Source organism: Bactrocera dorsalis, chromosome 5 (assembly GCF_023373825.1).
Source record: "Bactrocera dorsalis isolate Fly_Bdor chromosome 5, ASM2337382v1, whole genome shotgun sequence".
Taxonomy (NCBI): Eukaryota; Metazoa; Arthropoda; class Insecta; order Diptera; family Tephritidae; genus Bactrocera; species Bactrocera dorsalis.
In genome coordinates this window covers 56,911,156-57,055,334 of record NC_064307.1, presented here as the reverse complement: position 1 = coordinate 57,055,334, position 144,179 = coordinate 56,911,156, and the positions used below count along the sequence as shown (strand labels likewise).

Here is a 144,179-nt window from a genome sequence, read left to right as displayed (position 1 = left end):
AGTTTTAGTTTGATCTATCGTGATACCACCGGCGTCGTCTTAATTTAAACAAGGCTGTATCACATAGAGCTAATTGTCATAACGCCTTATTACTTAACGTCCCAGCTCATAAAGTATCATATTGAGCGCTTCATCAACATCATCACCGACTATCAACATTTGTCTAATTAATTTGCCGCCTCGACACATCGACTCAATCAGACAACTACATAGAGACAGAGATATATGCTTGTGGATAGGTGTATCTCGTTGTCAGCTCACAAACTAGCTTGCAAAACCAACAAATTGTGTATAAAATTGTTTGCTATTTAATCAATTTGTGTTGGAATGTGTTCGAATTATGTAAACATTCGTTGAAACTACGAACAAGCCCAAAGAAAATTGAAAACGACTATATGTCACAGCTAATTAAACGGAGTGCAAGTAATATAACCACGGGCATATATGTGTCTATATATAATGCATGCATATGTATGTTAAGGAATTGCACACAGTGTATTGTTGGCTAAGAAACAAAATACTGTGAGAGGAAATGAGCGTTGTGCAGGAAAAATGAGTATTTGGAAATGTTTTAATTGCGCCTTAACATGTCAGGACGCTTAGTGTATCCATGAAAGACAGCACCGAAGCCGAGCACAGAGTGTTGGAATATTTGTTCTCTAGCGTTGAAATATTTGTGCTTGTGTGCTGGTATTTGTTTGTATTAAATTTCTTGCCTACTTATGTGTATTGTTATCCTAGAACACGATAAGAGCCAGCCAGCAACAGGAAATTACAAAATGTTTGCACTAGCAATTAGCAGCCGCAATGTAGGTGCGAAGCTGAGCGCGGAGAGAAGGGAGTGCAGCGCAGAACGTGGAACGTATGAAGTGCCATATAAGTAGGGACCCTTTATAAATGCTTATATTAATTAGGTTGGTTCTTAAAAGGTCAATAGAAGCATGTTCCAAGGCTATCGGTGACACAAATGTCGGGGATATTCAATAAAATATAGTGGCAGGATTTGGAGGAGTTAAGAATCTTTCCAAAGTGGCAAGTTTCAATAACTAAAAAGAGTAATAACAAAATATTTTTTTTAGCAATACTGTAACTCCTAAGTGACATGGCTAAATTTTTTCAATGAAAAATGCAACAAATATACGACATTTGGACTTGAGTTTCGAAAAATATAATATCTTTTCTGCCCCAATATTTTATATAAAAGGAACACACTAAGGTTATACCTAACGCATGCCGCAAATGTTTGTGGTGAAAAGAAAGCACTCAATGCCGATTAGTTCCATCCTTCCCGTATTAAGAGTTAAAGCTAATGTGAGACGCTCACATTCGAAGTAACGAGACTGCGCTGTCAAAAGATTTATTATCATCGGGGAAAAATTGATCTCATCTTCCATCTAAGTTTAGATTTCTCTTTAAGGAACAGTTATTAAAAATATTTAATTCTACTCGGAGTATTCGGTCATATTCTTTATTCATTGACTATGCCCAAAAAATAAGGTGGCATTTGAATTTAAACTGCGCGCGTCTAAGGATTTGGAGAACTATTTTTTTTTAGGTTGGTAGTACTGTCAGTCACATTTATGTCAAACGTCATGTCAAAATATTCATTAGTGTGTGAGATACGAGTCGTTTTGTGAGCTGCTAGAAGTGAGTTTTTCGTTTTTTGCGATGTCGAAATTTGTTGAGCAAAGAATTTGCATTAAATTTTGTTTACGGACTCAATTTTCTGCTGTGGATACGTTGAGGATGGTGCAAAAAGCCTTTGGTGATGAGGTCATGTCTAAAAAAAAGAGTTTACAAGTGGTATAGTGAGTACCAAGCCGGCCGTGAACGTGTCGAAGACGAAGAGCGTTCAGGGCGACCATCAACCTCAACCGACGAAGCTCACGTTCAACAAATCAAAGATTTGGTGTTGAAAAACCACCGATTAACATTTAGAGACCTTGCTGATGAAGTTGGCATACCATTTTGAAGGATGTTTTGGGCCTCAAGCGCGTAAAATCTCGACTGGTACCGAAAACATTGAATTTTTTGGAAAAAGGCGTCGCGTTGAAGTGTGTGAAACGATGCTTTCCGACTACTAGGGTGAACGCATTATATCTGGCGATGAGAGTTGGATCTATGCTTATGACCCCAAAACAACCGATCAATCGAGCGAATATCGTGCCAAAACAGAGCCGAGACCAAAAAAATCGGGCCAAAGTCGCTCAAAAATGCACCATCCCTTACAGCCCTCGTAATTCGTGATCATTTCGCCAAAAACTTAACCCATATCGTTCGAAACCACCGTATTTACCTGATCTGGCGCCGTGCGACTTCTGGCTGTTCACCAAGCTCAAAAAACCGCTCCGGGGACACCGTTTTTATACGATAGAGGAGATTCAAGCCGCAGCGAAGACGGAACTGAAGGCCATCCCGGAAAGTAACTACAACCAGTGTTTCGAAGATTGGAAAATCCGTTGGCATAAGTGCATTGCGTCGGAAGGGGATTACTTTGAAGGGGATGAAATTGATTTGGAAGAATAAATAAAGAATTTTCAAAAAAATAGTCATAACTTCATCTCATGTACTAGCCTAAGGTATAATAATAGGTTGTGAGTATTCTTCAACCAACCCTAAAAGGACAAAGATGATGCTCGTTTCGTGTTTAGCCTATAAGTTAGCCAGAATCATACAAAGTGGTGGCGCATTCAGGTCTTTTGGTCAGGGACAAGCTTCATTTCCAAACCATTAACCATGGTTGAGTCGGTCTATACGAGATGTTAGGATCCTCCGCTATCTGATTACAACACGACGATTTTTGAGTAGTGTTTGTTTTAACTTTTTCGATGTTTCCGTCATTAACAGAGGTGGATGGTCGTCTTGCATGAAATTATTTACCCTTGACTTCTCGACCTTCAGTCAATGCTTTCTGCTAGTCAATTACGTACATATGTTACTGATAAAGTAGACTTCCCAAAACGTTTCTAGGACAGTTTCAACAATTCTGTGATCGTGGTTTTATTGGAGTCAAAAAATTTTAACCAAAACCGTTATTCAACTTTATTTTTCATGTTAAAAATCACCCAACATTAATGGGCATATGAGCCAGCTAACATTTTTGCGGTCAGCAAGGCGATCTCAGCAGCCTAACAACGCCGGAAATGATATAAAAATAGGAATATACGTCGACAGACAATTGGCAATTAAAGATATAATGAGACCGTGCATTGTGTCAGAAAATATCCCCTAGAAGCAGGCAGGTAGTGGATATAGTGGGCGCATATAACTGGGTTCCAGGCCACAAGTGCTTTCCGGGAATCGAAGTAACTGATGAAATTGCTAAACGTACCATCTATTTGACTACTGAAGCAGCACTGGAAATAAGCAAGTTGTTAAAAACGATACATAATTAAATCTGAAAGGGTTAATAGACGGTTCAGGGTTAGATTGATTGCCTTATGCGGTTGCAGGTACCCTTAAATCAAGAGAGCGAAAAACCCGTAAGGGCGTTATTAATGATGTCGTAAGTGAAGAGAAGGAGTTTCGCAGTTCAAGGGACTGGTTGAAGTATCAGAATTAGATATCAAGTTTCTATTAAATTCCGCGTTGACGTCCTGCACTGCGTAAACTTCAGCGGGTATTAATAATGAACCTCCATCTGGCATTACAAAACACCCGTAGGTCTAAGTATGGCGTGAGAACCAGCCAGTGTAACCAAAACTCAACAGAATTTAGTTATAAACATATCACAGACGTGCGTTATTACTGCTTTAAGACTTGAAAGATGATGTTATATTTAAAAACAGGTCCCCAAAGATTTTGTTATATTTCTTCTAGTTATGTGGAGTGGAGCAAACGGAAAGAGGAAGAAAATTTATTGTATCAGACAGGGGAACAGGTAGTGAGTGAGTAGCATTTGGGGGTGTTGCTTTCCACACAACAATAATGTAACCATTAGACAGCTAGTAGTGACTGGGGTCATTTGGCTTGTGGCAGCTGGCTGATGACTGGTGTACACGTGCGATTACAACAAACCCAGCAGCGCTGAGTCTTTTGTTCGCATGTTTGGCAAAGTAATCATCGTTCTTTTATTATTTTTGGCTATCACTATATACACAGGGATTTGTACTTATAATATAGCTAAGCACATTAAAAGTCTTTTATCTGGTGAGAATGATTTTTAACCTCTGTGTCGTTTATTGTCAGCCAGCAATCTGCTCCAAATGGCCAGCATTACTAAGCACGTGCGAATTAAAGCTCGTGCGTCTGCTAGAATTCAACATCTGTCAGGAAAGATGGTGTAGCAGCTGATAAAACGAGTGGGGGTATGCTGTATAGTTCATTATTGTCTACTTCATTATGAAAATGGGGAGTGTGACTAGCTGGCGCTGTCGATATAAGAATTATAAGAAAAAGTACAGGTCAAAAGAAAATGGAATGAGTTGATAGCTGCCTCACTGGGAATCTGATTCTTAATGGCTCGGTCATAGTTTTAATAACTGAAAGTACTTGTTTTTTTGGACCTTCTCCATATTTCCCTTTGCAGGTAACTTCTGCGCAGATCTACGTTTAAGCGCAAAACCTATATCTTAACAAGAGAAACGTGATTTCGAACGTGAAATTATTGTCATATACCTATGTCAGTCTGTGAAAATGAGCGTAATCGGACAATAACCACGTCTTTTTCCCATAGAGCACAACTTTAAATTCCACTTGATTCTTTTACTTTCCAGTAAAGAAATCAAGAAGCAATTAATATAATGGGATTAAACTTTGCACGAATGACAAAAAATTTTTCAAATCCAACCAAATCCAAAAAAACTGTGTTCAAAATTGAGATAGAATCCTTTCCACGCAGTAGTAATTCTGTGTACCCAGAATGGGTGAATTCGAGTCAATACTTCCCTGAGTCCCCCTTTCAACTCCTTCTGGCCATCTGGAATCTTTGTGCTCGAATTCGAGCATTAACGTGATAAACACCCTGTAGTTGTCACCAAAATGTAAAGACAACCCGTTGATACAAAAGACTGATAAACAATAATTGCCTGAATATTTATTATCAAAATGTTAGATGTCTTAATAGAAAACTCACTGATCTGTATTTAAATATCAGTAATTGTAATTTTAAAATCATTGTTTTCACAGAAACTTAGCTAAAGCCACACATTTTTGATAATGAGATATTCAAAAGCGAATTTGAAATCTTTAGATATGACCGGCTGAGCAGAAGAGGAGGTGATGTCCTGTTTGCTGTTCAATTGTGCTAAGTGGCCCTATTTACTTAACTTTATCTTATATACCGCCTCAATTGGACTTATATGTATGTATATATGCTGCATGCTTCCTTAATGAATAATATTTTCTTCATGGCTAATAATACTGGTTCCATGTTAGATTTGGGAGATTTCTATTAACCGTATGTATTATGGAAATCTATTGATGATTATGTACATCATTCCTGTTGGCACTTGCTTATGTTTTAACGAGTTCTTAGATGAAATGTCGGAGTTGGGTCTTAACCAAATTAATTTCATTTCAAACAAGTTTGATAAGTTCTTAGTTCTGGTTTACGTTGATAACATTTCAATATTCTCTGTTGTTCGATGTGATCCTTTGGTACTGCCACGGGACTCGTAACATCCTGCTTTGGAAATTAATATCGAAATCATAGCCAACTTAGTTCAAACTTAATATGTATAAACATTTTCGAACTTCCTAGTTACTTTGTACCGCATATATACGCCAATATGTGAGTTAGCTGTGAGTTGAAAATTTCAGAGCGTAATAGACTCATAATATATACGTGGTCATTGTATAAGTTATATATGGTGTATGCATCTATATACAAAATTGCTTAGATACTGATCCTTTGGTTGACGTTTTACTTTGTAGTGTACTGGTCTGCGAAGTCACACCTATCATTAACGTAAACTTTCATTTTAATTTCAGTTAATGTTGTTATATTTATAATGTACTCTCGTAATGATGGCTTTCTAACGTTAAAAAGAGAAGAACTTTCTTTATCTTGCCTACTCCTATTAATTTACATATTTTCCTTTGTAATTCGTCATAATTACCTCAATATTTAGGCCACAAAAATTCCGTAATTGCTCACCAAACAAAAAAGATAAATACAAAAAAAAACAAAAATTAGATTTTGTGACTTTCAAACACATCACTCTAAATAAATTATGTTTATAAATATGTAAATGAATAATTAAGTGTAACCAAATTTTCAAGAGAGATAAAGATGGAGGAAATTTAGTTGATGGCATAACGGTATTAAGTAAATGAGAGTTGGAGCGTTGTAATTGGTGTAAAATTTGAGTGAGTAAAATCAAGCAAGAGCAGGCACATGATAATCACTTAAAAGTTACTTCTATTTGGCCCCAGTAGGAAAATTTAGATAGCAAGTGTCATGTGAAAATGTGTTCGTAATTTGAGAGGCTAATATTACGTAAAAAATAATAAAGATTTCTCAAATGAAGTTTGGGCTGTAATTAGAGGATATGTGGTTAGTTACCTAATAATAAAGATAATTAGGGATTATAATAGAAGAGCGTCTAAGTGCTTGAATCAGTTATTCTTATACAAACCTTCACTTACGCAAAAGTTTCTTCTGAGGCTAAAAAAGTATCATTCATTATATTACCCATAAAGCCACATATAACATGATACCAGTATAATTATATCTCGATAAACGTTTAAGTTTTAGTGAAATAAGTGTTCGAATTGATTCTCAATAGCTCAACAGCATCTTAACTAGCGGTTATGATAGCATTGTTAACAAAAGAGTACAATAATGTACAAATAAATTTAATAAATTTATAAATTTAATACACATTTCTCAACTTGAGAAATTTATAATTCTCAACCTAAAACGATAAAATGTGAGGACCATTCTGTTTTCTAAAGTTGAAGTAATACCTTTTCCAAATTTGTTGAGTTAAATTTGAGCTAATGTTGAGATCATTATACTTCTTAAATCTTCATTCAAACAGCATTTTACAATAGGCATAGTTTTCTCAACGAGTATTTTGCTGCCTGTTGGGTTGGTAACTATATAGCCACAAATGTATTTTGATGCGTACATATGTATGTGTTTTCTGTGTATGTGAAAGCTTATCAACTTAATGTGTTTACTTACACCTGAAAGTTAATTGGATTGTGGTAGGACTGCACTCTTATTTGAACATGAAGCCAAGGTGTGAATAAGCATATTTTTACAAATAAAACTTTCGTGAATGTTCTGCAGGGCCAATGCGAGTTTTCTTATCATAATTTGATATGAAATACAATTGTTTGTGTTTTGTTGAGTACACAGTAGAGCTCCCACTCCCGGGCTCCCGGGCTCCCGAAATCCCGGGATCCCGGACTTAAAACTCCTCCCGGGATTTAAAATTAATTTCCCGGGATATTCGGGATTTTTGTCCTTTTTTTAAACACTGTTCATTATTATTTTTTTTATAGACAAAGTTGTATTTACAATAGATGAAGATTGCCAAAAAACAATTAGTAAGAATTTAGTACTTCACTGTCTGATCAAAGTTGCAGCACTGGTTTGATCAGCTGTTAATTGGCAAGCCGTAGCATGTGCATTTTACAAATATACACTTGTGGTAATTGTATAAATTGTAAAAATGGAATGTAAGTACTAAATATTTTAATTATAAATGTTAAAATAACAAATTTTCATTCACTTAGCTTCATTTATACAGCACACAAAAAAAGGAGACGACAAATCGTCAACATGGTTTTATTTTGTAATATCAACAAGTTCAGAGGAAGCCAAGTGCAAAAAATGTAATGCAGTCCTCAAAACAAAGGGTGGTTCAACAAAAGGATTACACGAACATTTAAAGGTAAAAATTATAAATCCGCAATGAAAATAAGATTGTAGAGAAATTGATAATTTTAGGTTCATGGCATAAAGTTGTGCCGCGAAGCAACTCCTACAATTGCTGTTCCCAAGAAAGTTGCAAAAATTACTTCACATTTTTCACCAAAAAATGAAGAAAATATTCGTGCTATTATGGCCAGTTTGGTAGCTGTGGATGGATTAGCATTTTCAACCATTGCGCAATCAAAACAAATCAGAAAAGGTATTGAAGCCAGAAAACTTAAAGTTCCCAAATCTGACACCACAATCAGAAAATATGTAATGGAATATTTTGAAGAATGTCGCGAAAGAGTGAAGAAAGAAATAATCGATTTGAAAGTGAAAAATAATAGATTTAGCATTTCATTCGACGAATGGACTTCTGTGGCCAATAAACGCTACTTGAATTTAATACTGCATGGTCAAAAAAACATATGGAACTTGGGATTCGTCCGAATAAAAGGTGCCACAACTTCTGAAAACTGCACTGATATGAATCATTGATTTTGAATCAATTAAAAAACGCGTTTCTGAAAGGCGCACAATATACACGAATATATTGAAACTATTAATAACGGGAAATTTTGTAAGTACCACAAATGAACCGAATTTAGAAGAAATGACAAACACTATTGTAGAAATTGTCAAAAAGTACAATACTAATGATGTTGAGAATCGCGATATCGATTTAAAAATAATCGAAAATGAAAAGGAAAAAACGTTGAAGGAAAGGTTGCAAGAAACTGTCAAAGAATCTCGCGTTTTAAAAAGAGATGTCTCATTATCAGTAGAGGAAGCGGTACCAAAGGAAATAAATTTACTTCTTGGGGGTGGCGGGCTTGGCAGCAATCTGGAGGTTGCTCGTAATTTTTTAAAGACAATACCACCAACTAGTGTCGAATGCGAGCGTTGTTTTTCAATGTCTGGCCGCATTTGCACTAAAATCAGATGTAGTTAAAACGATGAAACAATGGATGCGCTTGTATTTTTAAAATACTATTTAAAATTAGTTTCTATAGAAATCGATCTGTGATTTTTATTATTTGTTTTTTGACAAAATAATATACATATATATAATACCAAATCCATAGGTATCTTGTTAATATAATTCATTTAACTGATTCGAAAACAAAGTGAAGTATCTATTTTTTTTCAATTTATAAGAAAGAATAATAATTATTAAATAAAATTTTTTGAATTTCAAAGAACCCACGAACATGGGCAGACTTAATTGAATCTATGTAACTGATTGGAACTAAAAAATTAATATATTTTTTTCAATTTATAAGCTATAATTAACAATTTTTATTTTCTCCCGTTTTTTCCCGGGAATCCCGGGAAATTAAATTGGGTATCCTGAAATCCCGGGAATTAGAAAACATTCCGGGAGTGGGAGCTCTAGTACACAGGCGCATCAGTTGCTTCTTTTTATAATCAGAACAGGGTATATTTTGTTTTCCACCATGATTGCAACACCGTTGTTCCTTGCTGAGAACCAAAGTCTGGAAGCTTAGTAAAGTTTGCACAAAGGAAAATATCGGCGATCTTTTAAAGTATATATAAAAGACAATCCAATTCGAGGTTACCTACTTAAAAAACACAGAAACTTCAAATTTAATTGGGAACACTTGCTATCATTGGAAAGAACATTCTTTGGCATTTATTTTTTGAAGTTTGTCTAGTAATTGAGTTCAATTTCGACTGGTAACAGCGGACTGACACGCGTGATGTTTTGCTCTAAGGCCTGAATCAAAGCAGGGTCATATACATAGACTTCAAGCTTTACATATCTCCACAGGAAAAAGTCTAACGATGTGATATCATATGATTTTGGTGGCCAATCGACCAACCCAAAACGTGAAATTGTCTGCTTACCGAAGTGTAAATCTAGTGATTGATACGATGTGTGGGAAGTGACGCCGTCTTGTTGAAACCAAGTGTCGCCGAGATCACGATCTTCAATTTCAGGCATCAAACAGACGGCTATCAATGCACGATAACGGTCGCCATCGACGGTTACGTTCTCACCGATATCATTTTTGAAGAAATACGGACCGATGATTCCACTGGCCCACAAACTACATCAAACCGTTGTTTTTTCAAGATGCAATGCCACCTTTTTCTTAACTCTTCAGTTCCTACTCTAGCTTTATTTTGTTTGCTTTTAATTTAAGTCGTTCCAAACGTTAGTCTGAGTTGCTGCCAACGTCGCCGAATCGACTTTCCAAGATCCTCATGTACACTCTCAGCTACGCCTGCTATATTTTCTTCACTGGGTGCTGGACGTGGTCTGTTCGGTTGCATATTATCCAATAATGCATTCTGGGTCTCAAGATGGGTGATGGTGTTGCGAATAGTACATTCGGTAGGTCGATTCTGTTGATCATAAGTTGAGCGAAGTGCGCGAAACATATTCTATACAGAACGTGAATTTCCGTAATAAAGTCGGACGATTTGTAAACAATGTTGAGTGGTAGGTCCCTCCACGATGAAATGCCAAACAATACTGAACAAAAATAACATGACAGCTTGACAGGTTAACACGACTCACGTTATAAATGATCAGATCGACGAGCTGAGCCGATAAAGCTATGTGCGTTTGCCCGTCTGCGAACTTTTCCCTCATGTCCTCTACTCACCAAGATGCTGCTCTTTTTTCGGAACCGCCGATATCGGACAACTATTGAATATAGTTGCCATACGAAATGACCAATCCAAATCATACATATCCTTGAACAGAAAACTGTTTTATTTGAGAAGGTATCTTCAAGAAATTCGGCTGAGGTTATTACCTAAGACAACAGTACAATCTACTATAGGATATAGGTACCATACAAACTGACCGATCATAATTAAGATAAAGATATTTTTATACTTTTCGTGCTATAAAAAATCACCTGTTAATAGCTTCGGTGCAGCAGAAGTTACCGTTGTTTCTAGTCGGGAAATAAAGTGTGGAGATTGTGTGGAGTGTAATCCCTCCTTCCTATGCCACATTAGAGAATGCTTCAAGGTTTTCTATCCTCTTCCGTAGCAATAGCAAGGCAGATTTTATATATATTTTGTTTTTGACTAATCAGACGAGTTATCATTTGAATTAGTTGCCGATTTGTAGATATCAGTGGTCCTTTTCAGTCTTTGTTAGTGTAGAATATTTGGGTTCCCCAGCAGTTCATGTTCAATTTGTATTTTCGAATTAACTACGACGATTTTATTTTTTGTTGGGTCTCTTCAGATCGACGTCAGAGAGCCGGAAGCGATCTATACATTGCCAGAAGTATAATATATGCTTTCGCTTAAGTTCATCGGAAACCACGAAGTTAAGCGGGTTTTAAGTCTATCGAGTAGGATGTATGGATAAATTGATAATATCAGCTAAGCGGATAAAAATTCGTTGATTGCGCCAAGTTCTTCGTCAAACTAGATGTATATGTTTGGTAAGATAATTAATGCCTAAGAAGGATAAATATTTTTTTTTTAACTGATAGAAAAAGCGGAATTCCAGTTCATATCCAATATATATAACTTAACATGATGTTCCGTGGGTTATATAGAAAATTGCTCTCTCATATCGTTTGCTGAAGAAATTGAAACTTATTTTTTCTGGAGCCAACAAAGTAGCCCAACTCACCAATAAAGAGGTAGTTAACGAAATTTATACTTAGGATAACATGTGAAAGCAACAAAAAAAATATATGAATTTTGTTGCTTCGTTGCTTCGTAGAAATGACAACAAGCGAACTTTAGTGTTGGCAGTAGTTCGCGAAATAGTGAAGGTGGGATTTAAAGCAATGTTTACATGGGAAATAAAAATCGCACCTTTAACGGTCACAAGCGGTAGTAAACATAACGGTGCAAGCGGTTCACATATACAAGGCGACCAGTGGCAGATTGTACAGTCAAAAAAGGTCGCTAAAATAACAACTGTTATGCTGGGGGTTTCACGAAAATATATGCAGTAAGCGGCCAGCTAGAGCGCATTTTGAAAAAATTTAAACTGTGGGTTGTCAAGTTACAAGGAAAAAATTTTTACGCACAAACGTTCGCGACTTACGAGGAAGATATAGTTTAATATGGATATACATTTTTGAAGTAAGTCAAAAATATTATCACTTTTATAGTAGTAATATTGAATTCAACAAATTTTTAAGAGTGCTGAAAGAAACAAAGCCTGGTATAAATACAGATATATTAATTTCAAGAATAACGTGTGACAAATTTCTACCAAATTGGTCTTGAAACAATTAGTCACATATTTTTTCTATTTTTATTCTAAAATTAATATAAATATTAATATTATCCAAAATAATCTATTGCATGAATGAAACCAAATAATGCTGTTTTTTTCTTTAAGCTTTAAGAGGTGAATAATAAGCGCACTTAAAAAGATGCATTTCTACTTTGATGCCGAGCACCTCTCGAAAAAACTCACTATAGAACGCCGAGAACATTTGAAGCCCTCAGTAGAAAATGGGATAAAAAACCGGCATGTTTCGAAGAAGTATTTCAACGGAAATCAACAATTTCTCGATTCTATCGCTGCCTCACAATGTACTGAGGATTATTTCCATAGAGTGTATAACTTCATCTGAGAGAAAAAGTATAACGAAAACGTTGAATAAAGAGAAGTTGAAAATTTTTTGATGTGGATCCAGCATTTTATACAGTCAAGTCAGAGCGTGGTCGACTTTACCGACAGTTAATGAAAGATTTCGCTCTAATTCCTTCGCAATCAGCGGCTGCTAAATATATGAGATAGTCGAAGGCATTTGTACAGAAGTGGATACAGCAATATGAAGCGGCTAAAAATGTCGATGATTTACAGGACGTGGTTCAATAGGAAAAGTGAACAAAAAAGATGAAAAAAGGATAGTTAATCTGTTTTCGCGGAATCCAGCTTTAACACTGCGGCAAGGACAAGCAAAATTAGTGGCAAAAGGTTTAGATATATTCTACGAAACTATCCGAGCCCTTACTCATACTCATGATCTGATCATGATCTGAAATGGCGAAACACAATGAAGAAGCTTCTGTTGACTGAAAAACTTGTGACAAAGCGACTCGCTTGGGTGCATGAGAATATTGGTAGAGATGCATTGGATTGGCCGTCGCAGTCGCCCGATGCAAACCCCATTGAAACTATGTGGGCATATATTAAACAGAAGCTTCGTGGAAGGCGCACATACACTTTGAAGCAGTTGTCTTACGTAATTCGTCAGATCTGGAGATCCTTGCCACTAGAATACGCCGTCAAGTTAGTAGAAAGCATGCCTCGGAGATGTCAGGCAATTATCGACGCCGGTGGTGACTGGACACATTATTGACCAAATTGCACCAATGTTTGTAATGTGTAAAATGTGTCTATAAATATGAAAGTTTCATAAAATAATTTTTTTTAATTATCCCGGCCACGCTCTTACTTGACAGATTGTAAAATGGGGCATGATGGACAAATACAAATTCAATATGACTTTGCCAAAGAACTTCGATCAGTTGTTCATAACTTACTTTACTACTTAAAAAGTTGTTTGCAGTTAGAGTGTGAATTTGTCTGAGAATAGTATTCAACTACGGCTGGATTCCCTCAAAGTTTGTATGTTTAAAAGTACTAACCCCAACATTCGCAGCGACTATTTATGTATTAGAAGCAAGTGTTCATTAAAAAACACAAACACAGGAGAAAATCATTTAAAACTCACATTCGCTTTAAAGGCAAAAAATGTCCATCATTGAAATTAAACAACGGAATGATCCTTGCTTAAGTAAAGCTAAATATATTGGCGCTCAGCTAGTTAGACGCTTTTCAGAGAAAATATAGCACCTCAAACATAAAACCGCCAGCCTAAATTGGTTATTTGGTAAAAATTAAAACCTATGCTTGGATCAGAAAACCCTTATATAGAATTGAGTCATGAAACTAATATGGATGTATGGAATACAATTATGGGGCTCTGCCTTCGCAACTAGTATCCATAAAATACAACGATTCCAATCAATAGTTTTTCCCAAACTCTAACCGGACACTGCTAAAGATGTAAAAATGTTGTTCTATGGTTTCAAGGTGGTGATAGTTTAGTGGGGGTTCTCTACAAAGACATCTCTTCACCTTTGTAAAAAAAAATAGTTGAAACTGGGTAAAAGTGTGCCAACAGGTTGTTTTTGACTGGTTGGTAAAGCAGTTAGGCAATACTCTCTTTTTGTTGTCAGAGTTGACGAAATGTTCTATCGAATACTCTCTAGAAATTTGGAGAATATCAAAAAATCTTTGGTAGAAACTCTGCACGATGCTACTGAACAATGGCCAAATCGTTTAAGGGCTTATGTGATAGTAAAAGATGAGTATTTCGAAAAAAAAATGTCATTACTCTTATAGTATGTATATGGATCTTTTTAAAAATTTAATTTATTAATAAATGTAATATAGTTTAATTTTCATAATGCCCTCAACTTGTAATAGAATTTATGGCAGAACTAAAAAATAATTTATTCTTGATTGACCTATTAAAATGCTGTGTTGTTGGTTTTCAGTTATGCGGTAATATTTGAGATAACAAGTAAGGAAGGGCTAAGTTCGGGTGTCACCGAACATTTTATACTCTCGCATGATAAAGTGATAATCGAGATTTCATTATCCGTCATTTACATATTTTTTTATTTTGCTGTAAAATTAATTAGATTTAAATTCTGAGAGATTTACCGATATTTTCGGTGAAAAATTAGGTTAGGTTAGGTTAGGCACTGAGTTCTTCGTGTTCGATATCAGGGACCTTGAAAAGTTACAGTCCGATCACGAAAATTTTTCCACGAAGGATACCTCAGCTCAAATAGCGTCTTTGTGTAAAGTTTTATTCCGCTATCATCTTTGGTTCCTAATATATATATTATACAGAGAAGGCATCTTGAATTCAAAATAGGGTTATATTGGAAGAAGGCGTGGTTGTGAACCGATTTCACCCATATTTCGTACATGTCATCAGGGTGTTAAGATTTCAATTTTTCAAATTTAAAAAAAGCCTGGTTGCAGCTTCCTTTTGCCATTTCTTCCGTAAAATTTAGTGTTTCTGACGTTTTTTTGTTAGTCGGTTAACGCACTTTTAGTGATTCTCAACATAACCTTTCTATGAGAGGTGGGCGTGGTTATTATCCGATTTCTTTCCATTTTTAAACTGTATATGGAAATAACTGAAGGAAACGACTCTATAAAGTTTGGTTGACATAGCTATAGTAGTTTCCGAGATATGTACAAAAAACTTGGTAGGGGGCGGGGCCACTCCCACTTTTCCAAAAATTTACGTCCAAATATGCCCCTCCTTAATGCCATCCTTTGTGCCAAATTTCATTTTAATATCTTTATTTACGGCTTAGTTATGACACTTTGAAGGTTTTCGGTTTCCACCATTTTGTGGGCGTGGCAGTGAGCCGATTTTGCCCATCTTCGAACTTAACCTTCTTATGGAGCCAAGAAATACTTGTACCAAGTTTCATCATGATACCTCAATTTTTATTCAATTTACAGCTTGCACGGACGGACAGACAGACATCCGGATTTCAACTCTACTCGTCGCCCTGATCACTTTGGTATATATAACCCTATATCTGACTCTTTTAGTTTTAGGACTTACCAACAACCGTTATGTGAACAAAACTATAATAAGTTGCTAAGGAGAGTATTATAGTTTTGTTCACCAAACGGTTGTACGTATCACCTAAAACTAAACAAGATAGATATAGGGATAAAGCTTTGCACGAATAATGTCTTTAGTGTGTGCCACCTTATGACCAAAAATTGTTTAAATCCAATAAAAACTGCTCAAGCCACTAGGTCTCGAATATTTAGACCCCGGTACCTATAGTTGACTTTTGATCAAAAATGCCGATCAATGTGTGACATATATAACTGAAATAAAAGCATATTCTCTTATAATGGTATGTCTGTATATAAAAAATGGGTTAAATCGGACCAATACTTCCCACAGCCCCCCTATACCTAATATAAAAACTGTCGAGCTTCGGGATGACTTTGTAACGCATATATCGGCCAATATGTGAGTTATCCCAATGAAAATAAGAGAGGCATAAAATAGACAAACGTGAGAGAAAACTTGGCCTAGCCCCTAGATAACTATTATCAATATTTTCGAACAACCGGCTGACTTTACTCTATATGATTGGTTTTACACCTTAAAGTAGTTCTCTGGCTTTGATGCTTGCAAGTTGCAAGAGTGTAAAAGGTTCGGTTGCACCCGAACTTAGTCCTTCTTTACTTGTTTTAAGGACAAGTTCGTGTTGTCAACGCTATTTGCATACGATTGCTCAATTTATATTCTATTTTTTGCTAAAGTTCTGTCTATAATTTATTTCAGTTACATTATTAATTATTTTGTTATTTTATGCTGTGCCAAGCCGGCTAAAAATTAAGTTTAAATTAAGTTACAGTTTAGTATGTATTCTAATTTTTCTTGTTTTGCCACAAAATTATTATTTTTTTTTATATTTTAAAAATAAATAGCAAACCTTTAATGAACTCCCAGTTCTCCTGAAATTTTTATATTTATCAGTAAACCACACCAAGACTTTATTCTACCTACTATATAACGTTACTTTTCGCTTAATTCACAACTTTCTTGTGCTCCCTTAAGTTTACTGCATACTTTACGGCGCTTAAGCGCAAATATCACACACCAAATCGCTGGTGCACTTTAGTTGACTTGTACCATTTAAATTTACACAGCAACTAAGAAAACTGCAAACTTTTTCTATTTAAGTATTTACTAATAAAATTCCCTACACTCTTTCATAACAGCTTACCTTCCCCGCAAGCGTCTCTCACCACGCGCAATGTTAGCTAAGAAAGTGTTTACGACAATCGTGTTCAAAGTAGCGAAATTCCAATTCTTGATTATTATTGTTTGTTGCTTTTTGTAAAAGTTAGCAAAGTTTGCTCGCCAGCAGCTACTAGCGAGTAGCAAACCGAGTAGAAGTTGCGCTAAGAAAATAGTGTCGATAGTTGGGCGTGTGCGGGGTAAAGAGCACAAGTTTCGTTGTCGGAAATATAAATATTGATTTTATTGCAAAAATATTGAAATCGTACAGCTTTGGCGGGGGTTTATGTATGTGAGTGTATAAGCATTATTATACTTTACTGCGGGAGTATGTATATATGTGTGCGTGTACAGCTATTGGTAGTTAAAAAATTTGCTTGCAAATACTGAGAAGCTTTGACTAATATTTTGATGACTTCGAAAAATATATTTGGAAATAACGGTAATTATTTACACGCCGTTACATAACTGTACGTATACACCTATCATATAGTATATGAATGAATATAATAAATATTTGCTCCTTTGAAAAACTTTTCCTGCTTGGCACGAGTTATTTAGAATATATATATGCTACCACGATTACAGGCAAGTAGAATTAATAAAAAATGGTTAAACTAAGAAAAAGCCTTAACTTCGACTTCTTACGATGATTCAGTCTTATCAAAAACACAAGTCAACGAGTGATACACAGCCTTCAAAGACGATAGAGAGTTCGTTAAAGACATGCCTTGTTCTGGACGACTTTCAATCTTTTCAACTGATCATATTAAAAAAGTGAAGGATATGGTGTTTGAAAATCTACAGACAAGTGTTAGAGAGATGACAACAGAGCTCGACATCTCTCCCGAGGCCATTTGATTGATTTTGATGGATATTTTGGGTATGAAACGCATTCTTACTCCAATCATCCTGTCAAAGCTGATTTTTTTTTATCAAAAAGAGTGTAGTAAACAGGTCTCTTGACCTGTGAGAACTCTCATATTCATGAAGTGCGTTATTACTGCCAATGAGACTAGGGTTTATGAGTGTGACATGCAAACAAGGCAACTATCATCGTAAGAGAACCCGTTTTCAGTCGATCGAAGTGATCACAAAAAATTCGCTAAAGTCGCTGAAGGATATCCCAAATAGTGCTTACGTGTTTTGAAGACTGGAAAAATCATTGACATAAGTGTGTTACATCTGGTGGGGATTAATTTGAAGGTGACAAAGTAAATCTTGATTAATAATTAAATGTTTTGTGTTTTATTTACTCTTTCCAGGTACTTTTTTAACACAACGTATATAGAGTATGCAACGTTTCCTTTTGGGAGTTGTTGTTTGTAGTTTGTAGGAACTTAATATATCCTCATCAGGGTATAATTATTATTTTCGGTCTGAGGGTATCATAGGTTGATACTGATTTGGTTATACTATATATCAGGTATGACAATTAAATAAAGAGACTAATTCCATAAAAACCGTATATTTGAAAATTATTCTACAACTTTGCCATCCCCTTCAAAGTAGTCCCCTTGGGTAGATTTCAGGGCGTTTTCCATGCTCCGTAACATTTCTGCAACGCTTCGACTGGGATGTCAGCGTGTACCCTCGTCATGGCCGTCTGGATGTCCGTAATCGACTCAAAATGGGTTCCTTTGACCACCGATTTTCTTTTAGGAAACGAAAAAAAGTCACAGGGTGACATGTCAGGCGAATAAGGCGGCTGTTGCAAAACGAGGATTCCTTTAGAGGCCTAATACTTGGACACGCTGAGGGCGGTGTGGCACGGCGCGTTGTCGTGATGAAGGATCCAGTTATGAGTACTTGGCAATAGTAGACTTGATTCACAGTTTTCCCCGGTGGAACGAATTCTTTGTGGACGATTCCACGGCTTGTCTTCACTTATCATCGTTTTCACCTTCGACTTGCTTATGCGAGCTTTTTTCGGACGGGGGGCGTGCGGAGACAACCATTGTGAGCTTTGGCGTTTGGTTTCCGGGTCGTATTGAAAAAAACGAGCTCTCATCCCCTGTAATAACTCGATCAAGCAGCGTGGGATCGTCTTCCACTTGTTGCAAACAGTCTTCATTCGATTTCGTTTTTCCATTTTCGTGACGAGCACTAGAAACACACGACTATTCAACTTGACGCAGCAGGCTAAAAAAACTAGAGCGATGGTACATATATCAATGGAGAGAGGAGGGATGCCGGAAAAAGAAAAATTTCAAGGTCACGGGGGAAAAGAAAATAAATCGGCAAGTGATTGTATAGCATATAAAGCATTGTTCACTTAAAATCTGTAGGCAAAAATATTATTATAACTAAAAAGATAAACAATGGAAACTAAAAATTTTAATACGTTAAAGAAGAGAATTTATTAAGCTTTTAATTTTAATACAAGATATAATTATTCAACTTTGTTATGTAGGAAGTTGCGAGCATGTTTTTTAATAGAGGACATTAACTTTCGAACAGTTTTTCTTGTTACTTTAGCTGCATGTTTATTCCATAAAGGCAACATTGAGTCATATTTTTTTATTACCCGACCACTTCTCCTCAAATTGTTTTTTACGGATTAAAGATTTTTGGTATTACTTCCACCTTGTTATTTTGATACCACTTCATGGCAGTGGAAGAATAATGTATGCTCACCAAATCTGGCCAAAATTTTACAGAAGCTCGGTGATGTCGAATAAACGGCATTAATCTTTTCTCAAGACACTCTTTTATATAAATATCCGATGTCATTGTGGTCGACGTTACGAAAGTACGACTTTTAAGGCCACAGGAGCATATTGCTTGCCAAATCATAACTTTTTGACCGTATTTATCAACTTTTTTATATTTATATTTTGCTTCCACATTCCCACGCTTGTTTGCAACATAAAACTTTTGTCCAGGAAGTTGATTGCAATCGAGTTTCACATAAGTTTCGTCATCCATTACAAGACAGCCTTTGAACTTCGTCAAAATCTGATTGTACAGAAGTCGTACGCGTTTTTTTTGCCAAAATATTCTGTTTGTCAGATCTGTTTGGGTACTTAATTGCACGGTATGTATTTAGCCCAGCATTTAAACGTATTCGCCTGGCGGTACTTATACTTGTCCCGAATTTTTTGGCGCGATCACTGTCAGATAGCCCGGGATTTTTTTTAATTGAGGTTAGTATCTTCCTTACTAATTCTAAATCCCGCGCTCCTCTTTTTACACACATTTTTTTAGCTCTTTCTATGCTCAAAGTATTTTTGTACCGTTTAATTACACTACAAACTGTTGTTTTGGACAATTTTAATTTTTTTCCAATTTTTGAACCTGACCATGTCGGATTTGCTATAAATTCGTTCACTATTAATTTTCGATTAGCGTACTCCATTTCACATTTAAAAGCCAACTGATAAGCAAGGGCATTGAAAATTCCTATACATAACTGTATTTTAACAATGTACTCAGATCAACTGATTTTACTCAGAGAATTTGTAAAATAACGGAGCAGCGGTCCCTAGAGTGCGTACAGATTTTAAGTGAACAATGCTTTAATTATCTTTGCCATCGTTTGAAACGTAATTTATCAACCAACATGAATCTGAGCTTAATTTTTGTGTAAAATTCACAATTTGTAGCATAAACCTGAAACTTATAAAATATTTTTTCTTGGGCAGAATCGTAGAATTTTTAAACTGTAAGTAAGAAATATTGCCTAAAATATTACGAATAAGTAGGAAGGGGCTAAGTTCGGGTGTAACAGAACATTTTATATTCTGGTAGAAATCAAAGCCGGCGAAATTCCTTTACTTGCTGACAATACTTTATATTAGAATAAAAACAAGTTGACTTTAAACATCCATTATTCGATGAAATCGTGAAAAAGTTAGAATAAAATTGTTAGAATCTTCTTTCTTTATATTGAACATACACTTAGACTTATTTTTATTGTTATATTTTAGTGCGCGTCAGATAAAATTATATTAAAAACATCGTTAATTGAGATATATGTATTTGAGATAAACTTAACCGAATTGGGTTAATTTAAAAAATATGAAATTGATGTGGAAAACGTCAACCAGGGTATCGAAATTCACTATATTAGGGAGATGATGTGTACCCGAAGATATAAACCAATTCCATTCTAATTCAGCGCTAAACCACATAATTAATATTTCGAGCTGGAGGGTATTATTGACTCCATTTTAGTCTATTTTAACCAAGGCTGCATAAAATTAACATATAACAGACTAATAAAATGCTCCAAAGGTTCATGAAGGTTCCTCACATGCAATCATCCATCATTTGGAGTAAAGACATCCGTTGGTTCGAAAACGTTTATGTTAGTAATGTGGGCTACGTGAAGTTTTTGCCTAATTTAATCCATTTTCACACAAAGATATACCGTTATGTGTATTGGATGATATATCTAGCACAAAGTCACCCGGAAGTTCGAAAATCTTTATACTAGGTAGATGTAGGCTCAGATTGATCGATATTTTCGGTCCAAGGTCAACAATAGATACTGGAGTTTCCATTTCCGGTTATATTATTAAACAGTTGGATTTGAGATTTGGATTTTTGGTAATAAGGTGGCATACTTTAGAATCAAATGGTCTTTAAAACTGTGTTATATGAGAAGTAGCCGAAATTTGTCGGTCGGGTCACGAGATACATATGTGATTTCACCAAAAGGTGGGCGGTAACGCTCAAATGCCAATAAAGCAAAGAACCGCCACTGGACCACTGTAAATGTTGTGAATTTGCTGATTTTGCCTTGGAACAACTTGAAAACGAAAAAATTGTGTAACAAAATTATCTTCTCACACAGTTTGGTGTGGTTTTTGGCCTGGTGGAATCATCGGTCCACACTTCTTGTTTATAACTCAATAAAGATTTATCATTCCTTACCTCTGGTGGGGAGAAATGAAAAGACCTTCATCGAGTGAGAATTTATTCATTCTGATTTTTATTTAGTATTTTCCTTACTTATATACAAAATTTAAAACTATCTTAAATAACTAAATATATGTGTATGTGTGTATGTTTGTACGTGTTGCAGCATATTGTTTATTGCTGCTTGACATGGGGTTATTTCGAAATGTACAATTTAATACATGTGTGTGTGTGATCTTATCTCTTCTCAAAATTTATGATTTCTGTCCCATGCATTTTTATTATTATTAGATGCACATTGCATTTAAATGCATGTAGTTGTTTATGTATGTATGTATGTATGTATATTAAATAGATATTTCTATTTAGTAGAATTTCGGCTTTGCTGATAAGTAAGCATGCTCAATGATATTTGAACACTTCTTTTGAAATGAAGGCGGTGGCACGGTTACTGTCTATAGAGAGCGGTATAAATTGATGATAACCAACTATAAAAGCCGCAAATCGATGGAGTTGTTCTTGACAACATCTGGTTCCAACAAGATGGGGCTACGTGCCACATAGCATGCGCTACAACCGAAATATTGGTATTTCGTCGAAGCTGTTTGTACGATATTATATTCCGAATTACCTTAGTGTGTTTTTTAAATAGAAATCATATTATTGGAAAATACTAGTAGTTTTGAACAGTATGGGAAGTGTGCGGTATTTTTATCAAATTTGATAAGTTCTTACAGTATTTGGTGTATTTGGTTTTTGTAGATTTAGTGGTTTAGGAGATATGTACATTAAACTTATTAGAGAGCGGGGCTACGAGGTTTGATAATTAAGTAATGAGACTGATTTTATTGCCGCGCTTGTGGTAAACCTGTGACCCACTCTCCCCACTCTCTTTTTCCGGCATCTCTCCCCTCTCCATTAATATATGTACCTTCGCTCTAGCTTGTTTAGTTCGCCTGCTGCGTCAAGTTGAGTATACGTGTGTTTGTAGTGCATCGAATGACCGTCGCAGAAAACTGTTTGGAACAAGTAGAAAACAATCCCACGCTGCTTGATCGAGTTATTACAGGCCATGAGAGTTGGTTTTTCCAATACGACCCGGAAACAAACGCCAAAGCTCACAATGTTTGTCTCCGCGCGTCCCCCGCCCGAAAAAAGCTCGCACGAGCAAGTCGAAAGTGAAAACGATGATTAGTGTCTTTTCTGATAGCCGTAGAATCGTCCGCAAAGAATTCGTTCCAGCGGGAAAACTGTGAATGAAGTCTACTATTGCCAAGTACTCGAAAGACTGCGAAAACGAGTAAACAGGGTGCGCCCAGACATCGCTCGTAACTGGATCCTTCATCACAACAACGCGCCGTGCCACACAGCCCTCAGTGTGTCCCAATATTTGGCCTCTAAAGGGATCGCCGTGTTGTAACAGCCGCCTTATTCGCCCGACATGTCACCCTGTGACTTTTTCCTACAACAAAATCGGTGGCCAAAGGAGCGCATTTTGAGTCGATTACGGACATCCAGGCGGCCGTGACGAGGGTACAAGCGGACATCACAGTCGAAGCGGTTCAGAAATGTTACGAAGCATGGAAAATGCACTGGAATCGCTGTATAGCTGCCCAAGGGGATGGCAGAAAAAATTGTTGTATGGCTGAAAAATAGTAAAAGTGTAATGAAGCATGCTTGAAAGCCGAGTAGTAAATCTTTAGATAGATAAATAAACAAAATTATGAGTTATATTGAAGCACTCATTTTGTTACGTATACGCCCTGTCGCACTTTGCAATGTGATACAAGTGCATGTTTGCTATTGTTTTGAAGGCATTTTAACCAATATCAAGAATCTGCATTCCATTCAAATAACGAAATGTCAAATATAAGCAGAAATGCGGAAACTTTTCTAATTATTTATGTTAAGCAGTACCATATTAATTAGTTAGCATAAAAAAACTATTTATATTGTTAAATTTACTGGTAAAATAAATTTGCGACTGCAGGAATTTTATAATTTTATTCGTTGTTTGGATGTCTATCAATGGTGAAATAAGTTATTATAAGAATCCAATTCATTCAAGCAATCTGTTGGATCTTATAATGCTGCAAAGTCAGTTTCTGGTTGCTGTAAAAGAGACCTGCTTAAATTTTATATGAAAAAATTTGTTGCTATTTTTGTTTTCATTACTAAAGTTAGGCTATACCAAATACTGCTAAATACTTTTGCCGTCATTATATGTAGGTTTTGTATAAATACAAATATGTACATATGTGCTGCAGCACCACTGGTCAATTATTGTCACTCAATCACTGTGCACTCATACCATATCTTTCTAGTTAGAATATACTCACTTTTCATTGCTCTCTTCTCTCTCTGCGATGTTTTTTCCAACTCAGCGTACGAACGAAAAAGTCATTAACATAACCATCAAATGTTTACTATCATACATCCTTATCACTGAGGTTCGTATAAATTGCCTAATGGTCTCACTACGCCTCAAATGACTGTTGGTACTTGATAACAGCTAGTGCTGGTGATAACGCCCCACTCATACATATTTGCCTACATTTGCATTTGTTTCATTTAACAGTGAGAATTCACAGTGCTCTTAGCCGGCAGAAAAACTCAGTGGTTTGTGGTATAACCTGTTGGTTTTTGTTTGTTGTTTATTGTTGTAATTGGGCAAGGCAGGCCCCTTAAAGAGCAAGTGTTATAATACATATACAAGAATTTCGGTTTCTACAATATTAGTTAACAGTATAGGTAGCAGAGGAATTTGCTGATAAACGAGAGTGTTATTGAGTGTAAAATGTTAACAGAACTTGGTTTACAGTGTGCTAAAGGTAAAATTATAATTTCATTTAATTGAAGAGGCTGATGATTGCAGAAATTAATAAAATAATAAACATACTTTGTCAGAGAGATCTTGGTATCAGAAGTGTTTGGGACATTCAAAATCAACGATTAGTCTCAAATTTTAACCCGAGATTCTCTAATATATTCTTTTGTAATTAATATAAAAAAAAGTTTTGATCAATAAATAATTTTTTTTTGTATAAATAATTTAAGTTCGAAATTTTGGTCAAAATCGTATTTTTAGAAACCGTATTCTGTCAAAAAAATTTATTTCACTTATTCATTCAATTAATTTCTATATTTAACATTACTTTAACTAAATCTGTTTGGTTTTTTAATTCATAGCATAAGAGAGGATTTAGTTCAGAAATGTAGTGGTCACTATCAGGCTTATCGTCTTACTTCTTCCTTCACTAACCTTTTAAACCATGTAGGCCTCAGGAAGACAAGTTTGAAGTATGTCTATAAAATAGAAAAAATAGCGAAATTAGAGGGCTAAGTCACTTACTAAAGGTGGGAAGTAAGGGAGATGGATAATATACTCATCTACTCATCTACCATTTACTTTTCTTTGAAAGAGATATTTATTTTAAAGAGTTGGCTTCCTTTGATTCCAGAGTCTTTGGTTTATATACACTGTAAACTGATAAGAAAACAGTTAATTTTTAATGTCCTTTATTTAAGCTAACTATTCGTTTTGAGTAAACATAACTAGGAATCACTACTCATAAATTTTTAGGAGAGTACCAATGAACAAAACACCGTTGGTAATATGACTTTCTTGGAAGAAGAAACCAAAGTGATATACTATGTCAATCTTCGTTTTTACTTTCAAATCCCATCACTAGGGATTGCGTATTCATTCGCAAGAGAATTACAATATGGCAGAATTCTTCAAAATATTTGCACATATTTTCCTGTCCCATAACAAGAGCAACATATAATCTTCATTATACTTAAAGCTAATTTCTTAACTCACACATCTTTTATCTCTTTCTATTATCTCTTTTTAACAAGTTTCCTTCTATATGTACATACATATGTACATAAAATGTAGTTGGCTAGTTTTATAAACATTTCATTGAAGAAATGTGCACTTTCATTCATATTTTAACATCATCTACCACCTCAAGCTATGCACATTACCTCCTCTAAATTAACCAATAATATTGGACTTGTTAATTGGTCTTCAATAAGCAGAAACCAAGGACAAAATTTTTGCTGTTAAGAGCAACATACCATTTCTCTATATCGCATCAAGTGCTGCTTTTGAAGAGTGGTACTGCAAAGTGTCGGTCTGCGTCCGTGTTATTTGTTGTTAAAATGCTGCTCTGATACTATCCTGTTAAAGGTGAATAATGTAGACTTGTTAAATGATGTTACTGTAAACTGTACAACTTTAGAATTTCTCAACTAAAATGGTAATCATCATTCTCTGTTTTCGCTGTTCTGTTCTGCTAACAGCATACTCTGCTTATTTTGCCAAAGTCTGCTCATTGCACCGCTGTTACGCCACCCACAAACAGCAGTCGCTGCCTCTGCTACTGTCGCTTTTGGGGCAAAACACAGTTGTCTTTGCCAAGCATGTTAGAACTTGCGCTGTGCGCCGACTTGAATTCAGTTGCCTTCGACACACTGACGGTGACGGTTGCTGTTAACGGGATTTTCGTCATTCAAAATGCAATTGGGTGTAGAACAAAAGTGTTTTCTCTGCTAATCATACATTATACCTATAAGTGTTGAATATGAAGTGTGCTGAAAATAATTAAAATTAATAATTACACCGAATTTACTTGTCCGTTAAAATATATGTATGTATTCAAATACTAGAATTTATTAAGTTTAAAAAACTTATATATTAGTGCAAACCTTCGTCTTATATATACATGTGTGTGTGTGTGTGCATTTAACTTCTTTTATGGCATAAGGAGGATTAGAAAAATGCAAGTGTATGCGTGCGTACTTTAATACCAAATAAACCCGGTGGCATCAGTTGCCCAACAACTCCGAAAGTGTTTGGATTTTTTCGTTGTTGTTGGCATGCGGTTTTATTTAATTTTCTGCTTATTGTTATGCTGTCATCTTTGAATTTTTGTGCAGCTGTTTTGTTGTGATTTTAATGTGGCTCCCACTTTCTGCGCAGCAAATGTGCCAGTTTTAAGTGCCGCTACGTGCTCAAGTGTTCAAATCAGCTACGGCGCTGTTACTAGTTCTACTGCTTTGCATTTCGCTAAGCTAAAAAAAAGGAAAAAAAAAACATCGCCAGCGCATTATTGTTACAACACTGGTAGCGTCGCGTTTTTATGTGCGTATGCGTCCGCCTCCTGTCTTTTGTTAAGTAGGAACAGTGCCGGAGTCTTAGGCGTGCGCGTGCAAGCATAAATTTCCTTGACTCTAAAGTAGTCGTGGGACGGCAAGTCCAGGCGCGTTAATTTTATTGCTTGCATTCGGCTATAAAATGTAAAATTGGCATATGCAAATATCTAACATCATAATAAAAGCGCCTAAATGTTGCCGCCTCGCTGTCGTAAAGTGAAAATATTGATGTGCATGTGAAAAATTGTGCCGGTGACAAACCAAAAAATTTTAATAAACACTTTCGGTTTGATACCCTCAGGGTCCCAAAGCTGTCACAGTGCCATTAAGCAGCAAATCTTTAAAGATTTGTGAGGATAGCTCCTTGCGAAAAATCGGTTATAAGCGGAGTCCCATAAAAAGGGTAGGTTAAAATAATTGTATTTGATAACTAATTTGTAGAAAACTTATTTGTTTATGTATATCAGCTTTTGTTTTTTGGTAAGCAATATAATTGTGGACGGTCTAGTTTGTACACTTATAGTAAATTTGGTGTGTGTCTTTGATGTAATTTTAAAAGTCAAACATAATAAAAATCTGATTAACCCCATGGTAAATTACCTAGTAAATGCTTTAGGCCTGTCAGACCCATGTTGCATAATAACCAACCCTTTCATATAAAATTTTATAATTTTTTTCTTTAATAAATATATTACAATAAAAACAACACTATGAATTTATTTATCTACAGAAAGACCTTATCACTATTTTATATAATTATTTTAAAATATAAAAACAAAAAACCTTTTTGGGATATAAGTATAACTTTACAATTTTCTTTGTAAAGTTGTTGTGGGACCCAAAGCATTTAAGGTAGTGTAAATATGACATATATAGTAACGGCATATAACACAGCCAGCTTCACAAGTAATTGTATTTTTCCTTGCTGTGCTTCTACCTTTGAAAATATAGATGATGTGTGTATTGGATACGGTTTAGTCTATTGCAAAATGGGTATTAAATCTTTTTTAATAATAAAATACCCCAAATTTTAAGGGTTTTATAATACATGCTTATTATACACTGTGTCATAATATCTATATTAGTTTTAATATTATATAGTACACTAGACAGGTTCTGAGTTTGCAATAATGAAGAATCAAGCGAGCAATCGCTATATCTCTTAATGTGCAGATGACCATTAGGGTGCTTCAAAAAATTTGTTTTTAATTTTTTTTCAACTCTTACCCACTCAAATGTTAGTGATTAACAAACAAAAAATCCTTCCTCAAACCAGGTGCTGTAGCTTAACTTTAAGGGGTCGCTATTTGTTTTTTAGGTTCCCATACATTTTACATAGGAATTTTCGTTTTTTTCATTCAAACTAAAATTTCACCAACTAATTTTCGTTTCTCAAAAATAACCATCACATATTTAGAAAGTTCTGTTCAAAGCAAACTTTGAATTGTTCCATATGCTTAATCATTGGACATCGTGATTATACAACTGATTGTTTTCTAGATTTGTTGTATGTAGATAGTTGAATTTTTCAAATATGAAAAAGTTTTAAATGCTTTTGGAGTCTGGTGCGGTTTTGATATTTCATATTGTTTTTTTTTGCTTATTAATTCCAAGAATTTAAAGATTTCTGTCTATTCTCATTTCATCATTATTGCCCTTATGAAATAAAATAAATGTTTTTGACAGCTGTCATATTGCAACCTTGCGGTTTTTAAGCGAGCGTATGTTTGATACTGTTATACGCTATTTTGAATAAATAAATATATGCATATTACTTGTGTATAAACTTATATAGAAGCCACTTACAAATGCTCCGTTACTTGGCTGCTACTTTTGCGGGCGAAACAAACAAAGAAGAAATTTTCAACCAAACCCGTAACAATGTTGTGACTGTCATGAATAAACTTTTGCCAAATTTCGCTTCATAACTCATCGTTAGTATATGTGTATATATGTGTATATGTATATGAATATGTACAGATATATATATGTATATATATACAGTGTAAACACAACTTATAAATTATTTAGCAAAAGTTGTACAACAAGTCGCAAAGTGTCAATCCTTCTGCCTTGTCAGTTGTCTTGCCTTTGGCACTTGCTGTCTGTCAGCCAATGAAAGTTGTGTGACCCAATTGACTGCTAATAAAGTGCTCACTTTCATAGTAAACTATTTATTTGTCACTAAACTATTGATTGAATAGTTCGTTGATGAAGTTTGGATACCCAAAAGTTTGAGTTCAACAAGTTTACATTAACTCTACGCACGTACTATATGTATACTTAGGGTGTCCGTTATTTCCCAGATTGATTTTACCTTGTAAGCTGTATGTATAACTTTAACTGGATTTTAAAGCAATGTTTTATGAAAAAAAAATTTATGAAGACCTTTTTTGTAGAACAGAAATTTTAATTAGATTATAATTTTTTCAAAGTCTTGGATTTAATCATTTTGGAGATGGAAAATGTATTTCAAAAATTAAAAAATTCTACGAAAAATATAAAAGAAATGTAAAATGATTGAGATACGATTTAAATTTAAAATAAATAGCTTCTCTATGTTGAATCTTGTGTTTATAGCAACAACGAGAGCTTCAGCCGGCATTTGTAAAAAATCAAAACTTTGGAAATATTGGATACACCCTTATATAAGTATAAAAAATATAAAGTTTCGTAATATTTTAAGCATTCGGGACACATAATTCTGTGGGCACAAATCTGAGTAACTTAAATTAATTTTGGCGAAAATCTGTAGAGACAAAATTAGGCAACGATTTTGTGCGTTTAGAGTCTTTTAGAAAAGTAGTGAGGAATGATTTGCGCAGATTTTTTGATATACAAGTAAATTGGCTACAAAAGTAACTCTACTTTCTTAGAAATAGTTTTCGCTATAAGTTTCTTTATACCACTTTCTAAGCTCCTAATAATTATATAAAAAATGTGCTCATAAGGGATGATCCATTATTTCGAGGTTCCATACTTTTTTAAAGAAAGAACATTTTTTTTCATTTATTTTTTCTTAAAGATTATCTCTTTTAAATGTTATCGGCAGAAAACGTGGAAATTTTACTTGTTTGCATACTCATAGAGCCACAAAAAATACCTTATCACTGAACAAAATTTGTCTCGAAAACGTTGGATCTTGGAACGTTGGTCCTTGGAACTTTTCAAACTAATGCTGTATCTCAAAATGGTTGATAGCATTGCGAATAGTACGCTTAGTAGGCCGATTACACAATATTTTAAGAATGTGAATTTCCGTAATAAAGTTGAACGATTTGTAAACGCTGTGTAGGTCTAATTCTTTCCATGATGAAATGCCAAACATTACTTAACAAAAATATAATGGCAGCTTGACACGACTCACGTGTGATCTGTCAAAAAAGGCTATTGAAAAAAGTACCTATACATGGATCACCCTTCAACATAATGTAATCGAGATATAATATCAAGATGTTAAGCCTACTTCAACTAGATTCCTGCATGCCCTCTTGTACTGAATTGCACTGCCTAACTAAATAGCAGGTTTTAACTGTGGTGAGCAGTAAAGTAGAATTCGAACAAAAACTGGTGTAAATCGCGTAGACTGACATAAGCAAACAGAATAAAATTATCAAGTAGTTAGACCCACTTTAGTGCTTTTTACACATATTTTTTTGTATTGAATTGCACAGAATAACTTTCTTATTGCCGTCAAAGCTGAATTTATCGTCAAGAGAGCAGAGCTTAAAAAAGTGAGTGTCAAAAGATCGCATAAAATTAGTATTATATCCCACAAAACGACAACCGCGCAGCGCTTGCACAGAGCGAGGCTTGTATGTATATTATTGCCTTTCACCGTAATTGTTCTCTGTTTAGTGCTCAGCCTATACTTGTATTATATGAGTGAAGTGCCATGCATTAAAAGTTTATTTTGCAAATATTACGGAGAAAGTTACTTAACTTTAAACGCAACCATACAGCTGCGGCGCAAAAGTTTACGTCGAAATCTGCTTAGTGTAATGAGTTTCGTATAATTACGATGTGCCTTAGTTGCCGTTGCTGCTGGAAGACGCAGCCGCCTGCGAGTTTGCTTTGGTACTTAAGTAATTTCAATTAAACTTAAAAGATTTGCAATTATCGGTGAAATTTGGCTTAACTGCCATTGACAGTAATAGCAGCAGAGTTGATTTTTGGGTAGTCACTTAATGTAACTACCCGTACAGATAGTCGACCTGCAAAGAAATCCGCACAAAAGGGGGAGATTTGGTTATGCTCCTCATAATACTAAAATTTTATGTGAAAAAAATTTACAGTTGTGTTGAAGTTGTTTTAAATTATATACAAAACTCATAAAAATATCCTAAATAAGTGAGCACCAAAGCGGAAACAGGTTTATAGTATGGCATTATCTGATATTATAGTTCTTACTGAAAAATAATTCGCTTTCAACCAGCTCGAAATTCATAAATTCTATCACCACCCTTTTGTAAATAGATTCTTTTTCTTCTTTATTGGTGTATACAATGCTTAGCAGAGTTTACAACTGTGCGCCATTCGTTCTTCCTTTACGCTGTTTAGCGCCAATTTGGAGATTCCAAGTCAGATCCATCTCTCCCTGGTCTTTCCAACGGAATAGAGGTCTTCCTCTACCTCCGCTGTGACGAATACTTTCAAAGCTGCAGTGTTTTCGTTCATTGGGACGAGATGATCTCGCCAGCGTAGCCGCTGTGTCTTAGTCCACTCAACTATATCCTCGTATAACTCATCGTACCATCGACTGCGGTATTCACCAATGTCAAAGCGTAAAGGACCATAAATGTTCCACAAAACATTTCTTTCGAAAACTCGAACGTTGACCCATCAGATGTTGTCTTCGTCAATACCTTTGCACCGTACAGCAGGACGGGGATGAGGAGTGACTTATAGAGTTTGGTCTTTCTTTGTTGAGAGATGACTTTACTTTAAAGTTGCATACTCATTCCGAAGTAATAATGAAGTGGCAAGAGTTATTCTGCGTTCTATTTCGAGGCTGTCTGGTTCCAAGATAGACGAAATTATCTACGACTTCGAAGTTATGACTGTCAGCAGGGACGTGGGAGTCAAATCGCCAATGCGACATCTGTTTATCCTTATCCAGTCTGGGGTTGGCAGAATCGCATTGCTTGAAACCTCCTCGAAAAAGGTCTTTCCGATTCTGATGGATCTTCACATATTGGAGTGAGCACTCCAGATATTCTTGCCTGATGAAATCTGACTTCTCAAATTGCGTTAGTCGAGAGGTTTACCAGTTTATCAGTATCCAATTGCCTTCATCTCAATTGGTTTCATTACATTATTGATGTAAAAGGAAATGAAATGTCGCGTGCCTAATTAGAAAAGTACAGGCCGCTTTTTGTGTCGGAAAAGCTTCTTACTTCTGTAGAGCCTATGAAAAAGGAAAATGTGAAAAGTATATTAGCAACCTTCAAATACTCAGCCAACGCCAATCAGATCGCTACTATGAGTTAACAATTTGAAAAGATTAAAATAGAAAATTGATCCTTCTAGTAAAGAAATTGGACCCAATATATTTTTCTATAGCCGATTAGGGGACCATCTGCATTGATCAGACTTGTGATCGGCAGATAACTGCTGTTTCTATGACTTGAACGCATGTTGCAAAAGGGAATCTTTGGAACGCTAAAAGCCAAATAGACAATATATCAAAGGTCTATGATATATATATATGTAGGTACCTATGAGAATATATGGTACAAAAGGATTATCTAAATTCTATTTCATCTAGTCAACATGCTATAAAAAAGCCGTTTTAATGTTAGCGAATTAATTACAGTTCTCAGAAAAACTTTGTTGAGCCGATCTTCGGTATGATGATGAAAGCATGTTTTAATAAGAGCCTGAAAATATCAATAAAGTTCTAGCTAATTAAAGTAAAATATGATAAATTGTTATGCCACTTGCTGAAGAATTTCTAAAAGTATTTTCAAAGCTGTCGGTGAATGTAATATTTTGCAATTATGTCCACTTAACGGTTGTTGGCTTAGCTTAATTATTCTGCAACAATAAGTAGTTGGTAATTTTGTTTCTAAAGGGCAGCTATAGAGACGGGTTTTATGCAATATATTTTTCTTTCGTATTTGTTGACATTTTATGAAATCTCTTTCCGTTTCCCAACCACACGCTGTCTCGATAAACTAGATACCTTGTATGCTATAAGTGCATATGTATCGCCATATAAATGTTTTGACTATTATTTGAAGTAGCTTTTGTATTCTGCAGACTATTTAGTTTCCCAATCCCCGCTATATTTACCGAACATTTGCAAAAACAACTCGGCACATAACTGTAATTTCAGTTAATTGCGCGATTACGGACTCAAAATGCGGTCTGTGGGAAAATATTCATACATATTGCAGATATGCTTTGTAATACATACCTATGTATAAGCCCATATCTGTAACTATGTATTAAGCTTTATCGATATCGATCGATTTTCCATTATCAAAGGCACAATTTCTCTAATCGATTGATGGACGGTCGAGCCAAATTGAAATGTGTATGTATGTTTGAGTATGCTACATGATAATTCGTATGTTAATATGTGTACGTGTTTTTGTATGCGCTCATTGAAATCATCGCTTGCTAGCAGCTTGATATTTAGTCACCTAGCCTGCAGTGGAATTATGCAGCCGTGCCCGTTTTTGCAAAACGCTGCACAATTCTCATGAATTTTATGTAAGTATGTAAACATTTTTACGCGCATACATACCATACATATGTACATATAGCGTTATATGTATGCGAAGTTATGCATATGCTGCCGATTGGAAACCTTTCGCGTGGGTGTTGATTCAGCATTTTGCATTTGATTGCTGTCTGTGGAAACATGTGTTTGCTCATAATTAATTATTCATACGGCAAATAACCTCAAACATATATACGCACATGTATACATATATAGGTATATATATGCATACATGTATATACATATGTAGTCTGTAAGTACAAGCACTTTGCGTGGCACGAATTCATGTTGAAAGTAACGAAAAATGGCGAGACAGACATCTTACTACTGACGGATTACATATATACATAAAGGTACAACTACACATTAGTGTCCGTTTTTTACACGTTGATTTTTTTTGGCAGACTCCCTTCTTGAAGTTTCAGTTTTTGTTACAAGAAACATAATCCAAGCTCTTTATTTTCAATTTAAACGGTTACTAAATCAGTTTCATGTTATGAGCATGTGATTGTTTGATATTTTCAATTAAGCAAATAAATCTACAGCTTTGAAAATATGATATTAAAATACAAAATTTTCCACTGTACAAAAAATATTAAATTAATTAAAGTGATTTATACTTTCTGTGTTGCTCATACGACATGGTGTACTATATGAATACACTTAGCTGCGTATATTTTGTAAAAGAATGTTTTAATGAAAAAAGTTATTCACATATTTTTTGTAGAGCGGAAATTTTTGTATCAATATAGCTACTTTTGTGTGGCAGGATAAATTTATTTTTAGCAAAAGAGCAATATATTCCTTAACATCTACATGGAAAAAGGCTTAATTGCAAATATACAGCTTGTTTACGTTAGAAATTTTTTTCTAGCATAAAAATCAAACTTCAACGGGTCTGTGCAAAAATAAAATCAACTTAAATAACACACACCCTAATACACATATAGTACATTGATTTCATATGTATCGTCTAAAAGCAACTAGCTCGCGTAATTGCTAAATGCTTGCGTAAGCAATAAATGCTTGTCTTGATCGATGGCCAAACATTTGCGTTTGAGTGGTTCAATGAATCATGGCAAGCATGCTTTTTGATCTGTTGCCGCTACGCTTTCAGCTAAGTATTTATTAGAGCATATCTTTATTAAAAGTGCACATAAATCTATTTTGTTACATAATAAATCAGTAATTGATTTGATATACATAAGTTAGACAATATCAAAGAGCGTACAAGTAGAAATTTATTACAGCCCACGCCGTTGCTATTCTTATCCGCGCTTGAATGAAATAAACTCATAACTAATAATACTATAAAGCAACTTGTCATTCATAATAGAACGGATTTATAAACTAGCTCAGGTAGTAAATATTTTTGTTGTTGTCGTTGTGTAAATATTGTTATTGTAAATTTCGTAATTTTTATTGATTTTATTGTAATTTTGAGAGATATTCACGTAAGAAAGTTACTGTATATGAAACTGAGTCTTAATCCATTATTTTTACTTTATATTGACGGTTTGTTCTACAACTTGTTGGCATTTTGAAGATTACTATTTAATGATACTCTCACAGAAACTCCATTATATTGACAAAAAAAATTGGTAAGGTCGATTGTCACAAGCTTTTTTTAATACAAATTGACCAACAAAATCATTCGACATAGACAAGTACAGATAATGGTCCATTTATGTGAGGTACGTACTAACTGATTTTTTGGAGCTTCTGGCGATTCATTAACGATGTGTGCCGTCTAGAGTTACTTTGATGGACAATAATTTCTCTCCTACTGGCCAAAACTGTTCGCTCTTGTCCGATTAATACTTTCAGATGGTGCAATCGATGATAGTACAGCCTCGAATTAAGAGTCACGTTATGGGAAAGCAGCCTATAAAATATGATTTTCCACCAATATCACAAAATACATAGCTAAACATTTCTGACCGAATATACCATATTGTTTGGGTAACGTGTTAAATATTTTCGCTTTTCTGACATAAGTGACACAGTCGAAGAAACCAAACACTTCAGAAATTGTTCGACTTTTTTGTATTATCCAACCTTATTCATATAGTTCCGAAATTGCTCTTGATTGGCTGCTATAGTATCAAAATCATATACGCTATTCACTTGTTCACTCGTTTCCCATTTTCGCCTTTATAGAAGAAAAACGGAGTAATATGGCGTATATTCACTTTGCTGGATTCCATACTTGATTAATTAATACGGAGTCAAGCAATCGAAAAGTCTCAGAAGTAATGAAAAAGACAATTACAAACTAGTAAGGAAGGGCGAAGTTCGGGTGTCACCGAACATTTTATACTCTCGCATGATAAAGTGATAATCGAGATTTCATTATTCGTCATATTTTTTTATATCATTTTTTTTATTTTGCTGTAAAATTAATTACAAATAAATTCTGAGAGATTTACCGATATTTTCGGTGAAAAATTAGGTTAGGTTAGGTCAGGCACTGAGTTCTTCGTGTTCGATATCAGGGACCTTGAAAAGTTATAGTCCGATCACGACAATTTTTCCACAAGGGATACCTCAGCTCAAATACCGTATTTGTGTAAAGTTTTATTCCGCTATCATCATTGGTTCCTAATGTATATATTATACAGAGAAGGCATCAGATGGAATTCAAAATAGCATTATATTGGAAGAAGGCGTGGTTGTGAACCGATTTCACCCATATTTCGTACATGTCATCAGGGTGTTAAGAAAATATTATATACCGAATTTCATTGAAATCGGTGGAGTAGTTCCTGAGATATGGTTTTTGGTCCATAAGTGGGCGACGCCACGCCCATTTTCAATTTTTAAAAAAAGCCTGTTTGCAGCTTCTTTCTGCCATTTCTTCCGTAAAATTTAGTGTTTCTGACGTTTTTTGTTAATCGGTTAACGCACTTTTAGTGATTTTCAACATAACCTTTGTATGGGAGGTGGGCGTGGTTATTATCCGATGTCTTCCATTTTTGAACTGTATATGAAACTCTCTCTATAGAGTTTGGTTGACATAGCTATAGTAGTTTCCGAGATATGTACAAGAAACTTAGTGGGGGGCGGGGCAACGTCCGATTTTCCAAAAAAATTACGTCCAAATATGACCCTCCCTAATGCGATCCTTTGTGCCAAATTTCACTTTAATATCTTAATTTATGGCTTAGTTATGACACTTTATAGGTTTTCAGTTTCCGCCATTTTGTGGGCGTGGCAGTGCGCCGATTTTGTCCATCTTCGAACTTAACCTTCTTATGGAGCCAAGTTTCATCATGATATCTCAATTTTTACTCAAGTTACAGCTTGCACGGACGGACGGACGGACGGACAGACAGACATCCGGATTTCAACTCTACTCGTCACCCTGATCACTTTGGTATATATAACCCTATATCTGACTCTTTTAGTTTTAGGACTTACAAACAACCGTTATGTGAACAAAACTATAATACTCTCCTTAGCAACTTTGTTGCGAGAGTATAAAAATATCAATAGCATTACAATCTAACTGTCATCTTTCATGAAAAAAAGCTGTTGTGAGCTTAAGCTTTCAACCCAAAGTGGAGTCTTCAATTATTAGTGTATTCCTACTGATGCTAAAGTAGACTATTTATCTAAGCAGTGTTATAGCTACTTATACTTTTTCCTCTCTGTCTGAACGTTCGTCCATTTAACAGATATTCATCTTGAGATTCGAAGGAACATTTACCAGTTCTTCATCTTGAGGTTTGGAGGAACATTCAGGGAATATTAAGTATATACTCACCGGTGCAACCAGAGGTTCCAAAAATGAGGCGCCTGTAATGGAGTAATGTCAGATAGAACATTTCAGAAGTACTGGGTTGCAATAAAATTTAAAACTATGGAGAGAATCGTTTATTAATTGAGATAATCATACATCAGTAAATTACTTGTTCGAAGAAGACTTCAAACATCGGAGTCCTCCATTTTTTCCACAATTGAAACTTGTTCGCTTAGCCTTAAAAACAACAAATACATTTACTAGCATATATATACGTATATTTATTAAAAGGTATATGTTTAGATGTTGTTTTTGGCTGAGCTGATTACTTACAGCTGTTGCCAAGTCGCGTTGAAATATTACCATTTGCCCCTTTGTATTTGCCCTCATTTTATGCTGCGTGTAAAACTGTCAACAGCTCAGTGTTCTTTTCGCCGCTTAACGATTGCTTTGTGTCAGTTCGCTTTTGGCTTTCTTTGCCACTTTGGCACGCATTCAATATTTATAGCTAACGCAGTGTCGATTTGACATTTCGCCAGCTATTGGCTTTTACTATACTTTACATAAATTATGCAAACGTGGTGAAGCGATTGCATTGAAAATAATATATTATATTTAAAGTAATGTGAAATATAAATGCAATCAAGCACATCTTCTTTTCCACTAAGTTTCCTAGAGGAAGAAATATAAGTCATTATCAGGGCTTTCAATAGGAATGAATCAATGTAAAAGTAGTTAAAAAATTTTGCTGGCTATGTTTTTGGCTCATTCAGCTGGTTTTCAGGATTCGATACAGATGAAGGAACTCTCGTCAAAAAAAAAAAAAATGGCAGAGAGTAGAAAAATATATTTTGAGCATACATATCTTCTTTATTAAAGACTTAGTTAAACCTTTCAAAGGCATATACTCGTCAGATCTTTTCACCCATCGTAATTGCAATTAAAATTTAAAACTTCATAAAATATTTTTACAAAGCACAAAGTGTCCAAAATCATTTCTAAGTTGTTGAAATCTCTAGAAGAATGATATATTCCGAATATTTCCTAATTCAGTCAGCATACCTCAGAAATAATTGCAAGTCGCTCAAGACTAGACTGGAGTTTGAGTAGCATAGGGCTATAACGAAAATGGCGTCGAAGAAATCATTAAGTTGAAGCCTATAAAGAGTGCAGGAGCTCTTTTTGGAAACTAGTAAAACCTTCCAATAACTTCATAGTAGTCCCCAACAATGACGATTGTATTTGAGATTAAGAGCAAGGCCGAAATTCATCCGAAGCACGCCTAATTTATAAGTTGCTAATTTTTTAAGAAAATATTATGTTTCAAAAGTGTTCGAATCTATATAACATATTCATAAAATATATAATAAATATATATTTTTTTTAATTTTTTATATTTTTTTTTTAACCAAACTTTAGTTCTAAACCTGAAACACATTTCATAGCAACTCAAACCTAATACTGCATTTTTATTGCTCTTTACTGTACATATGTTGATATTGTGCCAACTCTCACTTGTGTACGTAAACACATGTCTATATGCCTCTTTCTGTGTAATGCCGTAGCGACGGTTTTATGTTACCTTTGTAATACCGCTGTTCCTTACAGAGCTCTTACGCCACAAAGTAGGCTATATATTTTCTAAATATTGTGCGTTATTTGCGCTTTTGTTAGAGCAAATAGCAATCGTTTTACCGGTTCTAAATAAAATTTTATAGCATTTCTTGTTGTTGTGATTGTAAAAATGCATGTAATTACACTTAATATCACGTGATACGTATTTGCCTGCAGTAGCGCGCTTAAAAATCGAAGTACGCTGCTATAAAATTTACCACAGCGCACCGCGTTCACTCGCATCCCCAATACGCACCTGCTTGTGTACCGTTATTTATAGATACTTTCTTATACATATATATAAAGGTATTGAGCCGCCTTCCCCTATGTGATTTTGCTCCGGAATTTAGTAATTTACTTAGCGCTCTCTGTGTAAAATTTACGAGTCTTACGTGTCCCATTGGCATTTCATTACTTTTCCTTGGATTTGTGCGAAATTAGTTTCCTATACGCGTTTGCAGTTGTCCGCTTATCCCCTTATCGCTGGCTCTCCTACTTCGCACGTACAGATATGCTCTCTGTCAGGTTTTGTAATCGTGTGTTGTAGCATAAAAATTGACATTTACATTCGGGAATTTCGAAGGTTATGTTAGGTTAGTAATAAGAGTGCCAATATCTGTGAGTAATTTTGAAATATCACCGCGCAGTCCATGAATCCGCTGAAAGTTATTGCTTTAAGATTTTAAATTTTATTATTTTCTTATTTCTCTTTTATGCGCTCCCTCCTAAAAAGTCCAAAATTCGAAGGCTTTGGATTTGTCTACCGATTAGTGCTATTTTCGACTACTGTGTGGCAAATACAAGTAGATATTGAACATGAGATTTTCTAGCTAAGCAATAACGCTAAGAGTAAGCTTGTTTCGATTTAAAAGCGTCAGAGCCGCGTTTTCGGAATATACTTTAGTTATGTTATTATGCTTTGCGCAACTTGTCTTTTTTTACCTATATTCTTTAGACATTCCTTCATGAATAAATCAACAATAAGCGTGGTACCACCTACGTACAAATTCTATATCTAACAAATTTCTAGGGAAATTGAAACAAAATTATGTTCTTTATAATTACTTTTAACCTCTTTTAAAATATTCGGAGTCGGCCTACAATCACGCCTACTTTATCTATAGCGACTTTATAAGAATGACTGTAGTATTTTGTAGTAGTATTGTTACTTAAGTATAAATCGAAATAAAATTTGCGTTAAGCGTTCATCTAACTAAGACTACGCTCATTTAATAATGCTCCAAATTGATTCTTTCTTTTGCGAACTCCCACATACTGGAGCCTTCAAGCTTTCGACTGACTTCTTATCGTATATACTGATCAACATGTGAGATACCTGGAGGTGGTCAAAATGTGAATTTATTTTTTTCGCTTAGTACTCTGAAAAATGGATTGACAGACACATTATGAGAGCCTCTACAAGTATAGGCTTCTAAAGGTACCAGGAAGGCCCTCTACTTTACAGATATCTATTTCCAAAACTGTTCAAGCCCCTAGGTACCGAATTTGTGAACCCCAAAATTTATAGTTGACTTTTGACCGAAATTATAGGTCCATGTATGAGATATACAATTGAAATTTAGAGAGAATCCTTTTGTGATTCTAATGCTGGTCAATTCTTTTCTAAGCAACCCATATACCTAATATAAGGATTTTCGAACTTCGGGGTGACTTCATACCCCGTTATTTAGCGTGTTTTGCTCATAACAGTGTATCTTTGTGCCTAAAATATATAGGTTAGGTTAGATGGCTGATCAGAGATCGCACGTGGACTAATAGATGTAGTCCCTTGTAAAGCCATTGCAAATAGAGCTCCCGTGTTCGGACTTAAAGATGGGCAAAACTCTTAGTAGCCAATACAAACTTGCAAATCCGCTTAATTTCTACGCCCGCCAGTTCGGTGGGATGTCTGAAGGTATGTGCTCCCAAGTGTTTAAGTTTTGATCTCGCAAAAGCGGGACAGTCAAGAAGGAAGTGCTGATTAGTTTTTACCGCGTCTTCTCCCAAGAAACTTCTGCATGCGGCGTCCGGTAAGATTCCCAGTCTTACAGCATATATGCCAATAGGGCAGGCAGTGGCCTGTCAAGTGCCTCATCACTAATGAGAGGCTAGCCTTACTGAGGGCAAAGAGATCTCTAGATCTTGTGCGATTTATCTTGCGCCAAAAGGCTTTTGTGACCAATGGTCAAGCGTTGACCAAGCAGCAGCGAGGCCCAGCTATCCAGTAGTGGAACCCAAGAGGATGCGGGAGCACCGACTCGTTCCCATTCTATCGATAACGATTCTAGGGTGTCTTTCCTTGCTAGCTCATCAGCTTTGCAGTTACCTGCGATCCCGATGTGGCCCGGCACCCCTAAAAGTCTTATAGTAAAAGTTATCGCCGGCAGAGACAGTGGCGGCAGATTCTCTTTGACCAACCCTGAAAACACTGTGAATGAGTTCAGGGCTAGTATCGCCGCTCTGCTATCTGAGTGAATGGTCACTTCTCTGAAGGTAGACACTCTCCGGAGCAGCAAATTCTAATAAAATATATAAAATTGTGCGGAAACTTGACCTAGCCCTGTATATCTAATACCAGGATTGCAAAGAAAAACGGTTTGGGATGTCAATGAAATTCTTTATTCCTGCGAAATACATTCATTGTCTTTTGTTTTGTATGGCCACCACGGCACGCTTGCAAGAGTCTAGACGTTGAACCGCATTTTCAACGGTTTTCTTGCATAAATTGGCAATTTCATGTTCGATATTCGTACGAAGTTCATCAATCGTCACTGCATTGTTGACATTGTCCATCGACTTATTCCCATTCACAGTAACGTACCGGTCTTGATCATCATGGAAAATGTACGACCCAATGACTCCGCCGGGTTATAAACCGCATTAAATCGTAATTTTTTCGGAATGCAATGGTGCCTAATGGAGTGCGGACGAATTTACTTCCACAGAATATTAATGAAATGATATCCCAAACCGATTTTGTATATTGTAGTTGTTATAAGAATTGTACCTACGAAGAGTTTTATATCTGTTTTGTAGTGGAAATCACAGATATTTCTTGTTTTGTATTTTGCTATGAATAAATTGAATGTAAAAATTTAATTAAACCAATTTTGAACTTAATTTTTTAATTTACTATAAACTCTATTTCCAAGTAATACATCAAAGAGTTTCAAAATTCTTCGAAATGCATACAGATTTGAATAATTTCACAATTATTCAATTAAAACTTTTTTCATTATATTCCATTGGCTTTTCAAATATTTTGTAAGATTTACATAAACATAAAAAATTCTTCTATGTTTTCGAATGTCAATAATTTTAATTAAGTGTCAGTAAAAATATGGTTGCTGGCAATTTTACACAAACAAAAATTATTAGAAATTTTTTCAGATGAATTTCCTATGCAAACGTTTTGATTAGCCTATCTCTAAGGCAAATTGCCAGCATGAAGGCTTCTCATAGCAAATAATTTCAAGCAATTTAAATTTCTTTTGTTGCCCACTAAAATTGAAAAATTTAATTAAATTATTGTTGCGTTGTAAGCCTCACATACACGAAATGCCTACTTACAGCAACACACACACACGCATACTTGCATGTGTGAATGTTGCAAATTTAATCAAAATTGTTTACAAAATTGTTGTGCGGCCATTTTTGCGGCTTGTCACAGAATGTCAAGTGCGCAAAAATACAAAAATATCAATATTAATATTTGCATGTGTGTATGTGGTTTTGCATGTGAATATAGTCATATTCATAAACGCAATTTTGCGTCACTTTTTCACATTCTGTGTAAAATCGCAAAACAAAAATTAGAAAATAAAAACAAAAAATAAAAAAATGAGATGAAAAATATTAAATAGAATATTGACACTTGAAATGGTAAATTGTGTAAAAGAGCAGAGACTGCGTTTGCATAAAAAAATCAATGGAGCGGCGACAAAATTGAATAGCAATGACAGTAGCGAGCTGGCGTGATGGGGTCAATGGGGCGTGGACGAGCATAAAAGGGAATGACACGCAACATATGCACCTAATATGCATAAACAAGTATAATTTTTTCATTTTTGTTTTGAATATATAATATTTGGTTATGTTAGGATGAGCCGAAAACTAACCTATAAAATCAATGAGTGAAAAAAGTTTTAGCTTAATTTTAAAAGGTGTAAAAATATCACAACATTGGAAGTTGTTTGGTATAAAATTTTTTATGTTACTAATACTTGTAGAGTATAATATATCCTAAATAACCAATTTCGGCACTTTTTTTCAAATTCGTATGTGGTATTTAAAAACTTTGAAAGCATTTGTTTTATTTTATTCATTCTTTTAGTCCGTCAAAAAGTAAGAGTGAGGGTAAATAAAGGTACGACAAGCTGAAAGTTAGTTAATATGTTCAACATATGATTAACAAGTAAGGATGGGCTACGTTCGGATATAACCCAACATTTGATAATATTACAACATAAGGCTTGTTAGTTACAGACCGACAGACATTCGGATTTTGATTCAACTGTTTTACTTGATCACTTACTCATTTGTATATATTTAGCCTTATATCTATCTTGATTAGTTTTAGGTAATGCAACCAACCGTTACGTAAGCAAAACTATTATACCCTGCATTATAAAATATATATCATACATAGATTTATATTCTTCTTCTTTTTTATTGGCGTAGACATCGCTTACGCGATTATAGCCGAAGCCAGTCGTTCTTCCGTTTCACTATTTAGTGCCAATTTGACATTCCAAGCGTTTAAAAATAGCATCTAAAAGTCCTCATCGTTCCAAGAAAGGAAGATTCAACTCTTCATGCTGATGTGTGTTACAAACATCTTGCAAATTGAATATAAAGCTCGGGGATGTAGTAAAAATAGTTGAGATCAGAGGTAAAATAAAAATTGTTTTACTATTTTCAACGAAACAGTAAGTTGAGTAAAATTTACTCGAGACAATAATTTTAGATCGTAAAATTATTTATTAAAACAACTTTTTTGTAAGACCTTCAGCGATAGTGATCGTTATTATATATATATACGTACGCTCTACCACGTCACCTATATTATTGTAACAGGTCTATTGTAACAGGTCAATTAAAAACTCGCCACCCTATCTATGTTTCAGGCTGACTACTAGAATTGAGTCCATATAATTCTTAGTTAGCTCAAACCTTCAAAAGGCGTGTATATTAATTTTACAGCTGTCGGGTCATTAGTTTGTAAAATATTATATATCATTTTAAGTGAAGCAGTTTTGTTATAGTGAAAATGAATAAATAGGATTTTCGCGGAATTTGAAAGAAGAAAATACGGTTGAAACAAAAACGTGTCTCGTTGACGAGGTTCCCAACACAGCCCGAGAAAAATGAACCATCAAGGATTTGTATGCTAAGTTTAGACGTAGTGAAATTAGCACCGAAGACAATGAACGCATGGGACTCGCAAAAGAGGTTGTTACCGAGGATAACAAGCACTCTAAGGAGGGTTGGGTACGAAATGCTGTACTATACAATATTCTGTTTACAAAATCCTGTTTGCGAAATTCTGTATTTAAAAATTCTGTATTATAAAATTCTGTATCTAAAATTATGTATTTCAAAATTCTGTAAAAATATTCTGTACTGACGAAATTCTGTATTTACATTTATTTTTGTTTGCATTTCTCTTTATCTCAGTTTTGCTTTTTACTTCTTTTTAATTGATTTCGTTTAAGTTGTTGTTGTCAACTGTTGTTCTAAACAAAATTTCAATGCAGTGAAGTCCCTAAACTAGTCAGTACACCGATCACTACGCTGCAATGGTAATAGCTGTTAGTGTAGACTGCATTTTCGTTGCTGTATTTTTCTTTGTCTAATGTCTATCATTGTCGTAAGAATTGTGAAAGCAACTAAAGCACGTGTCGTTTTTGCTCAATGTTTTTTCATTAAAATATTTATTCGTTATGTCACAAATACAAATTATAATTTCCAATAAAGGAGGAAAGAAATTGTTCTTAGACGGTTATTTTTATTATTTTGAAAGTGTTAAGTAAAGATATTGCAGCTCTGCGTCACTTATTCCTTACCTCGGGTGGGGGGTAATAAGTGATAGGCACTGCTCTTTATTTTATTTCTTTCCTTTTATTTTCTTTTACCCCTTACCACTGGTGGGGGGAAGTAAAAAATATAAATAAAAGAAGTCTTTGAAGCTGAGATTGTCTTTCAAATCTGATTTTACTTTTATTGAACAGCTCCTTTTATACAAAAAATTCTTAGCCTATGTTCTTAAATTAATTATCAGACCAACGCATAACACATAATAAGTGCGTTGGTCTTATCTAAAAATAGATGTATAGTTTATCAGCAAATGCATTTGTATGCATTTGCTAGTGTGCATCTATTGCATTTCTATTTGTTCGTTTATGTAAGTATGTATATGGGTGGGTGTGGTTGTGACTCAGGCACGTGAGCTGTATACTGAAGAATACAATAAGCACCATAAGGGTTGTTTTTCTGTATTGTATTCTTATTACATATTTTTCTTATATTTGCTGCATTTTTATATGCATTCAATTGATACATAGTGGACTGTATACTATTGTTCAAGTAATTTGAACAGAAAGAAAGACCCAAATGTAAACTTGTAATTGGGCGTGTTCTAAAAGATTAAAATATAAGTGCAAGTCCAGAATGTAACAAAAGTGTTGGCGAACAATTACGTTATTGTTAAACAACCCGCGGACCATTGCCACGATCCAGCTCCCAATGAGTTACCAATTGCAGCAATTAATAATAAAGTAAAGCGCATGGCTCGGAGAAGTCACTTAGCGCCAAGTCAGATAATACAAAGAGCTACAGTGGAAGCAGAGCAGAGCTGTCGGGACTATTTACCATCACGAAATGCCCAAAAAGCTAGAATTCGAAGATCAAGGCATGAAGCACCTCGTTTTCGAGAACCACAAACTTTGGAGGACATAGATATTCCTTTAAATTTATCTACTCTGGAAGGGGAATTATTTGTATTGGTGGAAAAGTTCGCAGAGAGGAATGAATGTGTAATTATTTGTGGTACGAAGTCGTGTTTAAAGTTTCTGAGTCAGAGTTCTTGCTGGATTGTGGACGGAATATTTTACGTTGCCCCGAAAATAATGAGACAGCTCTTTACAATTCATGGCATAGTGGAAGGTGAAACATTCCCCCTCGTGTTTTGCCTTATGAGCCGCAAGTCCAAAAAACCATACGAGGTTTTATTTGAAGAATTGTTCCGAATCGCATCCGAGTACGGCGAAAATCTTCAACCAGAAAGAATTATCAGCGTTTTTGAAGTTGGACTGATATCGGCGCTAAGAAATTCTTTCCCGGGCACTGATTTACGTGGCTGCTTTTCCACTTCAGTCAAATAATCTGGAGAAAAGTTCAAAAAGAAAGGTTTATGATTGTCTGCATTTAATATAAAGGGTGATTTTTTAAGAGCTTGATAACTTTTTTTAAAAAAGAACGCATAAAATTTGCAAAATCTCATCGGTTCTTTATTTGAAACGTTAGATTGGTTCATGACATTTACTTTTTGAAGATAATTTCATTTAAATGTTGACCGCGGCTGCGTCTTAGGTGGTCCATTCGGAAAGTCCAATTTTTGGGCAACTTTTTCGAGCATTTCGGCCGGAATAGCCCGAATTTCTTCGGAAATGTTGTCTTCCAAAGCTGGAATAGTTGCTGGCTTATTTCTGTAGACTTTAGACTTGACGTAGCCCCACAAAAAATAGTCTAAAGGCGTTAAATCGCATGATCTTGGTGGCCAACTTACGGGTCCATTTCTTGAGATGAATTGTTGTCCGAAGTTTTCCCTCAAAATGGCCATAGAATCGCGAGCTGTGTGGCATGTAGCGCCATCTTGTTGAAACCACATGTCAACCAAGTTCAGTTCTTCCATTTTTGGCAACAAAAAGTTTGTTAGCATCGAACGATAGCGATCGCCATTCACCGTAACGTTGCGTCCAACAGCATCTTTGAAAAAATACGGTCCAATGATTCCACCAGCGTACAAACCACACCAAACAGTGCATTTTTCGGGATGCATGGGCAGTTCTTGAACGGCTTCTGGTTGCTCTTCACCCCAAATGCGGCAATTTTGCTTATTTACGTAGCCATTCAACCAGAAATGAGCCTCATCGCTGAACAAAACACGCGCGCGAAACACATTTCGAACCGAACACTGATTTTGGTAATAAAATTCAATGATTTGCAAGCGTTGCTCGTTAGTAAGTCTATTCATGATGAAATGTCAAAGCATACTGAGCATCTTTCTCTTTGACACCATGTCTGAAATCCCACGTGATCTGTCAAATACTAATGCATGAAAATCCTAACCTCAAAAAAAATCACCCGTTATGTATCTGCATAATCTTCATTTACTTTCATTGCTTTTAGACGGGTTAAAAAATATGGAAATTATGAGAACTTTTCGTTGCAAGTTCGAATGCTGAAAGGCCTAGCTTTTGTTCCTCCCGATGAAATCTCGGAATACTACAACAGTCTTTGTAGTATTTTAAATGATTATGACATGCTGAGACTCGCAAATTGGTTTGAAAGGAACTACATTGGTAAATTTAATGCACCATCAAAACATCAGCCGACATTTTGGTCAGTGCATAGGAATGTAGAAACGAGTCAGTTTCCTAGAACTCAAAATAGTGTAGAGGCTTGGCATCGACGACTTAATGTCATTGTAGGGGAAAAAAATTGCGGTATTTATCAACTTATAGCTAACTTGAATGCAGAGATGATTTATCTGAAATCGCAAATACCAAGAGTAGAAAATGGAGAAGTTTTTCCAAAAAAGTTAAGATCAATTAGATCTAACAAACAAATTAAAAGAATAATAAAAAAAGAGTAATTATTGGAAAAGTATCTTTTTTGAAAAGAATATAAGAAAGAATATTTGTTTTTAATCTAATTATATAAGTACTACTTTTTCGTACTTGAAGTACTCATTTCTTATTTTTTGCATACATATGTACTTATCGTTTGAATTAATATTGAAGTCTTTTGTTTGTTGTATTGTTATTTTGGACTTAAAATTCTCATTTATTTTTCTTTGTATAAATATCGCTTAAGTTAATATTGGAATTTATAAATCTTTTGCTTTTCTTAAATACTAATTGTTTTTATTGATAAGATTTACGACTATTTAATAGCAACTCACTTGGCACATGAAATTATCAAATAAAAAACAGACTTTAGTCAATACACCATTTTTTCAATACAGAATTTTGTCAGTGCGAAATTTCGCTTTTACAGAACTTTGTAAATACTTAATTTTGTAAATGCAGAATTTCGCGACGTTAGTTTTCAGAATTTTGTACGAAAAAAATTTCGATATACAGCTTTTTGTAGGGATCCCCTCTAAGGATACTAACTGAACGTGAACGTCATATCATTTTCGAATGTTTGGATATGAGAACGCTCTATGCACAGTGTGTGCCGCGCGAGATCACTTTTGACCAAAAACAACGATGAGTTGATGATTCGAAGCAGTGTTTGGAGATGTTCAAGCGTAATAAACCCGAGCTTTTGCATCAATATGAGACAATAGATAAAACATAGCTTCATGACATAGAATAATTTGTATGGAGTATCTTGAAAAAGGAAGTACCATCAATGGCAGCCATTATAAAGCGTTATTAGATCGTTTGAAAAACGAAATCGCCGAATATTGGCCGCATTTCAAGAAAAAGAAAGTGTTATTTCACCAAGCCCATGCACCGTGTCACTAGTAAATGAAAACAACGGCGAAAGTCCATGAATTCACGAGATCTAGATCCTACCGACTATTTTCTGTTACCAGATCTCAAAAGAATGCGTTGATACCTGAATTTGCGGCCTATTTTAAAATAAATGACAAATCGTACTACAAAAATGGTATCGACAAGTTGCAGGTCGCTATAGGCAGAATATGTTTTAATAAAAAAAAATCGATTTTTTCTAAAAAAAAATGTGTTTGACTATGGTTGTTCGGGGACTTTTCTATTGAGCTGATATAGCACGTTTTTTACAACTTCATGAATCAGGCGAGTATTGGCGAATAGAAATGTGTGTGCTGTTCGAGTGAGATTTTTTGGTATTTTCTACTCTACATTTTCAACAAAAATGTATGAAACGATCGTATTTGGCTGATAACTTGATTCGGGCGGACCATCTACGATTTCCGTGAAGAACTTCTAACTTGCGGAGTGTGAATTCATAATATTTTTACTTTTACTTTAGAAATTCAAGTCGCATCGATGGTTCTTATAACGAGATCTCAAGGGGTAAAACCATGTGATAACATTTAGAGATAATCTCTTATACTTTTAGAGATAAATATTTTGAGTATATACGCTAGTTAGTATTCGTAGTTCAACTGCTCATCAAGCATCAAAGTATTTTAGTTATTAACTGGAAATATTATGTGTTTGTTTATTGTAAAACCCAGTATATATGTACCTTACACATATTTGTATATCTTACACGAATTTAATTGAATACATCACCTTACTTTTATATGATTTTTATGAAAATTTTCTCTGCTTACAGTTCAGTCACGTAAATATAATTTATTTGTAAGTGAATTCAGTTATACTTTCGGTGGAGAATAAAATTTACATTTTTATTGGCTTGTTTAAGAAATTGTCATAAATATGCACGCACACACAAGGAAAGTGTAGTCAAGCGGAGAAACATGCATATAACTGGATATATGAGTACAAATACAATGTTCTTATATAACCATAATATTTACAGTGAAATTATTTTCGTGTTAATTTGAATATTTGAATGCAAGGTTACCAGAAATTTCCAGAAAACCAGAATATTAATAAGTTGTCTTTTTTAATATTTTGTTTTATGAAGGGTCGGACAACGTAGAAGCTTCAAAATTTTTGACAACCTTTTTACAGTACAATACTTTCGAATTCATTTTTCGTAACGGTAGTTTGGTAAAAACAAGGTGTTCTAATTCAAGTTCATTGACATCCATTGTCATGAAATGAAAAGGATACAAGAAAAGGGTTGCCTAAAAGAAATACATATAAATAAATTAAAAATAAGTATTTAAAGCTTTAATTGAATTCTAGACGCTTTAGGCTCCAAGGAAGAATGGTCAGTATTCGTTATGTGTTTGTTTGGGAGCTACCGTTGATAATGGCTGGTAACAAAAAGAAATTGGGGAACCGTAGCAGTAAAAAACATTTATGATAGTAGTCCAACATTTTTAAGCTTTTCTAACCAATCCAAAGCTCTCTATTGTTAAGGAAGAAAACATAAAACAACAAACAAAGGCTTAACTCATAACTTTCCGTTCTGCAAGGAGTTGTTTTAACGCTAGTTTTTTTCTAAACCCACACTTTTTGATATAAAATTAAATATTGCCATCGATTCCCAGGAACCAGTTTTGCTTATGCTTGTCGAGGTACTATTCAAGATTCGGCGTTACCGTACTATTCAGAATTGAAAAAATTGCGAAACGTCTTAAAGCAGAGTTTCTAAAACATGCACCTGATAAACTATTCAAATTTAAGTGCTTAGCTGAAACTAGAAGAGCTCGCCCTCACTCACTCCCACTACGCTACTCACCCCCACTATCCTTCCTTCAAAGTTTATTAACCCTAACTCATGTCACCGTCACTGGAAGCTTGCTCGACTAGTTTTAATTTTCCGCTTCAAATTTATTGTTTTACGACCGCTTCACACATACACACTGAAACAATCAGTTGCGACTTGTCAAAGCTGACAAGAAAGGAAACTTACATTTCCGTCAGCAGCAGTTAAATGCCAGTAAATTGAGGTAGCTTGTCAGTGTGCAACTGACAATAGTCATTTGCATGACAAGACGAGGGTTGGACAATATGGGTTTTGCTCAAGGGAATTTAAGTGTGTGAAGCTGGTTTTTGAATATATGTGTGTGTGTAAAATAAACTTGAATATCTGAAAATACTGAATTCTTGTAACATATGGGGGATGAAATTATATAACTTTTTAAAAACGAACTTAAGCCTTAAAGCGAGTGCAAACAAATTCAAATTACAAATAGAAACAAGACGTCTTTGAAAAATTCTGCAATACCTATAAGAGTGCTGGAAAAAAACGATTGAGGAGCAGCACACGAGTTGGTCTTATTTATTGGTTATATTCTAGTTATCAGCGTCTGGCTCGGAAATTATACAGTAAACCAAATATTATCTACGAAGTCATAAGATTTTACAGATCATGTTAAAATTGTTTTCGACCACTCTTATCCCGCTGCTGGGATCTCTTAGGTATTTTCTAACCTCTATCCAGAGCAAATTCAATAACTATCTAAGTTTAGGTCGGGATATTTCCCAAGCTGATTAAAGCTAGGTAAATCACAAATCTTTAACTTAATAGAGAAACAGAGGGAGAGAGAAAATGATATATATATATATATATATATATATATAGAGAGAGAATGATAGAGAAAAAAGGGAGATATTCATCTTACTGGAAGCAAAAAGTTTCTCAGTATTTATAGAAGCCACCAAAGAGTACATCAATAGGGAATAAAGGAAATTTCACCCATGTCCGATCTGGTAATAAAAAACAAGGGTTTTGAGAAAATGCTCTAAATAGGTTTGAGCGACCGGAAAGTGAGCACCGTCACACTTTTGACGTCATAAGCAAACAGCCGATAACACTCTCCAAGTGACATATACTAGACATCAAACTTCACACGAACATAAAATTATTGTATCAATCTAGGAAAAAAAACAAAAAACGTTGACTTTGGTTGCATTGAGTCTATTATACCCTTCAAAGACAAAATAATCTTTTCCAGAATTTGATTTCGGTCGTTCAATTTGTACGTATAGTGACTCCGCAAATAAAAAAGTTTTACATAAGAGCACTTGATACCGATTATGGGCTAGTATTAGTGTGTACTTACGCGATATGTTATAGCAGTGAGATTATGACGGTTTCGAATCATCTCAGAAAATGAGGGACTAATGCCTTTATACTACAAGTTTTGATATAGCATAACTAATATGAAACTAATAACACAGTCCGTGGTAATAAAGCAAAGTCAAATGTTTTGATGTACTGTGAGTCATAAGTTTATTGGATCTTGCATTTTTAAATAACATAAAAATACTCGTTTATTAAGCTTAAAACTGTCCAACTGCAACACACACACTCTGTAATATTGCGTTGTCAAAAAAGTCTGGGGGTATTTTCGCTAGTTGACGCTGAAAGCGCGTAGTTCTAGTTTTATTCGTCGCATCGGGTCATGCTATACCTTTTTGGAAATCTCATTTCACGCGCTAATACGTGTTTGATTGATTGTCGTTTCTCGTGAGTTATAGCGTCGCAAACATGGAGCAAAATAAAGAGAAAATACGGCATATTTTACAGTACTACTACGATAAAGGCAAAAATGCATCTCAAGCCGCCAATAAAATGTGTGAAGTTTATAGACCCGATACAGTTTCCATTTTCACCGCACAACGATGGTTTCAACGTTTTCGTTCTGGTGTAGAGTGGTCGAATATGATAAAATCGCTGAATTGGTCGAAAGAGACCGGTATAGTAGCAGCCGTAGCATCGGTCAAGAGCTGGGCATGAGTCATCAAAAATTCATTTCAATTTCAATAAAAAAAAAAATCAATAAAAATACCGCAAGACTTTTTTGACAACCCAATATTAGCGCCTGTCCCACGACATTACTCATAAAAACAGTGTCATTAATTGTCAGACTGTGAACAAGGTATAACTTCTTATTTTATATCGTTTGTAAATGAAACAGAAATAATCACCGGGTTTCCACAAATCTTAAAACAGTAGTTTCGAAAACTCACTCACTGCAATATGGTGTCATACTTGAGATAAATGTCATTAAATTTAACATTCTGCAAACCAGACAGAAGCTAAATCGAATTGCGATCCTAAACTTCACAGAAGCTCTCTTCAGTTTTCCATAACACTGACTACACTGAAAGTACACACACACTCTAACTATCGCATCGTGGTGACTCATAACTTTTTAGTGTCAAACCAAATGGCACATTTTGAGCGAGGAAATTTTTCATTTTCCGTTTCGAATTTTCATAAGAACATTTTTGGGTTTCGATAATACTGTTAAAAAGACTAGAGTGCGACCATTTAATTATTCAGACACGGCAAGCCGATCACTTGATTTTTGTGTCATTAAAATTGACAACCGCGAACCATACATACATTCAAGCGTTGCTTAGTTAAATTTGAATAGAGATTAAGTTATTTTAAACTTAATAGCCAATCGTATTTTACACTATTTAATTTGAAACCTATTTGAAACAATTGTTAGCTGTGTCTAAATATTTGCTAGTGAAATGTACGAGTAAATGCCACATTTAAGTTCATTAGTTTAGTTTTTCCCTCTTCTTAGAATTAAATGCGAAAAATTCCTTTCATAAATATTTTTAACACACAGACAATGCATTAATCATGAGCGCGTTTTGTATAAATGTATCGTTTTCATCGATAAGCGCTAACAAGATTTTGCAATCTCAAGCATGACTGCGCAAGCGAAACTCACACACACACATACTTTTGTATCTACTTTATAAGGTCTGAGTGATGGAGTGCCAATAGCAGCAGCCGGAATTCACACACATATAAATAATTGATAAGGCTGTCAAAAAAAATATGGCAGCACTACGGGGAAAAAACAAATCGGTAAAATCGAAGAATTGCTAAACAAATGCTGCAACAACAATAAAAAATGGTAAAAATGCTGAAATATACCAGCGCGGAAATGTACGCTTGATAACGCAGAGGATTAGCATGAATGACGCTAAAAAGCGGACACAGTATCGAAAAAATATATAACATATGCATATATGTACATATACATATGTATAGAGTACTTATATGTATATATAGTATATGTACATTTGTATCAATTATTTATTGGTTGCTCTCACTTAAACTGAATTCATTCATAACGCTAAACGGAGGCAGGTATTTCATTTTTCTGTTGAAGCCGGTGAAAATTTATCAAATCACTATAATTACCGTTAGTTTATGAGCATACAAATGTATGTAAGTATTGATAAATGTTTATGAACACATTGTAAAATTTTTGTTTATCAGTTCGGCAGTGTCATTCAATAATCCACACTAAAATGACGCCATAAATCGGCAGCTGCTCATTCATTCAGTTATTTGCACACGCATATATTGAACATGTGTTTACACATTAGGGTGACTCAAAACAAAATAAAAATTTTAAATTTGTTTCCATTAGATATCGCAAACATATCGGCTGCAATCACGAAAAAATGCATTATGATTATTCCATATAAATAACATAAAACATGTTTACTTAAACTCTTGCAACATGTTGCAAAAGAGTATTCACCTACATAGAACTGTATCACCTAAAACTAAACATGTGAGATATGGAGTTACAGTTATATGTTTATGTAAATGATCACGATGATGAGATGAGTTGAAATCCAGTTGCCAGTACGTCTGTCCGCGCAAATGACAACTTGAATAAAAATTTGGATATTTTGATGAAACTTGTTAAGTATGTTCGTTGGCACCCAAGGGGGGTTGGTGGTGCTAATAACCGTATAACCCACACAAAATGCAATGAAATGAAAACTTAAGTTCTATAACTAAGTGCTAATACTATGTTTCCACCAAAAATTTGAAGTGATTAGGTTACATTTAAGCTCTTCACTAATCTAGCCTGTTCTTACTGCCGTTGGACAGTAATTGGATTTATATGAGAAAAAAAATTGATTTGAGTTGATAAAATCTGTTTTTACCCGAGGAAACCCATGTAACCGCTTAATCTAAATTATAATTAATTAATAATAATATATGTATATGCAGTTTGAATTTTATACAGATGTATGTATTTATAGTTGATATGGAGACTTACATTACTAAATGCAGTGGAGACAGCAAAATTGTCCAATCAGCCGTATTAAACTAGTTTTTAAGCAGAATGCCGCATCTCCAACCATAAAATAAGAAAACTGCATTACAGCGTCGGAAAAAAAGTTATTTTCAGTCCTGTTTACTTCGGAACGCACCTTGTAGCATATCCTGTTGCCTAAAATGGATGAAATCAGAGCAAAGTTTCCCTGATTCTCGTATATCTAATATACATATATATATACTAGAGGACCCGCCTACGTTTTACTGTGGCTGATACTTAGGTAGTACTACTAATACCATCTATATGATTTCTATTAGTTAGATTATAAGCCATCAGTCTTTTGGGATGCCCGTGGTATACTATTCATCGAATGATAAATGAACCAGTTTTAATTCATTGCATTGTGTATTTGATTGCAGTTCTATTCTATCATTCCCAATATTTAGCAATTTTATTATTTTTCAGGAAGGATCAGTTTGAAATTGTACGCATATATGTATTCATCGCTCCTTTTAAATATTGTATTGCTCTGTGCAATACTTCGAAAAGATTTCAGTATATCTCAAATTTTTTATCAACACATCAGTTATGCCGCTATTTTTTATGACAGACCTTTTGCAATTGTAAATTGACTGTCAAGATTCCCCCTCCAATAGTTAGCAGGTATGAAAAAAATATTATAGCTACCCATAGATATATTGAATCACCCAATTTATTACTTAAGAAAGAACTCTGCCCACAATATAAAAACTTGATCCACAGATGTCGCCTTTACTTTGGCATCGTTTTGTTTGATACATGTTTATGCCAATTTAAGGTTTGAATATTCGATACTGCGATGGTAGCGCCATCTATCGGTCAAACATTCCAAATTAAAAATTGATTAAAAATGAAATAATAATTAAAAAAATATTTTCCAGTGGACCAAATTGTAAATCTAAACCATTCTCGTATCTCCTTGAACATACACACAAAATTTCATCAAAATCGGCCCATCCGTTTAGGAGCAGTTCAAATGCAAACACACGGTCAGAAGATTTATATGTATAAAGATTTTCAAACAACCGCTTGACTTTATACCTTGTATATTCATCAATCTCTAAGGTTTATCCAACTTGGGAAGTAACTAATACCCTTATATACATATATTATATACACACCCACACATACATAGTTATGCTCTCCTCATGGCTTATAGGATTCTGTTATATATATTTTGATTATATCAAAAAGGCATTAACTAGCATTTTTATCTTATCTCACACACTATAACTGTGGCACTCGTGCAACAATGCGTCACACCAACAACACACCCACACATCCTCACAGCTTTATCATTGCAATAACACTCGAATTGTCGCCAACCGCGTAAATATGCAATCAAATTGCGGTTAGCGTACACAATAAATTACTTAGCGGCTTTCGATTTTTATGCAAATTCTATATTTTATAGTGGCACATTACAACTTGTACATATATACCCCGAATATTATATAAATATATGTTCATATATGCATATTTTATTTTTTTTGATTAATGGTTTTTCATGTTCACATTATTCGGCACAAAGTGAGTTTGATTGTTGGCTGCATATTTTTAATGTTTTGAGTGTGGCTTATGACGCGATTTAGCTGGATCAATGCGTATTATTTTCTCAATGAATTTGCCGAATTTTTTGGCAAGTCATGACAAGAGTGATATTCATATAATGTATGTATATATAACTTAAATCTATCTCTCTATAACTACTCAATCATTGTACATACAAAAGTACTCGTAACCTTCCGAGAGGAGAATTTTCTTGATTCTATAGTACATATTTCACCTAGTATATGTAAAAATGTTTGCGAAATGTGTAAATTCTATTTCAGAACACATTTAAATATGGTACTAAAACTGAAAACTTTCTGGAACGATATTCTTCTGAGAATTTTGGTGGAATATTGCAAGAAAAATAAAAATGTTTTGAAACTATTTTAATTCACTTAAATTAGAAACTGTAGTCACACTGATTTTTAATACTTTTGATCCTAAACGATTATGTCTTATTGAAATATCCACCCTCCGCCATCTACTAAATTATTTTTACCTGGAGTCTGGAGGAATTGTACCATGGATCATCTTTTAAAGATATAATGACAACAATTAATACTGAAACCAAAAGTAAGTTTTACTTAAACTATGAAAACTTGGGCAAACTTCAACCTCAATATATTGAAATCTTTAAAAAATCATTTTTGATTTCATAAGAGTTTTTAAAGACTTGCTTTAGAAAAAGATTGCCCTTTCTCAAATTTATTTATAACAAGCAAGGAAGGACTAAGTTCGGGAGCAATCGAAAATTTTATACTCTTGCAACTTAGAGGGACCAATGAAATATCGCATGGTGTATACTGTCAACCAGAGGGAACTTAATTCGCTGAACCATATCAATGTCGTCGTATATCTCATACAGATCGTTCCATCGAATTCGATATTCACCGTGGCCAACGAGCAAAGAATCATACATCTTTTCGAAAACGTGTAACGTCGAATCATCAGTTTTTGTCATCGTCCAAGCCTCTGCACCATATAGCAGGACGGGAATTATGAGCGACTTATAGAGTTTAGTTTTAGTTCGTCGAGAGAGGGCTTTACTTCTCAATTGCCTACTCAGTCCAAAGTAGCACCTGTTGGCAAGAGCTTTCTAGCGTTGGATTTCCTGGCTGACATTGTAGGTGGTGTTTACACTGGTTCCAAGATGGACAAAATTATCTACGACTTCGAAGTTATGACTGTCAACAGTGACGTGAGTGCCAAGTCGCGAGTGCGACTCCTGTTTGTTTGATGACAGGAGATATTTCGTCTTGCCCTCGTTCACTGCCAGACCCATTTCCTTATCCAGTCTGGAAAAAGCAGAACTAACAGCGCGAAAGTTAAGGCCAATGATATCAATATTATCGGCGTACCTCAGCAGCTCAACACTCTTATAGAAAATTGTACCTGTTCGATTAAGTTCTGCAGCTCGAATTAATTTCTTCAGCAGTAAATTAAGGAAGACGCACGATGCTGTATCGCCGTGTCTGAAATCTCGATCGCTTGGTATCGAACGGCTCGGAGAGTCCTGTCGGAGCTTTTGGTATTGCTCAACGTCAATCTTGCGGAGATACCAAATTCAGACATCGCGGCATAAAGGCAGCTCCTTTTCGTGCTGTCAAAAGCAGTCTTTAAACTTGACGAAAAGGTGGTGTGTGTTGATTCTCTTCTCACGGGTCTTTTCCAAAATTTGGCGCAAGGTGAATACCTGGTCGGTTGTTGATTTGCCTGGTCTAAAGCCACACTGGTAAGGTCCAATCAGTTTGTTGGCGGTGGACTTGTCCCATGTTAGAAGGCGCAGGTTGTGGGGTCCCCTTTTGTGAATTGGGCAGAGCATACTTAAATTCCAATCATTGAGCATGATTTCATCCGACCATATTTTACAAAGATGGTGATGTTTGAATAGCTCATCCCCCATACTATTGTATTAATATGGTATATGCCACAAACATGTTCCCTGGGTTTCAATAAGGTACATACCTCACATACAACCACCAATCATAAGGAACAAAATCTTTATATTAGGTATATGGGGCTCAGGAAACTATTGACCCGATTCAATACATTTTTGATAGAGAAGTTGTTATTGTCACGAAAGGAATTTCTATTGAATATCTCACACATTGAATGATATCGGTCAAAATTCAACTATAGATACTGGGGTTCACTTATTCGGTACCTCGGGGTTTGAGCAGTTTTGGTTGGATTTTTAGAATGTTTGGTCGTAAGCTAAAATACTTTGTAGGAACTATTAGTGCAACACTATATTTATTAACGTTCTATTAACTACTATTGATTTGTGTACTGGAAAGTGAAAGAATCAAGTGGAATTTAAGTTTTTGTTATATGGGAAGTAGTCGTGGTTGTAGTTCGATTGCACACTATGATCTAGGAATATGAAAATAATGCTTCGTTTTAAATATAGTCGGAATCGGTCAATCGGTTCCCGAGATATGGGATTTCACCAAAAAGTCGTCCAATTTTCACACCGGCTTCCATAAAAACTGATACCACCTCGGAGGTAAAATTTAACATTATATATTTGGCGTAATTAGTTATCCTGATCATTTATATATATATATATATATATATATGTATATAACTCTATGTATATCTCGCTTAGTTTTAGGTGATACATATAATCGTTAGGTGGACAAAAACTACATGTAATAGCCTGTAGCAACAGGTTGCAAGAGTATAAAAAAATATTACCACATATGTGCCCAACATGGGAAATTTAATTTGTAATATGTTGCCAAATATCGAGTGGAAAGTACAACTGAAAATCAGATTCAGGTTGTATATGTTTTTAATAAAGTAGCCATCTGCATTTCAGTTAAGTGGGAAAGTTAAACTTCGATATTTTAAATGGTACTTAAATTTCAAAACTTTTATTTTAAAATGCAAAATATGTTAATATTTTTTTTTTTTTTATCAAATTAATAATTTTGAACACACTGTAAATTTTTTTATGTATAAACGCTTAATTCTTATGTGATGTACCATATGGAAGCTAGATTTAGTATCGATTTGATGCTTTCAGTTTTTGACAACATGGCATAATAATATCAGTAAAAGATGTTCGGAAACTTTCAATCTGATGTCTTACATCTTTACCTAAATAAAAGGCTTAAAAACAGCAAAGTTTTTGAAAATTCCTACATTATACGTATGTAAGTGGATTAGCATATGTGTTCATCTTATTTTATTCCTTTTAAGCACACTGCGTTAAAACAGACCACTGAATTTCTAACATAATCCATGATTCATCTGAATTCCAAAAATATACTTATCATATATCGAAATATCAACTATACGCATTGAGGTGCACATGTTCAGTTTTTAGTTTTATAAATTATCATGTTGTATAATTTTTTTAGATATGCCATGTAATTACCTTTAATCCAAGGTACAAAGTCCTTGCATAATAGATGGGACCAAGTCATCCACTTTTTTCTACAAAATATAATTTTAGTTGGCATAAATCTTATATAAAAGCGTATTTATATAAATTTTATTCACCTATTTTTGTCACACCATTCATACACTTTCCAGCCTCCCGCTGACACACACACGCACGGCACCAGTAATATTTCGGTAAACCAACAGTGCTCAGAGCCTTAAATAAGCTCACATTCATTGCCTAAGCATAAAAAAGTGTGTGCTTAACTTGAATGCAAGTGGAGAATCCAAAAAAGAGCTGTGACCTGAGGCTTTAAGCGTGAAAAATTAATGACTTTCATAATGTCTTTGTATTAGTTAGGCTGCGCATCATCAACTGCGTGCTTGTTAATATCCTCTGGAAGCTGCAAGCGTTTTCAGAAATGTGTTATTCAGCTGAATCGCAGCGAGGGCGTCTGCTACCTGCACAACACACCTCCATTGAAATAAAGGCGCAAAAAAGAAAAATTTAATGGGATCGCATTTAAAGCGGCTGCGAGGCGAAAGAAGCCCATCATTGTGAGTGGGTCACCAGCAGCACTGACAGCTGACATTTTCAAAAGTACAACAAAAACACACTGTGGTTGTTAAGAGTTCCCAACAAAAAAAAAGAAAGTAAATTTCAGCGTCATCACAACCGCGTTTATTATAATGACTTGGTGGCGCTGCAGTCAAAAGTCGTTTTTGGTGCGAAATTCGTTTTGTGTGAAAATCATGTGAAAAGGTGTGAAATTGCTTTTAAACAAAAAATTGAGCAGCCAACTGCAGGTAGCAGGTGTCATACTACCACTCATACGCACACACAAAAATAAACGTATTTGAATAAAAGGCACATAACTGTAGGTGCGTCTGTGATTATGCAGCAAATTACTTTGAGCACTTGCGTTGGTCATCAAGTACACTTGTGCGCGCTTTTATGCTCGTGTAAGCCAAAAGCAGGTGTGCGTCGAGCACCACATCGTCGTGGCATTAAAGTCTAAGGTTGTGTTTGTTTTTTTCTTTACGAAAACATTACTCTAGCGGCTGTTTTAAGTATACTTACATTAGGGGCGCAGAAAACATAAAAAGAGAGGAGGAAGAACATGAAGAAGGTGCCATTAAAGTTTTCAAAACTGAAAAGCCTGGACGGATTTCTTAGGAAAATATTTAAGTTTTTAATAAAACTGTTGTTCTAGTGTCAAAACACTTCATGAAAATTATTTATTCCATAATTTTATATTTATTTATTTAAGAACTTCTCGAAAACTTTTTCGAAGGCTTTTCCGGCCGGGCTATTCGAACACGGCGCCGAAGAACTGATAAGGAACATGCATCAGCTTCTTTGTAAAATATAGTCGGACGAAAGCATACCCAACGATTGGAATTTAAGTGTGCTCTGCCCAATCCACAAAAGGGAGACCCCATAATCTGCGCCAACTACCGTGGTATAGCTCTCCTCAACATCGCGTATAAAGTTCTATAGAGCGTATTGTGTGAAAGCCAATGTTATCGATATGGGTCTAGTGATGAACGAGAGCAAGACGAAATATCTCCTGTCTTCAAACAAACAGTCGTCGCACTCGCGACTAAACTCTCACGTTAGGAAACTGTTCACAGTCGTAACTTTGAAGTCGTAGAACTTCAAATAGTTGAGAATTAAAGTCATCTCTCGAAGAACAAAAACCAAACTCTGTAAGTCACTCATTATTCCCGTCCTATATATGGTGCAGAGGCATGGACGATGACATCATTTGATGAGTCGACGTTACGAGTTTTCGACAGAAAGGCTTTGCGAAAGATTTTTGGTCCTTTGCGTGTTGGCGAATATCAGATTCTATGGAACGATGAGTTGAATGAGATATATGACGATATTGACATAGTTCAGCGATTTAAAAGAAAGCGGCTACGCTGGCTAGGTCACGTGGTCCGAATGGATGAAAACATTCCAGCTCTGAAAGTATTCGACGAGGATTGTTGTCAATTTCACACGATTTCTGACCCTAAAACAGCTATTTTGGATGCATGGGTATTATTAACTCAAGAAATGCTGTAATGAGACCAACTCAATGCCAAATCGAATATTCGCACTTATAAATAATAATTCCTTGTTTTCGTAGAATAAGGGCTGTTTTTATGGCAGTGAGTTTTCAGTGCATTCCGCTTACTACTTACAATAGTAGGAAAAGTACAGATAGAAAAAAAAATGTTTTTTTTAGAATTGTTAGAGTTACGATAGAGCTTTAAAATTTTTTAGAATGGGAACACGTTTTTTCAGAATTTCACAGCAATTAATGTCTTTATAGCAATGAAACACAGTGTGTATATAAAATATTGAAATTTTATTGCGCAATATTATTGAAGATATGCATGTAATTTGTTAGAATGCGCCACTGTGTAACATAAAATCAATTTATTTTACATATACGAAATATCAAAAGAAAATATTGCACAATATTATTGAAGACATGTGTCTTATTTTTTGGAGTGTTCCTTTGTAACATATAAAATATAGTATACACACATAAAATACAAAAAAGAAAATGTTGGTCAATATTATTGAAGATATGTACAAGTATATGTAACACATAAAATCAATTAACTTTACATAAGTAAAATATTAACATTCTTTATGTAATATTGAATGAGAGTCTTCAATTTTACTCACAGAATACACATAAATTAGATTTACATACCTAAAATGTGCAATTAGCACATTTCTGAAACTAATAATACCAAATGTACGATACTGCGTGTACGGAACCTTGACAGTGTGCACACAGAGCACAAATAATCAACCCACAAACGTACTTACGTTTAGCCAATGGCTAACCTACAAATGCAAATGGCATAAAGAAGCAAGAAAACTGAAATTTCTTGGCAAAAATATATTAAAATTGAAGAAAATAAGTTCAAAAGTAAAAAAAAAAAATTAGTGGATATGAAAACAGTTTTTTCCTCAAATTTGTGCTTGGTTCCGCGCACGACTGCACACCAAAAATCTGTTTGTGTGTCGATATCTGAAATATATTTGCCGGTCACTTCAATTTTATGTTCACTTTGTGTGAAAAAAATATGTGCGAATGCTATTTGAGAAGATTCTGTTTTCCAATTTGTGGGTCACTCGTGTCTCACGCTTCATAATTTTTTTAATGGACCAGTGGAATAATTGGCAAGCAGCAAGCGTTTTTATTCATCTAAATGCAGCAAAGCTGTTGTCAATAAACGAAATGAAACACTACAATTTGTGCACTAATTGCATTGTGCGAGGAATTGGCCGACTAAACCATGCGAAAATGAATACAAAGTCTATTTTTCTTGCATCGCTTCAATTATTGACATATTGTATAGTAGAAAATAGTTGCTTGAAATTATTGAAACGAACTTGAAGGAAATTAGTTGGTATGCGTTTGAAATTTGGATTCAACGTAGAATGTATTTGAATTTAATGAAGAATCGATTCAAATAGTTTTTTCAAAAAATGAGGTCGTTAATAAAATTATTAATATTCATTTTTACAATATATTAAATATACAGATATTAATCTTTTTATACACATTTATACTATAAGAAATGCACATGTAAAGAGTTTTATATGATAGTATACGGCATTAACTGTTTTTCTTGTTTTAAAAAAGTCAGGTGGCAAGTCTATAAGATGTAATACCATTAAGAATTTTGTTTGAACTCTTTGATCGACTGAAAATGGCTCCACGGAGCGGCAATTTCAGCTTAAGGAAAAAGAATAATTCACACGGTTCTAAATCTGGTGAGCACGGTGGTTGATCGATGGTATTCTTTGCGTTTCTGGTTTTAAATCAGATCACAATCGTGACTCGATATGCCGGTATCTTCGAATAAAGTCTATAAATTTTTCTTCCATAATCCCAGTCATTTTCGATAGATGTTCTTCCCCAAACGCTTCAATACGCCAAATAGAACTTGACCATCTGTCCTTTTGGAACAAATTCGTTATGCACCAAACCATGAATATTGAAAAAATGAGCATAACCTTAATTTTTGGCTTGGTTAGAATAACAAAATTTGAGAAAAATGTTTGCTCGATATTTTTATCCAATTTAAACATCACAACGCACTGCTGAGGAGTACCGACATAAGCAGCTGCTGTAAACAAATTGGTTGACAGATCGCGCTTATATTAAGGATGATCCTACCAACTTAGCAAAATACATTTTTGGAAATATCATAAATTTTCGGGCGATTTTTTCTCAAAAATTTATGAAATAATTTTATGAAACAACAACATCTCATCCATTGTTAGATGAAGTGGGAATACGAGGCATGATAAAAAATAAAACGTCGAGGCAAGAACGCTGCCTGGCGGAACCATATCAGATGTTTACACTTACTGGAAATAGATTTATTAAACAACCGTTTTCCAGGAATCCAAATTGATAGGTAGGAAAGGCTTGACTTTTTCATAGCGAGATGCTCGTCGATATAGCGACTTGTGATTTTCGGGTTGCTTTTAGTTGAGCGTTATATGAACATTGCATAAATTAAATTTCATCATTAAATCATTTTACCAGCGCTTTCACTTTCTACACTCGATCCACGTGGTCTCTATCGTGTATCCGATCTTGTTGATGTTATATAATGGGTAAATAACCAAAGCCAACCTTACATCCTTGAATAAAGTTCCATGTCTGCTTTTACTCGTATCCCTGAACTAAACTCGTTTCAGTAGGTCAAGTGAAAAAAGTTCATTACAAGGTGCTTTCCAAAGTAAACAGGGCTTTTTGAATCTAGCGTCCCCTGGTGGCGCTATCTATGTATATGTCGACTGGTGCATTAGTTCTCCTATCTTTATCGATTGTTCAGTGAGAATTTCATGACATTTCAGCGATTGGAAGTTATTGCGTTTTAAGTGTCAGTATGTTTGTGTTATCGGGGCGAAAATGAGCTTCAACCAAAGAACCAACATTAAATATTGTTTAAAATTGGTAAAACTTTTATCGACACGTTTCAATTGATGAAACAAGTTTATGGTGATGATTACCTATTTCGTAGCAAAGTGCACGAGTGGTTTCAACGTTTTCAAAGTGGTAGTGAGGACATAAATGACGATCAACATGTTGGCCAATCAAAATCCGTGATCACCGGAAATTCCATCGAAAATGAGCGTAAATTCATCAAAAATCAGCATAAATCATCATTGAAATTCATGGAAATGGAATTGAATATTTCCAAAATATCGATTTATCGCATTTTGACCGAACATTTGCTCTTATGAAAGGTCTGAGTACGGTTTGTTCCGCAAAAAATTGACTCACGACCAAAAATTGCTCAGAATCTAACATTCGAAGGACTTATTTGACCGAAAATCACATTTAACCATTAACATTCCCCGTATTCATCTGATATGGCACCGTACGTTCTAGCCCATGAAAGGAAAGCGTTATGCAGACGTAGACCGTAGCTTGCACCGGCATACTGGCGAGCCATACCGGTAACCGATCTAATATACTCGCTTTACATGCTTTTGGACCGTTCAAAAAGCTGTTTTGAAGTAGAAGGAGACTATTTTGAATAAAATAAATTGACTTTGCCGAAAAAACCATTTGATATGTTTTTTTTTAAGTCCTCTTTACTTTGGAACGCTCCTTGTATTTTTCCAGAAGACAGGCTTAGCAATTTATATCTCGCGTTGTAACGGGTGATTTTTTTGAGGTTAGGATTTTCATGCATTAGTATTTGACAGATCACGTGGGATTTCAGACATGGTGTCAAAGAGAAAGATGCTCAGTATGCTTTGACATTTCATCATGAATAGACTTACTTACGAGCAACGCTTGCAAATCATTGAATTTTATTACCAAAATCAGTGTTCGGTTCGAAATGTGTTTTATCGACAAATTTTGTTCAGCGATGAGGCTCATTTCTGGTTGAATGGCTACGTAAATAAGCAAAATTGCCGCATTTGGGGTGAAGAGCAACCAGAAGCCGTTCAAGAACTGCCCATGCATCCCGAAAAATGCACTGTTTGGTGTGGTTTGTACGCTGGTGGAATCATTGGACCGTATTTTTTCAAAGATGCTGTTGGACGCAACGTTACGGTGAATGGCGATCGCTATCGTTCGATGCTAACAAACTTTTTGTTGCCAAAAATGGAAGAACTGAACTTGGTTGACATGTGGTTTCAACAAGATGGCGCTACATGCCACACAGCTCGCGATTCTATGGCCATTTTGAGGGAAAACTTCGGACAACAATTCATCTCAAGAAATGGACCCGTAAGTTGGCCACCAAGATCATGCGATTTAACGCCTTTAGACTATTTTTTGTGGGGCTACGTCAAGTCTAAAGTCTACAGAAATAAGCCAGCAACTATTCCAGCTTTGGAAGACAACATTTCCGAAGAAATTCGGGCTATTCCGGCCGAAATGCTCGAAAAAGTTGCCCAAAATTGGACTTTCCGAATGGACCACCTAAGACGCAGCCGCGGTCAACATTTAAATGAAATTATCTTCAAAAAGTAAATGTCATGAACCAATCTAACGTTTCAAATAAAGAACCGATGAGATTTTGCAAATTTTATGCGTTTTTTTTTAAAAAAAAGTTATCAAGCTCTTAAAAAATCACCCTTTATAAAAGCGGACGATTTAAGCTTTTAAAATGCGATAAAATCGGTGATGAATAAATTTATTTCTGATTTCCTCAAGCCAAAATTGACTGTTTCAGCTGTTCGTTAATAGGGACGAGAGTTTGTATGAGAAAAATAAGACTTTGAGTTTAATGCAAAAATAATATATTTCTTAATGCTAGACCTATTATTTAGCACCAAATGTTTTATAGATTTATTAAAGTAATATCAACTAAGAGTTTCCTTTGCTTTCATTTTCTTACAGACCACTAACTAGAGCTACGGTGGACGCTTGTGTACAAATAATAAAGCAGAGAGGACAAGACCGCCAAAATGCAAAATTTAATTGTCCACAGTGGCGGCTTTGAAGACTTTCGCTCCTTTTATGACTGCACTACTCGCACTGGCACAAATACGCACACATAATGTGCGGCGACAATGAGAACATCATAATCCTTGCAATTCTACCGAGTAGCAACGACAACGCCACAAACAATTTGAGCTGATTTATTGCGGCGCACGTGACAGAGTCGTAGTCAGAACCTGAACCACAGAGACAAAACCACACACGCCGCAATCATAATGGATGCAGTAGGAAGAGCGACAATGTGGCGGCGACGCAAGCCAATAACAACAGCAACTACCGCTAAGCCATTTTACAACCCAGCAACGTTGACTTTAGTCATACTGTTGTTCAACATCACCTCGGCGGCGCTAACTTTAGCTGCAGCATTGGGCACGACAAGCGAAGCGGCAATTCAGCACAGCAACATAACCCAAAACACTACAACAAGTGCAACAAAAGCACACATGAATGCCACAACCGAAGTTAGTTCGACTCCACCAACTACAGAGGCGCAGCTAAAAACTGTACTAACCACAACGCCGGCATCGAGCGCGGCGACTACGATGAGCGCAAGCACGATGAGCACGACGATGAGTATGCACCGAGGCGGCGGCGTGGATGTGCGCTATGAGGTCGAACATAAAGATGACTTAATCAATGATCCATATGTGCAGATCGTCTTCTGCATCATCTACACGACCGTCTTCGTGTTGGGCATATTTGGCAATGCGCTCGTTTGCTATGTCGTCATACGCAATCGTGCCATGCACTCAGTTACGAATTACTTCATAACGAATCTAGCGATCTCCGACATATTGCTCTGTGTGCTGGCCGTGCCCTTTACGCCGCTCTACACCTTCATGGGCCGTTGGATATTCGGCGCCACCATGTGTCATCTTGTATCGTATGCGCAGGGTTGCAGTATATATCTGTCAACCTTTACGCTGACAGCGATCGCCGTGGATCGTGTATTTGTAATCGTGTTCCCCTTCAAGCCGCGCATGCAAATACGCACCTGTTGTTATACGCTCGCTTTTATATGGTGCTTCTCCTTGGTGGCCACTAGTCCCTATGCCTTATATATGCGGGTTGTTGTGGCGCATGTTAAGAAAAAGTATGTGAATACCGGTGAGACGTTCATTGCGAATAGTACAAATAGTCTGCGTGATCATCTGAATGCCACAACCACACCGTACGGTATTTATCTGCTGACCGATGCGATTACAACGGTGGCTTCGGTAACTGGTGTCAAACTTAACTTAGACGTTTCACCGGACGCGGAGGATGATGATGACGATGTCACGATATACTGCGAAGAGAATTGGCCATCGGAGAGTTTCCGCCGTGGTTTTGGCATTTTGACAACGCTCGGTCAGTTTGTCGCACCGTTAGGCGCGATTACGGTATGTTATATTTGGGTGTCGGTGCGACTGAATATGCGCGAACGTTGTCGGCCCGGCGCTAAATCGGCGGCACGCGATGCAGCCGATCGTGAACGTAAGAAGCGCACAAACTTCATGCTAATCGCGATGGTTGGCGTGTTCGCCTGCTCGTGGTTACCGATGAATATTGTCAATATGGTTGATGATTTCTATGACAAATCGAATGATTGGTCTTTCTACACATTCATCTTCTTCATAACGCATGCGCTGGCCATGTCGTCGACTTGCTACAATCCCTTTTTGTACGCTTGGTTGAATGAGAACTTTCGCAAAGAGTTCAAACATGTCTTGCCCTGCTTTAATCCATCCAAACATCGTCAAGTGAATCGTCACTGTTATAATCGTTCGGATCGCAATACCTGCGAGGGCGGTCGGCGTCGCAATGATATGGGCAATGGCGTCGGTGTGAGCATAGATATCGATGAGGGCGATGATGATGAGCATGAGAATGGCGTTACGCAGGAGACATCATTGGCCAGAGTGAAAGACAAGTGCACGAGCGAGACACTCGAACTGACTTGTAGCAATAGTGGTGATATCTTAACGTCGAATAAGTGTTGTAATACGGTAATGGTGCATGGCACGCATGTGGTGGATATCACTGTGAATGGCAAGGGTCAACATGATAATTGTAATAATGCGCTGGATGAGGATTGTGTGTCGGGTGATGAGCATACTGTGGAGATGCATTTTACGGAGACGGCGTTCGTGAGTTTGGACAATGGCAAGGATATTTGCCTGTTGGAAGCTGGCTGCAACAAAGAGGTGGGCGAGCAAATTTTTAACTAATGACGGGTGAGTTTAGTGCGTAAGATGGGGTGGGACGGATAGAGAAAAAGAAAATTTGAGAGAGTAAGAGACGTAGAGTCGGAGAGTGAGACATAGCTGGAGTCATAGAGAAAAAAAAGTTAAAAAAGAGAGTTATGTAGAAAGCAAAAGTGTATGGGACGGTGTCTTCCCTTCCAGAGATGAAAAGATTACAAATTTTGTGTGCAGATAAAAGTATTACACGTGAAAAGACCGTGATTTTACATACAATTGACGGATAAAAGATCGTGTGTGTAAGAGAATTGAGCAAAAGAGTGTATTATATTAGAAAGAGACAGCAGTTTCATTGAGAGTACGTATAAAAGGAGCCGCCACATGCCACAAACATCGATTCGGTTGACTAGCGAATAGTCATTTTGTAGCGGCAGTCTAGTCTAGTTTACGGTCTACTTCAGCAAAGAATGGGAGTCTTGAGTCATTCGGGCACAAGAACTGTCAAGTCGCACAGCCAAGCCGCTTCGGAGACTGTGAAAGCAGCATTTCAATAAAAAAGCATGTGAAGTTTTTGGAAGCGATTACACTAAGTAAAATACTTTTTACGGATACGCTCATATCTCCGAAACTATTTGTCGAATTAACTTAAAATTTGCGTAGATTATTCTCAAATATAAGTTCTGGCGAGTAACACACGTAATGATTTGTTCTTGAATCGCAGCGGGGTTGCCTTTGCATAGACTTTAGAATTTATATATTCTCACATGAAAAAGTTTATATTGATGACCAGTCGACCGGTCCAAAACGTGAAACTATATGCTCACTGAATCGTTCTTTCAATAAATCCATTGATTGATGGGATGTTAGGGATGTGGCCGTCTTGTTTCAACCAAATGTCGTCCAGATCACTAGCTTCCATTATAGGTATCAAGTAGTCGGTTATAATGGCGAAGTAACTGTCGCTATTAACGGTTGCGTTCTCATCGGCATCATTTTTGAAGAAATATGTACCGATGAATCCGCCGGCCCACAAACCATACCAAACCGTGGTGAAATGGCAGCTCTTGAATCTTTTCAGGTTGCAATTCGTCCCATATGTGGACATTTTGCTTTTTTACATACCCACTGAACAAAATTTAGCTCAGAAACGTCGTATCTTCTTGGAACTTTTTTAAGAATCAATAGAGCGAAGTGATGTCGTTTGGAAAGATCGAGCGGCCTCAGTTCTTGCACAACCTGATTTTGTACGCTTTCCATTTAAGATCTCGATGTTGAAGGCGCCAAGTCGTTCCGTCCGCCAGTCGTAGCTGCTGGGAAGGACGTCGAGTCAACTCTCGCTGGCTCTTAAGATGGTGATAGTGTTGCAAATAGTACGCTGAGCGGGCGCGAAGCACATTCTTTACAGACCGTGTATTTTTGTTAAAAAGTTGAACGATTTGTAAACGTTGTTCAGGCGTTATTATTTCCAAGATGAAATGAATAAAAATAACACGACTAACGAGTGATCTGTAAAAACAGGCTATTGAAAAAATTACATTTACTTGGATCAGATGTTAATACTTTAATGTTTGCGTAGTTTAAAGTACTCAATTATCGTGTAAAGTTTGCTCTTTTGCGCATATGTTATTCATCTTCAGTGTAAGTGAATATATGACATAATGAATATGTACAAAAAGTCATTTATACTGACTTTTATGTGCTACAATTGCGGAAGTAAGCGGATTACCATATTGCCTACAGGAAAAATCTCAACAAAAGAGTATGCGGAAATATTAAGAGATGCATAAAACGGCATAAAGTACGCAAATATGAACGCACACGTGTACGCAAATATGAAACGCACTTCATATTTTTTGTTGCATATATACCGACATACACCGACATATAGGTAGAAACCGGATTTCCTCCTGCTATCGCTTAGTCAATGCGCTATGATTACACAAGACAGCTTGACGGCACACACTCGTACTCAAATGGCCCAGACAGAGATAAACCGGAAGAAAAACTCGACAGACTAATACATACATACACATCTAGTATATAATCCTGACAAGAGATCTCATGTTGCTATCATATTTCTTTGTTTGCTTTTGCCAATGCATGGCTTTCGTGCTCATGCCGTTTCATGTCGAGCGTTCCAGTTAAGGTGCCTTTTTTCGACCTGCCAACAGGTCAAACGGCAACAATGGCTCATCATACATGGAAAAAAGAATGAACAAATGCCGACAGAATAAAGTTTATCGAGCACTTCAAATTTTAATAGGCCAACATAGTTACACAATGTTTGATTTGCTAATTTTTTCAGTCTTTTTTTTAAGTTCACTGAGCGTTGTGAGTTTTTGTGTCGATTATTTCAACTCACTCGTCATTTGTAGGCTGTCCTTTAAATTCCTTAAAAGTCTGCCTTTTTTGCTGCCTTTACATGGCATTTAGTTGTTGAATAAAACATTAACCGTTATTTGTTATATATGAGTATGTCGCTTTCGGCTTTCGTTCACATAAATTAAAGTGCCCGAACCTTTTTCGCCATCACTCCAAGCAAAGGCCTCGTCATTTATATTACATAAAATGTTGTAATTTGTATTTTGTTTACTAAGCGCCGAAATGGAAAAGGTCCGACTAATCATATACTCTCTTTGAAGTTGGCTTAGACAGCGCTCTTAAAAAGTGATAAAGTTATAACTTATTAAGACTTAATTTATAGCGGGAAAACTGTGTTGGATTGGCGGTGTGGGTAAAATTTTAAAAACTTGAAATTTAATTTGCAGAATATTTCTCAATTTTAATCTACGTGATTAATCGAATTTATGCTCGCCTATTAACATGTTTGTATAATTTGTATGCGCATTTTGAAGATGATTAAATTTATGCGAAAAACAAAGTTGTTTAAATGAAGTCCTTTACATTTTCATTAAATACTGCATCTACTATCAAACTGACTTCCAGCATCTTAGATATATTACTAGTAAGAGCCAAGTAGAGGCATAAATAGAATGTTTCTTAATAAATTCACACCAGTGCCATATAGCGTTTTTAAAATTCACGAAAAGACCAGTCGTCCATACCTATATCAGTAGACAGATGTGAACGTCTGTTCTTTGTGACGCCAAAACACAATTTTTTCAAGATTTTATCTTTCAAATATTGGCCGCGGCTACGTCTCAGATGGTCCATTCGTTGAGTCGAATTTTCGAAGATTGGTTCGAGCATTTCGACTGTTAACTGGCGAAAGTATTGTTTCAAGGCCTGAATTGAAGCGGGATTTGTACGCATAGACTTTAAACTTTATATATCCCCACCGGAAAAGTCTAACGGTGTGATATCACATGATCTTGGTGGCCAGTCGGTTCGAAAACTTTGGATCTTCTTGGAACTTTTCAAGAGCCCGTAGAGGGAAGCGATGTTCCTGCCCTTCCCAAGCTTCAGTCGTTCCATATGTCAGTCCTGCATACGGCGCCGAATCGCCTTCGTGTACACTTTCAGCTACAACAGCTATATTTTTTTTTTGCCGCTGGTTAAAAGTCGTTTGTTCGGTAGAATATTGTCCAAAAAGGAATGCTATTTTTCAAGATGGGTGATGGTTATGTGAATAATAGACGCAGTATGCCGATTATGTTGGTCATGAATTGAGCGAAGCGCGCGAAACATATTATTTATATATATATATTTTCCCGTAGTTCCTAGGTGGAACATAGGGCCTCAATAAACAAATTATAATTCATTTTATTTACAGCTATAAATTTAATTTCTCTTCAAGAATAACCACTTCTCCGTGCTTCTGCTTCGACTTCCCGTCTCCAGGTGTTGGCTGGTCTCCCGCGCCTTCGGCTTCCTTGCGGGTTCCAATCTAGCGCTGTTCTGTCAATGTCGTCGTGAGGTTTACGCAGAGTGTGGCCGATCCATTTCCATTTACGACGTCGAATTTCGATGTGGACCGGTAGCTGTTTGGTTACGGTCCAGAGGTTAGCATTGCTAATAACGTTAGGCCAGAATATCCGCAAAATTTTTCGAAGACATCGATTAAAAAAGGATTGCAGCAGTTGTAAACCATTCGCTGCAATATTCCACGTCTCGCAGCCATATAATGTAACGGATTTCACGCTTGAGTCGAATATTTTTAGCTTCGTACGTATGGATATATGTGTGGATCTCCAGACTTTATCCAACATTCCGAAAGCAGCGCGACCTTTGGATATACGGTTTCGTATATCGACTGCTGATCCTCCGTTTTTAGATATGATACTACCTAAATAGCAAAACTCGTCGACTTCTTCGAGGCATGTTCCAGCGATCTGTAGGTTTGGCGTTTCGGTTGTATTGATGCGCATGAATTTTGTCTTCGCTATATCAACTTTAAGTCCAGTTTGTGCGGCGAGATCACTAACAGCTTGAAGTTTCACAGAAATGTGCGAATATTTATGGGACAACAGACAGATATCATCCGCATAGTCAAAATCTTCAAGGCTGCCGCTTAAATCCCAAGATATTCCTCTATTAGTCGCACACGCTTGTCGCATCACCAAATCCAATACCAAATTGAATAAAAGGGGTGATAGCACGCACTCCTGCCTGACACCAGTCCTAACTTAGATGCCGCTACTTAAAATATGTCCATACCTTACTCGACAACTAGCTCCTAAGTACAGCTGTTTTATTAGGTTAATTAATTTTTCCGGAACTCTTTTGCATACTAGGGCTCTCCAAATCGTATCATGTCTGAGAGTGTCGAACGCTTTCTCAAAATCGATAAAGCAAAGGTAGAGAGGAGTTCGCCACTATACCGACTGCTCTACAATCACTCGTAAGGTGTTGATGTGATCGACACATGAGCGATGGGGTCTGAAACCAGCCTGCTCCTTACGCACAGTGAGACAACGCCGGCATTAAATAGAAGGAGTCATTGTAGAGCTCTGAAATTTTGCACAGGTTATTTTTGAGACAATTCCAGTTTAAAAAAAAAAAAACCTTCAAATTCTATATTACTGTAATTTATATCATTTAAAATGTTTCATGCAAAAATTACAATAACACGCCCACTAATACGCCCACTTCTCATTGAAATGCAATAAAAAAAAACAATATTTTTTTTCATTCAATCAATAATTTTTTAACATCATCATGGTATTCTAATTTTTTCAATTTGTTTCTCATTCTAAATGAGTTTTTCTTTTAGCGCATTTTTGGTGCTGCTGGACGTATGTAACCACTTAATAAGTAAGTGCTATAATATGGCTTGCTGAGATTAACAGCTAAAAGTTATTATTAATACAAAGAGAATATTCTTATTTACGTGAGCTTCTTTTTTTTCTCTAAATTTTTTTACTTCACTAAAATTGATAAGAACACGATCATTTATGTGTGTACAGATATACATATGTTTGAGCAAAAAAAAACTGGTTTGGCTCAGCGGATGTAAAAAATGCCCAAAAACCAACAACAACCAAAACCAAAATTATGCTCACTATATTAGACTGCTTATGAGCTTTGGACAACAAAAATAATTATAATGCAAGAGACTATTTTCTATTTTCCTGCCAGGCGACAAGCGGCACGACAATACATATAACAATTAAACTAACCACATTAGAAAGTGATCATAACACAACTTAGATAGGAACAATATCTTGCACTATCAATTTAAATTAAAAATTATGCAACTATCTAACCCAAAGTCAATGACCTTCAACAAAATTATCTATCAAATTAATAACGTAAATAAAATTTAAGTAAACAAGAATATTTTTATTAAAACATAAATGATCTTTAAAGCATAATTCTGAATAACTAACAAAAAACAAATGAAATTTATTACTATTCTCTTGCACAATAAGTGAATAGTAAACAATTAAAAAAAATAAAAGTAAAAAGTTATTGCATGCTAACATACGTATAGCGACAGAATGTGCGCGTTACGTACTTTTTGTAGTTTTTTGTATGTTTAATGTGCTTTTGCAAACTTTTGCTATATGTCCTCTACTTTAAATTAAAGCTGAGATTTCAAACTTTTATTTGGTATAAGTCTGCACCTAGGGCGAGGGGCTGCTCTATATTTCCTAGGCCATTGAAAATGCAAAATGTTCAATTTTTGCACCACAATTCTGTTGTTAAGAAAAAAAAATTTTTTTTTAAATTTATTTTTTCATTTACTCATTTTACAATAACTAAATTAATTAAAAAAATACTTTAAAGTTACATTTATTATGTATTTTTATTTTAATAAGCTTTTGATTATTACATATTGAACTAACATATTTCAAGCGCGTTGGCATACCTCAACTTTGACTTGCTCTAGACCAAAAAGTAATGAAGTTATGAGGCTGAAATTTCAGGGAATTGTTACTCATATATCTGTTAATATACTGTGAAAATTTCATCCAAATTGGACGACACGTCAAAAACCATTTTTTGCCGCGGTTACTATTGGGCTGTCTCACTGTGTTACGCAGTCCATGCATCAGCGAATCAGATAACCTTTTGTGAATTATGTGCGTTATTATTTTATTCACCATACTTAATAGTGTTATTCCTCTCCAATTCTTACATTCCGATAAATTTCCCTTCTTCGGAAGAAGAGTAATAACACCTTCTTTCAACTCGTCTGGTATCTTTTCTGAGGCCCAAATATCTTTAAGTAAAGGAAACAGTATCCGCGCAGTCGTCTGAGGATCAGCTTTTAGGAGTTCTGGGTTAATGTTATCCGGCCCAGGAATTTTGTTGTTCTTTAATGCTCTGATAGCAGTCATTATCTCCCTCTCATTCGGGTATGAGGTGTGAATGTCACGTCTTGGTATGTGGCGTTGGCAACCGCATGGCTGAACAGCCTCCGACGAAGTTGGTGAGAGCAATTTTTCATAAAACGCTCCCAGATGGTAGTCTGCTTATCTTTGGCCGATGTCAATTTACCATTTTCATCTTTTAGCGGTTTGGTGGTTTTGAGTGTTGCGTTGGTCAGTTGCCGTATCGTTTGATACAGGTCACGAGTGCGGTACGTTTCCGCGGCCTCCTGTGCTTTTCTAGCTAAGTTGTCACACCAGATTCGTTTATCCGTTCTAGCGCTTTTCTTTATCAGCTTGTCGGTTTCGCTGTAAGCGTGCTGTAGTGCCGCCTTGGCGGATCTCGTCTTAGCGGAATTTAACTGATTTTTTATATCTCTACGTTCGTTTATTAACCCCCATGTGGAGTCTGAGATCCAGGATTTTCGTTTATATTCTTTGAATCCAATACATTATTCCGCTGCTTTTAGGAAAGTTTGTTTTATACTTTTCCAGTCGTTAGTTGGAGTGTATTCTGTTTCATTTAGCGATTCGATAAACCTTGCGCGGGTAGATTCATCTTTCAGTTTCTCTACGTCGAATTTTTTCTGTGTCTTCTTTTTCGAGTTGCTAATTGCCGCAACTTTGAGTCTGACTGACGCAATTAGGAGATGATGGTCACTGGCAATATCAGCTCCACGTTTATTCCGCGTATCCATCAGGGAACCACGCCATTTACGACTGATTGCTATGTGATCAATCTGATTTTCAGTCATTCGATCTGGAGATGTCCAAGTTATTTTGTGGACGCGTTTATGATAGACGCTAAGTAGGCCGATTATGTTGGTCATGAGTTGAGCGAAGTGCGCGAAACACATTCTTTACATAACGTGAATTTTCGTAACAAAGTTGAACGTTTTGTAAACGTGTTTCAAGCTTAAGTGTTTCCACAATGATATACCAAAAACTACTGACCAAAAATAACATAACACCTTGACACGACTCTGGCGTGATTTGTCAAAAAAGGCTCTTGAAAAAGTCGCTACTTGGATTAACCGTTATACATTTAGCCGACCTCTTGCGGTACACTCGAGTCAGAAGGATCCCGCAGCCGCAAGAGAAGCTTGGCCAAACATGAGATGTAAACTTCAATTAAAACTTCTTTATTAGAAATACATCATCCTGCTTCGGTTGCACCTACTTCTAAAGCTTCTGCTGTACCGATTTTTGAGTGAACAAACTGCTCAGTCCATAGTCTCGTAGCACCCATAGCTTAATCTAGTCCTAACATATATATACTGAAGATGAGATACTAATTTTAACTGGAGATAGAATGTTTTCGTTGCGTCATATCTTCTACGAGATAGTCTAAGTCATGCAGAAAATAAATTCTAGAAGTAGAAGTTTCACTTGCTATAGAACAAAGTTGCCTAAAAGTTACTCTTAATTCGCTTAAGGAACTCGAGCTCTTCTTTTACTGTCGCTTCATGGACGGCATTCACTTGGAGGGAGTCAATCGTCTGATCGGTAAGTTTTGCAATATTGTCAACGCAATTAAGGAGTGTTTTCTTGATTTTCCTAGAATCTGGAGTCGCTCCATACAGATGTTTACAAGGACGGTTTTTGTGAAAGCGGTCCAGTAGAAATTGCCTGGAGAGGAGTTCATTGTATTCCTTAACTAGAAGCATACGGGCCTTGCGTATATATGTTCAATGGGAGATATTTAGAGGCATCCTGTTGTTGTACGGTACCCAGTCTTCTGACATCTCTAAAGCTTCTTCGTCTACGTCTCCGTACGCACCAGAGGCCTGCACGATTAAGGTAGGCATCGTACGATTACGTTACTAAGTAACACTTCTGACGATTACCACGATGCGAAGGTAACATTGCGCATCGGCATCGCGGCATCGTGGCATCGTACGATTACTATCTGGTATCGTCAATGGCAAATGAAACGCTATAGTCTTACATGATGTTAATTCGTTGCTGGCTCGACAACGACTGAACGATAGAGCAGAGCCGCTCAAAATAATGCGCAATTTATTTACCAACGCATACAATCACACATTTGATATCTGCCAGCGTATGATTGTGTGCGCGCGCTTGCTTAGTACACTGAGTGAAATCGTGCTATTTGGTTATTTTGTTATTAAAAATTTAGAAAAAAATAAAAAATTATGGTTTTTGATTAAAAAAGCAATTAAGAACAACAATAATTTTAAGTTAATTTTTTTAACTTTCCATGATTTTTTCCATATCGACTTCAAGATCGTAAGTTTTGATTCTCATTAAGTCCTCTATATGCTTATTCGAAACTGAATTCCTGTATTTCGAGTGTATTTTTGACGCTGGCAGAATTAGCGTCATAGCGTACATGCTTCGACTGCATTTGCTTGCCTATACTCCGAGTATAGGCATGAAAAATTTTGAGCGGCTCTGCGATAGAGCGTAAGCGTACGTGTGAAGTTAGTTTCCACAATTGTTCTAAGAAATGCCGACCACTGGTAACATGTTAGTAATCGGCGATGCCCGCGATGCCGATGCCCACGATGCCAAAGTACCGTTACGTAGCGTGTACTCGCCGCATCGGCATCGCCGCTTGCTAACATGTTACTTTTTTAATTACTCGTGCAGGACTCTGGTAGGTACATACGTTGCTTCGTAGTTTATGTCGGGAATTTATGTAGTTCCATTATTCTGCAATATTAGGATTCAGACTGTACCCCTTCCTTCAGCTCTTGAATATGGTCGCTGTGGATTTACTAGAGAACAGACAGAGAAGATAGTCCTTTACTTTAAAAATATGCTAACAGTTCCAACCAAGCTTCTGCTTCAACGGTGCGTATTTGATTCATCGAATGCTTATCGAGAGTTCAGGAGATTGTTTATAAATGGTACAAATTTAGTGATTTGACTAATGGTTCTTTTGAAAAACCTCGGCTTGCAATAACTCTGAGTGCTTCGTTGTAGTCAACTACTGGTCAGTTCATGAACCAAAACTTCTTTTCAAAACGGTATTCTTAACGAAGGACCTTTTATTGTACGTAAATAACCATTCTTATAAGGACAACTTAAATTTCTTGAAACTGTTTGAGCACTTAGTGGATGCTCTCACGCCTTACTCTCTCACACTTTGCCTCAAGCACTTAAAAGGCCATAGTAGGTTTATGGCCGTTACGCACTTCAAGCGGCGAATATTCATAGCCACCAAAGTCTCACAATTCACGGTAGTGTGAACACAGCTTGGCATTACAAGACTACAATAACAACGAATATAGCCAGAAAACTTGCCTGAAAATATTATTCTTTCATGGCTTCCACTTACAGTTTCTCAGCGCCATTTGTGGTAAAATAAATGGACACATTAAGTGCAACCGAAAACGGCATAAACTACAAGGGAGCCGAAGGGGGGAGCGATAGAGTGTTGAAATGAAAAATATACATCGGCAAAGCAAGAAAAAGTGACAAAGAAGCGCTGAAAAGTGCCGTGGCGGAATTAAAGTGCAGTGCGGAACGCTGAAAAGTGGTCCAAAAACACGAGAAAATCGCCGATTGAAAACCGAAAAATGGCCAGGAAACTGTGCTACATATAAATCTGGGTCAAGTTTGTTGAGTGTGCTGAGCGCACTGAATGCAGCTTCCTAACTGTTACACAGCGATAGTGGCTTAACGTCAACCATTGTTAAGTGCCGAGCAAGAATGAAGACGAGAGTGATAGCAAAGCGGCGCCTACGAGTGCCCGGCAAAAGCGGCAAGGACATGGCGCACACAATGCTGCGGGCGCATAACTTTGTGTAAATACCGTTTACTTTATCACTTGGTGGGTCATGCGTGTATTATGGTCATGCAAATGCGGTCGCCGCACACACATACACACTTACTTATGTGTATAGATATAAAAACTAAACACATTCTCCACTGATTACCCTTATAAAATTGCGTCTATATATTTCTCTGCGCTTACTTGGCATAACAAAAGGTTTCGTCTTCAGATTGCTGGCATAACAGTTAATGCTGCGATAAGCGTAAGGACATTGATCCTTTTCACACAAATGTTGCTAATGCATTTTGCTTGCTTCACCAAATGCCAGCATATATTTGCTGTTTTTGCTGGTATCAATGTTAGTATTTCTGTGTTTCACACAATTTAACTAAATTAGGGTGTTCCTTAAATATAGCTGTGAATTTGAAGCCATTTTGGACCCATTTTCGCAGCAGTCAATACTATTTACTGGAAATTATTTTTTATTCATATACATTTATTCATATACATTATATTAAAAATACTTATTATTTTGTTGGCAGTGCCTTTAAATTTTGCCATCTCAAGTCTAAAAACAAAATGGCAAAATCAGATTACAACTTGCCAAGCCTCCATAATACTATGAACGAAAAATAGTCAGGCTGTGTTCATAATTTTAAAATTCTTAATTTATTATTAAAAATCTATATCGTCCCTCTCAAAATAATCCTTGTAGATCCAAATACACTTGTGTCAATCCTCAAAACAGTTCTTAAAGTCAGTTTCCAGAATAGCCTTCAATGCTCGTAGTGATTCGCGTTTAATCTCTCAATTGACTCAAAACGGTCTCCGTCAGGCGAATATTGGGTTGCGAAACGACCAAAGCACAACAGCTTCGCGAAAATGACGCATAATACTCAAATAGTATTCCCTGTTTAGAGTTTGGCCTGTCGGAATGAAAACTCTCTGCATAACCTGGATTTTTGAACTGCTTTGGCGTGGTATTTTCGGTTTCGGCTCTCCTTTGCCACGATATTCGATCGATTGATCCGGGTCGTAAGCATAGATCCAAGACATCGCTAATAATAATACGTTTAATAACATTCTGATATTTGGAAAGCATTATTTCCAGGACGTTAACGCGACGCTGTTTTTCACAAAAAATGAGTGATTTTGGAAACAATTTTGTTAGGCCCAAATGACTTTTACTGATTCGATATTCCAACGATTGCAGTAAGATCTCTGACTGTTAATCGTCGATTCACAAGCACCAATTCCTTTATTTAATTGACATGTTGACCATCAGTTGATAGCCGCCCTTGACGAAGTTCATCGTCAACACTTTCTCGTTCACCTTTGAACAATTTGCGGCAATCAGAAACACTTTTTCGCGACAAACAATTATCACGGAAGGCTCTATCTTCAGAAAGACTAGCGTATAATTAATACTAATAATTATTTTGAAGTGAAATTTGGTGCAGATGTCATTGAAAGGCATACTAACCTAGAAAAAAATTCGACGAATGGGTTTTTCGCGCTAAATTTAACATAAAATGTTATAGTAGTACTTTGTGCCGAATACGTGGATCCCACCGCCTATGACTAGCTTTTTACCGCACATATCGTTCAATCTGCGAGATATATAATTGAAATTCAGAGAGAACTCTTTCTTGATAGTAGTGTGTCTATATTTCGAAAATGGGTACAATGGGGTTAATACTTCCTATAGCCGCTATACTTATTTTTTAACTTTTTCCAGTTTTTTAAATTGACTTTGAAAATAATTCTAATGTTGAAAAATTCTTTGGATTTTTTAAATTTTTGGGTATATCACTTAACTCTCTCAAAAAGCTGCACGAACATATAAATTATGTATTTTTCTATGCAATTCGTTATTGAGATAAGTGAGAGAGCACTTTTTTTCTTTTTACGTACCACCCTCATGTAGATAAGCAACCGTGCAATTCTAACCACATACTCTTACACTTATTCATTTATGCGCGGGCTCTTTTGCTTATCCAAGAAAAATGTTTAAGCTTATCTAGCTTCTAAAGATACCCTTGTCCGTTGTCAAATTTGGCTAAAAATAATGTAGAAATTTTTTTTTGCGTTTAAATGCGCAGATGTGAATAAATTTATATGGCATATTTTATTCCAACAAACTATTAAATTTAAACGCCATTTACTATATACCACAAACAAACTGATATGAACTCTCGTTTTTCAAAAATGTGTAAAAATCTCTTTACTTATTTTTCTCTTCATCATGTCACTTTTCTCTAACTTTAAATAATTGTATTTTTAAAATCTTTTCCGTTAACTGATATGGTATATTTGCTATGCTGGATCAAATACAAGGATAATAAAATGAATAGCTGTATTGGTTCTTGGCGAGTGGAACACTTACATGTTGTTGCCGCCATTATTTAAAGATACACCTTAGAAAGGAGCTATTTCGATGTGATTCGTTTGTAGATATAATTTTATTAGGAAGTCTTCAGACATCTATTTTTATGTTACCGCAATTTAATCTAATTTTATCCTACCAATCACTGTCGTTTAGGCAATACAACCCACTTTATTACGACGTGGGTACTAGAAACTAGGGTATCAAGCAGTTTAATGGGTATGTATGTAAAATGATGGTTAGATTTATACAGCACTTATATGCTTCATGTAAAACGCATCTTATATATGACGACAAAGAATAAAAGTGCATGCCACCAATCCACAAGACCTGCTTTAGAATACATCATGATTTAACACCATCGCACACAGTGTCTCTCGCGGCACATAACTAAATGTTGGAGAACACCCTTGACAAAGAGATCGATACCCATCATTTTTTTACGATTTTAAAGCCGCAGTCGACAGCACTGATAGGTACTGTCTATGCGACGCCAAAAAAAAATAAATTTGGTATCCCTGCTAAACTCATACGGCAAGACAAAATACCAGGAGGCCACAAAAAACATATCTTTCGTCTTGGTAACTACGTCGCTGTTGGCTAATATGTATAAATTTGAAAAAGTTAAAGATTTTGTATATCTGGAACATAAATTCCACTAATAAGCTAAGCGTGGAAATCAAGCCCAGAATTACTCTGACGAATAGTTGCTACTTGAAGATCGGTAGGCAATTTAAAAGCAGATCCCTCTCTCGACGAACAAAAATTTCACTCTACGACCCGCGATGAGAAAGAACTTGGAGCATTCTACGCTGCGAAAAGTCATTAGTGGAAAACGGAAGCAAGGCAGCTCTAAATCCATTGAAGGGACTAAGTACTTAGCGACCTGTCTACACTTGGAATGTACATTTGGCGTAAACTCGCAAAGGGTAGAGGCAACCGGCGAATTTTCCTGTTCTCGGCATAAATCGACCCACGTTTGTAGTGCCAAAGAAGAAGAAGATGAAATGTTGGTGTAGATTTCTGCTGTTCGAAGTTGGCACAAAAGAGAGTTTTACTCAAAACTAGTGTCTACAGACACTATTTATTCAAAATCATTCCAGTGGATATTGCATCCTCAGCAAATTGTTACGGTATTTACAACGGAGCATTTTGACTTATGAACACTTTCCCGATAATATGTCGCCAGGCTCGATGAAAACTATTGGAGAGCGCACATTTGCGGTGATAGCGGCCCAAACCACTATTTGTGTCGGGTGCTGTCTTCCTGGTGGCCAACCGATGACTTAGATTCTCGTATGAATGGTCGGTCAAGTAAACCTTATCGTTTTGAGAGTTTACGAATTGCTCAATTCGAAAAATTTTTTCGTCAGAAAACACAATGTTCGGAATTTCACCGCTTCCGGCCAAGCGAAGTAACTGCTTCGCTCTATCAAGTCTTACTTGTTGCTGCTTCGGTGAGAGATCATGGGCCTTTTGGAAGTTGTAAGGTTTGACCTTGAGCTAATTTTTCAATATGCGTCGGATGCTGCAGTCGGATATTTTCAGTTCTTTAGCCATTTGATTGGCACTTCGTCGTGGATTTCAGTCAAGTCGCTTCTTCACTTTCCAAACCATCTCACGTGATGTTCGCTGATCACTTTTTTTGCGTTGACTTTTGGCAAAACGCTTTTGTACTCTTGTGAACAATGCTCCAAACTGTCATTCAGCAAATTTATAAACAGCTGATTCCAGTGCGACAGCTGCGCGAACGGTCTGAAGTTGGTACACTTCGAGTGCCGGACCCAGTATTTTGGGTTGAATGGAAAAAAGAAAATCTCATAAATATTGCAAGGGGAATTTCATATATTACATTGCTCAGAGATGTATAATGGTAATTACAAGTTTCTTGGCCAAATCTTCATCAGTTAGTTAGTTAGTTTTTAACTTTTAGGATGACGATGAGTGCCATTGTAATTAGATGGTCTACTTTAAATAAATAATTAGTGTTCAGACATTAGCGGTGTGAATATGCTACCGTTATTGTCCAGTATATAAACGAAAGCAGAATAGAAATGGCAATCGCCAACCTAACCACACAAAAGCCCTACGGTCAAGCACCTTTAAACTCGTGTGATCAGGAAATGTATTATTTTGTTATTATTAGCCACACGTATTTGCGTACACTTGTGAGCATTCATTTAGCATAATGACTCCACTATAAAGCAGCTTATGGCCATTAGAGTGCTGCAATGCCAGCAAACAGAAACGAAAAGGCTATAAATTGATGCAACAACATCTGTCAGCAGCTTTTATTCCAGCTTCGCTTACGTGCTTATGACTTTATTTTGTATAAACAACATAGTGTATATACATACATACATGCACACACAAACACATGCATATGAATATTGGTTTCCATATAATTGCATAATTAGCTACATTGTTTTTGTTTGTGGGGCAACCAGCACAAGCAAGCATTATCTGGCAGTTAATCGGATTAATTAAAGCTCACGATGAACATGTGGAAGCTGTAACCATGTGTGTATGTATATGTAGTGGTGTAATGCTGGTCAGTTTGCACGGCAGCTCTCCGTCATGATGAGCATAATGTGCGAGCACCTGCTGCTGGTGCTTTTTATTTCCACATCAATTAACCAATTAAGCGCATGTGTCGACGATGGCAGTGGAAGGAATGAGGTGTAGGGGGTGCGAGTGCGCTATGACGTAGTTGCTATGGCAATGAAAAGTTTTGTGGCAGCTTGAAAAATAAGAGTTGAATAAAAAGTTGATGCTTTCGTAGGAAGTCAACTGCAAAGAAGAGGAAAAATTGAGAAAAGTAGCATGGGAGAAGAACAATTAAGTAAATATTTCTGTTGAAGTTTTATTTTGTTGTATACGATTCAAATTATATATTGTGAAATCTAGTATATTTTATGTATATTATCTCATGCGATTTTTATATGTTTATAATTCTTGGATATTATAAAATATGTGATTTTTTTTTTTTTAATGTTGCGAATTCAAATTCAATCCAAAATTTCCCAATTTTCAAAATCTCATGACATAAAATATTAAATATTAAAATTTTGTTAAACAACATGTTTTATTGTCGATTCAAGAAAGTTTTTCATCACTTCAAAATTTGCTACAATTTCATAAAAAATTTTAAAATTTTTAAAATCTCATGATATAATAATACCCCGAATTTGGTGGTTTTAGGGCTGACAGAATACGATTTTTGGTCAGATCAAAAACCAATTCAGTCATTGTATATAGAATTATATAATATATTCATTGTCTTTAAGTAATTTGAAAAATGTTGTTTGGAGAAAACCGCGTCTAAAAATAAACTGGTGGGCCGATTTAACTGAGCGGCTACCTCTTAAGCAGAGAGCCTGGTTTAGAGGCTTCAAAAAATCGGTTTTTTGAGGATTTTTTGGGAAGGAAAGAAATAATTGATTAAAGGGAAATTTCTAGAACTTATAGTTATATATTTAAGCATCATCACAAATTTTTTGGATACGAAATCTTTGATATTCCGTCTTTGGGAAGCAATTACCCAATGCATCTCACATGTGCATTTGTCGGACGGCGGGCAGGATGCAGGTCGCAATTTCTATCGGAAATAAATAAACTCAAAGAGTTTCATATTTTTTAATAATTTATCTTCTAGTTAAACTAAAAAATTAAAAAAAAAGTGTAAAATTTTACAAATTTGTTAAAAATTGAAAAAAAGTGGTTTTTGACCAAAAAAATTTAATTTATGTTGTTTTAAAACTTGATTTTTCTTAGGTTTTTTTATTTAGCTAGAAGATAATTTAATGCCAAAGATAATAAACTTTGCACCAATTCCTCGCCAATTAAGAAAAATCGTAAAAATGAAAAACCGAGGAATCGCGCGTCAAAGTTTTCGATTTCTGCCCAATCGCTCATATATCTGCTAGACGCTCGATCACTATTTTCCTTCTGGCTTCGTAAATATTTCAAATTCTCATCTAAAATTTTGAGGACATATTCTTAGATTATTTTTAAAGACTCTTAAGCAAAACAAAAAAAAAAACACAATTTTTGGAAGCTTCTAAATCAGGCTCTCCCCTTAAATTACTCAAAACCAAAAAAAAAAACTCGAAAACTATTTGAGATACTTAAAGTTTTAGTATTTTATTTTTAAAGATATAAACTATCTAAATAAAAAAAGTTTCAAACTTCCTTCTTTCTCTTTTTCCAAAAATGTTGCGTATAAATTTTCATGTTTTTCAATTACAAAGATAAATTTACCAAAAATGCGTTTATATCATATAGCATGATGTAATAAATTGTAAATATACGCATACTTTTTGTAAAGATTTCTTTCACTCGCCAGTTTATAGCACTTTTAACCGAATCATCTACCAACTTCGTTACATTACCTTTTTGGTTCCATGCGATAAGACATTTTTCGTCATTCACGACATAATTTGACCTCTTCTCCCAAACAAAATGTGCAAAAACTTTTAATACTTCTGAAATTCCAAGCACATTCACTAACATTGTTTCAAACTCACCATCCTCTGTGAAAGTTAACCACCAAACAATTTGCCAGCAAACGATTTAATATATTTCGCGGTTTTATATAACATTTGCTCTCATTTCTGAGCTATCACCATCCGCTACTCTGTTTACATTTTATAAATTTCTGTCTCTTATCTGTCGCTTCCTCCCATCAACTATAACTGCTTGTAAGTATCAACTTAAACCCTCTACGTGCCTTTCAGCGTATCCTTTTTCGTCCTTCGAAGAAAAAATAGCAAACAAATAATTCTTTAGTACTTATTTTCCTTTATATGTGCTCTTTTCATTCTTACTACCCCACCGCTTCATTACGTTGCATATTCAAAGCAAGCTTTCATAACGGTTTTCAGCGCGCTTTTTTACATTGCATGCCTTTCTCTTACTATTAGTAATATCTCCCCCATACTTATCACTGCTTACTCTCTCATCTCATCATTTTTGTCGCTTTTCTCCTTTATGTTGATTTGGTCTCATTTTTCCCGCTAACATCTTGTTGCCACATTAAGGCACTTCAATGTCAGCTGACAAACGCCCCAAACAAGTTTTTCCTAGTGCTCTATGTAAACTTTGCAAATAGGTTTGTGTGTGCGTGAGGAAAACATGTAAGCACTAGAATATTTATTGCACTTTTCACTAGTTTGGCATACGAGGGGACAAGAAAATCAACAATGTTGGAGTAAAAGATTACAAATATATTTCGGGACTCGTCCATAATTTTCGGGATTAACACGGGATTTGTGTAAATCATGTATTGTGTATTAAATTGTTTCAATTAACTGCCAAAAGGTTTAAACAGACTTCGGGACTTTCGTAGAATATGAAATTTCGGGACTCGTTTAGAACTTTCGCGATTGGGGTAAACCAAGCTACATAAAGTTTACATCTTTGCGGTTATTTAAACTAATTCAATGCACTGCAAAAAATATGAATCACATTTCTGGACTTGCTTAGAATTTTCGGGATTAGGAACAAATAAAGTAACTTTTACATGCCATCCTTATCAGGTTGTTGGAATTATTTCAATGAACTGCAAAAAATATGAATTCGATTTCGGGATTTGCTTGGATTTTCGGGATTGGAAAAATCTAGCTACGTCAAAATAAGATCGCTCTCGGCTTATTAGAATTATTGCAATGAACTGTAAAAAAATTAATCAGATTTCGGACTTGCTTAAAATTTTCGGAATTAGGACAAATTTAGCTGCATTTAATATGAGGTCGTTCTCGGGTTGCTAGATGCTCATAAAACTTGTACTAAAACACTAATTTATTGTAATACTCTTACGCGTTTTTTTTTTTTTTTCGTTTTTAAACCGTCAACGATATCACAGAGTTTTACAAGGTGCGTTCCAAAGTAAATAGGACTTAAAAAAACAGAACAAATCGTTTTTCGGCAAAAACAATTTATTTTATTCAAAATAGTCTCCTTCTATTTCAATATAGCTTTTCTCAAGGTCCAAAAGCATGTCGAGCGAGTGTTTTAGCTCGTTGGTCGGTGTGGCCGCCAGTATGCCGGTGCAAGCCTTTTGAATGGCCTCTACGTCTGCATAACGCTTTTCTTTCATGGGCAAATGCAGTTTTCCGAAAAAGAAGAAGTCGCACGGTATCAGGTAAATACGCGGAGTGGTTAATGGTTAAAAAATGATTTTTGGTCAATTAATCGGTCACAAGCGTCGAATGTTGGGTTCTGAGCAATTTTTGGTCGTAAGTCAATTTTTGCGTAACAAACCGTCCACACACCGTACGTAACGCCAAATTTTCGTCAAAATGTGATAAATCGATATTTTGGAGATGTTAAATTCCATTTCCATTAATTTCAATGATGACTTCGGCTGATTTTTGATGAATTCACGCACAGTTTCAATGGAATTTCCGGTGATCACGGATTTTGATTGGCCCACATGTTGATCTCACGACCAGGTTGAAACCACTCATGAACTCTGCTACGGGATAGGCAATCATCGCCATAAACTTGTTTCATCAATTGAAACGTTTCGGTAAAAGTTTTACCAATTTTAAAACAAAATTTAATGTTGGCTCTTTGCTCGAAGCTCATTTTCGCACCGATAACACAAACATACTGACACTTAAAACGCAATAACTTCACTTCCAATATATGAAATGTCATGAAATTCTCACTGGACAATCGATAAAGATAGCAGATTCTAATGCACCTAAGTACATGCAGATGGCGCAACCAGGGAGCGCTAGATTCATAAAGTCCTGTTTACTTTGGAACACACCTTGTATTAAGGTGCAGTTAACTGCAAAATACTTTGATATTGGAAATAAGTTCAGGAATTTTCAACATGTTTAGCAACCTCCACTCTTTACTTATGTGTATTCGCATGATTTCTCCCATTGCCTATGCTATCATATCACACAGCAAATTACAAACCCTTTTCCATTTTCCAAGCTGACCAGTTTCTCTGCTCCTCAGCTTTTATTCTTCTCAAAACATACTTTTTGAATATATGTATAGCTATTAAGCCAGCCTTCTTTGCTGACTATTACAATATTTTATCATTTTCTCACATTTTAATATTTTCCTATACTCATCCCTTTCTTTATTTTCAGCAGTCTGCATGTTTCACTCAGCGCGAACATGAGTTGAAACCCGCTAAAATGATAAATTATCAAATTCATTCAACATTTGCATGCAAAAAGATAAATATTTCGGTTTATGCTTGGCAAAAGTAGGCCTTCTTTAGCTTCTATATTTATTCACACAAAAGTAAATATAATTGAAACGGATTCTCTTGTGAGTATTTATTTGTGTACTACATATACACAAGGCTAAAAAGGGACATATTTTGAATACTTTGAGGGCTAGCGCAAACTCACAGAGGAACGAACGATTGGTTTAACCCAAATATGCCGACACATATTTTTAAGAATTGTATGAAAAGAAGCTATTTATTTATATTTTTGTGATTAAGTGGATTGTATATGATTAAGAGCCCTTTCAATTGCGTTACTAAAAAAAAATCGTATATTCTTTCTTTCTTTCTATTTCTTATATTATATGAAACTTTTCTCACTATGAATCCCTTTGATGCACTCGTTAATACTTTAAAAGAATTAATTAATTAGAGTTTGCTGCAGGCAAGCATGGTCTAGTAAAAATCTGAGTGTTAACACAGATTTTCCTACAATACATATATTATAACTGAAAGGCCAACTTATAATTAGACTAATGGAAATGACTATTGGTTTCATACTGACTTAAAAAGGCATACATTTGATGACGAATAATTTGCTGCCCATTTTCCATAGATCTTTCCTTTACTTTCGGTTATAGTCACAAAGCTTTGAGCTAGGAGAAAAGTCACTAAGCATAACACGGCATTGAATTACCATATCTAAGATGTGATACGATAGAAGTTCGTAAACTCAACTGTTGCTGTAAAATTTTGATAATCAAAAATATATATTTGAATACCAGGCAAAAAATTTTATATTTCATTCATGGACTTTTCAATCTTATTTGTGTTTTGTAGTCAAATATATAAAAAAAAGAGTTTGGGAACACAGTTATTAAATTTTTCCCACTGATATGTGCCTCGATTCAATTTAATAAAAGAAAGCTCAAAAAATTTGAAACAAAAATAATTTATGGTGCAAAAGATGAGCCTCTCTCTTCTCCTGCTGTTTTTGTGATAACGATTCAAAGTTAAAGGAGAGAAATCGAATATGTTTAAAGTCATTTTCCGTCTGCTCATTATTCTGCTTCTTCGAAATAGTTTGTTTTTTTCGATATTTTCATTTCTTTTCTATTCCAATTAGTTTCTCTCTTATTTTCCGTCTTCTCATTCATCTCCTTATACGACTAATTTTTCTCTGATTTTCGATCTTCTCATTCTTCGCTATTTCAAATTAGCATTCATTTTCGATCGAAGGCTAAGAACGCTTTGTCAAAAATTTGTTACCATGTGCGTAATTTACTGGAAACTGAAACCCCTCTCCCACACTTTCTCGAAGGAGAAAATCCCTCTAATAAAGATATAAACAGAACAAGCAACTTAAGCAACATGTTCACTTGATTAGGCACGTACAAAAGTCGACCAGAAGTTCGGCGACCAAAATTAGGCGGCCGACCATGTAAACAAAAAAAAAAAAAACATTTACACAAAATAATAATAAAAAGCGTAAAAATATGACCTTCGAGAGGCTGCCCAACACTGGATCAGCGGCTACGGCTAAACACAGTAAATTGACTTTATTGACAACTTCGAAGACGCAGTAAACTTTGGACGGCAGGCAAATTGAAAGTCAAGGCACACTAACTATACGTAGCGGCACATATTTACAGTTGTCTAAGTCAGTATGTATGAGGGGCATAAAATGCGACACGTTTTGCCGGGCAAATTGTGCACTAAGTGCAAGTAAGTCATGGCTAAGAGTAAGCGATAAGCTTGAGAAAAGGATGACAATAGCTTCTCTCTTTGTGTATGTGCTTATGTGTGCCGCTGTCTCTGCAAGGAAACCGGAAACTGTTCAACAAGTACAAATTTGTCAAATAAGCAATTTGCCCAAAGAAAGTCTCTTCGTAAATTTCTAGCACTCCATTAACCCTATGATCTTGTGTGCATAAAATACGAACTTTGCAAGACATATTTTTATGACAGTTTATTGCTTTGAGTGAGCGAAAATAAGTGCGTAAATTTACATGTAGATTCTGGAAGCCTTTTGTCGGAAAATTATGCTCACTACTGTTTTTTGTGTTTCGATGAATTTAGCTGATTTTACGTGCAGAGCGTGGTGGTTAGCGACCGGAAATATTAAGAGTCGAGTGGAGCTTAATATAAAAGCTTAATTTTACTACTTTAAACAAAGAACTCTGAGTTATAAGTTAGAGTTAATCAGGATCGGTCGGATATATCCAGCCTATGTACGTGTTAAAGTGAATTCGCCCGAAAAAATAAAATAAATGAATAAAGTTACCGAAAAGATGGCATTTGGCTGCAAGGAGATATCTTTCTCTCATATTTCTCTAGATCGCAATGTCTTTAGAGCCTACTTAGTTTTAGTGGAGTTCACGCAACGGCAATTAGCGCAGTCGATGGAACGATGAGCTGTGCGAGATATATTGACATTGACATAGTTTAGTGACTCAAGGTACAGTAGCTACGATGGCGAACCCGCTGTTGGAAGCAGAAGAAAGCTGAGGCCTCCACTCCGTTGGAGAGATTAGGCGGAGAAGAACCAAGCTGCACTTGGTATTGCGTATTTCGTCAAATAATGAAAAGAAGAATCGACTGGCGTACTGTTAGTACTCGGCTATATGTGGTGTCTACGCCTGTAAAGAAGAATGATTAACTCTTCATGCTCTAGTTAGAATTTGAGATTACTCCAATAAGAGAGTCGATGTTAATAACTTAACTTTGCTTTTATTTATTTATTTTAATCGATTTTATTTTAAAAACCTCGTGTTATTTATTGGGTGCATATATAGAATTCACAGTTTGAAATCTATGCGAATGCGAATAATATTTTATTCTTTGGCCTTATAGTCACTTTCATATAACAATCTGCATTCAAAACCATAAAGCCTACAAATAAAAACGTGTTAATTTTGGTAAGGAGTATTTACTTTTACGTGCAAATGTGTTTATACATATAACAAAATGTCTATAGATATGTATAAGGTCTCCAGTTGCCTCGTACGAAGACATGGCGGCTTTCTCACCTACCACACACAGCCACAAATCACTCATAATAAGTGTTAATTGGTTTCTTGTGACTAGCACAATACATGTACATATATGTATGCATATACACTCAACCGCTCAGGTGAGTCTCGCCGCTAACGCTCGGATGTGGGGTGTTTGTGTGGCTGATCGACACACCTTGGCGTATGAGTGACATTTATCAAGACACCATGGCAGTTAACATAACACCACACCAAAGTGGCGGTTATCAAATGACAGCAGTGGAAGTTGGCGTATGAAATACACTAATATGGAATATATATATACATATATAGGGTGTGTCGTTTTTTATCAATTGAGTTGGTTATACATATATAAATATTATGAAGAAACTTGTTAGGCTCGCTTCTGAACTACTGCACACAGGTGTGTGAAAAAGATTTGAACGGTTACAGTAGTCAACAAGACATGCCAAAATGTCTTCACGTGATTGAATTAATCAGAATTTGGGATAAAAGTGTATATGAACGTGTTTTGTCAAAAAGAGCTGACACTGAATGGATACTTAAATCTCTAAATTTTACTCTTCTTATATACGGTTTGTGCGATTATTTGAAAAGCAAAGTGTACACAAGACATTCCCAGGTAAACACTTGCGTCGAAATGAGTCGAATTTTAGCAAGCGAGAAACTCAGAAAAGTAATAGAAAACGAGATTTAATTTTTTATTAGACAAAAAAGGCGCTCCCCTAACTGTTATTGTAAATAAAAAATAAAATAGTCGAAATTACATAAAACATTTAAAAAAATATTTTTATGTTTCGTTTTAAAACTTTAAATAATTGTATTTACCTAGATAATGAATGGCGCACCCTGTATTTATTTCTATTCATATAAATATGTACAATATTTCACTCTCATACTCTGAGCAACAGCTCCTTTAATTCGACATTCAAGTCACACGCACCCACATACACATTTATTTATGTATATATATTATTGCACCTTTGCGGCATTTGTTGTTAATGATTTTTGTGCTTGTAACCACTTATTTGTGCAGCCAAACAAACATAAATTTACTCATTATGTGCTGTGTAAGTGATTGTTGTTGTACGCACATAAGTGGTTTGCTATAAAGTTGGCAGCTACTGCATATTTTCATACGCCATGGTACCTCCACCTGCCTGCCTGCCTCTCAGCAGACTTCAAATCATTTGCTATTCATACTTAAGTGAAATTCTGTTTTCTTGTTATTGTATTTTTGTCATAAAACTCTTGATTTCGGTTGTCGTGACAGTCGTTCGCACTTTTTTGAAATTAATTTCAACGCTAATTTATGCGTCTGCTGTTGGATTTGCGCACCCAGGCCCACGCTGCCTTAATTGCTTGCGGGGATTTAAGCGAAAGTGACGAAATTTTTTTTGAATTGTAATTGTGAAAGTTTTGTGCCAGTTTGGCAAAGTGATTTTTGATAGAGTTACGGTCTCATTAGTGGTTATTATGTTTAGTAAAAAGTCACGTAAACTTTTTAGTTTTTAGTACTTTTTGCTTAAAAACTGCGAGTTGCGTTCATAAAGCAGCAAAGCTGGTTCACTGTTCACAATTCTATTCTAAAACTCGACAGTGTGGAAACTGTAGTGGGGATTGAAAAACAGCTGGCTGAGTTGGGATTAAAATTAGTTATTTAAATTTTAAACCTTTGGTTTGCATTCCCAAAGCCTTTGTTCAATAAAAAAAAAATATTTTTTTTTTAAGAACTACGGAGTGGCACCTTGGGTTATTATTTATAGTAAAAAAAGAGAAAGTCTTTTCTTCGGTGACAACTCACCACATCTTTTTGATTCCTTCAAAATATTCATTATCAAAAATTATTATTCGCACAAATATATATATTTCAAAACCTGCATACACTGGTACTCCATGCTTTCCAAATCGGGATCTACAAGAAGGATATGTTTGGCTTCGAAACCAGAATATTCAGTCTCTACAAAGAAGCTTTAAAAAAGTATATACGAGGGCTGCTATATATACATATTTCTGGCCTAGGCAATACTAAGTGTTGCCAAGTGCAATCTGACATTTCCATTGGAAAGTTTGACATTTTTTAGCATAACATCACTCAGAACGTTTTGTCATTTAATCGTGAATTGTTTTATTTACAGGGAATTAAAAAATTCATCTCGGCAAAAAAATGGAATTAACTCGTGAACATTTTCGTGCGATCATTTTTCACAACTTTCGACGTGGACGACGACAAGAGTGCATCGATGAACTAAAATCTTTGTATGGCTATGAAGCACCATTCTATAGCACTGTGAAAAACTGGTACAACGAATTCAATCGTGGCCGACGCTCGCTCAAAGACGAATTCCGTGAAGGTCGTCCAAAAACAGCCGTTGTGCCAGAAAACATCGATGCCGTACGTGAACTGATAATGCAAGACCGTCATGTAACATACCTTCAGATAGAGGCATGCCTATGCATTTCTCCCACCAGCATACATTCGATATTGCATGAACACCTGGCCGTAAAAAAGGTTTGTTCTCGTTGGATCCCGCACAATTTGACAATCGCTCAAAAAAAAGGCTCGTGTGGATTGGTGTAAAGAAATGCTGAAAAAATACGATCGCGGTGCTTCAAAAGACGTTTATAAGATCGTCACAGGTGACGAATCATGGATCTATGCATATGAGCCCGAAACAAAACAGCAATCGACCGTGTGGGTCTTCCAAGACGAGCCAAATCCAACGAAAGTTGTTCGTGGAAGAAGCACTTCGAAGCAAATCGTCGCCTGTTCCTTCGGCAAAACTGGTCATGTGGCGACTGTTCCGCTTTAGTTTGCCTGAAGTCTTCGGAGAAATTCGAAAAACGAACAAGAGAAGACGAATCATTGTGCACCATGACAATGCGAGCTCTCACACATCGGCTCAAACCAGCGCCTTTTTGACCGGCCAAACCGTCGAATTGTTGGGTGACTTCTTTTTATTACCGCACATCAAGAAAATAATGCGTGGTGAACGATTTTCGTGGCCAGAAGATGCTGTTGAAGCATTCAAAAACCATGTTTTGGAGGTGTCTCAATCGGAGTGGAAAAAGTGCTTCGAAAATTGGTTTGAGCGCATGCAAAAGTGTATAAATCTTCATGGAGAATATTTTGAAAAACAATAAAACCATTTTCGTTGATAAATATTCCTAATTTCATTATTAGGCCAGAAATATATATAGCAGCCCTCGTAAAATGCAATGAAATATATCAAATTTCTAATATATTGCAACCATTTCATGCTTACTCCTTCAACAGTTTACATTCATTTTTCCAATAAGTTGGTAACAGCCAAAACACAACATATACATATAAACGATTAGCATGACGAGCTGAGTCGATTTAGCTTTACCTGTCTAGTTGCAAAACCATTTTTTTTAAGGTATCTTTACGAAGTTTGGGATGAATATCCAAATATTTCGTTCAGATTGGACCACAGTAGCATATAGCTGTCACACAAACTGACTTATGAAAATCAATATATCTTTTTATTCCTTTTTGCAAGAACAAAAAACCCCAATTAAAATATGTCAACTATAGTATAAATACGCTCAATAAACATAAACCAATTTGCGGTATCGACAACTCTAATCGAAATTTTCTTACTTTTCAAAAATTTTCTAATATAAATAATATTACAATTCCTTATTCCATTGTTGAAAACATTGTCTCTTCTTAAAATTGTCTAACACGTCACATTTCTTTGTAGTAGTGTGAATACTATACCCGAACTTTCATACAAAACTAAAGATCAAACTTCGTTAATTGCAGATTTGATTTTAATACTGAATACTGTACGACTATAAATTAAAGGTTGTAATGTTCTTGAGCTCATTCTAAGAGTTTATTCGGGCAATCATAACATTTTTTCAAAAGTCATTGAGAAAAGTGACCAGCGCAAAGCGTTAAATCAGCCTTTGTTTTGTTTGTGGGAAATATATTATATGTTTTTATGTATTTTGCTGTGCCTATGACTTGGCGGGAACAAGTAGATCGTCACGATTATTGCTGCTTTTGTTGGACTACTCCTAAAAGCATTCGGGTTCGAGGCCCATTTAAAATCTTTGTCGTACTTTGGGTCCGGCACCCGGTTACAATATAACTCCACATTTAACTGACAAAGTAAGTTCTTCTTTCTTGAACAGCACGAGTTGATTGATTTGATCCGTGGATAGTGGAATCTCGATAGCAAGAAAGGTACTTGTTATCTCCTAACAAAAAAGTATCTGCGCCGAGGAATTGTCTAATTTTTCTACAAATACGGAGTCACTTTGTTCCTGCAATAATATCATTAGGGAAGAACATGCAATATCTTACGGAAAATATCAATTCAGGCTTTTATTTACGGTTCAAAAACCAGCTTAAAAGCTGTATTTCTCCACAATGGCATCCTCATATGCTTATATATGCTCCTCAAACTCTAGAATTGGCAATAGAAGTCAAATTTCATGCAAATTTCCTTTCATAACATCAGTTCTCTCTAAGTCGAAGTTTTTTTGTGGATTAAAGGAATGCGAGTTAGGGAAGTTTAACTGTATATATAACTGCTTGGATTACGATCCTCTGGTTGTTGATTCTTGCAAGTTGAAAGAGTATAAAATGTTCGGTTGCACGCAAACTTATATGTTTCTTACTTGTTTTTTTTTTTTACGTTTTTATTCTTGCGGAAAATATGAATGCAAAATTTCGACGTTCAATCAAACTTTAATACATTATTTTCTTCTTTATTATGCCCCAACTTTTTACTTGACACCCTTCAAACTGAGACAGTGGCAACCCTATTAAAATGTATATTGGTTATAATGAAATCTTAGCACAATCGCCAATAAATATTATTAACTGTAAGTCACTGTTTTCACTTAATTTTGTAATTAATAATAATTTATACATATTTCCATTTGACTTTACATATATGCAAAGATGATAACATTTAAAAAATATACATATATAAATATTTCTTAGTTTTCAATATATTTCTTTAAATTGAAAAATTTTTTATGAAATGATTAAAAATATTTTTCAACATTTCAACGATTTCTTTTTAAACAGGAGGCAACGTTTTCTCAAGTAAATTTTACCTTTTAATCAATTTACTGATATTTTTGTTTTTGTTTTTTATTTTACATCTTAACCAAGCTGCATTTTTATGCGACCGAGCGAGCGAGTTCCTCCCCTCGCTGAATTTCTCAAGTCTCTTTGTATAAGTAAATAAAATAGTTTTCAAAGTTTACAGAAAATTAATTTTCCGTTATTAAAAAATAGAAGTGAACTAAATGAGGTCATTTAAAGCACTTTGTTGTTCTAACTGCTTCTTTATACACACATACGTATATGCAGATATTCTATATTTGGCATCTTGGCATCCCACTGAAATGCTGCAAGTTCATTTTCGAGCGAAATTCATAATTGTGCGGCTGGCGAAGTGTTGGCGCGCAAAGTTGTCGGCATAACAACCGAATAGTTTGTAGTTGCGCGCGTACAAGTGCCAGCGACAGCAGCAACAATAACAAAAACAGCAGGAACCCTAGTGTAATCTAGTGGCAATCACAAAGGCATTTCAAGTGTCGGCGCAACTGTTGCACAGCTGGCTGGCTTCACTGGCATTTAGTGGGCGCCTTTGGATTTTTTGCTCTCACCAGCGAAAGTGTTGAAAACAACGCCGCGAAAAATGCTAAAAAAAAGTGCCAAAATGTTAGAGCAATTACATGCACAGTCCGGAAATTCATAACAATAAGGAACAGGAAAATCCTTTGCTGCAAAATGTGAATGAGAAATTTTGATTTAATACTGAAAAGCGAAAATGAAATTCTTAGAACTCACGCTCGAAATAGGAAAATTACAAGCGAGAAATTAGTTAATAAATTATTCTCTGTTTCTCAACTGGAAGTATGCAAGGTTACACGTGTTCGCAAATTATATAAATTCTATTTGATAGATAAAGGAAGTCGTCTAATGGTATTACCGCGCGTTGAAGCAGCTTAGCCATTAACGCATTAACCTAAGTAAAACTGAAAGGGGTTTATTTACTAGGAGGTATAAGGTCGCAAACTTGACTCTCCTTTTCGTCGGAGGTTCTTGTCTTCAACCCGTTGACAAGATGGTATACAGGTACCTAGAGCTTGTTCTTGATAGAAAACTTTCTTGGATTCCAAATAACGAGGAGAGAGTTAACAAGACATCGGTTGCCTTATATTGTTGTAGAGGAGCTATAGAAAATGGTGGACACTCTCACCAAAGGTAGTGTTTTGGCTTTACGAAACCATAACCGAGCCAATTTTGCTCTACGGTGTATTAGTCCTGCATCAAGGGCGATCGAAAAGGTTAGACTTACTAAAACGCTTGAACGCAACGCCGATAATAGCATTTAATGCCATTTTAAATATAGCACCCGTTAACATTCCCACAGGCGTATTGCTCCGAAGTATGCTCTAAGGCTCAGGGAAGCTATGTATATAAAGGGGATCGAACAAGAATATTCCCACATTCTCATCTCCTTCAACTTAATTCCAGAAAAATTGGAACACTGCGTCGCTAGCAACTGTAAAGCCTTTGCCCCGGTCACATCGAAATGGGACCGAGTTGGATCTTCATTAACATCATGCGTTCTAGCACCGGGTCAGTGGACCCGCTCCTGTGCGACTGCGAGATCCTTTTTGCTTAGAGTACAATGCAATAGATCTGCTGAACTACTTGACCTGAGCAAAGTTTATCTAGCTGCAAACGTAAAAATTCTTACTGCACACTGTAAAATAGGCATTCTCTCGGTAAGGTTTAAAACCTCCTCTGACGCTAGTTGTCGAAATTGCAGGACGGTGAGGTGGAAACATCTAGGCGCTCTCTCCCTCACTCTCCAGAATTTGCATGGCTGGCGCTAAAACACCTTAGTAATCTTACCTATGGCAAGCCAAAAGGTATAGCCAAAACTGATATCTGCCGTTTGTGGAGTGTACCACACATCGATAATCGATAGCTGTCAACATAACTTTGATTTTTGCCCTGCTTTACCATGTTTTTATTTCGACTTCGGCTCATCTTTGCTTAGTTATTTTGAAACCAATCGTGCTTTCATCTTTGGTCTTTACTTCTTGCATATATAGTAGACTATATATATATTTATTTGTAAAATTACTTAAAAATAAGTTCTCAAGTATACCTCAGCAAAGTCAAAAATAAATGCAATCAGCTCTTTCAATATGCCCCAATATATCATGACTTTAAACCATTTATGTTTGTTAAAATGTTTAACACTTTAATGAAATTAATATGCGTGTACACATTTTCCTAACTATATTAATGGTTTGGCATTTATTTGGTTGACGTATTTCTCATCATGTATTAAATTTAGCCTCTTCGGTTAAATTTACAATAAACATATTTCATTTGACGATGATTTAAGAATACTTTTCGCTGACGGGAAGTAAGAAATATTAATAAAACATCTTAAAAATAAGGTAATATGATACCAAATTTAATTGAAATCTCTTCACGATTTCGTCGAACAATGAAGTTTAACCGTCCGTACATTTTGAATGTAGAGTGTTGCCATCACCTTAAAGGTATTTGCCTAGCTTTGATTGGAAGTTGCAGGTATATAAAATATTCGGTCACACACAAAGCTTTTCCTCACCACTTAGTCCTTCCTCACCTGTTTTTAAATTACTAATTAAACGAAAAGTCAAATACGACAATAATGTGCGAAAAAGATCAGGGTGGTGAAGCTCAAGAAGTGGTAGCAAAGCCAGGATTGACGCCTCGACAGGTTATGCTGAGTATTTGGTGGGATTGGAAAGAAATCATCCACTCTGCGCTGCTCCAGCCCGGTCGAATGATTGATTCCACATTTTACCGCCAACTGATGAGGTTGAAGCAAGCAATCGAAAAAAAACGGCCAGAACTGAACAGCAGAAAGTGCTTCGTTTTCCATCAGGACAACGCCAGACTACACACATCTTTGATAACTCGGCAAAAACTGGGTGAGCTTGGCTGGGAAGTTTTGATGTATCCAGCATATAGAGCTGACCTTGCACCATCGCACTACTATTTGTTTCGGTTAATTCAGCACTCCTTTAAGGGAATAAAGTTGGCTTCAAGAGAAACCTGTGGAAATTACTTGTCGCAGTTTTTCGCCGAAAACACAGAAAAGTTTTACACTGATGGAATATGGTCTTTAGAGGAAAAATTGCAAAAAGTGATCTATCAAAATGGTACATATTGGTTTATTAAAGTTAATTATAAATATAAAAAAAATATAAAAAAATATTTTAAAGTTTGATTAGTATTACGAAAAGAGTTTTTCGACTATCCAATATATTATAACAAAAAATTATCTCTAATTAGTACTTCAGTAATGAAAAAATATATATTTATAATGTGTATAAGTATAGTATAATTTTGGCAATAACTTTCAGTAGGTTAAGGCAATTATGTTAGTAGTGAAAAATTTAGCTATGTCCAGTCGAGATTGGAAGGTATTTTATTTTGCCATTTTGACAAACATTTTTCTGTACTCATTTAAAGACAAAGTTGCAATTTTGAAATATTCAGATTGCAGATGCAGTATGCTGAACGTGAAAACAGCATTTCTTTGGCAGATTAACTACATCTTAGAACAGTAAAGCGAATTCTACTTAAATGGAAAAACAGAGGCTTCATTATCTAAACTATCAGATAGATACAATTTCCTTTAATACATTATACATATATATGTGAGAATATATTAAAATTCATTTAAGGGCTTATTTCCATTTTAAAATCAGAAATCATGCTTGTTTTTTTTTTGTTTTTTTTTTTTTTGAAGAAGCTCTTTAATTATTAAATAAGTAAAAATATTGAAGACTTTAATAGTATAATGTACTTTAGTAATCGACGATTCATTTTAAAAGGTTTTGAGTTTTTGGTCAATTCCGTAGCCGGTTTAACTTTAAATTTTTGACCAAATGCTGACTTTGCAAAAAAATGTTATTTTTTGTGAAAAACATTGCACATTAGAGTAGCTTAAAAATCTAAATTATTATCAAGAATCTTATTATTTAGATCAAAATCTCAAAAATATATTTATGTGATGTGAAAATTTTAAGCTGTTTCGGAGACATTTTCCTCACCGACTCTGAATCCAGTGTCTAGAGAAAAACGCCTTTAAATTTCTGGAAGCTGCTCACACTAAAAAATAAAATTTTAAGAGTACACTCATAGTTCTGAAACTATTTGCCGAAACAACTTCAAAACCTGAAATATATGTAAAATAGAATCCGTCTAGTTATGGTAAATTTATACGAAGAATATGACTGAATTTTTACTAGACATCAAAATATTAGATTGCAGCTTAAGTTGACTTAAGGTTTTTTAATATATATTCATTGATGTGAATGCCTTATCCATTTGACATGATTCCTAACTCAACGGAATTGTAATTTTAATTACTCTCAATTAGAGAAACATTAAACCTCAGCCACGCATACCGGCACACAGCACCACCAATCGCCAACAATACACATGCCTCCTGCCACTAACACACGTTACCCAGTCATTAGTATGAGTAAAGTAAAAAATCGCCATCACATGCCACCACACATGACACCAACAGCAGCCAAGTGATTGCGCTGCACTAGCTGATGTGGCAGCTATCAAGCGCAGCAACCGAGCGCATCATTCATACAAAAACAAAAATAAGAGAAAGAAAGAACTAGAAATAAATGAGCAGAGCAGAGCAAATGAGCAGATAAAGCAATATGTGTTGCGGAAAGCAAAGCAAAATAACTACAAAATTACACACATATATACATATGTATATGTATATATTTCAACCGTCATTCTAATGAAGCTGTCTGCCATGAGAATGGTGTGTGGCGCCGAAAAGGGTAAGGCGTTAGGATAAATTAAGAAAATGTGCGACACAACAAAAGGTGTGCGGATAAATTGCCGCCCGCTGCCACGCTCCTAACGCCCGTTCGCTTCTGTTAACGGCAGAGCTCTCTAACTAATGGTACTAGTGGCAAGTGGTAAACATCGTATTAATCCGTTAGTCGGCGGGCAGGTCATATGCTTCGGTTGCACTCGTCGCCAGCGCGCGACTTTGTTGATGTGATTGCTTTTTAGTTTGCGTTTGCGTTGGTTCTGGTTGATCAGCGCTTGGTTTTATGGTTGGGTTGCTGACTTTCATTTCACATGGGTTGGTGTTACGAGGCCGGCTGGATAAATTGTGACAGATATGGGTTTACTAAGCTTGACAGATGTTGGGGACTAGCTCAATGGATATATGTTTTCAAAGATATACGAAGATAATAGAATAGTCTTCGAGTCTAGAAAAGTCTACTGAACTATGATATACTATAATTTTCGTATATAGAAACCTTGAATGGTCGCTTGCTTTGGTTTCTCGTGGTTTCAGTTTCCAGCCGCCGTTAAATAGTGGCGATCTCAAAACACAAATTAATCTCAAACTAAAGGGTGGGCCATCTAACGTTTTAAATTTGAATTATTTATATTTCGACATTGGAAACGTAGAATACCATTCGGAAAGTGACAGATATTCAGTAAAAAGTCTACAATTTACGAAATGGGTCGCTATTCACTAGAAGAAAACTGGGAAATATTGAAAACTTGAAAAAAACCGAGGATGGTCAATTTTACCGAAAAATCATCTTTTCGGACCAGGCTCATTTCCACCTCGATGGTTACGTTAACAAGCGGAATTGTCGCATTTGGGGCACAGAAAACCCACACGAAACGCTACACTCAATTTTTTACGCCCCATCTTCGAAAATCGCATAATCAGCAAAAGAGGTGATGTGAATTGGCCTCCCAGAAGCTGCGATTTAACTCGGTTGGACTATTTTCTGTGGGGAGCTGTTAAAGATAAATTTTACGCCAACCATCCAGAAACAATTCAAGATCTAAAGTACGAGATTAATAAATCAGACTACATTCTCCCAAAGCTGGATTTCAATAGACACTTCCAGGTCAGGATACCATCTAGACGAGAATGGAGAAGAGGCTCAATTGCAGAGGAGGGTACCACCTCAGTCTATACCGACGGGTCCAAAATGGACTGCGGAGTGGGCACGGGGGTATTCTCCGCTGATCTGGGCATATCTCTCTCTATACGTCTACCGAACTCGGCTAGCATCTTCCAAGCAGAAGTACTAGGCATAGAAAAAGCCTGCGAAGTTCTATTAGAAAATCACGGGAATATACATAAAGCAACTATATTTACGGATAGCCAGGCGGCCCTCCTGGCATTGTCTTCACCCATGACAAATTCCAGTATAGTTCATAACTGCAAGAGAGCACTAAGCACAATAAAAGACAAGCTCCAGCTAAACTTGATCTGGGTTCCCGGCCACAGGAACATTTTCGGTAACGAAAAAGCAGATGAGTTGGCAAAGGCAGGAGCTTTCCTCAATGAATCCGAGGCGGAGCTCATACCGAGCCCGCTAGGATCGATCAAAGGAGAGATCAATAAACAATTTCAACAAATTGCAAACAACAGGTGGAAAAACAGTACAAAATGCGTCATAACTAAACAATTATGGCCAACATACGACAGGAAAAGAACCAACGACCTATTAAATAGGTCAAGAAAAAGCATTTACAGAATAACAGCTACCACAACAGGGCACTGGCCATTTGGGGAACATGCGTCCAAAATGGGTATGCCCTACAACGACATCTGCCGTGGCTGCGGAGTAGCAGGGAACAAGGAAACAATCTTCCACTTTCTCTGCGAATGCCCAGTTCTAGCACAGATCCGACACAAAGCACTCGGAATCTACCAAGCACCAAACCTTGAATGGATTTCCATCAAAGGCATATCGGACATAAGTAGTTTCATCGAAACCTCAAAATGGTTTGAGTGAGAGGGTGGAACGTAATAGCAGATACAGGAGGTTCTACGAATTAGTGTATCAAAATGGCACATCAGTGCTAATTGAGCCCGATAGGGCTGCACTCCTACCTACCTACCTACCTACGAGATTCAAGCTGCTGTAAACCATCGAGAAAGTACTTCAAAATTGGGTGGATCGGATAAGCTACTGTAAACTCAGCCGTGGTGGTCATTTGTCCGAAATTGTTTTCTACAAACAAATTTCATAAAACAACCTTTTAAATAAATGTTAGACCTTTGAAAAATATCAAGTCTGATATGAAGCAAACTCTTCCAGCAACAGCATGCTTGTTCTCAATCTTTCGAAAACCTTTTTATGTTTTTTGTTTCACAATTATTAGTAAAAGTCGCCTTAACCAAATTTATGACTCATGCAAAAATTTATTTATAGGAAGCCTAGTGGATTCTAAAAACTCTCGATAGAATTTCTTATTTTTATTTAGTCTGATTTCGGTAATTTGGATAATTATTTCTCGTTCCCAGAAATTTTATAGTGTTTTCTATGGTTTAAAAAAATCTATAAGTCCATTTGAATCAGACGGCGTATTGTCAATTATGCAGAAATCCAATCGACGTTGAGGCTTTTTTATATTTGATTACTCGGTTACTCCAAAACATCGTCCGTTTTATTCCTAGATTTTGATTCAAATTACCAAGATTTCAGAGATTATGAACAACCTATATCTGCTGAGTATTCGGTTTGCCTCAGCGAGCACAATTAGAGTTGTGAAGAACTTTCTCTGTTTTTTTATTTGATCGGCTTAGTCTTAGCGTTTTATTTTCTATACGATTCATAGCTCGTTAGCCGTTCCTATGTTTCAGGAATTTAGTATATTAATTGATTTCATTCCATATCCGGAAATATTTGTTTAGCGCGAAAACTCTGCAAATTCTGTGTGAGAAGTTTGCTGATCCACTTATTTCTCCACACACCCTCAGCCATGTATCCTCATAATTTTTTTCCACTTTACTCCTATATATCTAAGTTTTTCATTATAGTGCGGCGCCGATTTTTTATTTTGTTTGTTTCTGCAATGCTGTCAGAGGTCGTGACTGATGATTATAGTGATTACACTTGCAACATAATATCCAGATGCGCCGCTACACACATGATATTCCTCGATACACACCAGCAGTTGCTGTTTACTTCACTACTTGGCTTAAAGGGATTAAGCCGAACAAAGGCACAAAGAAAGGAAGTGTCATGAAAGCTTGTATGGAATACTGTCAACATCAGCCATGTCAGCAAATTGATGAAGTAGAAAGGCAAGCGATGAGATAGTGAAGTTTAAATACTTCAATGTTCGAAAATAAATAAGTAAAGTTTGCATAAATTTATAATGTACTGGCATATTCAAGCCTAACCTCGCGCTGACTTGCTTTCGATGTGTCTGGTAGCAACGCACTTTATGCAAAACACATTAATGCAAATGTGATGTACCGATCCATATGAGATTCTAAGAGACTCAGTTATTATTTGAGCACTACCACCATTTTATAGTATCCATACAGAATACAGCCACTGAAATACAAAACGATGAAGGTAAACCTTAAAAATTTCTGCAAAAGAATTTTTGTTTCAAACCATAACTCGATCTTGGGATCGATCAGGAAAAGTTCTTTCCCATTCAGGTAAACTTTTTAGCCCCTTTTCAAATAATTTTTGTTAAAATTAAGAACCATATGTTTCCTTTTTTATTTCAATGCCATTGTAACTAGTTAACATAAAATAAACTAACGAACAATTTGTTTTGCTTATTGTATAATACAAAATAATTACACCGGTCAACAAATTTGTAATTTTTTTTTGTCACATGAAAATTTATATCAAATTTTGAATATACTAGGGCCACCAAATAATAATATATCAATGAAAAAAAAATGTGCATATCATGTTTTCTTGTGACATCAAAACATATATTTTCGTAAAAAGTACAAAATTCAGCCACACTTACAGAATTATTTCCTAATATCTAATAGATACATATAATTTTCTGGAATATTTGGCGTCCGGTAGGCCCCTTTTACGTCTCCATCAACAGTCCGCTAGCATTCCTGGACTCCATTTCCCTTTATAACGCTTCTCCATTAAGAGAATGTGGGGATGGAACCTTTCACCTTGTTCGTCACTCACAGCACCCAAATTTGCCGAAAAGAAATCCATATGAGAGTCCAGTATATGTGTTTCCAAGGACATATTACACCGCAAATAAATGATAAATGATATCATAAGTTCATTTATTAAATCTTTGCAATTTTACGCTTTATGGCTATTTAGAAAATTTTGAACAACATTCACAAAACATTTCCAGGCGAGTTTCCTGATCATTCAGTTTTTCTTCAAAGCTCTTATCCTTCATCAATTACCGTATTTGTGGGCTTACAAATATTCCCTCTATGATTTTCACCTCGCTGAGTTTAAGGAATTCCTCTTTTAGATATAAAAATCCATCTCCATTTTTAGGAATAGCTTTTACAAAATTGTTTATCAGGCCAAGCTTTATGTGCAACGGTGCAGGCTCAGCCTGTTTTTTTACAGATTTAAATCACGTACTAAATCGTTTAAGTTACGTTGTGTCAATAAGTGCGGTTCTTTTGAAGTTGTTGGTTCACAACTTGAGTCACTATCTTCATATATCTTATTATGCTGACTGAGAACAAATTCCGGACTAGAATTCTCACTTTTTGATTGGTTTGCAGGCATCGGCACAGGCAGTTCGGCACTATGTAGGAAGGGTCTCTTGGCCGAAGACAAGTTTGGATACTGGATAGTGTATTTGGATTTGGTAGTAATACCTTTTGTTTGAGTCAAACAAAAATAACAACATGATACATGATCCTTTCGTTCCGTCCAAATCATTGGTATAGCAAATGACAAATGTCTAGGTTCTTGTTTAGCCCAACTTAAAAGGAGCCTCACACACGTTACACAACATTTATGCGGAACCCAGAATTTGTCTTGATTCCTCACAGGAAAACCAAAATAGTCCAAATAGCACTGTTCAATTATTGATGTGAAATTTCGACGCTGAGATGTAAAAGTTAATTCTCCACACACATAAGAAAAATTGTCCGGGTTGTGCAAACACTTTCGTGGCATATTTACGATCTAACTAATGTTAAAAAAGGTAATTTAGCAAACACAATAGTTACACAGTCGACTAGATGCAGTTATGTAAACAAAGAAACGTATATGAGGTCAGAAATTAATATGCAGCTGTCACAAGAAAACTGGATGTGATAGAAACAAAATTGTTATATATTTTTAATGAGGGTATACCGACATAAATAAAAATCATAACAAAGTTCATGTGACAAAAACAGTGTTTACCAGTGCTAATGGTGCTCTGCGTATAAATTGGCACGGTTTTTGCGCTTAAGCCTTTGTTTCCATTCACTTCGAGTGACAAGAGCCCTGGGGTTCAGTATTCACATGGTCCGAAAGTCTTTCCATATGAGACTTTGCACATTTTTTGAGATCGCGTTCAAGATCGTGACTGCGAACATACCATATGTGAAAATATGTATGAACCATATGTGAAAATTCATGTGGAAAAAGAGAACACTCATTTTTGAATTCTATTTCGACTTACAACTAAAAGAAGATGAACGCTGATACGTGGACTTCAATGATTTGCAAATACAAATATCGAAGAAAATGAGAAAGAGAGAGTTGGAGAAAAATTAGAACATTTGTTTCTTGTATTTCTTTAGGCTAATTAACATTGTACTGTCAAATACAGTTTAGTCTAAAACTATCATATCTTCTTCTTCTTCTTTACTGGCGTAGACACCGCTAACGCGATTATAGCCGAGTTAACAACAGGAAGCGAAGCCAGGTCCTTCTCCACTTAGTCCTTCCAACGGAGTGGAAATCTTCCTCTTCTTCTGCTTCCCCCGGCGGGTACTGTGTCGAATACTTTCAGAGCTGGAGTTTTTTTGTCCATCCGGGCAACATGTCCTAGCCAGCGTAGCCGCTGTCTTTTAATTCGCTGAACTATGTCAATATCGTCGTATATCTCGTACGGCTCATCGTTCCATTGACTGCGGTATTCACAATGTGCAAAGGACCATAAATCTTTCGCAGAACCTTTCTCTCGAAAACTCGTAATGTCGACTCATCCGTTGTTGTCATCGTCCAAGCCTCAATTGCCTACTCAGTCCGAAGTAGCACCTGTTGGCAAGAGTAATCCTGCGTTGGGATTCCAGGCTGACATTGTTGGTGGTGTTCATACTGCTGCCTAAATAGACGAAATTATCTACGATTTCGCAGTTATGACTGCCAACAGTGACGTGGGAGCCACGTCGTGAGTTCGACGACTATTTGTTTGATGACAGGAAATATTTTGTCTTGCCCTCGTTCACTGCCAGACCCATTTATTTTGCTTCCTTGTTCAGTCTGGAGAAAGCAGAACTAACGGCGCGAATATTGAGGCCGATGATATCAATATCATCGACATACGCCAGCAGCTGTACACTCTTATAAAAGATTGTACCTGCTCAATTAAGTTCTGCAGCTCGAACTATTTTCTCCAGCAGCAGATTGAAGAAATCTCACGATAGGGAGTCGCCTTGCCTGAAACCTCGTTTGGTATCGAACGGCTAGGGGAGGTCCTTCCCGATCCTGACGGAGCTTTTCGTGTTGCTCAACGTCAGTTTACACAGCCGTATTAGTTTTGCGGGGATACCAAATTCAGACATTGTGGCATTAAGGCAGCTCCTTTTTCTAACATATAGCTCGAAGATATGTTTGAAATTCTATAATTGTAACATTCACTCAATGCTGTTTAACACATATTTTCATTTATTATTTGATTATGAGTTTTTCAACTCAATGCGTGACATGGCTTAATATCAAGTGTGAAAATCTATTTGTTTGTACTTAATTACAATATGATTGACGGAACATGGTTAATCAATTTGGTGATAATTGAAATAATTACATTTCTTTGAGAGTATTGCAATAATCGGGCCAATCGGACATGCGGTTTTAATTTGATGTGTAATTAACATATAGTACATGAATAAATAAGTAGATGAATATGGAAAAATATATACTCGTGTGCCTACTACCCAGTAGAAAATCTTGAGGTATTAGTAAATAGGAAAAATGCTTTAGCCAGAGCACTTGTTTCGAAATATGGCTTAAAGCATGTTAGCAACAATTCTTACATATGAGACTGTTCGTCCCCAAATACATGTGGTTTTAAAAACTCGCAGACTAATGCGCACCTTTCATTATGCCATATTTATATTGAGAATTGCATATAATTGAGAAATTTGGCACGATTATTGTATCTTCATTTTACAGAATTTAAATCAGAATGTATTTCTTCTTCAAAAATCTCACGATGTCAAATGTAAGGGCAGCCCTAGTCAAAACTAGTCTTCATAGATATAACTATCGAGCGAAATCTGAAAAAATACTCTATTATATGCAGTTCTCACTATGTCTTAGTTGAAGACAATTGCGTGCCATTTCATAGCAATTTAGGACAATAATTTTGTCGCAAAACTTCAATCCTTTAAACACTACAGCTGGCATTAAATTTGACATAGTCAGAATTCCACAAATTGGAGGAACTGCTTGCAGTTTTGGCACAAAAATAGTTAAAATAAGTCATATTTCTGATAAATTGACAATCGTGTTATTTTATTTATTTTATTTGACCATGACAGTAATTAAATTTCACATAGTCGGAACATTTAATCAATAGAGGAACCAGCGTCAAAGGGTAAAAAGCTCAGTAAATATGTTATTTTCCGACAATCAAGGATATACGTCGTGTTGGCAATGAGTGACGGCACAAATACAATTTGGATTTGATATGAACTGGCAAAAACATTTTTTTTTGCATTTTGAAACAAATATTAATTGTTGCCTTTAAAAATAGGCTTCGTTTGAGTCATTGAAAGCATGCCGAAGCTTAATTAAATTTTCCTTTTATTTGTAGTAGGATGGCTTTCAGTGCCCTCAGAGAATCGCAAGTGAATCAATTGGATTTTCTAGTTTCGAAAACAATAAAGAACACACAGAGCTAGATCTGAGCAAAAGAGTCGGTCACAATCATGCTAGAAAGTAAATGCATCTCAAGTATTTTGGTAAGAGGTTAACATTGACAAGCTCTATATCCAAACCCTTCACCAAAATATTTTGAATCGATCTATAAGAGATGCTAAGCTCATCTGCTAGTGTTGTCTACCTTTTCCAGTGACATCGCTTTTAACCGAGGCGTCTTCGAAGACTTAGCTGAATGCTCTGGATCACTCAAATACTTATGGCATCCCAAAGTCTTCTGCAACATTTTCGACGATTTTGGGGCCATGGTTTCATTTGAAATAAAAAACTTCAAACAAGCTCGTTGTTAATTTTTTTTTCATGGTAAAAACCGCCTGTCAAACATTCTGCCTTTTCAACAAACAGCTGCCAGTCGCATACGAAACGAACATAAAGAGATAAAATTTCAAAAGAATATTAAACAAGGTCATATCATTTTAGTTTACACGCTTGGTTTAAATGGACCAGTCCGGGTCAATTTTGATCTGTACCTAAAAACATTTATTTTTCGTTAACATCTTTTTCTCATACCTACAGGGTATTTACATGTGCTCACACATATACACATACAAGTAAAATAACAAAATTATTACCCCATTGTATTCAATGAATACTGGATGAATTCACGAAATAATTGTCAGCCAAAGGCAAAATTTTAATTGAACACGCGCATGCATGGTAGTCCACATATACGGGCACACATGCATATATAAAAACATATGTTAATACGAGAGCATAATAGTAACAAAAGATGTTTCCCGATTCGTGGACAGTACAGCGTTCGGTTCTCATCCTAACCTTCATCGTACCTGAACCTTCATTGTACCGACCTCTGTTAAGGGGTTAGGGGTAGTCAGAGGCACGAAAAAATGAGAAGTTTCAGTACTTTTTGTTTGCTATTAAATCGTGTTATTTTACAAAAGTAGTAATATGGCATTATTATAAAATGTGTGGACTTGAAGTCACGAACATTTCAAAAAAAAAAAATAATAATTTCCAAAGTTATAGGTGTTTTTATGACCCAGTTCCCAAAAAAGGTAGTTGCGGTGACAACCATAAGTTCTTGGAGATTCATCTAAAATCAATCGGACAAAAAAAATTAGTTTTATAAATAATCCTGGGCCTGATTGAAGGTTTTTTTTTCGAATATTAACAAATGGCGGCCTCAGGAAATTTTTTCTAAATTTTTGGGAAAAAACAACAGTTAATTGGTCTTACAAAATCGAAATTTTTGAAAAAAAGAAAAATCCTTTAATCAGGCCCGAGTTTATTATATATTCTAAAAGCTGTATAAATTTCATTAAAATCTACAGAGCGGTTTTCAAGTTACGGTTGTCACCAGTTCAAAAAACATAGTTTTGAGAAAAACGCGTTTAAAGTTTATCAGAGAAATAATAGGGCCTTATAAAAAAAGAAATCCACTATTGATGCACTACCCTGCAGTCGTTGGTACTGGAAAGAGTGTAGTAAGTGGCTGGCAAAAGATGGGAAGGGGACATAAAAAATTACTACGCGCTGTCAAGATGCTTTCAACACGGAAAAATGGGCATAGATGATCCAAACCCTGGATGAAAAAGACGCTCCGGTATACTTCATTAATATTATAATGAGTTATTTTAAAAACAGAAGGCTGACGAAGGCACCAAGACGTACTCTATATATCTTGAGGGGAGTACCCTAATTAGGGCCACTATTATGGAACCTCACGTATGATTTGCTGCTAAGATGATAGCAACCAAAAACATATGAGGACGATCTCATGATGATAGCAGTGGCTAAACAATTAGTCGACCGTAGGAATAAATGCAAGGAGTGCTTAAATGGTTTACATCAATGGTTGCGTTCTGAAAGTCCGGAACTGGTTGAGCACAAAAAAGAAGTTTTATTCATAAGCGCCAGGAAGGTGAAAGAACGAATAGAGCTCCCCAAAGGGGAGTGCGAGATTACTTCACAGTCGCAGCTGAAGTGTCTGGGAGTGATATTGGATTCCAAATTAAAATTTAAGAAACAATTGACTTATACTGTCTACGAGGGGGGACTTGGATTTCTATCTGTTCCAAATATTTAGTGGATGCTTTAGAAGCTACCTTTACACAAATTATATTAGTCCGAAGTATACAGAGTATATAAATAATCAAAATATGTATTATTTTATTGCACGCGCTTTTCAAATACAAGGAAAAACTAAAAATCACATTAACGACACTAATTTGTCAATCGACTGAGAAATGCAAAGCTGTTAGCGAAGCATCAGCATTAATAATGACGAAAACTGAGACTTTTTCAACAGAAAAGCGTCCGTCAGTCCGTACAACAGAGCAGACTTAAATGTGCTGTCCCTCTCACGAAGTAATACCTAACCGGTGGTTCGGTGGGAGAGTCTTGAGTTGGAAGTAGGTTGGGTTTAACGGATTAAAGTTCCGCCTTCCGGGTTTCAATGCTTCCTCCTACTATAAAATACGAGAGCATAACAACTTTAAAGCACAAATGTATTAATGTATTAATATATTTTACAAGACACAAAACGTTGCGATGCTGAAACGTGGGTAAAAATCTGAAGGAAAATAATTCCAGGGCAAAGTTTGTATGTTGCATCATTTATATGGCCTACTGTAGTACTTGAGGGCGCAGTAATTATGCTATTACTGATATAATTATACAACGTTTATAATTTAAAATGTGTCACACGATTATAATTAACGACATGTTGATAGCCTTTTATTGTTTGTTGTAATATATTTATGTACAAATCTGCCAATCAATCTCTCAGTCTGTTCAAAATAAAATATTTGCAGAAAGCATTTTCATATGGTCTAATTAAACATAATTTCGTTAAAACATGACTATCAATGGCAAAACTGTTTCCATGTCAAGAGGATAACATATCCAGCTAACTATCGATCATCTAGTTATGTACGAGTACAAGTATATCAGTGTCTGCTCATCCTACAGTTCGTCTTCTGTCGTTCATCAAATGTGCCACTCATAAGAACTGGATTTCCCTCAATTAACACATAGCCAAACTGGAGCCAATTAAATTCCAGGAAAGCTATGGAATGTCCATTTAGGGTGCGAAGAAACTATATTTGAGTATTTATTATTGGCATCTTAGAAAATGTATTTTATGAAAAAGAAAAAAAAACATAAACTGAACCAGAAATTGCTCAACTATGAATAATTGGTAGGCATGTATATTTAATGAATCTATTTGACCAATACAGTGTCGAAATTTTAATAAAATTTTAGACATAAAGTTTTGTAATTTTTCGATTTCAACACAATTCTAGTGTACGTAGACCGAACGAACCCGAACAATAACAATCGGGTAAGCATTATCAATTCTGTAAAATTTTTCAGAACCTTTTGAATGAAAAATTTCTGATAATGCAACAATAAAAACAAAGGAATATCTCAAAAGACCGGATTAACACTTTTTTGATGATTTAAATTAGTTGGATATTAAGGGGTTGACTGGAAACTCTGTTCTTTTCAAGTAAACTTTTTTTTTTTTTAAGCAGAGCGCTATTAAGCTATGGAGTTAAACTATGCTGGCACGAATCTCTACGAAACCCGTCTTCAAAGACCCAACAATGGAGTCATTAGCACAGAATCTCTACGAAACCCGTCTTCAAAGACCCAACAATGGAGTCATTAGCACAGATTTTAGTTTAAATATATATCTACTAGATCAGTTTGGAGTTCCAGACTGTACAATATATTTCGTTCATATTGGCAGTAGTTGAAAGATCAGAAGATATACGTATGAGTCTTGAAATTAAAATGATCCTTTTCCTTTAAACTGTGATATAATTATAAGTAATCTCTTATAAAATATGAGAATGATTATCTCAACGCTCGCGGTATAGCTGCTTCTATAATATTTCAATCATCCATCCATCATTACAGTTGATCTCTACCGGTTTAGAGATCACAACTGACACTTACTCTTTAAATAAACTATGTGAACAATAGATAAAGTATTGGAATAATTATAAAAATTAGAAACTTGAAGCTCTTCAGCTATATCAAGTCAAACTCAGTTCAAAAATGAAGTCATTGACACTAAAAGTAATATAAGATTTTAAAATATTGACAACTTCAAGCAGAAGCTGAATACGGCTTATCCACCTCCCGAGCATACAATTCTCATTACAAATAAGCGGTTGGCCACCAATATTCCACAAAAAAAAATCACCAACTGCCACAGAGAGCGACAATACAGTCTGTTACCAAACATTTATCAACGAAACCGCGAAACCGCAATATTTATTTATTTATGTTCATCTGATGAACGCATTCGCTTGCGCCGCCTTTGTCATCTCGGACTTGTCAAGTAAGAAAGCCGACTGTCAGCTTGTTTATTATGCCATCAGAGTAATAATACGATTGTATATGCGCATGGAGAGGGTGTGGGTGTGCACAAATATAGGTTTGACAAAATAAATACATGTGGGTGTGGTATGAGTGTGCTTGGACGGGAGCGTGTGTGGTGTTGTGAATACACCGGCTTTGTGCGACTAAAGGGAACAATCGTGCGTGAAGACGAATGTGAAAATATATAAGAACACATATGTATTTATATGGTATATGTATATACTATATGTGCGCAATAAGAGCAATATGCATTAAGGTGGTACTTAATAAATCAAGTTTTGACAGTTTTCATGTGTGGATTCAATAATCGCTAATTTTATGATTCAAATCACAAGCTTCAGATTATTAATTTTTTCATATAAAAGACATCGTTTACCGTAAAATCACAATTTTTAAATGCCCATGTTCCAGAATATATACGATACTATTAAGCCTCCGAATTTACCAAATCTTTATCATTATACCCTGAACAGGGTATATTAAGTTTGTCACGATGTTTGTAACACCCAGAAGAAAGCATCGGAGACCCTATAAAGTATATATATAAATGATCAGTATGTTGAGCTGAGTCGATTTAGCCATGTCCGTCTGTCTGTCCGTCCGTCCGTCTGTATATATACGAACTAGTCCCTCAGTTTTTAAGATATTCCTTTTAAATTGTGCAAACGTCATTTTCTCTTCAAGAAGCTGCTCATTTGTCGGAACGGCCGATATCGGACCACTATAACATATAGCTGCCATATAAACTGAACGATCGGAATCAAGTTCTTGTATGGAAACTGTTGCATTTGACCAGATATATTCACGAAATTTGGTATAGATTATTTTCTAAGACAACTATGTAATTTCCGAAGAAATTGTTCAGATCGGATTACTATAGCATATAGCTGCCATACAAACTGAACAGATAGTTACTAACAGAAATGCACCTGTGAAGGGTATTATATAATTAATTTAAGAAAATAATATGAAATTCAGAATCTGAGAAAAGACGGTTACGTCAGATTGAGTTTTGAAATATACATGACACAGCTTAAATACCTAGATGTAGGTGTTGAAATATAAAAATCCTTCCGATAAATTGCTTCGAATTCTTTGCTTCATACCTTAATACCCGCTAATCGAAAAACAAAAACTCTACAAAGTGTCTCCAACTATAGTGGCAATAAATATAGAAGCAATAGTTCAGAACACTTCGTGTTTAGTATTTATACCTTGAACAGGGTATACTAAAATTGACACGAAGTTTTTAACTACCAGAAGTAACCATTGGCGACCCCTTACTACTGTCATACAATGTCACGTGCTTTCTTGTTTATCATTTAAGTACCACCGTAATGTGCTATATTTTGCAAAAGCATCACACTTCACCCGCTACTTCTTCGCCGCTTGGCTGACTGACTGACTTTTGCGTTCTTATCTCTCGTCGCTTGCGCCTGTAGGCTGAGCTTGTTAATTTTGTGCGTTTGTATGTTAACTTCTATATATATACATGTATGTATGAAAGCATCTCCGTCGCTTTATCAACATCATCTGTGTGGGGATTAAGTTGAGAGTCTACTCCTTTATGCGCTTTGACTTCGCGTTTGGTTGTTGTTGTTTCGCCTTCTGGCAACTTCGCTGGCATAATAACATATTCGCATATGTAATCAGACGCGGTTTCATGCTTGAGTGGCACCAACAATGCATGACACACACGCGCTGGCTCGCAAAAATTCGTGACAGCTGCTTTCGTAACCACCAAAGACACACTTTCCCAGAATTGTGTGTTGCAACTGATTTCCGTCCATGCGCTTTGTCTCTTTGGTTGGGACATTTATGTTCAGTACATTTTGGATGTACATATGTATGTGTGGCAGGAAAAACTTATGTAGAGCATAACTGTAAACGAAATTATTTTTGTGTAGTGAGTATACGTCTTTCCTTTATTAAGGCTTTTTTGTTCACCTTTTAAAAATTGTTCGATTTGTGAACCATTTCGGACTAGAAAAAAATATTTTAGTTACATTGTCTTTTTAACACGCCTACAGTTATTGTAAAAATATGTACAAAGCCCCAGAACCAGCTTTGAAAGCCAGAGTTGTTACTAAGACTAATCTAGAATTACTGTATTTGAATCACCACTAGTTTCACTCTAGGATGTCCGTTGTCAAGAACGTCATGATAGTTGGCCTCTTAAGAACATTAAGCCCTTTTTGATACATTTTGCTCAAAATCGGCAGACAATTATGTTAGTTGATAAAAGACAATAAAAGCAAGCTCGTTAATAATAAAAGTTCTATGAGGTGTATGTATTTTTCTGCTGGATCTGGATATAAGAATTAATAAGTAAAATGGTGGAAAACAAATTTTAGTCGCTTGGCAAGTTGGAAAGCGAGGTCCATGAACGCCAGTTCACAGGCTATCATTCGACCATTGTACTCCCGAATGGTAACAAAATTAAGCCTTATCCCTTAACTCAATTCGAGGTATGACAATTAATTATTTAGATCAATCTGATCTATATATCGCGTTATGTAACAGCCGATATAAAAGGATTTTAGGGGTGTGCAATCATAATGGGCTGCCTTGGCTACCCTGCTATAAGAATGTACTGGTCAAATGAATGCAAAATTCCTGCCATTATTAATTCAATGTCTTGAGACAAATTTCTCCAACTACGGACAGACATACACTTTGTAGACTTTTCTGTTCCAGATTCCACTACCAAATTTCGGAGAGTTCAACCCATCATAGACATGATTAGGGAGCGCTGCAATGAATTGACAACTGATATCACAAACTACTCGATTGACGAGCAAATGATACCATTCACTGGAAGGAGCCCTGCTAGGCAAGTAATCAGATCAAAACCCCGGCCTATTGGATTGAAAAATCTTGTATGCGCAACTTCTACAGGCATTGTAGTAGATTTTGAAGTCTTCTAAGGGCAGGGACATTTGAAGACTGCGGTCTTAGACATGAGCCATCTATAGTTATGCGACTGATAAAAAACTTACCGAAAGGCAGCCAAATATATTTCGACAGGTTTTTTACTGCAATAACACTGGTAGAATCGCTTTACCAAATGGATTATCCTGCAACAGGTACAATAATGGCAAACAGGATACCTAAATGTGTTAAATTCTTTCTGGATAAAGATATGAATCGAGGTGATATATGCCAGTTTATAAATAATAACAAGGTAGCTCTTGTGAAATGGAAGGATACAAAAGCGGTTGTAGTTGCTTCAAGTAAATGTAGAAAGGACCCCGTTGGTGAAGTTGAGAGGTGGAATAGAAATCTGAAACGTCGGTTGCCCGTTGAAATACCTTCAGTATTTGAAAACTATAACATGTTTATGGGAGGGGTTGATTTGTGTGATCCAATGCTCGAATATTACAGAATTAAAATGAAGACAAAGAAATGGACTGTCAAGTTGTTTTTTCACTTTCTTGATCTAGCAATCTATAATTCATGGATGGAATATAGAGGAGAATGCAAGATATCCGGGCTACCAAAGTCGAAAGTCAACTCATTCTTAACATTCAAAATGGAGCTTAGCACTGTACTAGCAGCTTACTTCGAAGCTCCTGATCAGGTTGAACCCTTTAAATTGCCTGAAGACTTTTACGGAACCAAATATCGACCTCATGATGCACCTGGTGACATACGTTATGATCGCTATGACTACTGGTCAATTTCAGATGATCCGCCGAGGGTTTGCCGCAATAATTGCGGAAGTCGATCAAGAGAAAGATGCCAAAAATGTAAAGTTTATATTTCGAAGATAGAGCGTAAAAGATAGAGTGTACCGTTTGCTGTATGGCACGTAGCGCCGTCCTGCTGGAACCGAATGTTGTCCAAGCCTTCCTCTTCAATTGGCTTGAAGAAAAATTCGGTTAACATTGCGCGATATCGCTCACCATTGATGGTTACGGCGGTTCCTTCGGGTAAAAATGGGCCGATGTTTCCACCAGGCCAAAATCCGCACCACACAGTGATTCGTGATGGGTGCATTGGCTTCTCGATGATTACGTGCCGGTTTTCTGTGCCCCAAATGCGACAATTCTGCTTGTTAACGTAACCATCGAGGTGGAAATGAGCCTCGTCCGAAAAGATGATTTTTCGGTAAAATTGACCATCCGCGGTCAAAAGATCTTCTGCCCAATCTGCGAGCTCTAGAATGGTGAATATGTTCACTTTCCGAATGGTATTTGACGTTTCCAATGTCGAAATATAGATAATTCAAATTTAAAACGTTAGATGACCCACCCTATATATACAATTGCATTCTATTTCTTAGTAACCTAACTTTCTATTCTTTTATTCAAACAATTAAAGTATTTAAATATTTTTCAGTTAAATAAAAAATTTGAAAAATGATCCTGTATTATTTTTGAGGGGATATATAGCTTATAACCTAGATACCACAAATGTGCGATGCCCTGTTTTTAAAAAAGGACACTTTGGAAGCGTTTTTCAAGTTAATTTTGGCATATATTATTATATTATTATATTATTATTTACAAAAATAAATTGTATTCAAACGTCTAATGCGAAATTATTAAGAAAAATAGCCCTAGGTCTGAAAGGGCTAGATGGCCTTTCACATAGTTCGCTGTCTGCCTGTTCATCTCTTTAGCACCGATATAAAAATATACAAAATATATTAAACATATACTAGCAGATCAGTGAAGCATTAGATATTATTCTGCTTGAACATTAAGAAATTAATTGTCTTCAGAGCAGCTGATTGTAAGTACGCTCTACGATAACTATGAATATAGTTCTCGATGCTTATGGTATTTAGTAAATAAATACGATTTTTTATTCGTCTCGAACAGAATTCGGTTAACACTCTTTGACACTTAATTTGGTTTCAGCTGTTTCATGTCTGTTAGCTCACTCACTTACAAATCTTGTCTCTATAGGTCCTCCTATTAATGAACACCTTTGGAAAAGATTGTAATACGATTTTATATCACTTAAAGCGTAGCCACTTCTGAAGCTATTGTTCTGAAAACTCTCCAATTATCTGAGCCACTGGAAAAGTTCATATAACATGTTTTTCTCCGTTTTACTTGTAACGGGTTCCTCAATAAGAGCGCGATACAAGTTTTTTTTAAATAAAACAAAAACGGTTTGGGATAACAATGAAATTCTTTATTTCTGTGCAATGAAGCCATTATGTATGGAACTCGATTTCTTTTGTATGGCGCCCACTGGCACGCTTGCAGAAGTTCGATGGTTTTTAAGCATAAATCGACCGATACTGCTCCAATTTCACGTTCGATATTCGTACGAAGTTCATCAATCGTCGCTGGTTTGTTGGCATAGACCATAGACTTGACGTAGCCCCACAGGAAGTAGTCTAACGACGTCAAATCGCACGACCGAGGCGATCAATTGACTAAGCCATTTCGTTAGATAACACGTTCACCAAACTTGGTTTTCAATAAATCGATTGTGATATTTGCTGTGTGGTTTGTGGGGCCGTGCTGTTGGAACCACATATTGTTGAAGTTCATATCATCCAACTTGGGCCAAAAATATTCGGTTATCATTGATCGGTAGCGATTCCCATCTGTATCGCACTGTATCGTGCCAGTCTTAATCATCACGAAAGAAGTGATGCCGCCGGCCCATAAAACACACCAAGCCGTAATTCTTTGGGCATGCAATGGTCATTCTTAGAGTAGTGGAGTGCTGTCTGACCAATAACGCATATTTTGCTTATTGACGAAGCCATTCAGCCAAAAATGAGTCTTATCGCTGAAGATGATTTTTCGATGGAAATCTCGATTATTTTCAAATTGTTGCTTAGTCCAATTCGCGAACATACGAGGATTCTGGTGATCAAGCGGCTTCAGCTCTTGCGTCAACTTGATCTTGTAAGGATGAAAGCCAAGATATTTTTGCAAAATTCGCCACAACGACGTCACAGAGATGCCCAAACACTTGAGAACGACGTGTGAGAAACTGATTTAGGTCTTCCTTAATTTATGCGCTAGCGGCACTAATTTTCCCGATACTAAGGGCACTTCTTTGCCTCACTGGCACGGGAACAGTTTGTTTTTGTTTCTGTGGATTAAAATTTGTCCACTAGATTCTCAATTGTTGATCTGATAGAACGATTATGACGACCATAAGAATTATTCTCTTAAATTTGAGGCCACTGACTCCAAATTTCGGTAGTATATTTTAATAATTTCGACTTATTGTTGGATAGTATATCTTTCCATGAAGAATTGGCAAACTGAAGAGAAATGTCAAAAGAGCGCGAAAAATGTGGCATTGTTTGCTGTCCCCATCGGTTTACTTTTTTATCATGTCTATTGAAAAATCCTTATTATTCTGTATACTGGTAGAAAGCGAAATATTTTATTAGGAATATTAATCTGAAAGTCATACACTAGTAGCCCAATAAATGCTTTAAGTCTTTGCAACTACTTAGCATAGGTTAGCCACCTTACTAGATTATATAAAATGTCATAGCTTAAACCACTTTTACTAGTCACCTAATCTGCTCTCTCTACTTTCACCCAACATTTTTTCATTTACAGCATATTAAATGTTTAAACGTTCCTTGTAAGGCACAAAGCAAGCTGCGGTGTTTGGCAGTTAAGACTTAAACTTCTAAACTTCGAAAGTAATGAATATCGGAAAAATTTAAGCACTTTTTTTATTACAATTTCCGTCAAATTTAAAATTCGTCCGCAAATACGACAAAAAAGGCATTTTTCATTTATGCTCGCCTGGCTTCTTGGCACAAGGAAATTTACATTATGAGCCAGCTGAAATAAATAAGCACCTCCTCACACCAATACCGGCTAGTGTTAAGTACCAAATCCCAGCAAGCAAAAGTTTTTTGTAGTGTTGTAGATATTTGTTGGCAAGTTTTGAAAATAGTATTTGTGTGTACAAAATTTCGAATTGTGTAAATATTCTATGTAAGAGTATTAACTTCTTAAGTAGAAAATCAGAACGAGCTAATGTGTTTTTTCGTTTAGTAAACAATCCGTGGTTTCAATTGGAAATAAAAAAATCAATATCACTACCTTTTCGCGGTTGTAACTGAACATTTTGTACTCTCACAATTTTCAGCTATTATCAAAATTTTATAATACAACAAGAAAATATGTTAACACCCTTTATTGTCAAATAAAACAGTTGTCCATACCAAGTATCATATTTTGTACTTGGGGTCTAATACTATACTCTACCACTTTTTACAAGTTTCCCTGCATTTATTAAATATATGTTCACACTAAACCCGCACTTCTATTGCTTACTGTGTCACAGCGCTCAACTCTGTTTACTGTCTCGTTCAGCGCGTTGCGTATACGCACTGTCGTACTCATTATGATTAAGTGGCGCACAGCAACATTTGTCATTATTTTCTTAGCTGTTACAAACGTTGGTCATGCGGCACGTGACAACTGGTGATGCTTGTTCTAATAAATGTTGAGTGTAAGCGGCGCGTAAGGGTCGCCCGCTTTGCTAGGCAAGCAATTGCTTTGTTTAGCACTTGCCAAACATATACGTACGCGGCAATAGTAATTGTATGTGTGTTTGTGTTTGTAATGACGCACACACATATCATTTGTGTAAATAGCTGTTGAACGTGCTATTTTTTATCACTCATTTAAGTTGTGTACTTGAATGCCTACAAGTTGCTAGGCTTTCACTTATTATGTTGTACGTGTGGGTGTGTGTGCGTTTAAATGCTCCTTTGGGTGCATTTATATGGAATTAAAATTTCAATTTGTAGTGCGTGCAGTTGTTTGAACGAAATGTGATAGACTGAAATTGTAATTGAATTCTGATAAATAACGGTAATAAATACGTGATTTATTTTTTTATTTTTATTTATTTTTCGCTTTTTTACAATTTTAACATATTTTTATTTGCCCGAAATGATGCAAAATAAAGCTGTTGTTTCTTCGTTTTCATTGCTTGGGAGTCTTTAAATAGTTTTAAAAATGTTTCTGCAAGCTTTTGAACACCTATTGATGCACTGGCCAAATTGAGTACATATATAATTTAGTTTAGACTTCCATCTCGTTAAGAATGTGTTAACATATACTCTAATTAATAATATGTTTTTTTATTTCTAAATCAAATATTTTTTATTTCTTGCGTATAACAGAATACATTCTAAGTACAAGTATGTATTTTAACAAAACATTCAATTCAACAAATTACTTGTATTGTGGTTGGTTGAATGGACGAAAATGCGATAGTAGCCACAATACAGCCATAAATAAACCTAATAGCATTAGACTGGTCAAGCACTTTTAACCGAATCATTATATTAAAGAAAAACAAGAAAACCGGGTTCATGCAACGGAAAACATTTTGTTACTTCTTTCTAGTCACTTTGTTTGATATAAACTACCTTCAGCTTGAATTAAGGTTCCTTAGTAACGGTAAAATAATATCTTATGAATCCTGATTTTGATTCTGTTAGGTCGGTTTAAATGGTACCATTAGCTTCGACTGCACCGAATATCTAAAAACCTCCACAGATGCATCTTTATAGGAGGAAGGCGAGCTAAAGTTATAAGGCGAAACACCCCCCTCCGCAGGGTTGTGCGCTGGGTTTGGGATCCGCCACGTAAAAGAAAACAACCAATAAAAAGGAACAACAAGCCTCGGATGAGTGACCCCCCTCTTGATAATGACCATCTTTATAGCATAAAATGTCAATATTTTGATTGGAAGTGATGAGTTTGATTGAGAGCTATATGCTATAGTTGATCGATCAGAACAATTTCTTGGGAAATTGTAGCGATGTCATGGATAATAATTTCATGCAGATAAAACCATAAAAGTAAAAAAGTTTTTCTTACAAAATTTCAGTTTGACACGTCAGTTGTAAGGCAGCTATATAACGGGTGGGCCATCTAACGTTTTAAATTTGAATTATCTATATTTCGACATTGGAAACGTCAAATACCATTCGGAAAGTGGCAGATATTCAGTAAATTCTAAAATTTACGAAATGGGTCGCTATTCACTATTCTACAGTTCGCAGATTGGACAGAAGATCGTTTGACCGAGGATGGTAAATTTTACCGAAAAATCATCGTTTTCGGACGAGGCGCACGTAATCGTCGAGAAGCCAATGCACCCAGCACGAATCACTGTTTGGTGCGGATTTTGGTCTGGTAGAATCATCGGCCAATTTTTCTTCGAAAATGAAGAAGTAACCGCCTAACCATCAATGGTGAGCGATATAGCGCAATGTTAACCGAATACTATAGTAGTTTGATCTTAACAATTTCTTTTGAGAATGTAGGAATCTCTTGGGTAATAAAATAATAAAATTTCTTGAAGATACTTTGTCAATTGAAAAAGTTTTCCAAATAATCACTTGATTTCGACCGTTCAGTTTACATGGCAGCAGTTTGCTACAATTGTCCCATAGCTGCGATTCTGATTAATGAGCAGCTTCTTGGCGAGACAAGGACGAGTAAAAAATTTCAGATCGATATTTGAATTTCGACTGAGAGACTATTTCGTACATATAAAAAAAAACAGACGGACAGATAGACGGACAAGGCTATTTGGGTTAATATTAGAATATCCTTTATATATACTTTATCGGGTCGCCGACGTTTTAATTTTTATTTACAGTTGATCATTAATCCGGTCAGATGTTTTTTTCATTGAAATTGCACGTTTCAAAACATCTCCCAGCTCTCTCTTCGAATGTAATCATATTGCTTTTAAATTTCTCAAAAGTTTTATTTTTTAGTTGTGGTATGTAGGACGAGTATATATATCTTATACAATATATTCAGACATTACAACCGATTACCCTTAAACAAACGGCATATCTGATGATTATAAAACAATTAAAGTCACAACCTTTCTTTTGCTTGACACAATTTCACCAATTGACACCAAAACTGTTCAAATTTATTTTCAAGCGGCACTTTTCTTTACAGTTAAGCGCATAACCACAAAATATATTGCGATAATGACACGTGCAATTATGCAGACCACTTTAAGGGTCAAAGAAGGCAGCTAAAATTCGTTAACTATGCACGAGCCCTCCGATCAAGTTATTTTTGGTGGCTGTCCGCCAATTTAAATATTGTCGTAGTTGACCGTAATTAATTTAATGAAGAGCATTAGGTCAAACGTGGTAAATGCCACCTTGGTTAAATTTGTGTTAAGAGTAAGTGTGACATGCGGAGCATAATTTTCACTGCTGCTAATAGAGGCATAAGGAATTTAAACATGACAAGGTAGAGAGCAAAAGGTTTACTACCTCTAGAATTATGTTTTTGTTTCAGCTGGAGCTTACTGCTGCAAAGGGAACACAAAAAATAATGCTGCCGAGTAGAAGGTTTTTGACCGGGTCCCTTCCGGTCACTTAAATCAGACTGAGGTAATCACATGTTCATGAATTATGTTAGCATGCCGATGTTGAAAAAAAGGAATATTGAAAAAATATTTTTGGTTTCATAATATGAGCAAATGAATCCACCAATTATGTCGATGTTCCGCTATAATTGTCACAATTATCTTGGAAATATTCTTAAATTATTTATAAGCTACTTAACGAAGAGGCGCTTTGTATAAAATTTTCCAGATGCTTCTCTCTTCATTGTATACAAATACAAGGTACATTCCAAAGTAAACCGGACTTTAAAAAAAACTGAAGAAATGGCTTTTTCGGCAAAATTAATTTATTTTATTCAAAATAGTCTTCTTCTGCTTCAATACAGCTTTTTGCACGACCCAAAGCAAGTCGAACGAGTGTTTTAGCTCGTTGGTCGGTATGGCCGCCAGTATGCCGGCGCAAGCCTTTTGAATGGCCTCTACGTCTGCATAACGTTTTCCTTTCATGAGAAAATGCATTTTTCCGAAAAGAAAGAAGTCGTACGGTGGCATATCAGGTGAATAAACCTTTCGTTAGCCCAAATGTTCGATCAAAATGCGAAAAATCGATGTTCAATTCCATTCCCATGAATTTCAATGATGATTTCGGCTGTTTTTTGATGAATTCACGCACAATTTCGATGGAATTGCCGGTGATCAATTATCGCCATAAACTTGTTTCATCAATTGAAACGTTTCGGCAAAAGCGCCACCAGGGGGCACTGTTTACTTGGAAATCACCTTGTATATATGTATGGTAAGAAATAATAAAATTGCAGTATGGATTTTAAAAAGTACTTTAATGGTTATCATACCTTTTTAAATTACTTTTATGAGCGAGTGTCGATTTAAGTAATGCAGGATGAATCGCATGGTGCAGGTAGAATCTCGCGCACTCTCTTTCTTTATCACTCTTCTTTTTCTTTCTATCTCTCTGTGCCATTCTTTTCTTCTTAAGGGGGTAATCTGGCTGTTTTTTATGAGATATTTTTTTTTCATAGAAATTTTTATTCTACAATAGAACTTTTTTCACATATCATGAGGTATACTCGTATCGTGGAGTGTATAAACAAGTTTTTTCGGAATTTTTCAATGACATCTGTCGGAGAAATGGCTGGGTGAAAAAGATGCGTTTTTTTCGCTGGCGGACACGATTTTTCATGTTTGGAACATCTGAAACACAAAAACCCCAATTTATTCTTAAAAAGTACGTGAATGGTTATCGTCCCTACTGGAATAATGAAAAAATGTTGAAATGTAAATAAAAAATAATAATTAACGTTTTTTTTTTTATTTTTCTCTATGTTTTTTTACATAAATTTTGTCACAACATTGTCAATATATTATAAAAAATTATGAATCTAGTAGGGCCAGGCGTTTTGTGAACATTAAAAAAAAATTAAGCAAAGCGGTTGAGTAGTTCGACCGGAATCATCTCCGTCAGTTTGAAAAAGTGCGTGTTTGAGAAAAACGCGGTTAAAGTTTGAGATGTGCACTCCGAGCGCTCCGAACGTGGAGCAGTATTATTATTTTTGCGCCTTTTTCGAAACTTTCCAATGATAAAATGGGTTTCTACATTAATTCTGAGGGTATAATGGAACAGAAAATGTAAAAAAAAACAAAAATTTTGGAAAAGAGATTACCTTACTAACCCCTTAAATATTCTTTAAAGATTAAAATTGTATATTTAACTATTAATCAGTGCCATCATGAAATTGTCCTGGAAATACCCTAAAAAAAATTCCCTAGAAATTTGAGCCCTTAATATTAACATTAAGGAATCTTGGTCCATGTCAAAATTTTCCATTGACAATACACGATTTTTGATTTTTGATGTTTATATTTTTATAGCTCAGAGGCATTTTATGGCATCGCTTTGACTTTAGCACATATTCCTCAGAAGTGAACACTCTACAAAAGTGCCCATTGCGATAAAGTCGAAACTCACACCGGCGAGGTAGTACGTGGTTCTAAACCTGATTTTTCCACGATATTCGCATTTTTTGTATATATCACGTAAATAACAAAAGCTATAGACAAATCTACATGACAAACTTGTATTAAATATTATTTGCTATAAAAAAGGTCCGAGGTCAAAATCGCTATCCTTAATACTTCTCGAGATATTCGGCTTTTTAGTTAAGGCTGTATGGAATTTTCGTAGCTTTTTTATTACATGCCATCTGTAAAAATTCTATAAAGCCTTACTTAGAAAGCCGAATATCTCGAGAAGTATTAATGATAACTATTTTGAACTCGGACCTCGAAAAAAACACCCTAGTATGCATATAAAATTTTCATTTTTGACAATATGGTTCTTCCCAAAAAGTAGTAGTAGTATATTGTTTGTGATAAGCTTTAACTGTGACTTACGAAATCCAAATTATTATACTAAATCTTATTTAAATGTCTAGCAATTATTGCTAAGAGAGTCGTGTCAAATTTGGAGTCGATAGGTCTAGCCAAATGGTTGTTCAAGAAAAACTCATTTAAAGTGGGATACTTCCGTTCAGACTTAACAAATACACGACTACACGTACGCACTTTATGCATTCTTATAAGTTGATACTAAAATTACCTTGTATATCTCGGCATTATAGGACAAAAAATAGCTTTGAAAATCACTTTCTATAAACTTTAGCATTCGTTTGAACCAATTGTCGAAGCACGTTTATCACTCTGAATAAGGTGAAAACATTCTGAATGCATAAATCGCCTCTTCTGTCGAAAACCGTGTCCTCTTGGTCATTCTGTGCCAAATGAGGGCTATGCGATGGATGACTCAGCAAATCGATGATTTGAGTGCTCAAAAATGCAGTTGTTTTAATCGATTTAGACGTGTTCCGAAACCCGTTATCGTTTTTGTTACATTTATCTCAAACAATCGACAGGAGCCTCTTTTGAGCGATTGACGAATCGCATGGGATCCGAAGTGAAGAAATTTCTTTATAACCAAAAGTTCATGTGAATCTAAATATATGCTGATCCCACTAATGCATAGAGGCATATAGTGGTCTCCATCTCACGATAGATTACATCGGCCGACAAATGAAAATTTTTTGAATGTTGTTAGTATTTGAGCCACAAATATCACCAATTTTTACTATTTTAAACACGAAAACACTTACATATTTGCCCTGTCTTATCACATTTTTTAAAAGAAGGAAAAAGCATTTTTTTCAAATGTAAAGAAAAAATCAAGAATCATATTACAAAAACATATGTATATTTGAACATTTACAAAGAAAACATTGAGTCTAAACAATGCTACAGGACTATTTGGAGTGACATCTTTTACGTTTCGCGACAAAATTATGTCTGGGTGTAGTCTTCTTGTGAGTATCTTCAGTGATATCACGTGTCAGTGACCAACAGTAATCAGTCATCATATTCACATTTCATAGACCTTGGTACCTTGCCTCCATAGTTTTTATGTCCTGGTGGAACTTTATCCCTGCTCTTCACTGTAATCGCCAAGATTATCAAGAAAAAATTCCATATGCGAATCTAGAAAGTGAAGTTTTATGCTCTTATTACACCCCAATTTCTGATACTTATCTAACAGAATTGCAACCTTATTTTTATAGTTGGGGTGTTTATTATTTCCTAGAAAATTGTTGACAACATCTTTGAACGCCAGTCAAGCTTCTGATTCAGTGTTATTCATTGTAGCATCAAATTTTTCATCAGCCATCAAAGATCTGATTTGCGGTCCTTCTTTAATTTTTGCATCAGATAATCTTGGAAATTTTTTAAACAGGTATTCATAACTATCATTATTTTTATCTAATGCTTTAACGAACTGTTTCATCATACCGAGTTTTATATGAAGCGGAGGTAGTAAAATATTTTCAGGACTAATTAAATATTTTTGTATATCGTTTTTTGTTCCTACTTCGAGATTTTTACGAGGATTCCATTTCAAATTAATAGAATGAGTGACTGGAACAGAAGCATACTGATTAGTGTTGTGTAAAAGAACACCTTTTATATTCGGCTTCGAAGAATCTATAAAAAGTCTCCAATCTCCAATAAGATCGGGACTATTCTTAAAATAAACTAAAAAAAAGGTACAAATTCTGCTTCATGTTTTCTATACCATGCAAAATATGTATTTGGAGCTAACAGATGTTTTGCACAAAGTCTAGATCCAAAAAGTTAAGCAGATTCTTTAGAAAGATTTAGTTCTCTAACTAAATCATTTAATTCACCTTGAGTAAATTTCTGTGGTTGATTTAAAATTGGTTCCGTCGACTCCTGACGCTGTAAATTTTGTACTGATGATGTTGAACTAAGATCAGATATTGAGTTTGGAAGGGCACTGGCATATCTGAACCATGTGGAATCGGCCGTGTAACTGAAGATACATTTGCGTAGACAATTTTATTTTTATTTTTACCATTAAAACCTTTCACATTTGTAAAGCAAAAATAACAATCATCAATATGATTTGCCTGCTCTCTCCATATCTTAGGTCTACCGAAAGGTAGAGATTTTTTTTTATTTTTTTAAACCTGACGTGATACGATAAAATGAGGTATAGTTCTGTGATCAGCACTACCAAATTAGTGGAAAAAAATCAGAACTTGAACAAGGAAAATGATGTCGGCCGGTGTTGTATGACTATCTTGCAATGTGCTGTGAACAGTTTAACGATGTGTTTTTCTTGTATGTACAGATAATGAAGTATATTTAAAAAAAAAAAACAATTATTTTTATCATTAAAAGTCACAAATATATGTAATATAAGCTCTTAAAATACTTCGACTGCATTTTCATATAATACTTAATAAATATATTTTTTATCATTGCAGGTTATCGAGACACATTTCTAAAACTGAGAATGCGTTCTAAGGCCAAAGGAAACTGAAACTAGTCAGCCACTTGTAATATAATCTTTTAAGCAAAACTCATTTGTAGACATTTTAAAAATTTAGTTTAAGTAAATGTATTTAAATAGGATATTAAGTACAAAATATGAAATTATTAATAAAGTATAAAGGTTAGTATTTGATTAAGCCAACGAAAAAGTAACACAGTTAGCAACCAGCGAAATTCAAAAATTTGTGTAAAAATAAATAACAGACACATTTGTGGCTGAGAGAAAGATTTAACTAAAAAAAAAACATCTTTGTACACATTTTTTGAATGCTCTTCTAGCTTGTGTGTCTACACTGATGCCTATTTACTTAAGCTTTATTACTTTTTCAAATGTTCTTTAAGAAAGACTTTATGAATTTTTGGTTTTCCTAGCATACATTTGGGTGCAATAATAAATAATTTGAATTTTTGGTTCAGTTTTTATTGATTATTTTTATATTTACTATCGAAAGTCGTCTGCGCCTAAATTTGTTGATATACATATGTATATTTCTTTCCCGTTATTTGCCATTAAATTCGCACTCTTTAAAATACTAAAAATACAAACATGTGGAAAATAACCGTCTATCTAAAAACCATTTGTAATTTCGCAAATCTATAGTGGCTTCTTCAACGTAAACACATGCATCTCAATTGCCTTAAAGTAGGCTTCGTTTACTTCTATTCGTTCCTTAAGTTCATTACTTTCAATTGTTCCACCTAAAACTCCAAAAACTATGCAATGTCATTTTTTTAAATAGACACAAAAATGGTGTATTTATTACATTACTGTATTTCAAATCGAAATATTAGTAGATAAAATGTTATAACATATATACAGACGAGAATTCCAGCAATGCCTAAAATTGTGCTTATTCTACTTTTTCCAATTATATTCTGAATCCATACAAATAACTGTTTTTGTTCACGCTTGAAAGCATGCAAACATAACAAGCATGCTTTGTACCTATTATCCAGTGTCATTGACGCCTACAAATTCGCAACAATTGCGTGACACACGTACGATTTGAAGCACCCTATAAATGTATGGAGCAATTATGCTTACACGGGAGTATACAATAACATAAAGGTACAGTTTCGAGCAGTTACAACAATTAAAAGCAAAAAATATGTGTTTCGAAAAAATAGAAATTATAAAACCTGCATGCAATTACAATTTCGTCAAGTGTGCTACACTTTGCTCTCAAGTGGCAGCACAATTTCATTGCATACTTTAAGGGTGCATACTTCGGAACTGTGGTTAGAAAGGAATAAAATATATTTTTTTTTGTTTCTTTGAACATATAACTGCATTACAAAGTTAAAGCAAATGTGCTTTGTAAATAAATGAATTTCGATTGTCAGACGGTCTACATTCAGGCGCAATTATAAATGCGTTGCATTGTAGTGCTGATAGTAATTAAATAGTATTTGTATAGGGTAGCATACATATGTATATGTAAATACAAAAATGGCTTTAAATATATAGTTCTGTCACAAAAACATATACAGTTAATAATTATATTATAATCGCTAGTTTGTTAGTTATAACTTTTCACAACATACATACCGCATTTTATGCACGTGCAGCCTAAAAGTTGCAAAATAGCGTACAACATGAGCCCCAACTTTGGTGGTTTAAAATAAATGCATAAAAAAAAACACGGAAAACCAGCCCTCAATTTGAAATTTTTACGTACTACTCACAATGCAACACACAATCAGAAAACTGTAACCCCTCAAAAACGCAAACGGAAGATACCCACCATGCCCTGTAAACCCCCCAGACGCAAATGCATTCAATATTAAGCTGCCAAAAAGATACACGTACATATATTTGCATACTTTTAGGCAACGCCAAACTGTGAAGTATGTCTGTTTGCACTTGTACATAACAACCGTTAGCTAATTCTAAGTGGAAAAATATCTCAATGAAAATTAGTTATATAACACAACTACATAAGCATGATACTGAGTTAAGCAAATACTCACAAAATCAATGAAAAATATTTTAAATAGCTTTTAGGCGCACATGCAAGAGATTCAGCTGAAAAATATTTTTTAAGGGTTTCATATATCGATACATTAGTAATGAAAAAAATGGCTGTTATGCAAATAGAATTCATGGCAAAATGCAAACAAAATTTGCTATTCAAATGTAATGTACTGCTGCATTACAGCATTCTAGGCGCAAAAATATTTTATAAAAATAATTCTGTTAAATATTTTAGCATTTAGTGTAGTCATTAGCAAACTATTTAAACCATTTCGTTATGCATGCTATGCGACCTCAAAAGTATTTTCAGCAAAGTATGTAAAATAAATCTAAAATTTGTGGAAATAATATTAATGCTAATAGTACTTAAATAACTGCAAATGGAAACTTTATACAAATGTGTTGCTTGTAGCATTGGAATGCCTAAGGTTAGGCTTTAAACTGTAAATTACAAATAAATTTGGTAAAAGGCCTAAAAGTAGGCTATAGGATTTGTAATGCAAATAAATTTTGATAAGCGCTTTTTCAAACTAAAATTTGTTTCTAAAAGGCCTGCGCAAATGATTGCATCATTATTTCAATCACACTGAAATCGGTTACGAACAAATTTATTCATATCCTTGCTGACCGTATTTACCTTGAACTGACGCTCTCATTTTTCGGCTTAAAATATAAATATTCTTAATTATTACATTAATTAAAATTTAAGGTTGCTAAGTCTATAGTTTTTCCACCGTGATTAACAATTTCATTACGTTTTCATTATGAGGTATTCTGATTTAAATACAGGTCGACCAATTAAAAAAAGCCATAAATTAGGTTTGGAAAATTATTTTTTATTTATTTTAAAGTACAAAATGTGTGAAAATAATCATAAATTCAGGACCAATTCACTTTTGCTCGATATGACTACCTTTTGCCTTAACTATGGCCTCGAGAAGGTCAAAAAACGAATGGCAAGCTGACAATGGCTTTCTTCAGCATCTCGACACTGGTGTATTTTTTACTTCGGACCTTACTTTCCAAAATGGCACAGAGAGAATAATCCATTGGATTCGCATCTGGTGAATTCGAGAGCCATTTTGTGGTCGTAATGAAGTTCGGAACGTTGTTTTTCAGCCATTCTTGGTTCACTCGCGCTTTGTGAGACGGTGCTGAGTCTTGCCAAAACGTTCATGGTTTGCGACCGAAATGTTTGTTTGCCTACTTTAAAGTAGCCTCCAGAACACTTTCCCGATAATACGTCACATTTAATTTAACGCCAGGCTCGATGAAAACAATTGGAGAGCGTCTATCTGCTGTAACAGCGACCCAAACCATTATTGGTGGCGGGTGCTGTCTCGTGGTGGCCAACCGATGACTTAGATTCTCGTATGAATGGTCGGTTAAGTAAACCCTATCGTTTTGAGAGTTTACGAATTGCTCAATTGGGAAAATGTTTTCATCAGAAAGCACAGTGTTCAAAATTTCACCGCTTTCGGCCAAGCGAAGCAACTGCTTGGCTCTCTCAAGTCTTACTTGTTGCTGCTACGGGTGTGAGATCATTGGCCTTTTGGAACTTGTAAAGCTTGACCTTAAGCTCATTTTTCAATATGCGTCGGATGCTGATTTATAATTCTGTACCATAAATTGTGAACAAATTGATATATCGAAAAGTTTATGTATTGAAAGGTTGTCGTTTACGATTTTTATGGTACTTTATAAGAAATATCAAATTTGGCAAATTTATTTTTTATCAAGTTTTAACTAACCGCACAGCTCATCATTCGATAATGTAATTTATTTACTATTGTCTAAGATTTCGATAAAAAAAAAATCGATAATTTCGAGCTGAGTTTAATACTATTTACTACTTTTGTCGATGGTGAATGACGCTGAGAACTGAACAAATGTTATCGGCTTTATTGAAACCCCGATTATTTGGAGATTAAAATTATATTTTATAGACCTATTTATGGATTTCTTATAGCTATGTTGATGTCATGACGATGAAGTAACTACAGAACCCTTTTTCCATCTTACCGACCAACAATCCTTTACCATCGTTGAAATACTGCAATGTAAAGGCAATTAATGTGATCACAGTATGACTCTCTTTACTATTTTCTTCCATAGGAAGAGAGCTTATAATAGTTTTCGAGTTTGGTAATAATATCTATTATTTAATGTTAATTACGTTGTTTTATTGACCTTTTTATATATTCGTTAGAGATATATCGATATCATTATCGATTAACTGTCATACGATTTTCTTTTTAGTACTTACATACATAAATCATTGCATATCCGTAGGCGCACTTAAGTCTTTGTAATTATTTGTATTTACAAACGTTTCCATTAAGCATATTTTAGTTAGTTTTTATACTGTTGCTATAGAGTATAATAGTTTTACATAGGTAAATTTATTCAAAATGATATTTTGAAATAATTATTAATGACGAAGTATATAATTTTGTATATATTTATGAAGTATAAAAAAAGTTAGGTTAGTAAATAAATGCATAAATATTTTATTAAAATGTGTTATAACGAAGTACAATTAAATGTCGGAAATTATTAGAAATAGAATGTCATGAGATTATTGTTTGGAAATCTCGTATATAAACAGAGTTACATATAAACACTCATGTATGTATATACAAAAAACAAAAACATTATTGAATTAGTAGACGAAATTTGAAGTGCAAAATTGTAGTGTCAAGAAAAACATTGACTTAAATTTGATGGTTAATTATAACTAAAATACATAGCACATATGGTATATACTTATACATATGTATGTGTATGTATACATATAGAATTATAGCATATGAATGTGCTTTCCATGTAAATGAGCTAATTTGAGTATTAAATAAGCGTTAGGTATTATAGCGGTTAATACATAACTTCTGTTGTTATGTGTATGTATTTGTGTGTAAGTGTTTAAAACTGTAACTAAGTCTGAGTGTTTGCATTACGTTTGGTTTTCAGATAAACATGCCTCCTACACATACGAAATTTGATAAAAAAAAATGCATACATATATAAATATATTTAAGATATATTATATATACATATAAACTTGCATATATTGTTGGTAAAGTGTTTGTTATGAGAATGTAAAAATTATTGTAAACGTGAGTTTTGAAAACAATAAAACGAAATTCAAACGTAAATAAAATTTAAGCCCTGAAAAACTTGTAAGAAATTAATTATATAACATCAGTAAATAAATGTTGGATGACAAATATGGACTTTTGATAATTATTTATTGTTGTTTTCGAGTGTCAAGTAAGTCAAGAATTTAGCTTTATTATAAAGATAAGGGTTTTCAATTATATTTTAAAAATGATTCCGAGCAAGTGAACGCCGCGGCTGGGTCGAAAACATTTTAGACGAGAGGTCCACTTTTCGTTCACCTTTTGCAGCGAAGTCCTTTCGGCAATTAGAAACGAAATACTGAATCGTCTCTGGTTTTCTGCGCTCAACAAGGCTTACTTCAATAAGTAAATTGTTTCGTTGGCGTGCAGCGCCGCACATTGGGATATCTGTGGCCGAAATTCAAAAATTTCATGTTGTCTGATTTGAATGAAAATTTCACAGTTTGTTACCAACTATCTATACATTATTTTTCCAAAGTATTATGATTCTATCTGCATTAGTTTTTTGTCCAGAAATACCCAAAGTTGGTGAATGTAGAGAACATCAAAATTAGCAAAAAATTTACTCAAAAGTCAAATCATTGATACAATAAAACAACTATTGAAATTCAACTTTATTATTTTTTTTCATTTATAATATGTATCAAAGAAAAAATTTGCATCAAAATCCATTGAAAAAAATAATGCATAAAAAATTTTGTGGAACAACATAATTTGGACGTCAAAATTTCAATGTTCTTCAAATTCAAAGTGGTGCATCTTTTTGGCGCTGTCTATGTCTACGACATACATATACCGAATTAAAGCCTGAAGTCTCAGCTAAACGATAAAAAAGCTGCCCCAAATTGCCCCCCATGAAAAAAACAATGTCAGAATGTCACGAAGATGTAAAAAAGTTGCTAAAAGAGACTTGATAAAAGAAAATTTAGTTGTATGGGAGGTGGGCGTAAAAGTGGGCGGATATTATTGAAATTTAACACCAACATATATAATGTCATAAAAATGCTATGTACCAAAAATCAGTGCTGTAGGTCAAAAATTAAGTTTCACCTTATATGGCAGGTGGGCGTAAAATAAAATTTTTTAAACAAATTTTTTCATTTTTTTCTTGATTGGAATCCAAAGCAATGATGTACCAAATGTCATTGTCCTGCTACAAGTCCTTATATTTTTAGCCGCAGTATGCACTAGCAGAAACCTATGTGCGCCGTCTTGTTGGAATCAAAGGTCTCCACATGAGCATCCCCTAATACAGGCACGAAAATGTCGCTAATCATGTCTCTATAGCGTTCCTTAATGGCTTTAACATTATGGCTGGCTTCATTGTTAAAGAAATAAGGGCCAATGTTTTTTTCTTCCCATAAAACGCATCAATCGGTGACCTTTTGAGAACAATGGATTCTCGATTATAAGTAATTATGTTTATTACAATACCCATTCTACCAAAAGATCTACGCAGAAAAACATTTTCTGGTGAAAATCGGAATCGACGGCCATCTAGTTTGAGCAAAATATCTCCTGTCATCAAACAAACAGCACATTTGCTACATGGCTCACACGTCACTGTTGACAGTCATAACATCGAAGTTATAGATAATTTCGTCTACCTTGGAACCAATATCAAAGCCAAAAGGAAATTGGAAATAAAGTGCTCTATGGACGAACAAAGACAAAACTCTACAAGTCCCTCATCATTCATGTCCTGCTATATGGTACAGAGGCATAGACATTAAGATTGTCCTTAGCGCATTGGCAACGGCGTATACCGATGGGACGATGGGCTGTACGAGATATACGGTAACAACAGCATAGTTTATATACAACAGACAGCGGATGCGCTGGCTTGGTCATGTTATCCTGAAGGAAGAGAACACTCCAGATTTGAAAGTTTTCGGTTCAGTACCCGCCGATGGAAATAGGGGAGAGAAAAATCTCCACTCCGTTAGAGAGGTCAGGTGGAGAAGGAATTGGCTGCACTTGGTATCTCGAATTGGCGCCAAATAGCCAAAAGAACAAAGAACTGGCGCGCTGTTGTTAATTCATCAATAACCGCGTAAGCGGTGTCTACGACCGTAAAAAAAGAGAAAACAAATCTGAGCAACAGCTGTCTAAAAGCCACCTTCACAGAAAGTATTGTTTCGTTGAAAACCGCAGGTCTTAAAAACTGTTACAATCGAAAAACTGGAGGACCATTGTACAGAGGACTATATACAGAATATACAGAAAAATTTAGAACAAATGGGACTATTTGTTTTACTCAAACAAATTTGCAAAATCCAGTTTTTGACAAAAAAAATGCTTTTAAAGATAAAGTGATTAAATTCTGATGTAAGGATTAAGTAAGTAAAAGAAATTAGCAAACAATCTGAAATAGACAGTCCTCAATTGTCCATATTTTGTTACAACTGAAAATAATGAAGACAAGGACGAACCGTTCAAAAATTAGTGTCACAGGCAAACTTTTAGTGTTTTAGTGGTAACAACGAATGGTGGCAACATTATATTAAGATGAGCTTTTGGTGATTGAATCACATAAAAAGGGGCCTAGGCTATGACTCAATATGAAATTAGTGAACCAGAAAAATTGGCCATATCAAAACTAGCATGCTCCAAAATAAAGGGTGGGCCATATAAAATTTGAAATTTAAAAATTCAATAAAAAAACGGCTTGATATTTTTCAAAGGTCTAACATTTATTTAAAAGGTTGTTTTATGAAATTTATTTGTGGAAAATAATTTCGGACAAATGACCACCACGGCTGAGTTTACAGTAGCTTATCCGATCCACCCAATTTTGGAGTACTTTCTCGATGGTTTCAGGCCTTATGGCAGCTATAGCAGCTTAAATCTCGTACTTCAGATCTTGACTTGTTTCTGGATGGTTTGTGTAACATTTATCTTTAACAGCTCTCCACGGAAAATAGTCCAATGGAGTTAAATCGCAGCTTCTGGGAGGCCAATTCACATCACCTCTTTTGCTGACTATGCGATTTTCGAAGATAAGGCGTAAAAGATTGAGTGTAGCGTTTCGTGCGGGTTTTCTGTGCCCCACATGTGACAATTCTGCTTGTTAACGTAACCATCGAGGTGGAAATGAGCCTCGTCCGAAAAGATGATTTTCGTTAAAATTGACCATCCTCGGTCAAACGATCTTCTGCCCAATTTGCGAACTGTAGACGGCTTTTTTCTAGTAAATAGCGACCCATTTCGTAAATTTAAGACTTTTTACTGAATATTTGTATTTCCGAATGGTATTTGCGTTTCCAATGCCGGAATATATATAATTCAAAATTAAAACGTTAGATGGCCCACCCGTTACTGGGCATCATATGCAAATCTAGCTTGATAGGTTGTTCTTTTACAGACTAGATGTCTTTTACAGACTAAAGATCCGAAAACAGTTTTTATCTCCAATCCACTCAATTTAAATTTCCAGAATAAACATTACTCAAAAAAGTATTGAATACTTAATTCCTTCCATTATCTGTAATAATATCCGATTCATAATAATATGGAATTTAGAAAGAAAGATTATATACAGACCAATTTAAAAAATTTTAACGCGAGACCGCCTTATTGTAGGCAAACACTTCTTTCCCATAAATGAGCCGCAAACACATTTCTACTTCTGGCCACGCAAAGCTTACCATTTAAAATTTCCAAGTGTTATGCTATTTGACAACACTTTATAACGGTACTTTTTGCTTTACAGAAATTTTTTATTTAGAAAGAAGTTAGCGACATGTTATTTATCGAAAATAGAAAAAAATAAAAACAAACCATAGTCAGCTATAGCCAAATCATTTAAATGTTAGTGAGTTTTACAAAACGAGCTTGAAATATAAAAGACTGACATGCGATGAAAAACTTATATTTTTCATTTTCTTAATTTAATTTCATTTACAATATAATTTAAATTAATGTTTTATTTTATTTTTTTATTGAAACACGAAGTTAAGTCCCGTAATTATTTTAAAAACAAAAAACGCACAGAAAGGCTTGTTTGTGTTTTACTTATTAAATATAATAAATTAAAAACTATAATTATAATTAGATTATATAATTTATTTTACTTATGCTTACAAAAAACATAAAAAAACACAAAATTGAAGAAAATCCCGAACGAACGAAAAAGTCCAAAAAAAAAATTTAAGAAAGTATAGTGATAAGCATTGCGTGACCACAAGTGTATCCGCTTTGAATAGTTTGCTTAACATTTCATTTAATTACTACGGTTTTCTGAAAGATATGAAGATCTGAATATACATAAGTCAGATATTTTTTTTTAATTTCGGAGATCAATCTTTCACTACTAGATTCAATAAGCATTGCAGACAATAAATCATAGGTATACTTTTTGTTTGAAATCATGATAATATGGTTCGATGTGATAGTAATATAGACAGTACATATCCATAACCTAAGATTTAATTAAATTCTTTGGTTTCACCTTCAAATAGGCTCTTTATTCATCTTTATTCAAAAAGTATTCACGCGCGGTTAGAGGAAAATAAAATCTATTCATATAATGCCGAAAATTAGAAAATCAATTTGGTCACCGAGAGACCCCAGTTACCGTACGAACTCTCCTCAACTTATTCACACTTTTTGTAAACAACTGCAAGTTCCAAGGACCAGCATTGCATTTTCAACGTTTGGATATTTCAAACATTTCCGGCTCACCTATAATTTTCGGCTCTTGTGAATTGCATTGTGTCCCCTTCGTGTTGTGTTCGAAAAACATTGCGCTCTATTGTAATACTTTATGTAATTCGATTTGTATTTCTCCTTTGAGCAATTTTTTGCTGCAGCCTCCTGCCTTTATCTTGCAATGCATTTTTTCGCCCCATTTGATTTTGTACTCAAATATATTTATTTTTTGTTGATACTGAACCTTTTTCAACCCACCGACGTTGTGAATGTTACACAATAACTTGACCAAGCCACACATACACCTACATATGACTACGTGCATCCGTGAACACTGAGGCACACAAAGGAGCACACATTTGGAGACTTTCGATTGTATAAATATTCATTTGTTCAGGTGTGCCTGAATGTGGATGTATTTTAGTATCTACATGGGCGCGTTTTTAGTTGGACGAATCGGTATTAAAGGATGTAAAAATCTGAATTAAATCACTCGTAATATCCGCAACTTGTAACTTTCTGAAAGAGTAGATATACAAGTATATCGGCAATTATTAATTATAATGAATTCTTTCCATAGAACAACTTACTTCTGTCCATTCATTTTGTATGGTAACTATATGATTGACTGGTCTGGTCTATTGAAATATATATAATATATGTAATATTATATATATAATATAATATATGAAATATTCTTCGAAAATTGTAATATATAATGTATATATGTACATAAAAATATCGAAATAATCGCTCTGTGAACTTCAAACCCTACCCACGTATGTGAGGATTTGTACTAGTGTGTAGTCTGCATGTGTGCAATCGCTTTAAATATTCTTTCATACTTTGCAACAATGTCAATGGGCTTTTTTGGGGGCAGGCAAACATGTGAGAACACACAACACAGGCATTAAACTGTAAAAGCGCTGAAAGCAGAGAGAAAATTTAACAATCCTCTTGAGCTACTCAGACGATTAAAGCTGCACCGAATGTAGCTGCTGACATATATTTCACATGTGTTGCAACAGAAGCGCCAAAAAGCAAGTGAAAAAGCGAGAAAGCGCCGGTCGACCTACTCATACCGAATCAGGCGACAATACCTCGAGGGCCAACGGGTTAATACCACACATGCAGTCACATGAACCTTATCGGAGTCGAGAGTATATGTAGTGTTTGTAGATTTATATAAAGCCCTGTTCAAATAGAGATAAAGCTAGCAACAGAGTAAATATAAAGACACCACCCACATTTACGGTCTGATATAAGTATTCGTATATTTAGTTGGTTATAAAAATGGTAACCTGAGTTTCTTTGTAAATATTTTGTAACCTCTGTCATCTACTGGCCTGTCTGGCTGCTCACTTCGTAAAAATTATTCGGAACACCCACTGTGAGTTGTGTACGGAGTTCAAGTGGTTTGATGCCAGTGAAGTGCAGTGAATTGCATTGTGACCCTTTGGTGCTGTCGACTGACTTGCATAAGTGTTGAAGGTCTTCTAAGAAAAACTGGAAGTTTAAGGAGCATGTAAACCATTTTTGTTTATATTAGACTTTCTTCAACTCGTTTAAGTATGAGTAGTAGTAAATGTTCGAAACAATTTATTTTTAAAGGAGTATATCGAAAGAGCGAAAGAAGGAAAGTTATAAAGAGGCACGAAGTGTTCATGAAAAAATCAAAGGGCTCTCAAAAGCAAATATGACCTCAAATTTTATACATACATAGTAATGTGGTATTAAAAAACCTGATATTGAAGCTTAGATTATATCAAAATGTGTGAAAAAATATTCCTCAAAACTGGTAATGTTGATATGAAAACCTTACATGACCTTTTATACCATACAACGTTCGACATTCAAAATATCCCTCAATTTGAGACTAAAAGTCGTTTATTTATATAAAGCCTTAAGATCATCATATTTGTATGTATGTAGCTTCCGTATATTTATCCATCTATGTATGTACTGATAAAGAGTAAAAGTTTAAAAGCGCAAGGTTAGAAAATTAAATTTCGTTCCCATGACAGTCAGGCCTTAGTAATAGGAACGAACGTGGATTTAGTTTCGGCCAAGGACTGTCAAATCGACACGATGGCTCGGAATAACTTCAGAAATGTTTTCTGTTTCGTTTCAGGCAATTATGCATAATTTTTCATAAATATACATTAAGTCGGTCCATATCCTATTGTCCAGGAGATATCTAATAATTTAGCACAATTTATTTTATTATTCGATTTTGGGTTTCTGGTGCAATAATTAGAGTTTAACGACATTTTGTTTTGCTGTAATTATTTGTTTATTATTTTATGTTTTGAAGAGTCACTTTCCTGTTTTTGTTGTTTTTAGTTTAATTTACTGTCAATTAAGTAATAATTAGACAATTAACTAATTGCCTCATTGTATAGTTATTTCAAACAGTCAGAAATTGAATTATTGAATTTCGTTAGCTGCTCGAATTTTCAACTTTGATTTCTTGAAAATAACGGACAAGAACGCACGTAAGGTTTCAGGCCTATTTATGGTGAATAAAACACCACTTTAATAATTCGGGAATTGTTTCATTATATTTACGATTGAGAACAATTAGGTGCTAATGCCATAAACTTATCTTAGTTTCCAATTCATAATTTGTACGATTTTTCAATTTAAATTGTGAAAAGCTTCTTTAAAAGATTGACCTTAGATAAAGAAAAAAAGGTTAATATCTATAAACATAATACTTTTGACTTGCAAATATTTCCTACTACCGATTTTATTCAGTCCCTGACACATATTTCGTTAATGACCATGCAACACATTAAAGAGTCTACTTCTGCTGTGGCATAAACTTGTATGAGCATTGATATCCTTGGGTTTAAATATATGAAAATATGCTCAATATTATTAAAATTTATGGTACTCAGAATTCAAAAAATTATAAATGCAATTGCAATAATGTACTACATACATATATGTATTTTGTATATATTTATTTACATACATACATAATTCTATACAGTTGCTCTTCACAAGTAGTGGAAAATAATTAATTCATTTTTCCGCAAGCAAAAGAGCGACAAGTGTGTGAAGTGTGTGCTGGTGTCGACGGCAAAATTGCCCATAAATATTGTAATTATATACAAACATATAGACGAGACAATACTCTGTAATTAATAGGCTTTTATGCGAAAAAATGCATTAATTAAATGGTTACTTGCAGCTTTTGAGCGGATGAGAGTGCTTTAAAAGTTATTAATGCATGAATACTTATGCAAATGCTTGCACAGAGATGGCAATGCACATTTCCACATACATTTGCGTATTCATATATATGAAACATAAATTTTCCACACAGCCTGTGAAAGGTTTAGGCCGAGTTTTCGAAGATATTCATATGTTGCGCGGTAAAATTGAAACTTAATACAAGCACTTTTAAAGTATTTTGCCAAATACCGAAAGATCTATATAAAGTGGGTGGCGCGTGAGCTCACAATTAAGAGATCGTGCCACAAATCGATACAAACTATGGTAACATTGTTTCCACATCCACCGCTTTCTCCGTATATGGCCGCCTTCGGCTTTCTTGTACGCTCAAGCCTCAAGAAAATACTCGCTGAAAAGAAATTTACCGACAGTAAAGGTGAAAGAGCCGAGACCAAGTTCTGATTTAAAGCAAAATGCCAATTGGATTACTTCTTTCCCTCTGAAATATTTCAACTTGACTTAAATTTGAACCCACGTGCTATCGCATGACAGTAACTCATACAATGTATTCAGTTGCGACAGCAAAAGCTTGGGAAAGGCACTACTATATTAACCACAAACTAAGTATTGTGTTGGAAAATGTTTATATACTCAAATACATAAAAGTATATATTCATTTTTTTCACAAACAATAATTTTTGAACTCAGCAAATCTGCAACTGTAAATATAATTGTATCAACTTAAAGTAAGTGGCTTAATATGGTCTAAAAGATTAAAATTCACAATTAAAAAGATATAATACAGAAAGGAAATATAAACTTTAGACGTATTTTTGAGTACGCTATGTAATTTTATCAGGTATTGTTGTTGCCATAGCTGTAAAAGAACGAGGAATTCGGCGTGGCTGGTTTATTTGTGGTCATTCTGCCTTAAGACATCTAGCCATTGGTGCCACAGCGCAAAGATAGCAGGCACATTGTGATCCCGGGTGTTAACCAAATTATGATTTTTCCAATTTTCTGCAGATAGCATTTTAAGGGTAGATGCCTTGTTATGACCTTTCCGATATTACTAAGTTCCCTTATGCCTAGAAGTTGAAGTTTTGTCCACCATCAACACACCCCAAAGTAACTTCGTGATATGCGCTGTGTTGCTAGCCTGAGGTGGACTTCTACGGTCTATAACTTCAAACAACTCTTGAAGGAGCTGAATGGTCTGAAACGGTGTAAAAGAATTGAGTTCCTAGCAGCTTTTAGCTGGCAAACTCGTCAGCCTTTCCTTTTATTCCTATATGACTACGTAGCCAGCTGATATTCACTGAGTTACCTACTAAGAACCTAGTTGTTGACCGCTTGCATAATCTAACGCAGTAAGACTTAGGGGCTTCGGATAGCCTTAATTGTCGCTTCGTTTCCCAATAGAAGCACTTATTGCGTAGAGCCAAATTGGCACCTTCTCTTATGCCCGCAAGATCGAACTGAAGGATTAAATTGTACTCATTTAGTTTGAATTAATTAATTAATCAGTCGGTGAATATGTCAAACTACTGGTGAATGAAACAATTTTCTTTGATTCCTCATTGATCTTTTTTCTAGATCGCATTGCCAATTTAGTCTGATGTCATTAACAAGATCGACTATAATACTACTATAATAGTTCTACCCCTTAAAAAAGTATTGCGAAATTTTTGCTGTTCT

General features: G+C 35.4%; 1 protein-coding gene across 2 annotated transcripts; it reads left to right on the top strand.

Moving 5' to 3' along the window:
* The first annotated feature begins 25,888 nt into the window (after positions 1–25,888).
* Positions 25,889–129,986, top strand: LOC105230674 (prolactin-releasing peptide receptor). 2 transcript variants are annotated; one of them, XM_049458824.1, is made up of 3 exons: positions 25,889–27,109; positions 66,555–68,842; positions 129,470–129,986. In XM_049458824.1, the coding sequence occupies exons 2-3, from the start codon at positions 66,872–66,874 to the stop codon at positions 129,488–129,490; spliced, it is 1,992 nt and encodes a 663-aa protein (XP_049314781.1). In that variant the 5' UTR covers positions 25,889–27,109; positions 66,555–66,871; the 3' UTR covers positions 129,491–129,986. The 2 variants fall into 2 exon arrangements, with proteins under 2 accessions (XP_049314781.1, XP_049314779.1); XM_049458822.1 differs by having other exon boundaries at positions 66,555–68,872.
* The last annotated feature ends 14,193 nt before the right edge of the window (positions 129,987–144,179 follow it).

Bases quoted from the DNA above. Each gene is read 5' to 3' on its own strand.
- LOC105230674 (XM_049458822.1), top strand. From the start codon at position 66,872: ATGGATGCAGTAGGAAGAGCGACAATGTGGCGGCGACGCAAGCCAATA.